At 37.4% G+C, this 144,179-nt stretch overlaps 1 protein-coding gene and 2 long non-coding RNA genes across 3 annotated transcripts; 2 read left to right on the forward strand and 1 right to left on the reverse strand.

Moving 5' to 3' along the window:
* Nucleotides 1-12,784: 12,784 nt before the first annotated feature.
* Nucleotides 12,785-80,976, reverse strand: FAM241A (family with sequence similarity 241 member A). Its single transcript, XM_004480859.5, has 2 exons — nt 80,673-80,976; nt 12,785-17,858 (listed from the first exon to the last, which is right to left on the reverse strand). The coding sequence occupies exons 1-2, from the start codon at nt 80,826-80,828 to the stop codon at nt 17,613-17,615; spliced, it is 402 nt and encodes a 133-aa protein (XP_004480916.1). The 5' UTR covers nt 80,829-80,976; the 3' UTR covers nt 12,785-17,612.
* LOC131277991 (uncharacterized) lies at nt 63,864-70,343 on the forward strand. The gene is made up of 3 exons (XR_011648782.1): nt 63,864-63,940; nt 67,053-67,176; nt 69,980-70,343. It is a non-coding gene; the product is annotated as an uncharacterized lncRNA (long non-coding RNA).
* Nucleotides 80,977-121,080: 40,104 nt separating the features above from the next.
* Nucleotides 121,081-121,906, forward strand: LOC139439634 (uncharacterized). Its single transcript, XR_011649575.1, has 3 exons — nt 121,081-121,155; nt 121,491-121,617; nt 121,740-121,906. It is a non-coding gene; the product is annotated as an uncharacterized lncRNA (long non-coding RNA).
* Nucleotides 121,907-144,179: the final 22,273 nt, after the last annotated feature.

Here is a 144,179-nt window from a genome sequence, read left to right on the forward strand (position 1 = left end):
TGTATTCTCCACTGATCTGTGGCAGTTTTCTCAGACCTTCCTTGTTTTTGATGGTCTTGGCATTTTTGGGCAGTACTGGCCAGGCATTTTGCAGGATGTCCTTCAATTGGGATTTGTCTAATATTTTTTTCGTGGTTGGACTGGGGTTATGGGTTCTTGAGAGGAAGACCTCAGAGGTAAAGTGCCATTCCCATCACATCATAGCAAGGGTATATGCTATTAGCATGACTTATCACTGGGGATGTTAAGCTTGATTATCTGACTGAGGTAGTGTTTGTCAAGCTCCACCCTTTTGCCCTTTCCATGCTGTGCTCTTTGGAAGGAAGTTACTATGCACAGTCCACATGAAGGGGTGAGGAGTTACATATCACTTTCTTTAGGGGATGATATCTACATACATTTTTTGGAATTCTTCTGTATGTGAGACTTGCCTATTCTACCCAATTTATTTAATTTTTTGTATCAATATGGACTCATGAAAACTTATGGTATAGTTTGTATTACATTCGGTATGACTGTTTTTTTGCTCAAATTGTTCCATCTTTGGTCATTGGGATGTCTTTCATTTGGATCCTGTTCCCCATCTTTTATGTTTTAGTATTTTACTTTTTGCACTTCAAAATGTTCCAGCTCATCTTGTATATCCCCTCCCCGCAGCTGTAAGATCAGCCATTTTCTCCAAGGAGCCTTGGTTCCTTTTATTGGAGAATGATATTAGTAACAAAAGTCTGGGTGCTGGCATGCTGTTTGACAGTGGGGTGTCATTGCTTCTAGGCTTTCTCAGTGGACAGCACTTGGAAATATATGTTTATACTACCCCATGTATACACATATATGTAGAATTATTTCTATACATCCATCTATGTATATTAAGCTAAATGAGCATATGGTGATGTCATTTGCTATAAATTTACTTAAAAAGTTGGCAACAGGTGGCATCTCATGAAGTGGTTCACTTCAGTTTTGCTTGATTTTATGCATCGAATTTACTTAAGAAATCATTGCCTAAAGTCCATTCTCTAGGATTCTCCTGAAGATTAAATTGCATTAAAAACACAGTTCTACTAGGAACAAAGCCCAGCATACAAGCAGAAGAGCAGTAAATATCAGGAAAAAATAGAGGAATCAGGTAGGTGGTGCAATAATCTTGCTCTTTGACTAGGTTCTAATTGTAGATATAAAATTTAAAGTTTGAATATAATTTATTTGAAACTCAGTTACCATTTCCTCTGATATGATAACTTCTGTTTGTCATTGATGAAGAGAGATAACTCATCTGGTAAAGAGAGTAGTTCAGTAGCAGTTTGTCTTAATTGGGACTAAATGAAGCAGCCCACTTAATAAGAATGAACAGTGTCAGTAAAGTGCCTGTAATTTCAAACAAGTAGTAAACTCCAGGTCTTTTTGTTCCTAAATCTTTCTTTCATTGCAAAAATAGTGTCTTCTTTGTTAGCCTAAGGCTTTTGTAAGCCAGGTTAGTGGAAAAAGGTCTGTATCATCTACTTGGGTGTCAGTGATATGGTCAGGGAAGGAAAAGTGCAGTATATTTCCATTACCGAATGAGGTAATTGTGCAGATCAGGTAGCCAGGCATGGAGCTCTGAAGAAATGTTTCTTTCAACTTGAAAAGGGGAGAAGTGCCTGGGGGAAATTGTATTTGGCCAACATTAGCTTTATCTGAGCATCTTATAAAAATATCTGAAAACAAACTGACAGTTAAGGAAAATGTGGGAGAACCAGTTTTGAAATGCACTAAGAGATGGTACTGAAGATATGACATGGCATATAAAACAATCACATCTTTAAACATTTGATTTGAGAAACTTCCATTTTTCAGGTAGGGAGAATTATATGAAAGAAAAGGAAACTGAAAGAGAAGCCCAGAATGGAAGAGTGTGATTGAGGACTTGCTAAAATAAAGAAGACCAATTAAGGTTATAATATGCTTTTTAGCATGTTTTTACAGATTAAAAAGATAAGACTTTATGAACATAATAAATTATTTTAAACATTCCATATTAGTCAGTACTGCTGGCTTAAACCATTTGCCTGTATACAGAATGTATCCATGTTTGCATGCATTGGATTTATGTGCAGGTACTGGTATAAGCAATATATTTTGAGTAGGGGTTATACTGGGTACAATTATAAACATGTATTATCTTGGTCAAACATTTAAAATGTATATTGATAACGTAAATAGACCAAAAGATTAGGTTAAATTTCACTTTGAAATTAAAGCAAGATACCTTTAAATACAAAACTCTTGATCTAACCAATGGAGTAAAACTTTGAAAATTATTTTCAGAATTGATTTTATTTTGTTAACTGTTCAAATTCATAGCAGAATTGTGTGTGAATTGCTGAATGTGATTCCGCACCTAAATTTACTAAGGCAAAGGAGTAACAGAAAATGCATAGTATTGTGGTAAGAGGATGTTTAAGGAAAACAAACATCTCATTAAAGAAGCTGTGGTTGTGCAAAGTGCATTTCATTTCTGTTTGTCAGTCCTTGAGTTCTTCATTCCTTATTTTTATGATCATTTTAATTTATGAAGCTGAAATTAGGACAAAGATTTCAATTATGAAGTACTGGGAACTGAACATTATAATAGAATCCCATGGTGTTTATCTATCTTTTGACAACAAATAACCAGACTTTTTATAGCTCCCTATATATGAGTTTCCCATTGCAATGGTTATTGTGTCCACTCGGTCGGGTAATTGTGTCCGTTTGGTCAAGCAAGCACTGAGCTAACTGTAATACAAGGGCATTTATGGACTTTACTCACCATTGACTTTACTGCAGTGGTAAATCATAGATAGCTGATTACCATTACATCAGTCAGGGAGATTGCCATCAGCAATGAGTGATGCTTAACCTGTTGTGGAAGCAGAGAGATTCAATGATGGAAGGCCAGGACTCAGGAATAAGTTTGGGAAGGAAAATTTATTAATGACTGGCCAGGTTCAGGAACTTTCTTGTTCAAAAACCCAAACCCCAAATAGGATTTTTGGGTTTGTTTTATACAGAGGATGTAGGAGTGGGGAGTCAAATGGTGCTTATATGCAAAAGAACTTTTTGTTAGTTTCTTAGAGTTTCAAGTGTTTTGTCTGAGTATCAGATAGGTCTTCAATTAACAATACTCTCTAGGTAAGTACCAGATAGGCTTGAATTAACATATACTCTCTAGGTAAGTCTGAATTAACACATACTCCCCTAACATATTTTCCACATTCCAGGTAAGCGTGAATTAACATATTATTTATTATTTATGGTTATTTATGAAGAAACATACAGCCCCCCACCCCGCACCCCAGCCCATATCAAACTCAATCAGCTGAATACCTTAAAAGGGGAAGTGATTCCAGCATTTAAGAGAATTTCCCAGCTCGTCTTCGGACAGCCAACATCAACCAGAACAGGTCAAGAACTTTCATTAGACTTTCATTGCAGTCCCTGATTGCAGCCTGCCTGTGGAACCTGGACTTGTGCATCCCCACAGCTGCGTGAGAGACTCTTATAAAATCGCATACTATTGACAGATATCTCTTGTTGATTCTGTTTCCCTAGAGAACCCTGACTAAACAGTTTTGTACCAGGAGTGGTTCTTGAGGAACAGTCTTAAACATGGGGTGTCTGAGGTGGTTCTGGGAGTTTTAAAATTGGCTGTCTAATTGGACTCAAGGGTACTCCCTTTCCAATAAAGAAGAGGCTTCTAACAATCCATGGCATGAGTTGGCAATCAAGATACACAAAATATCATTACTGGATTCCCCTCCTTCCATGCTTATAAGAAGCACCGATCTGGGTGAGAGTGTTTTCAACACCTTAATAGAATTTTGTGGAGTCAAACAGTATGATGATGTTGGCTGGCTCCTCCTAGATACTCTGGATACTGTTACAAAAGAAAGATAAGTTAAAGGCTTCAAATTTGAAACTTAAACACCGCATGAATGATGTAAAAGTTTCTATGTGTGCTCTGAAAGAAAATCTTTTCTCCTGTAGCCACAGGCTCAACATATCTGAGAACCAAACTCAGACTCTCATTGTACAAGTAGCGGAGTTAAAAAGGAAAGTAAAATCTCAACCCTGCAGGGTTTCTGCAGTTAAAGTGAAGGCATTGATTGGAAAAGAGTGGAATCCAGAGAATTGGGGTGGAGACATATGGGATATTGGTAATATTGATGGAGACATTGGAACTCTGAATTCTGCTAAGACTTTACTAGGTAAGCCTGCTATGACCTGCCCTATGGAGACCACACCTTGTCAATGTTGTATCATCCAGCCTCCAACCTCTAGTCTGCCCCAGGGAGTCTGAAACAACTTCCAGCCCTAAGGTGGGTACCAGCCAAACTGAAGCCTGCCCTGCCCAGCCTCTGGCCTGCCCCAGGGAGTCTGGACTTCCATGTGAATGCTTACCAGAGGGTGACTTCAGCAGAGGAAGATTTTAATAATCAAGTAGATAAGATGACCCACTCTGTGGCTAATGCTCAGCCTCTTTCCCCAGCCACTACTTGCTCAATGGGCTCATGAACAAAGTGACCATGGAGGTAGAGATGGAGGTTATGCATGGGCTCAGCAACATGGACTTCCCTTTACCAAGGCTGACTTGGCTCCAGCCACTGTAGAGTGCCCAATCTGCCAGCAGCAGAGACCCACACTCAGCTCCCGATATGGCACCATTCCTCGAGGTGACCAGCCTGCTACCTGGTGACTGGTTGACTACACTGAACCACGTCCACCATGGAAGGGGCAGCAATTTGTTTTTCCTGGAATAGACACATACTCTGGATATGGGTTTGCATTCCCTGCATGCAATGCTTCTTCCAAAACTACCATCCATGGACTTACCGAATGTCTTATCTACTGCCATGGCATTCCACACAGCATTGCTTCTGATCAAGGAACCCATTTCACAGCAAATGATGTGCAGGAATGGGCACATGCCCATGGAATTCACTGGCCTTACCATGTTCTCCATCACCCTGAAGCGGCTGGATTGATAGAATGGTGGAATGGCCTTTTGAAGACTCAATTACAGTGCCAAAGAGGTGGCAATACCTTGCAGGGCTGGGGTAGTGTTCTCCAGGAGGCTGTGTATGCTCTAAATCACTGTCCACTCTATGGTGCTGTTTTCCCCATAACCAGAATCCATGGGTTCAAGAATCAAGGGATGGAAATGGGAGTGGCACCACTCACTATTACCCGTAGTGACCCACTAGGAAAATTTTTGCTTCCTGTCCCTGCAACCTCAAACTCTGCTGGTCTACAGGTTTTAGTCCCAAAAGGTGGAGTGCTGTCACCAGGGAACACAATGATTCCATTGAACTGGAAGTTAAAACTGCCACCTGGCCACTTTGGGCTCTTCTTACCTCTGAATCAACAGTCAAAGAAGGTACTGGCTGGGGTGTACTGGCTGTACTGTACTGGCTGGGGTGATTGATCCTGACTATCAGGGGAAAATAGGACTGCATCTACATAATGGGGGTAAAGAAGAGTTTGCCTGGAATACAGGCGATCCTCTAGGGCATTTCATAGTACTGCCATGTCCTATGATTAAAGTCAATGGAAAATTGCAACTACCCAATCCAAATGGGACTAGCAATGGCTCAGAATCTTCAGGAATGAAAGTTTGGGTCACCCCACCAGGCAAAGAACCACAGCCAGCTGAAGTGCTTGCTGAGGGTAATGGAAACATGGAACGGGTAGTGGAAGAAGGTAGTGATAAATGTGAACTTCAACCACATCACCAGTTCTAGAAATGAGGGCTATAATGGTCTGGTCATGAATCTTGCTTCCTTGTTTCATGATGATGATTGTATATGTACAACAGAACAAATTTGTCTTCTTACCCAAATGTTTCCCTTATCATATAACAAGTTGTATCAGTTTCATGTCATATTTGAAGATGTCAACTTTAAGAGTGAATATTACCCAAGACCTTGCACCCTACCATGTATGAAATTAATGTGTTTCTGGTTGTACACAGGAGAGTTGAACACTGTTAGGCAGAAATATATTTTTGCCTGTCTATTATTGCTTTTACTTAGAGACTAAGTATGGTTTAAGGTAATGTGTATGGTTGCTGAGTTGACAAGGGGAAGACTGTGATAGACTTTTGTGTCAACTCGGTCCGGTAATTGCGCCCAGTTGTTTGGTCAAGCAAGCACTGGGCTAACTGTAATACAAGGGCATTTATGGACTTTACTCACCATTGACTTTACTGCAGTGGTAAATCATAGATAGCTGATTACAATTACATCAATCAGGGAGATTGCCATTAGCAATGAGTGATGTTTAACCCAATCAGTTGAATGCCTTAGAAGAAGTGATTCCAGCATCGAGAGAATTTCCTAGCTCATCTTCAGACAGTCAACATCTCCCAGAACAGGTCAAGAACTTTTGTTAGACTTTCATTGGAGCCCCTGGTTGCAGCCTGCCTGTGGAACCTGGACTTGTGCATCCCCACGGCTGTGTGAGAGACTCTTATAAAATCGCATACTATTGACAGATAGCTCTTGTTGATTCTGTTTCCTAGAGAACCCTGACTAATACACTCATGGACAGTAAAGTGTGTCTTTACCCTTCTTATATGAGTTAATGTGTTCAATAATAATAGCTGGTATTTATTGAAAGCTTGCTACATAGGTAGGATCAATACTTTATTGTCATAACAATTACTCATTTCACAGAAAAGGGAATTGAAGTTTAAAGAGATGTAGGTATGACTTGTAAAAAATTGTATGTTAATGGCAGAACCAAGACTTAAATTCAAGTCCTACATGAAGAGATCTTTTTATTTGGAAATTTGCTTTGTCATTGTTCTAATATTTTCCTTTAACCAAATGGGGAAATCATGTCTAAACACTGCTGGTAGTTATAGAACATAACTGGCTTGGGACCATTTGACTTGCTGGATTTTTCCCACTCCTAAGATTCCAGAGATAAAAATAACAGCTAAAATTACTTTTCAGAGCCCCAGAAATATTCTGGGCCAAGAATAGAGAAAGCTCTTTCCAAGTGCCCACTGAATTACCAAATCTGGTTGCTGAGACCCTTTGTGCTAAAAAATAGAAGAGTCATGATAGGGGCCAAATCTCCAAGTCATAAATCAGTTGCAATGTTGTGTTGGTGAGGGTGGGGGTGGGGAGACACAATTTTTTTCATAAGCAAGTTATGTTCTGCTATTGAAAATCTTATTTCAAACATGCTACAACAAGTTCTGGTGAGATTTACCTACATCTAGGTTTAAACTAACCCAAGACATGGTCTGATGACAGTTTGTCCTGATGTCTGGTGAGACTTCATCTGAGGGATTTATTAGTTTAAATGTTAGTCTAAGCATCTTATATGTCCAAAATCTCATGGATTTCTTACTCCTAGATTTAAGTAACAGCCTTCTGTGTCAATCATTTGTTGATCTGTCCCTAATATTTTTAAGCATTTTTTGGACCCTCGGCGTACTGCTTAGTCATAACTGAAGACTTGAACCTCAAAACAAAAGGTGGCAACATAGCAGACTAAATGCTGTCACCCCCAATTTTCATCCATTTTGACGTGTCTAAGCCATTTTCATGCAATAAAGAGTGGGATTTTTGGAAGTGACTCAGGGACTATGGAGGGTGAGATAAGTACAGAATGGAGTCTATAGTAAATAATGTGTTGTGTTGCCCAGATCCTCCATTTAGGACTAAAGGATTTATACTGATAGCTGCTGGGAGTATTGCTGGATTATACCCCCAGGTATCAGCCCTCTGGAAATTGCTCTTAGTTGAAGAGCTGTCTTATCCCAACATGGGACAATGCTGAAGGGCATTCCAACTCAGTGCACTACATAGGGTCAGCAGAGGTCTTGTTGTGACTGTATGGCTTAACCCACTCTGCCCATTTCTAGTGCTTCATGTCCCACACAGGTGCTGATCCCAGAACACTCCCTAATAAACTTCTTGAATGCTAATTTCTTCTGGGTCCCAGGGAACTTGCCCTGCAACAAATCATGTTCTTGGAAACTACAGAACATGCCATAGAGGCTGGTGATCATCCTACTCTGGTGGTGCAAGCCACCTCAGGAGTTACCCTGTGATTGGAGTTGGAAGCTCCATTTTCTAAAAATAGGGGAGGAAGAGACAGTTGGCCACCAACTGCAGCTAATGATTAGTAAATTCAGCTGGCTAAAGTATAACCCCAAGATCAGCTAAAGTATAAACCTGTCCAAGTAAGAAAGAGGCCTGGAGCCACCATTTTGACTTGGCCCCTGGAATGAGGGCAAGTGGGGCTGACTGAAAGTCACAGTAATGGTAGGGACTGGTTTCTTTCCACCCAGATTGCACTGCAGCCCTAGCCTAGGCTTTAGCCCCACCTCTGGCAGGGAGAAAGCTAGCAGTATCTGCACCAGCCTTTCTGGGTAACTGCAGATACATTCGGCTGACAGACTGAATAATCAGAAGTCTTCTGGGGAAATTAGCATAATTTTGTACCTGCATGGCATAGATTGCTGCCCACACCTGCAACTCCATCCCTGCCACCCAGGAGAAAAGGTGTCCTTCATCAGTCTCTCCAAACAATTACACTTGAGGCCTGCACAACTTGGATTATTACACATGGCTGAGGCTCCGTCCCTACCCCTGGCAAAAGAGGAAGGTGGGAGAATCTTCACTAGTGCCTGGGGCAATGTGAGCAGCTTGAACCTCTACAGCTTATAGCACCAACTACACCCGTGGTTCCTACTACACAACCAGCAAGGGAGAAAGGGCAAGAAAGCCCTAAACTAAAGAGAGAAACTGCACCCACAATACATACATCTAGTAAGCCAGATGCCAAGATACCAACACAAAACTATAATCCATTCCAAGAAACAGGAAGATATAGCCCAGTTAAAGGAACAAGATAAGGCTCCAGATGTCATAAAGGAATTGAGACAACTAATCATACATGTTCAAACAAATCTCCTTAATAAATTCAAAGAGATGGCTAAATAGATTAAGGATATTAAGACATTGGATGAGCACAAAGAAGAATTTGGAAGCACACAGAAAAACAGCAGATCTTACAGGAATGAAAAGTACAATAATGAAATAAATAATACACTGGAGTCATATATCAGCCTATTTGAGTAGGCAGAAGAAAGGATCGGTGAGCTTGAAGACATGGCCTCTGAAAGCAAACATACAAAAGAACAGATGAAGGGAAGAATGGAAAAAATTGAACAAGGTCTCAGGGAACTAAAGCAGCAAGAAATGTCCAAACATACATGTCATGTGTGTCCCAGAAGGAGAAGAAAAAGGAAAAGGGGCAGAAGGAATATTTGAAGAAATAATGGGAGAAAATTTCCCAAACCTTTTGAAGGACATAGATATCCATGTCCAAGAAGGACAACATAGTCCCATCTGAAAAAATCTGAATAGACCAACTCCAAGACAAAAACTAATCAGAATGTCAAATGCCAAAGACAAAGAAAGAATTCTGAGAGAACTAGAGAAAAACAATGCATAACATAGAAGGAATAAGAAGGCAGTGGTATGATATATTTAAGATACTGCATGAAAAGACTTCCAGCCATGAATCTTATATCCAGCAAGATTGTCTTTCAAAAATGAGGGCAAGTTTAGAATATTCACAGATTAACAGAAATGGAGAGAGTTTATAACAAAGAGACTGGCCTTGCAGGAAATACTAAAGGGTGTGCTACAGACGGAAAAGAAAAGACAGGAGAGAGGCTTGGAAGACAGTCTAGAAATGAAGATTATATCAGTAAAAGTATCCGTTTCAAAAGAGTAGGGAAAATAAAATATGACAGCTAAAATCAAAGGTCAAAATGGTGAAATAAGAATGGCCTTTACAGTAATAACATTGAATATTAATGGATTAAACTCTCCAATCAAAAGACACAGACTGGCAGAATTGATAAGAAAATATGATCCATCTATGTGCTGTCTAAAGGAGACTCACCTTAGACCCAAGGATACCGCAGATTGAAAGTGAAAGGCTGGAAAAAGATATTCCATGCATGCAGTAACCAAGGGGGGGAAAAAGCCACAGTAACTATACATATATCAGATTAAATGGACTTTAAAAGACACTAGTAATGACAATCTGAGGAGGAAGTTAGGGAAAAAATTCCATTTACAATAGCAACTAAAAGAATCTAAGGAATAACCTTAACCAAGGATGTAAAGCATTTGTATTCAGAAAATTATAATGCATTCTTAAAAGAAATTTTAAAAGACCTAAATAATTGGAAAAACATTCCATGCTCAGATTGGAAAACTAAATATCATTAAGATGTCAATTCTACCCAAATTGATATACAGATTCAATGAAATCCTGATAAAAATTCTGCCAGCATTTTATATAAATGGAAAACACAATTATCAAATTTATCTGGAAGGGGGACTGAATAGCCAAAAACATCTTAAAATGGAAAAGTGAAGTTGGAGGACTATCACTTCTGGACTTTAAATCATATTACCTAGCTACAGTTTTAAAAACAGCATGGTACTGGCATAAAGTCAGACATGTAGACCAATTTGGTTAAATTGATGATTCAGAAACAGACCTTCACATCTATGGTCAAGTGATTTTTGACAAGCCTGTCAAACCCACCCAGCCTGGGCAGAACAGTCCATTCAACAAATGGTGCTGGGAAAATTGGATATCCATAGCCAATAGAAAGAGGACCCCTATCTCACACCTTATACAAAAATTAACTCAAAATGGATCAAAGATCTAAATATGAAAGTAAGAACCTTAAAGCTCCTAGAGGATAATGTAGGAAAACATTTTCAAGAACTGGAGGTACATGAGGATTCCTAAAGGAGATAAGAAGAGGGCTGAGAAGGACTACTGATGTTTAATTATCTAGAAGTTTTAATTAACTTGAATGTAAAAGTGCGGAAATGGATAGGGTTGATGGTAACGCATTATAGTAACAGCTGGTTTATAAATGGGAATGTGGCTGGAAAGGGAAGTCTAGAGATGTAAATGTGAATTGAAAGAAAGCTAGAGAATAATCTAGGGACTGGATAACAGTAAATCCAGAGGTGGATGAGAATTGTGGGTGATGGTACAGATGCAAGAGTATCTGTTGTGAGCTAGAGCAGATGTATGTCACTATTGCAGGGTGGTGGGAAAGTGGAGAAGGAAGGGAAAAATACAACTGGAGTGACTTATGGACTGTGGTTACCAGAAATAAGGTAATATCCATGCCTCTATGCCAAAGATGTACTGTGTTGATAATGGGGGAGTATGAAAAACTGTGCCAAATGTACCCTATGGACTATGGTTAGTAGTAACAATCTGATATTATCGCACAATCTGTAAAAAATGTTCCACTATGGTGTGGTGTGTTGATGGAGGGATGTTGTATGGGAATTCTGCACATAAGCATGATTGTTTTTTAAGTTTACAACTAATGAAATAAAAATATATTTAAAAAATATTAGGGTGGGTTGTGGGAAAAAAACACCAAATGTGAGATATGGACTATAGTTAAAGATTTTGATAAAATTCTTTCATAATTTATAACAAATGTCTCACAACAATGCAAGGTGTTGGTGGTGAGTTGATGTATGAGACCCCTGTATAATGTTATGCATGTTTGCTTTGTAAGTTCACAACTTTTACTATACATTTATTATGTATGTTCATGTATGAATGATATAAAAAAAATAATAGGGTGGGTTGGGGGAAAAATACTCCAAATGTAAGATACTTTGGTTAGTAGTAATATTTTGAGGATACCCTTTCGTCATTTGTTGAAAATGTCAACAATACAAGGTATTGGTGGTAGGGTGAGGTATGAGAACCCTGTATGATATCATGCGTGTTTGTTTTGTAGGTTCACAAATTCTACCATACACTTACTGTTTATTTATGTTTATGTATGTGTGATATACTTCAATATATTTTTTTAAATGAAAAAAAGAGTGGATGGAGGGGAGTGGATGTAGCTCAAGTGGTTGAGTACCTGCTTCCCATGTACGAGGTCCTGGGTTCAATTTCTGGTGCCTCCTAAATAAATAAACAAATAAATAAGTAAAAACTAAACACCTTGGAGTCACTAGAAAAAAAAACAGGAAGTTTTTACATATCCTCCTCATCCCAGAAAAATAATTCTCATTAATATTTCATATCTTAAATCAACTATCATATTGTTTCAGTCTTTGATTCTTAAAAATCTCACATTAAAAAATATAGTATTGGGGAGCAGATGTAGGTCAAGTGGTTGAGCACCTGCTTCCCATGTATGAAGTCCCAGGTTCGATCCCCAGTAGCTCTTAAAAATTTTTATATATATACACACACACACACACACACACATATATATACACCATCAACTGGCCTCTTGTAATACAAGGCACAAGCAATAACAAAAAAGGTCCATAGTCTTATAAAAGTCACTGTTAAGTTGCTGAAAAGATGACAACTCAAATTTAATAAACATATGATTGTCTACATGCTGAATCCATAAGTTCCTGCAGAGATCATCATACTTCTAACATCCACTAGAGTCAAAGTACAGGAAGAAGAAATACAGCTTGGAGGCAGAGGTTGATCTTGACCTTGGTTTTTCTACCCCTCTATTGCACATACAATAGGAAACAACATACATATCAGGCTGGGGTTCCTGCTCTAGCAATAGCAATGAGGAAAACAGACAAGCTCTATTCACTTTAAAGTGTGTTGTTGCTTTGGCAATTTCCAAACTTTGATGTGGCAGCAATTAACAGGTAAGTAGAACATGTTATAGGGAGTCAGAAGAAAGAGACTCAGAATGCAGGGCTATAAAAGAGTGTTTTTATTAGAAAGAATAACAAAATACTTTATACATGTTATTTAACATACATGATCTGGTTTACTAGACTACCTAGCAGTGAATTTATTCTGGAGCCCAAAGACCAAGCTTTGATACTTGAAATTAAAATTTGGTAGATGGAAATCTATTATGAAATACTGGAAAAATAGGAAATTTAGGAGGTATCAATGACCACATGTATTCTAAAATATCCTTTCTGGAGAAACAGTGATTTGACCAAGCACAACACTGAAAATACATTTTATCTGAAAAAATGAAAGTGTATATGTATGTAAATAACAGCAATGTTCTTCCATTAAAAGTTAGTAAACTTTCCAAATGAAAGCATATATATCAATCCACTCTCTTTAGACACAGTAAATAGATGCTGGAGTCAAAGAAATCTAAAGTACAACCTACTTTTGATCTTTGTGAATAAATGAGGTTGATATATTCATTTGACAAATATTTTAAATACATCATATGTACCAGCATTGTGTTAGGCACTGGAAATGCAATTATGAAGACATGCTTTCTGCCCTTGTCAAGCCTATTGTCTAATAGAAATGTTGACAAATATGCTATTACAATGAAGCATGAGTTCTCAGAAAGACATAATGAGATGGCTAAATTGGGTTTAAAAGTGTCAGAGAAGTTTCCTGGAGGACATGATATCCAAGTTGAAGCCTTAAGGCTGTGTAGCTGCTGGTCAGTCTGTGGGAGAGGGTTTAAAGAAGGTAAAGCATGTACAGAGGTCTGGATGTGAAAGAATGTTTCTTTCAAGGAACATTAAAAAAAAAACTCAGTACAGCTAAGTCTTGGAAAGGAAGAGTGGGAATACTGAAAAAGGAGGTATACAAGAAGAACCAGTTCATGATGAGACTTGTAAAACATATTCAGGAGTAAGGACTTACAATAATGTCAACAGAAGATTTAGGTCAAAGAGAACAACTCAATGTTTTAGAAAAATTATTCTGCTATAAAATGGAAAATGAAGACAGGGAGACCAATTAGGATTCTGAGATAGCAATCCAGGTGAGATGATGGTGATCTGGACTAATTTAGTGAAAATACGAATGTAGAGAAGTATAAGGATTAAAGAAATTTTTAGAAAGTAAAATAGACAGGACTTGGCGATTGATTATATGTGACAGTTCAGGAGACAGACGTGTGTAGGTTGTCATCTACAATTCCAGCTTGAACAGTTGTGGAGTGAATTGTGTCATTTTCTGAGATGCAAAACAGGAAGTAGAGGTTTGGGAGAAGGATGCAGAGTTCTTTTTTAAATGCTGAATTTGAGGTACTAATGGATATCTAGGTGTAAATGTTGAGCAATCAACTGAACGTATGGATCTTATATTCTGTACAAAGCTCTGAACTGGAGATGCAGTTGGCAGTTATTAGTATGCAAATAGTAATTAAAGCCACGAATGTGGTGGCATTGTGTAGAATGATAACAGGCTGTTGGACTGAACTCCAAGGAGCAACAAAAATTAAGGGTTGGCCAGAGAAAGAGGAGTTATAAATGACGTTATAAATCCTCAAGCCATAATTTATATATTAGGTTATATTCTCCTCAGCCAAGTCTTTTCCTAGTGATACTAATATATGTAAAACAGTATTATTTGAATTTTTCTCTTCTTCCTTCACCATGTAATGTCAGAAACTGGCAACAAAACCAAACCAAACCAAACAGGCAATATCAAGAAGATAGCATTTTAAATAACCTGAAATCAATGAACATTTGTAAAATAAGTTAAAAATATAATCTACAAACCAAACAGCCTTGATTCTTCAATACTTAGTTTTGACTATTTTGAGCTTTCTACATTACAACAGACTTTTACTTAGGCTGTAATTTGCCCTCTAACAGTTCTGTAACCATTTATTTTCTGATGCTCTCAATAGTCTTTAGTGGATTTGCAGCTCAGTGACAGGCCAAAAAGAATTACTCAGATCAAAACATATAAGTAAATAGAGATATGATGGTCAGAAGATAACCATGGCCCATAATGGAAGAGATCCCAGTATAGTTTTGGATAGGTAGAATGGGATTTACCTTGTGTGCTTCCCTTTATTTCACAAAATATGTTCTTTTCACTTGGTAAGAGTAGAAATGGCAATGTAGCCTATAGGGTGGTTAAGCAGTGATATAGCTGGTAAATGTTTTAACAACTAGTTCTCCAGAGGAAAAAAGCTGATTTGTGGTGTTTGCCAATTACTGTGGTATAAATATACCACTACAGCCAATTTCAAGCTACCCACTTAATGCCACTAAAGGAAAAATGCTCATAATTGGCCCCCTAAAGCCAGTGCAAGCTGGCTCCAGCACACTCCTGACCAAGAATGATCTGACTGGTGGCCAGGAATGGGAAAATACCCTGTATATATTGTAACTTAAGATAGGATATGAGAGGATAGAATTCTTTAATACAGAACTTTTGCTTTAAGAAAAATAGACTTATTTATCTATAGTCAGTTTGTAGATCTTAATATTTTTCCTCTATATTGAGGGCTGGAAGTATAGTATCATTAATATCTTGGCAGCGTAACTTCTATATATTTATTCATAAGCAATCACAATTTCTAAAATTGGCTTGTATCTTAAATTGAAATGACTGAGAATTGTTTTCAGCATAATGTTCAAAATGCCATGAACCTGAGCTTGTCTTTTTTTTTCATTTCAAGATATTAATATAGCCTGCATTGTAATAGATTTCATAAAAGAAAATATTTTATCTCCATCAAATAAACAAAGTTTGTTTTCTCCTAGAAAATAAAAAGATTTGATGATAAATAGTACTACCTAGGAAGATATATAGAAATAGCAGCAAAATATCTCCTTTTTTCTGTATATAATTTAATACATACCCTATTAACAGGAGTGTGCAAGATGTATAGTATTGACAGTTTATGAAATAACTATTATTAAAACTTACTTTAATAATATTTTCAAAATTAGGCACTGGTGGAACCAGAGCTATAATTTACACTATATCTTTTTGCATTCCAAAGGAAAATTTAAAAACCCCAATAGAATTAGAAAAGAATGTACTTACTAATCTTTTATGCAGATACACAAATTCTCATGGACTTTTCCATTAAAACCTCACAACTCTACTGTGCACAAATGAAAACACCTTTTCAAACAATTCACTTATGCTTAGTACATCAAGGTTACTATAAAAATACTGTATATGGTACAAAGTCTTTTTTTTTTAAGTCAAAATTTAAAAGGCCCATATTTATATAAATGCACAATATTTTTTAGTGCCCTCTGATTGGTGTTTTTGTTTCACGTTATTTGACTGCATCTGCCTACATTTAACATTTCTTAAATTAATTTTCTGCTTCCAAAAAGGAAGACCATGAGAACCCAGAGAATAATTTTTTCAAAACAGGATTGGGTAGAAACTTTACAAAGAAGATTAGAAAATGCTCTGGGTTCTTTATTTATTGAAATATCAAAGATAAAAATGTCTAATTGTCCCATTTTCCTTGTATTTAATTTGAATTCCCAGATAATTATCTTAATTACCATCTGTCTATATAGATAGTCTTTGTAGAAGAAAATGTAGACTCAGGTTCTCTGACAAATCCAAAACATGACCACAAGCCATTTTCAAGGTATATTTCAAGAAAATGCTTATTTCAATGTAAAACCCCAAAGTGCTGAATTAAGATACATTATACAATAATAGCCAATTCCTCACTTGGCTTTAGTCTAAGAGAAATATTATTACAACTGGCTATTAAGTTCCAAATTTAAGCATTTGTATTTATATTGTATGTAATACTATATTTTCCAACACAGATACTAAAGAAAAATGGGCTGATTTTTTTTTCTTAAAATGGTAAAATATTTCAACACTAATAAAAATCAATTTTTGGGAAAAAAAATCCATGCTACGATAGGAAATACATCGTTTTAAAGAGTGAAATAATTATTACAAAAGAACTATAAAATTGTAAATTTCTGAAAGAATACACTGAAAATGTCTCTCTAGGAAAAAAAATATGCATCTCCTTACATACAAGAAAATATAGCATTACCATAGAGTGCAGCCAACTATGGACCTAGCTTGTAAGACATAAAAAAGTTCACAAAAAGTAATTAGCACCAAAATTGTGTAAAACCTTAAATGATATACTGAAGTGTGATTCTAGGCCAAGTGTTACATTATTATAAATTACATTTTAATTTGCAAAGTTTCCCCAGCAATAATATATATTTTTTCAATCTTTAGAAAATGTGCTAGCTTTACTGATTTTCATCACAATATTAAGGGAGTATATGGTAATTATCATTGGTTTGGCTGAGCAGGGACCAAAAACATCTAAATATTTCCCAAATAATATGGGATTATTTAGTGGGAATGGGAGTGGTTGGGGAGGTGTTTTCTAATTAAAACTTATTTTCATATCCTTTGTTCATCCTTTTTCTTCTAAAATATTTTATTGGAGCTCTTTATAAGAACTATATTACCTAATTTGAATTCCATATCCTGTTATTTTCCCTGCTCACATTTGATGGTGTCATTTAAAATTTGGGTGGAATAAGGATGTCTAAAGTAGGCACGGACCACAGCAGTGAAACAAGTTTTGAGTAAGGTACAAATTATATATTCAACCCTGTTATAATCAAGAGTTGAGTTTAATTTTAGACAATATCCACTTATAAATTTAATTACAAAACAACCAATAGACAATCTGAAACAAGGAAAAGCTTTTTTGACTTTCATTAGTGAAATGTATAAATTCATCAAATACATAATATGGCTACCCAATGTCAAACCACAGCTCCTTTGGCCATGTTTTACTGTTGCACATAAATAATGACAAGGCAAAGAACAGCAACTAGTCCAAGTGCTTGAAGGCCAAGGAACCACAGCATAACCCAAAAGAAAATGACTATTACTGGTTCCACAATTCGTTCTCCAAAATACATCCTTGTGAAGCCCATGTTGATAAGGCTTTTGTTCAGTTCACCAAAAAGTGTTCCCATCTTTTTGTAGTCATCTCCAACAGGCTCTCCACTAAGGATTTGTGATTCTTGAATATCCTTTGAAAAGAAAACAAGGCAGAACAAAACATAAACATAAAATGGTAAACATGTAAAGGTCTTTCAGAAAAATGACTATCTCCTCATAGTTCTTTACCTTACAAAGCACTGAGCATAATTCTGATAATCATTCAATAAATACTTATTAACTTAATACAATGGGAATGTTCCTTTATTGACATGTAGAGCAACCATGTCCATGTCTACCTTTTAAGAACATAGAAAAAACTAACTTCCTGATTTTTGTGGAATCATTAATTACTGGAACCTCATTTACCAGAACTCTGATTTACAAGAAGGGGAGCTGACTCATTTCCATTCACTTTCTGGTTTCCTGAAATTACACAAAGATGTTTGCTTAAATGAAGAATTATGATAATGTTTCTCTTATCGGTGACCATGATTTCAGAACAACCTCTTCTTTTATGCGGTAGGCCCCAATTGCTCTGTCCTGGTAAGTCAGCTCTCCTTTTAGTCTTTTGAAAATGTATGGAACCTAAGTCTTTCTGCCATTAAGTAATCCTCAGCCTTTACTGCTGTGATCTTTCAGCCTTAGCCCTAGCCCATTTTCTTACTGATTCAACAAACATTTACTGAATTCCTACCTTGTCTCAGAGACAGCCTTTTAATTTGGTGTGACAAGTTCACTAGCAAAAATAATACTGAAGCAGGCTAGTTTAGGGAATGAGAGGACGAATCTGGGACCTGACAGAAAAGCACAGCTGTGAAACAAGTGACCATGGAATTTTACCTGGAACTCAATCCCCTCCCCCGGAACTGCCCCCACCCCCCAGGAATTGAGGGGTGGGGTAATCAATCAAAACAGCAAACAGTGGGGTCCCCTGCTCTGAACATTAGCAAGTGGGAGGAATAATTAATGGTTTAAAAGCAAGTGCAGAAGTTAAATTGGCCCTTTTCCCCTCCTCTCTCTGCCTGGACCAGCCCACGAGTATACTTGGGACCTCTAATCTGTTATTTTCTATTTCTATTCTCTTCTCTCATTTCCTTAATAAACTACAGGCCTAACTAAACTGGCATGTTCTTAAATTCTTTTATGTAACATAGCCAAGAACCTAGAGGAAATCCAGCAACAATACAACACACAAATCCTATAGTTTGTTGCTGTAGAAACTCTGAATCTCTACATGCATTGTATAATTCTGAATTCTGAATTTCTGAGACAGTCTGTAGTTATTGAAATAGTGAAGTTAGTTTAAAAGTAGACATCAGTGTAGGCACTCGCATAGTTTCCTGTCCAAATTCTACAAATGTCCTAAATGCTTACTATTATCATCAGAAGACACAAATAGTTTTCAAGTAGGGATAATTTTGTACAATAAGCCTAAAGGTCCACATAGAAGTCACTGCCCCAGAGAGTGTCCATGTGTGTCCAATTATATACACCAAAGACTATTTACTATTTCTATCTTCTCCAATGTATTAAAACTAAGGCCATCATGTAAATTATTAAGGCACTCTCTCTGAGCTTCAAACCCACCCTTTGGAACTCTCCTTGCTTTTATGTTCTGCCAGTACAGTGTAGCAGAAAGACACTGGAAGACTAGAAGAGCTCTGCGCCTCTTTGAATTTCTTGGTCCGGTCAGTCTCATCCTAGCAACAGCTCTTCACTAAGCAGTAGTGCCTTCTAGTAGCAGCAGCTGATTTCAATTTGGAAGTATTCCAACACTTGCAAAAACAATCTCATTGTGCCTTCTTGAGAGGCCAACTCCAATTCACAGATGCTCCTCAAATGTCTGGTTTCCAATTTCTGTGGGGTCCCTTCTCTGAGCTCAGACACCAGAACCAGGCAAGCAGTGCCCTGTTCTCTGGAAGCTCGAGTTTTAACTCCAACGGGCCTTTTCCTAAACTTTTCAGTTTTAGTAATCCCACCTCTTTGCTGCCCTATGCCTAGAAGTATGGCTGTTTGCCAGTTTTGCTATCTCTGTGATACTTTATTTAGTGCAATGATTTTTAAACGTTAGCACACATTAGAATTACCTGCAGGGCTTGTTAAAACACAGATTGCTAGGCCCCACCACCTGGGTTTCTGGTTTAGTAAATTTGGGGTGGGGTATGGATTCAAAATTATCAAATTCCCAGGTAATGTTAATAATGCTGGTCTGGTGACCATTCTTTGAAAATCGCTGCCTTTCTTGGTCTTCAATATCTAAGTACATTTCTTTAAATTATCTTTGTTAAAATAATTGCCATCATTTCTCTCTCTTCCCTGACTGAGACAGCCACACACACACAAAGAAACTATTCCATATATGTGACATAATTGTAATCATAATTTAATAAGTCTAATTTCTTTAGGAGTCATGATTCAAATCAATAACTATTTATTGAACCTCTACTTACTCCAGTTGGTACAAGATGGTAAATTACTTATATGTTTGAAAAAAAAAGCCTTTAGATATAGGATTTCCTATAATAAGTATTAAATACCATTAAATATGTTGTCTAGGCCAATGGAAAGTAAAGTAAATTAGTTTAACAAGGGATTATCAGAAAAATCCCTTGACAAAAAAAGTAAATGTATTTGAGGAAGTTTTAAGGCACTCTTAAAACACATAAATCAAATGTAGATTCCTTTAGTAGAAACTAAAGCTTGATCATTTCAGTGTACAAGAAACACAGAATAAAAACCAAAAAAACTAAAACCCCTTTTTCTTTAAAGAATTAGGGCTATTTTAAGCTTTATCTTCTATTCTATATATGCAGTTTGAAATAAATGTTTAAGGGAAAGAGAGGGAAAACTCTAATTTTTGTTTGAAGTAATCAAAGAAGGTGATTTTTAGTATGATTTTAAAGTGATTTTTTTCCCCCCTGTATAATGGAAATTTATGTAAAGCATAGAATGCCATAGGAGATTGATGAGGTAGAAGGAAAATGAGAATGGGGTACCATTTTTAAGCCAACATTGCATATTTAAGCCAGAATTATTTTTGAGCTATAGTCTAATTTTTAAAAATTACTTTTATATTTTCATTTCTGTCTATAAAAATAGAGTGGGAAAAACCAACAAAATACTCTAGAGATATCTTGGGGCTCAAATCCAGGTTCCAACACAACTCTAAGTGACCTTGGTCAAATTATTTCACTTGAGCTTCAAGTTTCTTAATCTATAAAATGGATTCATATGATCCCTTTTCAATACTGATCATTTTCGCTTAAACTATATTTATTTGTTAATCTTTCCCTTTTTTGATATTTGATTTCTAAATTATTTTTTCTTCACTTACATGCTATGATGGGGTCTATGTTTTTTAGCGTCCAATACATTTGTTACATAATGATATGCTACATTAAAAAAAATCTTAACTTGTTCTTGCCTGGTATTAAGTCTCTTTCTTCATAGTAGAACCTGAGGAGTTCTTGATTTAGTTTGTAATTCCTCTGGTCCCTTATCCTTTTCTACTCCCCTTGCATTTAGTATTGTTGGTATCATTTCTGGATTCTTTTTGTTCCTAAAGTTGTTTTTTTTTAATGTTCCCAATTTATTTTAATCTATGCACTCACTGTACTTTGGGGTTTTTTTGTTGTTACTGAAGAATTTTTGAGATCTTTTTTCAGTATTTTTGTGGTTTTACAACAAAGAAAGTAGAGTAAGCTGATATGGTGGTCCTCTCTGAAGACTTACTTTAAATTCTTAGTAAAATTATGTTTATTAACTCTTTTTGAGTTTTTCAGGGAAAGAAGTAGGTGTTGCAACTCTTAAACTGAAATAGAGAGTTAACTCATCAAAGCCAGATAAGGAGACAGCAATATCATCTCAGATCCTGCAGATGGCTAGTAGGGTTGAGACTGGAAGAGGAAGACCCAGTAAAGACAGGTCTGGGTAAGCAGTGTCTGTGGCAGCCTGCTTCTTCTATTTGGAAAAATTTCAAACATATACAAAATGAGAGAAGACGATACAATGAACCCCAATAGATTTATCAACCAAATTCAAGTATTATCAAAAGTAGCCACATTTACTGCAGCACTTCTTAAACTGGGCAATCTTCAAAGGAGGGGAAAAAAGTAAAATAATCACTAAAAGAATATCTAAAAGTGACATCTTCAGAAATGAAATTCTGTGGAAACACTCAAAGATATCCAGGCATAAGAACAGGACAAGGACTTCATACAATTCTTTAAAAAAAAAAGACACTTCAGACACAGAAAGGTAAATGGGCAGGAATTCTTTCATCAGTGAGATTGCAGTCAACTTGCTACAGTATTTTCAATATCCCTCTCTGCTTTTGCTTTAGTTTCTTGGCTGCTAAAACAAATACCATACAATAGGTTGCTTTAACAATAGAAGGCTAGAAGGCTTGCTTCCTCCAGGGATTGGTATCTTCTGGCTGCCCTGACACTTTTGGAGATCCTTGGCTTTTCTGTCACTTGGCAATGCACAGTTGTTGTCCTCTCCCTTCCCTTCTTGGTTCTGTTGACTTCCAGCTTCTGGCTACTCCCTGTGACTTCTTTCTGTGGCCTTCTCTCTAAGTCCTCCAGCAACAGGATGAAGACCCATCTTGATTCATTTGATCCGTACGGTAACTGAAGTTACCTCATCAAAAGGACTTATTTTCTATGGAATCATACCCACAGGAATAGATTAAGAACATGTTTTTCTGGGAACAAAACTCCAAGCCACCACACTCCCCAATACCACAACTCTAACGGGTACAAACAGTGGTATGCTGGTAAATGGTTCAAAATAGGCTTTGTTGAGGGGTGGGGAAATCCTGATTTTGCCATGCTGTTTTTTCTCCCTGTTTTTGTAGTGTAAGTACTCCCACATGGCCAATTTTAAGCGATTAACATTTAAAAATTAGCTGACAGAGTTCCTGAAAATTTAACAATTGGCTCTTGCAGTTAGTAGAGTCAGTACCAGGACACCACTGTGGGTAGAGTAGTTGAGATGAACTGAGATAAAACCCTGCATGATCATAATTGATGTGTGTATAATAAAATGCACTACCAGGTGGGGCATTTTTATGGAATTTTTTAAGTTTAGGAAATTGACAGGTTTGGATAATTATGCAGAATAACTGTAGTACAATATATTGGAATTAGGAAAGTTATATTAAGAAAGAAATATATTATGATTTGACTGGTGGATGTGGTTAGAATGAAATGTGTGTAATGCCATAAAACCACCACAAATAACAGCATTTTGCTTTCTCTAATCTGTTTCATGCGGATATCAAAAAAGTGTACAATTCAATACTGTTTAGAAATCCTTATATACAATAAAACAAACTGCCTGGATGATTTGTGAAGAAGTGTTATTTCAATGTTCCCTGGCTCAGTGAACGGTAACATCCATATACCAGATCCTAAAGCCAGAAGCGTGAGGCTTTCTTGATCTCTTCCTTCTTCTTTTCCTCCCCATATCCAACTAATAACCATATTCATATTTTACTTCCTAAATATTTCCTTAATGTATACACTTTATCCCATCTATTTTATCCTAAAACAAGGTACTATCTCTTGCCTTGACTATTTCAATAGCTTCCTAACATTGCTCTTGCATGTATTCCTTAGTTCCAATATAAACTATTTACCATGCTGCCACTGCAGCGGTCCTTTCAAACTGCACATCCAATCATGTCACTTCCACCCTGCTTTTAGGATCAAGGCGAAAACCTTTAACGTGATCTATGAGGCTCTACTTAGTTTGGCTTCTATTTGATGGATGTCTGCCTCATCAGGGAAGTAGCCCCTTTGCTCCAGCCACACAGGTCTTCTATGAGCATCTTGAATAGGCTACACTCTCTCCTATCACAGGGATTTGTATGTGCTCTTTTTTTCTGCTTAAAATACTTTTTCCTCCTAAAATACTTTTTCCTCCTTTTTTCTTAGTTAATTCCTGCTTTTCATGCACTCTCAGCTCAAGACTCAGATCAGTCTCATAGCACCATATAACACTCTTTTAATGCATTCTAATTTGTATGGGCATGTCATTATTTAATTATTCTTTCTTTTTGATTGTACTGTAGGTTCCCTGAGGGTAAGGATAGTATATATTTTTGCTGACTACTGAGATCTGATGAGCATATAGCAGGTGCTATGTCCTGAGAAGAGCAGCACATGGCAGGGAATCAATAAATATTTGAGTAAATGTAAAGAATTTATCGTGTTTTTTTGGCAAGCATTAGAGCAATATCTTGATAGATTTTCTGACCTTGCTCATTTCTTGCCAAACAAAAGATGATCTTTATTTTCTTAAGTATTATTACAGTAATCCCAAAACAATATATGGATTTTTATAGGATTAGGGATACTTCTGCTGTAGACATAGTATCCACTCCTTCTTTCCTCTCTCCCATTAGAACCTTGATCCACATTTCTCAGGTGAGGTTGATCCCACCTACAGCTCCAAGGATGACAGACTGGTTTTGGAAAAAGCATGTGATCCCCTTCAGAGCAATGACTTTTATAGGGTCTTTTTTTTTTTTTTGAAAGAGTTATTTATTTATTTAATTTCCCCCCCTCTCCTGGTTGTCTGTTCTTGGTGTCTATTTGCTGCGTCTTGTTTCGTGATCCCCTTCAGAGCAATGACTTTTATAGGGTCTTTTTTTTTTTTTGAAAGAGTTATTTATTTATTTAATTTCCCCCCCTCCCCTGGTTGTCTGTTCTTGGTGTCTATTTGCTGCATCTTGTTTCTTTGTCCGCTTCTGTTGTCGTCAGCGGCACGGGAAGTGTGGGCGGCGCCATTCCTGGGCAGGCTGCTCTTTCTTTTCACGCTGGGCGGCTTTCCTCACGGGCACACTCCTTGCGCGTGGGGCTCCCCCAAGCGGGGGACACCCTTGCGTGGCACGGCACTCCTTGCGTGCATCAGCACTGCGCATGGCCAGCTCCACACGGGTCAAGGAGGCCCGGGGTTTGAACCGCGGACCTCCCATATGGTAGACGGATGCCCTAACCACTGGGCCAAAGTCCGTTTCCCTATAGGGTCTTTTGGGAAAGTTCTTCCTAGCTCTTCTGGGAAAACTTTGGAAAGAGATGCTCATCTTCTACCATATCTCTACATATACTCCATATTAAAGAGAATTTAGTGTATTTGTATTTGTTTTCTATTGCTGCCATAAGAAATTACTACAAATTTAGTGGCTTAAAACAACACAAATTTATTATCTTACACTTCTCAAGGTTAGAAGTTGGACATGGATCTTCCTGGGCTAAAATCAAGGCATCAGCAGAGCTTCATTTCTTTCTGGAAGTTGTAGGAGAGAATCTATTTCCTTGCCTTTTCTAGCTTCTAGAGGATGTGCACACTCCTTGGCTTCTAGCTATCTTCCACCATTTCAAAGCCAGAAATGTTGCATCTCTCTCTCTGACCATTCTTCTGTAGTCATGTTTTACTCTGATCACAGCAGGGAAAGGTTCTCTCCTTATAAGGATCCATGTGAGCAGGCTGAACCTACCTGGATAATCCAGGATAATCTCCCAATCTCAAGTCACACTTTATAGTCCCTTTTGCCATGTAAAATAGCATATTCACAGTTACTGGGGATTAGGGTGTGGACATATTGGGGGGGGGGGGCATTGTTCTGCCCACTACAGTATTTTATTATAAAACTATATATCTATTTCTATTAACTTTGAACCTTTTAACATCATTAAGGGTAAGAACCATGTCCTATAGATGTTAACATCCGTACTTAATATATTACATTGTGCCTAGACCATTGTAGGTGCATAATAAATATTTGTTGAATGAATAGTAGAAATATTCTACAGTAAAAATATCAGGCAAAACAAAATAAACAGACTTAAATGTAACATTAATATTCATTTTATTCTTCCATGAGCACAACTGTGAATTTGTTCACATATTAGAAATAAACTCCAGACAATATTATAGGATATGGGAGTTGGAAGCTAAAATTTACAACTCAGGTCAATTCCTAAACAGCTGTACATTTTCAGCTATTTTTAATTTAGAGAAATTGTGGATTTACAGAAAAACCATACATAAAATACAGGGCTCGCATATAACACCCTATTATTATCACCTTGCATTGGTGTGGTACATTTGTTAAAACTGATGAAATTACATTTTTATAAGTATCTAAACCATTGTATTTTAAGAGCACAGACTTATATGGACAGATGAGTTCTTGGATCCCTGATTTCCTCTCAGATGTTTGTAATTTTCAAAGTAATAGTGGCAGTGGTTGGATTATTAAAGGTATAGTAAAAAAAAAAAAAAAGCTAAAATTGAGTGCCTTCTGTGTGCCAGGCATTGTGCCTTACATGCTGTCTTAGTTTCCTAGGCTGCTGTAACAAAGTACCACAAACTGGGTGGCATAACACAACAGAAACTTAATGTCTCAGTTCTGGAGGCTGGAAGTATGAAATCAAGGTACTGGCATGGCTGTGCTCCTTCTTTAATCTGTAGAGAAGAATCTGTTTCCTGCCTCTCTCCTGGCTTCTGGAGGTGGCCAGCAATCTTTTGTGTTTCCTGGACTGCTGCATAACTCAATCTCGGCCTCCTTTATTACATGGTTGTCTTTTATCTCTTTATCTAGCTTAAAATTTCCTCTTTTTAAAAGGACATCAGTCATATTGTATTAAGGGCCCACCTTATTCAAGTATGATCTCATTTTAATTTACCTAATTTCATCTGTAACAAACTCATTTCCAAATATGGTTACATTCTGAGGTACTGGGGGTTGGGATTTCAACGTATCACTTTGGGGGACATAATTAAACTCATAACACGTATATTATCTTGCTTCATCTTTCTTACAATCTGTGAGGGAGTCACTATTATTTCCCCCATCAATAGATAAGGAAACTAAGTTTCAGAAGAGTTAAATGACTGCCCAGTGACTTATACTTGAGTATTTGAAGGAGCTATGATATGAACCCAAATATCCTTAAAGCCCCCAACATTAGTCCCCATATTATACTGCCTCCAATTATTTTTACACTATTTATAGCTAACATGTGTCCGATATGCCTCAGTTTTCAAGAGAAAACTGAGCTCCAAGTCTGGCCAATCTGAATATTTACTTTCCTTAGGCACAAGGATTTCTATAAAAAGAAAAGCTATGCAAGCACATTTTCATTTTATAAAGAGTAAGTATATTTAACATAGCAGAATGAACAATAGTATCTTTTTTATTTTACATCTTTTCTCACAGTTTACAGAATATTTAAAAGTGAGTTATTCAAGCAGAAAAATTGCTCAAATTTTCATCTTGTATAAAATTTTAAACAAGGTAAAGCTATTTGTAGCAGTTTAGTACATTTTCATAGCCCTTTCAGTAGTGACTGGATGTAGTAAGTCAGCCAAAAAGGGGTGCTGATGCAAAGTACCAGAAATCTGTTGGCTCTTATAAAGGCTGTTTATTTGGAGGAGAAGCTTACAGTCACAAGCTCTAAAGAGTCCAACTCAAAGTACCATAAGAGGTATTTTCTCACCCAAAGTCATTTGCCATGTGTTGGAAGCAAGATGGTGGGTGATGTCTGCAAGGGTTCAGCCTTCCCTCTTCCTCTTAAGGCTCTCTGGTCCCAGCTTCTTCGATCTCAGCTGTAGTCTGGCATAAGGCTCATCTCTCAGGGCTTCTCAGCTGCTTTGTTCTCTCCAGCTGCAAACTATCTGGCTCATCTTTCTTCCCAGGGCCTCTTCGGTGTCTGGGGAGCTGTCGTTCTACCCTTGTGTTGCTCTTCTCTGTGTTCTTCTTCTCTGGGTATCTACTTCTGCGTTCTTGACTGAGTGTCCGTTTATTATACAGCCAATCAAGGGGGTGGGGACTCAACCCTGCATGTCCTAATGATAGGGCAGAATCAAAGTCCTAATCTTGATTTAATAAAGTAAATGTAAAGCCTTTGAATTTAAATCAGTCAAAGGGTTATCACACCCAGAGAAACAGGCTAGTTTACAAACGTATCAATATCTCTTTTTTTGGAATTCATAAATAATATCAAATGGTCACACTACAGTTCAGATTTAAATGTGAAGGAAAAAAAACAAAGACTCCAAGCAAGAATAAAGAGATATGTTTGGCAGAAATAGAAATGCAATAAGGCAAAAATACATAACACCTCTCACATAAAACAGAACACCAGTATAGAAATGCAGATGGCACTTTTTAACTTGTTCTAACATTAATCACTTTGTGTCTTTGCCAAATTTTATTCTATGTGAAGCTCCAATGGAAGAATGTTAATCAAATGCACATTTTCCTTCATGATTGCACAGAAATTACTGATTACAACATGTTCTCACCAAAACAGTGATATAATTTTTTTCTTGTCCATGATTTAAAATATAAATAAAAACAAAAGGGTGGTTCTAATTGGTTCAAAATCTTTCTTACAGATAACCAAAACTAATGAATGAGAAAGTAAAAGATGAACTCTTAACTAATCACAGAATTTTTAAGAGAATGATCCTTAAAGACAATTAAAGGAAGTCCTTAATTTAGAAACAAGGGATAAAGAGGTCAAGTCACATATCCTGTTAACAAAAAATGCAGGCTTTGGAAACAAATAGATTTAAATTCTGCTCTGTTACGTGGCCTATGGCAGATTACTTAACCATTGAAACTCAATTTTCCCTTCTATAAAAAGGGGCATAATAATAACTACAACTCATATAGTTGTGATAAAATGAGATAATAGATTTAAAAAGCTTTAGAACACACATACTAAGCACTCAATATATGATAGCTATTATTATTATTATTATTGGTAGAACTTATAATTTGTGATTTTTGCTTCAATTCTATTGTACCATGCTGTGTAATAATTAGTACCTTAGTGATCATCTTTCTTATGATAATTAAATTCAGTTGTATCTTTCTTCAAGTGTTGTGACAATTTAATTATATGAAAATTGAGGTGGGATGTTTTCTATGGAACACCCTTAATTATGAAATAATCTGTTTACATTAGTATAGTAGAACTCTGTTTATTCGCTTTTAGAAGAGCACAAGCTAAAGTCTATGTGGCTGAGTGAGTAACAAAGATTCATTTTCAACTGTTTTCTCTGGTGCAGTGTTATATGTTGTTCCACGTACTGTACTGGCAATCTGCTGTTTTTACCTGCCTGGTATTTATCCTACATTCTTCGGCTAGTAGCACCTTGATTTAACTTTGAGGAAACCATCCCTCACTCTTAGTCCATGTGTTTTGGGTGAAGTTGTCCTCACTCCCTAGCTCTAGGTCTGGCCAATCAAAACATTTCATTTCCTTGGATATAATTATTTAGGGAAGGAGCATGTTATTCAAGACAGTTCTATGGAAGCTCCATCTAAGACTTTGGCTATGACAACTTAAAAAGAGACTTTTTTTCCATTTGAGTCGGTTTGCTGGTTAGATGTAGGGCTTCCTATCACAATTAGGGGAAAGCTTGCCAAGAATGAAGCCAACATAAAGTAAAGCTGAAATGGAGAGATAACAGAGTGATACAGTTTGAATACTTGGATCCAGCTAGATCTCAAATACATCTACACCTGGGCTTTTTAATAACATAATCCAATAAATTCTTATTTTGCAAAATATAGAAGAGTTGAAATTTTGTCACTTGGAACCAAGAGTCCTGACTATGGATGATGATGGTGGTGAAAATGATTACGAAAATGATAACAGTTACCACAAATTGACTATTCACTATGTACTAAGCATTATGCAAAGCACTTTACATTTTCTATGCCATTTACTATTCACTTATTACAATAAGTATTGTTAATTAATTCCAAAGCCTGTGTTCTTAATTACAGTACTCAACTACTTCCTCATTTATTTGGTTTTATTGTTACTAGCAATAATTAATAGGGCAAAAGTATTAATAATATAAAAAAAAACTAATGAGAGTTATCTGAGTGGAAAATTTTAGGTATAATTTTCTAAAAGTTGTTTTTAAAAATATGTAAGAGGAGTGGGTATAGCTCAGTGGTTGTTCACCTGCTTTGCATGTTTAAGGTCCTGGGTTCAATCCCCGATATTGCCTTAAAAAAAACTACATAAGAATTCATGGATAAATGGCTATTGTAAACATTCAAGCAACATGAGAGAATACAGAATAAAAAATGAGATGATTTCTCCTTGCAATTTTTGGTTGGCCTTCCCTAGCTATCAAGCAATACCAGCCTCAAAAATGAAAGCTCATGGAAATCATAACTAGGAAGGTAAGTTTCTTACATTATAAATCTCAAGATGCATACCAAGACAAAAGGGTAATAATTTTGGATAGCACATTGTATGCAGTCCATGAATTGGTGTTTACTGAGTGAATAAATAAACAAATGGATCTTGGAGGATGACAATGGATTATCGTAAATGTAACCAGGTGGTGACTCCAACTGCAGCTGCTGTTCCAGATGTGGTACACATCCCCTGGTATCTGTTATATAGCTATTGATCTGGCAAACGTTTTGTTCTCAATTGCAGTTAGTAAAAGCCATCAGAAACAGTTTGCTTTCAGCTGGCAAGGCCAGCAATACATCTTTATTGTCCTACCTCAGGGGTATATCAATTCTCCAGCCTTACATCATAATCTAGTCTGCAGGGACCTTGATGGCATTTCCCTTCCACAAGATATCACAATGGTTCATTATGTTGATGGTATTATGTCAATGGAACTAGTGAGCAAGAAGTAGCAACTACTGTAGATGTATTGGTAAGGCATTTATGTGTCATAGGGTGGGAAGTAAATCAAAAAAATTCAGGAGACTACCACCTCAGTGAAATTTTTAGGTATCCATTGGTAAGGGGCGTGTTGAGATCTCCTTTGTAAGGTGAAGGAAAAGCTGTTGCATCTGGCCCCTCCTTCAACCAAAAATGAGGCACAAAACGTAGTTGCTCTCTTTGGATTTTGGAGGTAACATGGTCCTCATTTGGTGTGCTACTTGGGCCCATTTACCAAATGACCAAAAAAGCTGCTAGTTTTGAGTGAGTACTGGAACAAAACGAGGCTTTGCAACAGGTCCAGGCTGCCATGAAAGCGGATCTGCCACTTGGACAATATAATCTAGAAGATCTGATGTGCTGGAAGTTTTGGTGACAGAGATGCTGTTTGGAGACTTTGTCAGGCCTCAATAGGAGATAGTGCCTACCCTTAGGATTTTGGAGCAAAGCTCTGACATTTTCTGCAGAAACTACTTGCCTCTTGGAAAACAGATTTTGACATGCTGCTGTATTAGTAGAGACCAAATGCCTAACCATGGGTCATCAAGTTGCATTGAGACCTGAAATGCCCAACATGATGAACTAGGTGTTGGCTGACACACCAAGCCATAAAACAGGGAGTGCCCAGAAACATTCTATCATCAAATGAAAGTGGTATATATGAGCTCAGACTAGGCCCTGAAGGCTTAAGTAAGTTACACAAAGAAGTGGCCCAAATGGCACAGTATCTTCTCTTTCTGAGCCCATAGCTTGGGGGAGGTTCCTACCATCAGTTGATTGAGGAAGAGAATACTCAGGCCTGGTTTATAGACAGTTCTATAGGATATATATGTACCCCCCAAAAGTAGACAGCTGCAGCACTACAGCTCCTTTCTGGGACACCCTGAAGATACTGAAGGGAAATTCTTCCAGTGAGCAGAATTTTGAACAGTGTGCCTGGTTGTTCATTTTGGAGGGAGAAATGCCTGGAGGTACAATTGTATACAGCTTCACAGGCTGTGGCCAATGGTTTGGCTGGTCAGGGACCTGGACCAGAAAATTGGTGACAGAGAAGTCTGGGGGAATGGGAGAAAAATGTGGAGAAATTTGCATTCCACGTGAATGCTCACCATAAGGTGACTTCAGCAGAGGAGTTTTAATAAGCAAGTGGAAAGAAATACCCATTCTGTGGATAACAGCTGACCTCTTTCCTTAGCCACTCCTGTTACGGTTCATTGACAAAGTAACCATGGTGATAGTGCTGGACTCAACAAGCCCCATCTGGCCACTGCTGAGTGCCCAATATGCCAGCAACAGAGACCAATAATACTCAATCCCTAATATGGCACCATTCCCGGGGGTAATCAGTCTGTTACCTGGTGATAGGATGATTACATCAGACCACTTCTTCATGGGGGGGGGAGGGGGAAGGGCGGGAGGCAGTGTTTTGTTCTTCCTGGAATAGCCACATATCCCAAATACAGATTTGCTTTTCCTACACACAGTGCTTCTGTCAAAACTACCACCTAAAGGTTAGAATGCCTTATTCACCATCATGGTACACACAGCATTGCATCTAATCAAGGAACCCACTTCATAGTAAAGTAGTAAAGTACAGGAATGGGCACATGCTCATGGAATTCACTGGCCTCCTCATGTTCCCCATCATTCTGAAGCAGTTGAATGGATATGTTGGAATTGCCTTGTGAAGACTCAATTATGGCACCAACTGGATGGCAATACCTAGCAGGGTTGGGGCACCATTCTCTATGAGGCTGGATATGCTCTAAATCAGCATCCACTCCATGGTGCTGCTTCACCTATGGCCAGGATTCACAGGTTCAGAAATCAAGGGGTGAAATGGGAGTGGTGCCACTCACTATTATCCCTAATGATCCACCAGAAAAATTCTTGCTTCTTGTTCCCTCAACCTTATGCTCTGCTGGTCTACAGGTACTAGTTCCAAAAGGAAGAGTGCCTCCTCCAGGAGATGCAATGAGTGCACTGAACTGGAAGTTAAGATTGCCAGCTGGTCACTTTGGGCTCCTCATGCCTCTGTGTCAACAGGCAATAAAAGGAACTACTGTACTGGCTGGGTGATGGATCCTGATTATCAAGGGGAAATAGGACTGCTACCACACAATGGAGGTCAAGAAGAGTTTGCCTGGAATACAAATGATCCTTAAGGGGGTTTTTTAGCACTACCATACCTGTGATTAAAGTTAATGGAAAACTGCAACAGCCCAATATAGGTAGGACTACTCATGGCCAAGATCCCACAAGAATGAAGGTTTGGGTCACCCTTCTAGGCAAAGAACCATTACAAGATTAAAGGAAGTATGGAATGGATAGTGAAAGAAAGTAGTTAGAAATAGGAGTTATGATCACATGACCAGTTGTGGAAATAAGGTCTATAAGGTTTATGAACTTCTCCCTTGTTTTGTTATGTTTGTTTATATACATAATATTTTTCCCCCTATCTTATCCACTTGTTATATAATATAAATCGTTTTAACTTTATGCCACAGTGTTTAAATTACAGGATATCAAGTTTGAAAGTGAATGTTACTCAAGGATTTACGTTCTTTTCTGGGAAAGTGTTGGTACTTTTTCACTTGTACACAGGACAGTAGAATTACGGTTAGGTGAAAATATGACTATGTTATTGTCTTTATTAAGAGATTAAGTATGGTTTATGGAGATGTGCATGGGAGTCACGTGGAGAAGAGATACCTGACTGTGCTCATTAATTTCATGTGTCAACTTGGCTAGGTTATGGTGTCCAGTTGTCTGGTCAAATAATCACTGGCCTGATTGTTATTTTGAGGTTATTTGGTGGATTTAAATCATTAGTCTGTTGATTGCATTTATGGCTGATTACATAGAACATCAACAAAGAGATTGCCTTCAGCAATTAGAGAAGTTTCATCTTAAAGGGAAGAATTGATGATTTCAGCAGCCACCTTCCGTTGGGAAATTCATTATCACCTTCATCAGAGTTCCCAACTTGCAGGCTTCCCTGTTGAATTTGGACTAGCCAATCCCCATGGTCACATGAGCCAAATCTGATAACCAATCTCTTCATTAGTTTCTCAGTTCTGTTTCTCTGGAGATCCCTGACTAATGTACTGTCCATCCTTTTTCTCAGAGGGAGATACTCTCTGTCTTCCAAGGCTGATGTTGATATGGGCTATGTGGGGGGTGCTGTGTTTCTTCATAAATAACCTGGGCTGTGTGTGTAAGCTAAATGTGTTAATTCAAACTTACCTGGAATGTGGAAAATATGTGTTTATTCAAACTTACCTGGAATGTGGGGGTATGTGTTAATTCAAGCGTACCTAGAGAGTATGTGTTAATTCAAGACCTATTTGATACTCAGATAAAACACTTGAAACTCTAAGAAACTAACAAAAAGTCCTTTTGCATATAAGCACTGTTTGACTCTCCACTCCTACACCCTCTGTATGAAAGAAACCCAAAGATTCTATTCGGGGCTTGGAGTTTTGAACAGGAGTCCCAGAGCCTGGCCGGTCATTAATAAATTTTCCTTCCCAAGAATATTACTGAGTCCTGGCCTTCCAAATGCTATCATTGAATCTCCCTGCTTCCACAACATTTTCTGGGGGCTCATCCAGGATTGCAAAGGAGGCCAGAGATGGCAGCACTTTGCTGCTCCTTTCAGATATCTCCGAGGAAGCTGGGAGGGCTCAGGTGAACCCCAAATCTGGGCACCCCTGGACTTCTTTCAGTTCAGAAAAAGGATGTGGACACTGCCGGAGTCCTCCTGGGGACAATCAGATGCACCGGAAGGTCTAAAAGGAAATTCTGGGAACTAAAAAATTCCACACACCAAACAGGCAAGACCCCCCGGGAGGCATAGTGTCAGGAAAACCTAACTTTAAACGTTAGAAGGGGAGTCTGATCAGCTCACAAAAAGAAGAACCCAGTACCTCAAAAAACTCGGGGGGAAGCTGTCTTCTCCAGGTCTGAAAGGAAAGAAAAAGCCTGATATTTAAGTATAGCTAACTGTGGGTTAGCATCTGGTTCTGGTTCTGCCTTCACTAAGATAGTGAAGGTTTAATTATAGTGGAAAAGGACGTTGATGGATTTAAGTCCTAATGCCTCCTAAAAAATTGGTCTGGATTTGGAAAATCTTGGTTACAGAAAAATGGATTGGTTTTTGTAATAAAACTTGGTCTGAATATGAGTTAAACAGTGGAAAGGTTTAGCCAGAAATAAGTATTTTGGTGCTGGGTTGCAAATGAGCTTGTTTTGTAAGTGGTAAGGGTAGGCAAAAAGTACTATTAAAAGTTTGGTGTTAGAAGTTCCCTCTCCCTAAGGTTGCAATAATTAACAAACTGTAGCTCAAAAACGGCCATACTGGAGAAATGAAAATTATGAGTCAAATTGATAGGCTTTGTGTTTCTGTCTGTGTTTATTCGATGCCAGTGTATATTTTCATGCCTCCAGAGAGTAGTATTAAATTGTGTGAAATAGTGAACTTTGGTTAAGCTGCAGCCCCTCCCTTGCCATTGGCAAAGGAGTGGAATAATTAATAGTTTATAAAGCAAACTGTGAAGCCTGAACATGTGCGTCCTCTGTTCTCTTGCTCTAAACCCGTACCTTCCCTTTGTACGCCACTTTTGCCATTTGCTGGGGCTCAGGAATTCTCTGCATCTGCACTGCACGCCCAGGCTTGTGGAATCTGGCCCCAGTCAGAATGGCTGGGTGACAGAACATTGGCTTAAATCATGGACCTGCCAAGACAGAAGTCCCCCTGGGATAGCGCCAAGCCCTGCAAAGCTTCTTCAAGTCATTTTAGCAGCCATTCTTTGGGCTTGCCTGCCATTGCCCTCTCATACCCTCTCTCCTAGGGGGGGTGCATGGCAATGGTGGAGAGCCAAGGGCTTACCCCTCCCAGTGGGCCCATGCCTTTGCAAGCCGTATTCCTATCTGACCACACCCAGCTACCTGAGAAAATAGGTAGGAAGGCACTGGGAAGAGCCAAAATGAGTAGTGGAAGTTCCCTTCCCCAGGGTAGTCACAGGCCAGGATACCTTTGCATAATTTACCTTTACCCATGTTTTACCTTTCTACTTCTTACTACTAAATTTCTCTTTGCAGATTTGTGTCAAAATGCTTTAAAATGTTTTTAAACTGTGGAAATAAAATGCCTTTGCTTAAAGGAAGCTATTGCCTCAGGCCCCAAAGCCTGTTAGCTAGAACAATTAACCTCTAATCACTTAATGACCTTTTAATGGCTGGTTTCACTGAGAAACTATCAAACAATAAAATCATAAAACTAAACCTGTGAAGATGAAAAAAAACAAACAAACAGAATTCAGCTTGGCAACTTCATGTTAAAATTTAGTCAGCCTGTTTCCCAGTCTAAAACTGCCCCAGAAATGCAAAGGAATAAAATTCTTCTGTTTTAATCTGTGCTTAATTTTGTGTTCAGCTTTAAAATCTATTTAATTTTGTCAGTTTGCTTGTGCCTAGAAAATCGAATTTAGAGTTCACCTGTTACAAGTTGGATGACAGTAAAAGGTAACCTGGAAATGATCTTTGAAAGCCAGTACTATCTTGCTGGTAAATTTAATGCATAAGTCACAAGTGAAATTTATTTAATTGCTGAAAAGGGAAGAAAAACTGCACAGAATTGTTACTAATAAAATTATTTTAATTGCATAATTGGTAAAGATACTCAAATTAATTTTAAATAAAAACTTTCTAAAAATTAAGTTAAAATTATTGTATAAGTACCTTTATATATATATGCATATAACAAATTATTACAGCAGAGTAAATTGCTTAAATTTCAGCTATTGTAATAGTAATCTTAAACTAATTTACTTTTGTTTATGACTACTTCAAGTGTATTTAGTGCTTACTATAATAATAGTAATTATAACTTAAATTTATCTTTAATTATAGTTATTTTAGAACTAATTTTATCTGCCCCTAGACTTCAACTATGGTGATAATTATAAACTGAGTTTGCCTTTGCTTACAGTTACTGCAAATCTAAAAAAAAAAATTGTATCATAGCATTGGAAACATTTTGGTTATAAGTCATTAATTTAAAAAGCCACAAAGGGGGGAAACTGCAAACCCCTAGTCTAGAAAAACCAGCAAAAGAGAGCCTTCAGAAAAATCTTTCTTTGGTTTGTAAAATACCAGGTTAATAAGTTAACATTATATGTATTAAATCTTTAAAATAATAAAAAAACCTGTAAGTTCGTGTTTAATAAAATTGAGTTTAAAAAAATGTAAATCATGGGAAACGGACTTTGGCCCGGTGGTTAGGGCGTCCATCTACCATATGGGAGGTCCGTGGTTCAAACCCCCGGCCTCCTTGACCCGTGTGGAGCTGGCCATGCGCGGCGCTGATGCGCGCGGGGAGTGCCCTGCCATGCAGGGGTGTCCCCCGCGTGGGGGAGCCCCACGTGCAAGGAGTGCACCCCGTAGGGAGAGCCGCCCAGCGTGAAAGAAAGTGCAGCCTGCTCAGGAATGGCGCCGCCCACACTTGCCGTGCCGCTGACGACAACAGAAGCGGACAAAGAAACGAGGCAGCAAATAGACACCAAGAACAGACAACCAGGGGAGGGGGGGAAATTAAATAAATAAATAACTCTTTAAAAAAAAAATGTAAATCTGCCATCTCCTAAATGCATAAAGTAAAATCCATCCATTGTCAATTATAATTTAAGGTAAATTAACCAGTCTATATAATTATGTTTAAGTATCAAAAAATTTGTGAAAGCATCTTCTAAATTAAAGCATCTAAATGGCTAGTTCTAAAAAGTCATTATTAATTAAAAATCTAAACTGTTAGTAATGGAAAAAATAACTTTGTAACAATAAAACCTGTCTGAAAGTCACCTCAATGTGCATATTCAAGTGGTGACAGTAAAAAGTTATCTTGATTCCATTGGGAATCTTCAGTTTTCATCTTAAAAATAAAAACGTTATTTTCCCCTCTACTGCTAAAATAAAAAGCTAGGTACTGAAATTCATTTAATATATAGCACATTGCATTAAAAGTGTTTAAAAGATGAATAAAAATCAAGAGACAAACTTCAACATTGTCAAAATCTCTTGTTCATTCAACCAGGTGTCCAATACATACAGGGTGCTTCTCCAAGTGAGTTATTAGCTAGTTTGGCCACTGACCCCTAAAACAATAGAAGTATCTACTACATCTCTAGTTGTGCTCCTGAAGTGGATGGAAACTACTTTGCAGTTTCGAGCTCCTGCAGCAGGCAACAGTGGCTAAGTACAACCAAATATACAATAGATACTGTCTCCAAACTGGCACTGTTTCATAGTGCCAGATAGTGCTATGCCCCAGGCCAGTAAGATCTACTCCCTAGTTTCTCTCTAGGGTCAATGGTGCTGCAACTTCTGTGAAGAACATATAAAATGGAGCAATAAATACCAGAATACTGTAAGTAGAGCTTAAACACAATTGGCACTATAGCTTGCTCCCATGGAAAAATAGCCTGTATAGTACTGCAAACCTGAAGCTTAAAACTATTAATTGCAGCTCAAGAAAAACTTATACGTTAAGTAATACATTAATAAGTAGTAAGTACTGTACCTATATCCTAATTTAGATATATGTCTGATAACTATGGTAATGTTTCTAGTAAATCATATATAGAAAAACATTCAACTTGTTAAAGGTCCCAATCAACTTCATTTTCTGAATAGTTAATAAACATGTCTATAAAATAAAACAGTGGCCACCTTGCCTGAGAGCAATGGGGCCAACAACCCTTTTAATTAAAAAGCCACCAAATTAACTTACAGGCAACCTCTCACATCCTTCTCCCCACACTAAAAGGATGTGCTTGAACCAGTGGCTGACACGTAATTGGTTAATTAATACCAGGCTCAATTACTAAGAAACCCCAAGGTGCAAATAAGGGTGTATCAAACTCTTAACTCAGGTTTCCCTTCTACCCCTTATTCTAGCACCTGTACTAGTACCTAAAGTTCCATAGTGTACCCAGGGTAAACAAACCAGGGCAGCTAGCTTGAAGTTCACCCTAAAAACTGATGGGTAGCTTATTAAAAATATTCAAATCTACCTGCCAGGAACAGTGCAATAAAAAAAATCCTTCCTGAATGTCACCAAGGCACTCATTTGGGGAAAAATGCCCTAACCAGCTTAACCAAACAGATTCTGGGGAAATATTCCCTAACCAGCTTAACCAAAAGGATTCTCATAAAAACAAAGCCTGGTAAAAACAGTCAAAAAATTTATCAGGAGTTACTCAATTGAAGCTGAAATATAAAAACTTTCCTCTGTAGCGCTAATCACTCCCATAGCTATTAAAGCTAAAGAAATGTCCAGCTTCATGTACTAATCCTGAATAAAGTCAACTACCCAAGAGCACCAGTTCACCAGAAGCACCTGACAAAACACACGAGTGTCAGTCATTGAACAGCCTGGGATGCACCTTCAAAAAAACAAAGCTAAGTAATGTCTATATCAAAGTCAACTGTTTCCTTTAACTCTAGCCAAAATGCCCATTGCTAGAGAAACAAACAAACAAACAAACCAGACTTCCCTTTAAAGATCTTGCCTCTTTTGATCTCCTTTGGTTTAACTGAAAAGAGAAATACTTCTTCTCATGTCTCTCCTCTATCATAAAAACTAATATTAACAATTTATGCCTAATCCCGTTGTCTATTACAATTTTTCTCTGGCATTAACCAACAAAATAAAATACCTTAAATTATACACATACATATATATATGTATGTATGTATATATATATTGTTCCCCACCACTTTAGAAAGGTGCCGTCTTTGCAGGCACCTATCCTTTTCTACTTCTGTGATCCACTGTCCTCTTAAAAACCATGTATTCCCAAAATTCTAATTAAGTTTGTTTCTTACAGAATGGGCATCTTGTTAGCCATGTGAAAACTCCATCCAGCTTCATAACTCCAACAATAGTGATGCCAACGCTTAACAAGTTAAGCTGGCATCAAACGGGGGAATGATATGGGCTGTGTGTGTGTGTGGGGGCTGTGTGTATAAGCTAAATGTGCTAATTCAAGCTTATCTGGAATGTGGAAAACATGTGTTTATTCAAACTTACCTGGAATGTGGGGGGTATGTGTTAATTCAAGCATACCTAGAGAGTATGTGTTAATTCAAGACCTATTTGATACTCAGATAAAACACTTGAAACTCTAAGAAACTAACAAAAAGTCCTTTTGCATATAAGCTCCGTTTGACTCTCCATTCCCACATCCTCTGTATAAAAGAAACCCAAAGATCCTATTTGGGGCTTGGGTTTTTGACGTGAGTCCCTGAGCCTAGCCGGTCATTAATAGACTTTCCTACCCAAGAATATTACTGAGTCCTGGCCTTCCATACATGATCATTGAATCTCTCTGCTTCCACAACAATGTTATTTAACAAACATCTTTGAAAGAAGAGTCCTGGACAAAAGCTTCTAAGGGTATGCACAGAAATACAAGAAACCCATGGAGAACTGTTTCTCAACAATCTTCCATTCACATTTGAATTTATACTAATCTGGTTTCTATCTTCATTATGCCATCAAAACAGTTCTTGATCAGGCTACCAGTAAACCGACATATCAATAAATTAGACATTTTTTAGTCTTCACAAGCTTATTTGACCACTAAACCACATTCATTACTAATGATCACTTTTTTCCTTCTTTTAAATTTTATATCACGTTCTTTTGGTTCTATTTTCATTCCTCTGGATATACCTTATCAGTCTCTTTTGTGTGTTAATCGTCCTCAACACAGCTATAAATACTGGTCCTTAGCCTTTGATCCTAAGCCTCATCTTTTCTTCATGTATATTTTCTTCCCAAATAAGCTTATCCAAACTCTACAATTATAATTACCACCAATAAGTGAATGATTTAAATATTACTTCCAGCCCAGACTTCTCTTCTGCACTCTAGACCCATATATTCAACTGCCTTCTTAACATTTATACTTGGTTATCTCGACTCTTCCTCAATGTTGAACACACTAAAATCCAAACCTTTGATTCTCCTTCTCAAACCTGGTCTTCATTCAATGAATGGAATCTTAAGAATGAAATCTGTGCCTTTTAAAGGCAAAAGTTTGTAACCTTTTCCTCCACTAATTTCCTATATCCACTTTATCAGTGGATTCTAATGATTTTAAGCCCTAAATAGCTCAAATCTATCTGCTTCTTCCTATATTATTCTATCTACTTATTTCATTCAGCCTCAACTTACCCCTTGTTCTCTCAGTGGCTTTTTCTGGTTTAGACTTATAGTCCTAATTGTAGTCCTTTATACTCACTTGCTTTTTCCTGATCCAAAGCTTTTAATATAATACGAGATATGTTCTATTCTCTTTTCATTTGCTAACTCCTATTCATGATTCAGATTTCAAGAAAGATTGTCTTGACCTCTCTGCTAGAAAAATCTTATTAAATGGTCTTGTCACACCACAGAGCTATCCTATCACAGATGAATTTGATGTTTTTGTGTGTGTGATTATTTGATTCATGTCTATCTTCCTCACTGGTCTGTAAGTAGTAGTAAAGCAAAAATCTTGTTCCTCTTAACTGTTGTATTCTCAGTGCCTGCCATATTTTAGCACTTCCATTTACATGACAAGGCCTTACAAGGTATTTATATACAACCATCCTACTAATTCAGTCTCCTTTCTCATTATTCCCTAAAATAAGCTCTACAGGCATACCTTGTTTTATTGAACTTTGTTTTGATCCACAGATACTGCTTTTTTTTTTTTTTTTTTTTAACAAGTTGACAGTTTGTGGCAACCCTGCATCAAACAACTCCATGAGTTCCGTTTTTCTAGCAGCACATGCCGACTCCATGTCTCTATGTCACATTTTGGTAATTCTCACAGTGTTTCAAACTTTTTCATTTTTGTATCTGTTATGTAAACAGATATAACAAATCTGTAATCAGTGATCTTTCATGTTCCTACTGTAATTGGGAGTGCCACTAACCATACCTATATAAGACAGCAAACTTAATATATTTTATGTGCCTCCTTATTCATTGAGCTACAAAAATTGAAATTAGTCCAGTTGATAACCCTGCAGTGGCCTCTAAGTGCTGAAGACTCAGATGACAGCATTTTTTTTTTAGCAATAAAACACTTTTTTTTTAGACATAATGTTAAATGTTGTTGCATATATACTTAATAGAGTATAGTGTAAAGGTAATTTTATACGCACTGAGAAACCAAGAAAATTCCTGTGACTTGCTTTATTGTGATATTTGTTTTATAGTGGTGGCATGGAACTGAACCCACAATATCCCTGAGATATGCCTGCATATCAGTCAAGTCCCCCTGGTCTCATCCTCACCACTCATGTCATCATGTTTGGGGCTTAGGGTAAATAAGCATTGTACTGAACATCTACAATGTTTATTTCCTATATTACCTTTTTAAAACTCAAAACAACCCTATGAGATAGATGTATTATAAGGAGTCTGAGACTTATTATGTTACTTGCTCAAATAAAGATATATGACATAGAGCATTGAAGAGACAATTGAATCTGGGACTAACACTGCAACTATGACATTATACCAGTTAAGTAATATTATTTTAATTTTAAAATTCAGTATGTAAAGTTTCTTTATAAACTTAGTCATAAAGTATGAGATGACCGTTTATAAAGCAAAAATCTAAATATTTAGATACAATAGAAAATTTTGAAGCCAGGGCAAGGAGAGTCTTATAAGAGGAGGAGCCCTCCTCTGTTTTCAGTGCAGACTATTGGAACTAGGTAAGATGTAACTCAACAAGTAGTAGTGAAGACTCTAATTACTGTATGCCAAGGGAGCCAACATGGGAAGAAAACGGACAAAATGTGCTTTATCAATTAATCAAAATATTAAATTCCAGAATAATGTTTTCATTATTGCATCAACCATAGCACTTCTGAGAGGCTTATTTTAGCTTGTATGCCCTTTCTCCTTGCACAGCCATAGATACACACCACTTTGTCTTTTGTTCCAAATCATAACCTTTGTCCTCATAAGTGGATTTCTGTAAGCAATGAAATGGCCCTGGTTCCTAATCATAAGCAAATGTGAGGGAGTGTGTCAATAGAGGATAAAAGAATACGCATCTATTGTTCTTCTATTCCTTCTTGTACTTTGGTGGCATACGTCTCCCTAGATAGTTGAATGTTTCCAGAAAATCACTCCAACCATAACACGATGTTTCACCATTTTTTTTTGCTGCCTCAGCAGAGGCAATAGCCGTCCTAGACCTTGTCTACATCTTGACAAGCCCTACCAGTAGATGATGTCTCACATATTAGCTCTTGTGTGAGTGAGTTTCAAATGCTCAAATTAGCCAGTGATGAATGTCAGTCACCAGTTTTACAGACATGATCAGAAAGTAATTGTGAGAATTTTCTTAGAGATTTCCAAGGAGGATTGAGGCCTACATATTCCCTACTCAACAAACCTGGCTTCTGAATCTGTTATTTGGCAGGATGCAGGGGGTGGACAGGTTTGCAATCTTCAATGACCAAAGGTGTAGTAGTGGCTATGGAAATGAAATTCACAGGGAGGTCCCAAAATTAACCAGGAATATATATCAAAACTTATCAGAGTCTACCTCAGATTTATAAAAAAAAAAAATTCCAGTGATTAATAAAAACCGTACTCCTTTATAATTCCATCCCTTCCTTACTCCTTACCACCATTTTGGTCCTATTTTTTTATACAATTATGGACCCCAAAATACATTGTTATAATTGTTAATTTATGTAATCATATGTTTTTAAAAGAGGGTGAGAGAAGAATGTAGTTTGAGTATATATTTCTAGAATATTTATATTAACCTTCTTATATACCCCATCTGGTTATCTTCATTCCTTCTTATGGATTTGAGTTATCATCTGGTGTAATTTCTGTACTCCAATTTGATTCTCATTTGCCTCCTTTGTACTGATATTGTCAAATATATTACCTTTCAATATGTCAGAGGCTCAAAAATTCAATTAAATACATAACTGTCTTAGTTTGCCACAGGGATCCTGATGCAAAGTATGAGAAATTAGATAGCTTTTATAATGAGGATTTTATTTAGGGTAAAAGCTTACAGTTCTGAAGCTGTGAAATGTCCAAATTAAAGCACCATCAGAAATGCTTTCTCACCAGTCAGTTACTGGTGATCCTGGTTCCTGCCACATAGTGAAGATGGCAACCAATCTCTCCCATGGTCACTGCCTTCCCCTTCAGAATCTACGATCTCCTGACTTCAGTTGTGGGCAACCGGGCATAAGGCTCGTCTTTCTGGGTTCCTCTCTAAGTTGTGGCTGCATCACTTACTTCCCAAGTTCCCTGTGAGCTATCAGGCATATAAATCTCTTCAGCCTTGAGTTGCTGTGTGGGCGCCCAGCCTCTCAAAGGCTTCAAGATTAAGCTTTGGTTGCTAGCAATCCTTGAGTATGCTTTCACATGGCAAGGTCAAAAAAGGCCGCTTCCTTTCTCTGTGTCTCTCTTTCTGTGTCTCTGTTTTATAAGGTGAAACAAGAGGGTGGAGACTCAATCTAAGTCATGCCTCACTGACAAAGTCAACCAAAATTAAGATTAGTCTCAATCTAATCAAGTGATCTAAAGTGAATCTAATGCAATCAAAGAGTACCACACCTATAGGAAGTAATTAAAGTACATAATCTTTTGGGAGTCAAAAAAGAATGTCACTCTGTCACAATACTGTTCTATGCAATTGCTTTAAAATGAGTCAAGGTAAGATACATGCAATTATATTGTCTTTTGTAATTATTTACATAATTATCTGTACTAGTGCTCTGTTTTTTGTGTATATGGATTTGTATTACTGTCTGGGGTCACCTGCTTTCATCCTCAAGACCTTCTTTAGTAGGTCTTGTGAGACAGGTTTGCTGGAAAAGAATTCTGTTTTGCTTTGCGGGGAATGATTTCACCTTAAGTCTTGAAATATAATTTGGCTGACTTTAGAACTTTGGTTAACAAGTTTTTACTTTCATATTTGAATATACTATCCTTTTGCCACCTGGCCTCCATTGTTTCTGATGAAAAGTGAGCTGTTAATCTTATTGGGTTTCCTTGTATGCAATGGATTGTTCTCTTTGTGCTTTCAAGATTTTTCTCTTTGTCTTTCAACATTTTGAGTATAATGTTTGGGTGTGAATCTCTTTGTGCTTTTATCCTACTTGGAGTTCACAGAATTTCTTGGGTGTATAAATTTATGTTTGATCAAATTTGGAAAGTTTTCAGCCAGTGTATCTTAGAATATGTTTTCTGGTCCTTTCTCTGTTTCCTTTCTTCTGGTACTCTCATTATTTCTATGTTGGTATGATTAATCATATCCCATATTTCTTGGAAGCACAGTTCATGTTTCTTCATTCTTTTTCCTCTCTCTTCTTCAGACTGCATAATCTCTATTGATCTGCCTTCAACTGTGCTGATTCCTTTTCATCTCCCAGCTTAAATCTACTGTTGATCCCCTCTAGTGAATTTCCACTTTGGTTGTTATACATTTCAACTCCAGAATTTCCATTGTAAAAATAATGCTTTCTTTCTCTATAGATATTTTCTATATGATGAGTCACTATTATCACACCTTCCTTCCATTCTTTTTTTTTTTTTTTAAAAAAAGATCAATGTGTTGATACACATTAATAAAGCATACAATTCATCCAAAGTACACAATCAATGGTATCTGGTATAATCACATAGTTGTGCAACTATCACTTCAATCATTATTAATTTTCATTATTTCAATAATAGTAATAAAAAATAAACAAAAAATCACCTCTCAATCTCTCTATACCTCCCTTGCTGTGCATAGCTGCTAATTCTAGCTATTTTTGCACATTCATGTATTTTTAAGCAGTTTTATTGAGATATAATTCATATACCATACAATCTATCCAAAATGTTAAATCAATGGCTTTTGGTATAATCACAATGTTGTACATTCTTAACTACAGAAAATTTTAGAACAATTTCATTACTCCAAAACTCCACACCTCTTAGAATTCATCTCTCAATCCTTCTATCCATATCCTAGCCCTATATAACTACTAATCTAATTTCATCCTTATAAATTGATTTATATTTACATTTTATATAAATGGAGCCATACAATATGTAGTACATTGTGTCTGGTTTCTTTGACTTAGCATAATTTTTTTTGGTCTGTGTATTAGTCAGCCAAAGGGGTGCTGATGCAAAATACCAGAAATTGGTTGATATTATAAAGGGTATTTATTTGGGGTAGGAGCTTACAGATACCAGGCCATAAGCATAAATTACTTCCCTCACCAAAGGTGAATGGCTCTGTCTCTTTCTCTGGGGTTTCTACCATGTCCAAGGAGCTGTCTCTATTTCTCTGTGTTCTTTTCCTGGCTCAGGTCCTCTTTTCCCGGGGCTTGCCTCTCTTTCCTCTGTGTGCTTACTTCCTTGGGCTCCAGCTTAAGACTTCAATATCAAACTCCAACATCAGAAACCCCAACTCTGTCCTTTGCCATGCCTTTTATCTGTGAGTCCCCATTCACCAAAGGGTGGGGACTCAACACCCTAAAGACTTGGCCCAACAAAGCCCTAATCATAACTTAATCATGCCCAGGTACGGACCAGATTACAAACATAATCCAATTTCTATTTTTGGAATTTATAACCATATCAAATTGCTAGAGTCTGATACAGTTTGTAGTATTAATATACATTTGCTCAGTTTCAAAGAAAAAGTCTCACATATGCAATATTACACACATTGATATTTTACATGAGGTTTTACAATGCTATATAGCTTCGTATTACATTTTTTAGCTTTCCTTTTAGTAATTTACATGACCTTAGACTTTCCCTTTAAGCCACTGTCATACCCATAAAATAGTACTGCTATTTACCAACATTATGTTGTGCTTTCACCTTTTCAGTTCACTACCAAAGATTAACACATAAATTTTTTTTTTTTTTTTTACCAATTCTGCATAGGTTAACCCTCACCTTGCCATTCTCTAACCTCACTCTCTTTTCTGGTGGTCACTCTCTTTTCTGGTGGTCCATATTCAGGTTATTAACTCCATGAGATTACAAAATATATTTAGATCATAATAGTGCAATCATACATATTTGTCCTTTTGTGTCTGGTCTTCTTCACTCAACATAATGTCCCCCAGATTTATCCATGTTGTCACATGCTTTAAGACTTCATTTCTTCTTACGGCTATATAAGATTCCATCGTGTATATATGCCAGTTTGTTTATCCAGATGGACACCTGCGTTATTCCCAACTTTTGGCAATCATGAATAAAACAGCTCTGAACATCACTGTGCAGATGTCTATTACTATCACTGCTCTCAGTTCTTCTGGGTATAGACCCTGTTAGCGATATTACTGGTTCACATGGCAAGTCAATATTCAGGAAATGCCAAACAGTCCTCCACAGTGCCTGTACCATTCTACACGTCCACCAACTGTGAATAAGTGTTCCTATCTTGCCACATCCTAACCAACACTTGCAGTTCCTATCTTTTCAATAGGGGCCATTCTAATAGGTGTGGAAATGATATCTCATTGTAGCTTTGATTTGTATTTCCCTAATCGCTATAGATGTTGAATATTTTTCATGTGTTTTTTCACCATTTGTATTTCTGTGTTGGACAAATGTTTATTCAAGTCTTTTGCCCATTTTTTAATCCAGTCATTTGTCTTTTTATTGTTGAGTTGTACTATTTCTTTATCTATATGGATATTAATCCCATACTGAATATATGATTTTCAAATAATTTCTCCCATTGAGTTGGTTGCCTTTTCACCCTTTTGACAAAGTCCTTTGAGATGCAAAAGTGTTTTAATTTTGAGGAGGTCCCATTTATCTATGTTTTCTATTGTAGCTCATGCTTTGGGAGTAAGGTCAAAGAAACCACCACCTACCACAATCTCTTTTAGGATGTTTCCCTACATTTTCTCCTAGTAGTTTTATGGTCCTGGTTTTTATACTTAGGCTTTGATCCATTTTTAGTTAGTTCTTGCATAGGGAGTGAGATAGGGATCCTCTTACATTCTTTTGGTTATGGATATCCAGTTCTCACAGCATCATCTGTTAAAGAGACCGTTTTGTCCCTTTAACATGGATTCAGTAAGTTTGCAGAAAACCAGTTGGCCATAGAGGTGAAGGTTTATTTCTGGACTCTCAATTCTATTCCACTGATCAATGTGTCTATCTTTATGCCAGTACCATGCTGTCTTGACCACTGTAGTTTTGTAATATGGATCAAGGCCAGGCAGTGAAATTTCTCCCACATCATTCTTTTTTAGAATGCTTTTGGCTATTCAGGTGTACTTTCCCTTTCAAATCAATTTGGTAATTGCCTTTTCTGTTGCTATAAAGTAGGCTGTTGAGATTTTGATTGGTATTACATTGAATCTATAAATCATTTTGAGTAGGACTGACATCTTCATGATGTTTGGTCTTCCAATCTATGAACACGGAATGTCTTTCCACATGTTTAAGTTTTCATTGATTTCTTTTAGCATTATTCTGTAGTTTTCTGAATATAGATCCTGTACTTCTTTGGCTAAATTGATTCCTAGATATTTGAGTCTTTTTGTTGTTATTGTTCCCCTGATTTCCTTCTCAGACAGTTCAATACTAGTGTACATAAACATCATTGAATTTTGCATGTTAATCTTGTATTCTGTACTTTGCTGAACTTGTTTATTAGCTCAAGTAGCTTTTTCTTAGACATTTCAGAATTCTGTAAATATAGGGATTATGTCATTCACAATTAGAGAGATGAGATATTTACTTCCTCTTTTCCTATTGGATGCCTTTTTTTTTCTTCTCTAATTGCTCTAGCTAGAACTAACAGACAATATTGAAGAACAATGGGTATCCTTAAAGGGAAAGCTTTCAACATTTCTCAATTGAGTATGATGTTTTTCATATATGTCCTTTATCACACTGAGGAATTTTCCTTCTATTTCCTATCTTTCAAAGTGTTTTTATCTAGAGGATCATTGGTGCAGGGTGTCATAGATGGGGGATGTATGGGAGGAGGTTCACCTGAGGCATACCTATAAGGTATATGAATGTGTTCAAGTATTCATGGGGCATTGTCACAGTGGGTGGATATTCACACAATAACCAACGGAATATCAAATTCCCATTCTGGGGAGTTCTGCACATTCTCTAATGTGACAATAAGAATCCCTTGAGTACAGGGAATTCTACTGGACAGTGACTAGTGAAGGAGGATGGACCACTGACGGGCCCTTTATAGTGATGACTGTACTTATGAATGTTTACTTTTGAAATTGAAACTTAGCTTAGTATTTTAGGGTGCCTTACCTCCTGAGAACCTCTTTGTTGCTCAAATGTGGCCTCTCTCTAAGCCAAACTCAGCATATAAATGCATTACCTTCCTCCCAGCATGGGACATGACTCCTGGGGATAAGCCTCCCTGGCACTGAGGGATTACTACCAAGCAACAAGTGCAACTAGAAAAAGACCTTGACCAAAAGGGGGAAAGGGTAAAGACAAATAAGCTTATACAGCTAATAGACTTTAAAGTGAGTAAGGAGGTCATTCCACAGGTTACACTTATGCACATCTCAGCAGGAACTCCTTGACTGTTGTATCAGTCAGTCAAAGGGTGCTGACGCAAAATACCAGAAATTGGTTGGTTTTATAAAGGGTGTTTATTTGGAGGTAGGCGCTTACAGATACAAGGCCACAAAGCATAAGTTACTTTTCTCACCAAAGTCTATCTGGAGCAAGATGGCTGCTGACGTCTGTGAGGATTCAGGCATCCTGGATTTCTATATTCCTGGGGCTTGCTTTTCTCTGGGTTCAAGGTTCCTTTCTTCCTGGGGCTTGCTTCTCCTTCCTCTGCGGGCTGACTTCCTGGAGCTCCAGCTTAAGACTTCAGCAGCAAACTCCAACATCAAAACTCCAAAACTTTTATCATAATTCAATCATGCCCAGGTACAGATCAGACTACAAGAATAATCCAATATCTATTTTTGGAATTCATAACCATATCAAACTGTTACAACTGCCAAAATAAATATTCCCTCAAATAGTGGGGTCCCTGAGGACTCTGAAGATAACCAGACAAGACAGCTCAGGAGTTTGGCGCCCTGCCAGTGGGTCCTACTTTGGAATTTATGCTCCCCAGTGTGACGGTTGGACTCCCCAGTTGGACTCAGTGGTGGTTACATACAGATGGCTTTTCTGCCTTTCTGTTTGAATGTACAGATAGTACTCAAGTGACAGGTGTATGTCCAAGAGACTTAAAATTTTGGGCTGTCCATGTACCAGTTGGGACCTGAATCAGATCTCAACAGATTTGCAACACTCAGTTCATTGGACTCACTCAGGATAACTAACAAGGAGATGATGGTTGCTAAGGACCATTTCAACGAACAGAGAGTCTGCAACTGCAGTCAAGATAGTCCTATCCATCTACCCCATGGGATCTATGCCCCCTCTAAATAGAGGGAGAGTGGGCATCAACATCACAGAAGCCTCAGGATTGGGAAATGGATGATGGACTAGAATAGACTTACAGTTGTTCTACTACAGACTTGTGATTCTAGCAATGGAAGAACTTTTATCACGGATGTAGAGGCAGTGGCCACTGGAGGTTCTGAGGGGAGGGTGAGGGAAAAATAGGTATAATTTGGGGGCATTTTCAGGACTTGGGAATTATCCTGAATGACCATGAAATAACATATACAGGCCATTGTATATCTTGTAATAACTTGCAAAAATGTGCAGGAGAGTGTGTAAACTATAATCATCACTTAGTGGCAATGTTCGAAGATGTGTTCATCAATTTTGGCATATGTACCACACTAATGAAGGATTTTGTTCATGTGGGAAAATGGAGGAGAGCTAGAGAGTGGGGCATATGGGAAATCCCTACATTTTTCATGTAACATTTATGTAATCTAAGTTTCTTTAAAATTTTTTAAAAAGTATATTATAAAAACAGAAAGAATGCTGGATTTTGTCAAATGCCTTTTCTGCATCAACTGAGATGATCATGTAGTTTTTCCCTTCAATTTGTTAACGTGGTATAATACAATAATTGTTTTCCTTATGTTGAACCACCCTTGCATACCAGGAGTAAAACCCACTTGGTCATAGTGTATAAGTCTTTTGATATGCTGTTGGATTTGATTTGCAAGGATTTTGTTGAGAATCTTTGCATCTATGTTCATTAGACTGGTCTGTAATTTTCTTTTTTGGTAGTATCTTTATCTGTCTTTGGTATTAGTGTGATGTTGGCTTCATAGAATGTGTTGAGTAATTTTTCCTCCTCTTCAATTTTTTGAAGAGTTTAAACTGTATTGATGTTAATTCTTCTTAAAATGCTTGGTAGAATTAACCTATGGAGCCATTTGGTCCTGGAGTTTTCTTTAATGGGAGAGTTTTGATGACTGATTCAATCTCTTTAAAGTGATTGGTTTGTTAACTTCTTGTACTTCTCATAGCATCAGTGTAACTTGTTTGTAAATTTCTAGGAATTTGTCTATTTCATCTTGGTTGTCTAGTTTGTTGGTATACAGTTTCTCACAATATCCTCTTATATTTTTTATTTTTGTGATGTCAGTCTTAACGTCCCCTCTTTCATTTCTGATTGTATTTATTTGCATCTTCTCCGTTTTTTTCTTTGTTAGTCTTGCTAAGAGTTTGTCAATTTTATTGATCTTCTCAAAGAACCAGATTTTGGTTTTGTTGATTTTTTTCTATCACTGCTTGTTGTGATTGTTCTTAATTCCATTTATTTCTGCTCTAATCTTTGTTACTTGTTTCTACTTGCTTTGGCATTTGTTTGCTGTTCTTTCTCTAGTTTCTCCAGTTGTTCAATTAAATCTTTGATTTTAGCTCTTTCTTCTTTTTTTTTTTTTTTTTCTGTGTCTTTTTGCTGCGTCTTGTTTCTTTGTCCGCTTCTGTTGTCGTCAGTGGCACGGGAAGTGTGGGTGGCGCCATTCCTCGGCAGGCTGCTCCCTCCTTCACGCTGGGCGGCTCTCCTTATGGGAGCACTCCTTGTGCATGGGGCTTCCCTACGCGGGGGACACCCCTGTGTAGCACGGCACTCCTTGCGCGCATCAGCACTGTGCATGGGCCAGCTCCACACGGGTCAAGGAGGCCCGGGGCTTGAACCGCAGATCTCCCATGTGGTAGATGGACGCCCTAACCACTGGGCCAAAGTCCCTTTCCTCTTTCTTCTTTTTTAACATAAGCATTCAGGGCTATAAATTTCCCTCTCAGCACTGCCTTCGCCTGACTCCAAAAGTTCTGATAAGCTGTGTTCTCATTTTCATTCATCTCAATATATTTACTAGTATCACTTAAAATTTCTTCTTTGACACATGGTTTAGGAGTATACTGTATAGCCTCCACACATTTGTGAATTTTCCTCTTTCCCATCTATTATTGATTTCCAGTTTCATTCTATTATCTGAGAAGATGCTTTGTATAATTTTAATCTTATACTATTTATTGAGCCTTGTCTTGTGACATAACATGTGATCTATCCTGGAGAAAGATTCGTGAGCACTTGAGAAGAATGTATAACCAGCTGAGTTTGGGTGCAAAATTCTGTACATGTCTGTTAGGTCTAGCTCATTTATCATATTCAAGTTCTCTGTTTCCTTTTGATCTTCTGTCTAGTTGTTCTATCTAATGATGTGGATGGTGTGTTGAAATCTCCAACACATTGTAGAGATCTTTATTTCTCCCTTCAGTTTTGCCGGAATGTGTTTCATGTATTTTGGGGCACCCTGGTTAGATGCACAGATATTTATGACTGTTATTTCTTCCTGGAAGATTTTCCTTTTAATTAATATATAATGGTCTTCTCTAACTCTTATAACTTTTTGCATTTAAAGTCTTTTTTTGCCCAATATTAGTATGGCTCCCCCTGCTCTTTTTTGGTTACTGTTTACATGAGTATCTTTTCCAAACTTTTCACTTTTAGCCAATTTGCATCCCTGGGCCTAAGGCAGGGATTCTTAACCTTTTTTGTTCCATGGACCCCTTTGCCAGTCATGTGAAAACTATGGACGCCTTACAAAGTCTACACTATACTGTGTATTATTTAATAAATATATCACACCCACACCAACATGTCCCCACAAGAATAATGTTTTTTTGAATTTCAATTAAAGCTCACAGACCCTTGGTTAAGAACCTCTGATCTAAGGTGAGTCTCTTGGAGGCAGCACAGGGATGGCTCCTGGTTTTTTATTCCCTTTGTTAGCCTGTATCTTTTGATTGGGGAGTTTAATCCATTCACATTCAATGATATTACTGTAGATGCTTTACTTACTTCCACCACTTTATTCTTTGGTTATCATATGTCACATCATATTTTCATCTAACTTTTTACTTTTGATTATCCTTTCTGCTCTCTTATCTTCTACACTCTTCTCCAGGCCTCTCTCTCCTATCTTTTTCTTTCAGGCTATAAGACTCCCATTAATATTTCCTGCAAAGGTGAATTCTTTTTTATGAACTCACTTGTGTTTGTTTGTGAACATTTAAACTCACTTTCATATTTGAAGGGCAATTTTGCTGGATAAAGAATTCTCAGCTGGCAGTGTTTCTCTTTCAGCATCTTAGTTTTATTATATCACTGTCTTTTCGACTTCATGGTTTCTGATGAGAAATCTGCACTAAGTCTTACTAGGCATCCTTTGTATGTGATGGCTTGCTTCTCCCTTGCTGCTCTCAGAATTTTCTCTTTATCTTTGACATTTGACATTCTGAGTAGTATGTGTCTTGGAGTAGGTCTATGTGGATTTATTCTGATTGGGTACTCTGCACTTCTTGGACATGTAAGTTCATTTCTTACATGAGAGTTGGGAAATTTTCAGCCATTATTTCATCAAATGCCCTTTCTGCCTGTTTCCCTTCTCCTCTCCTTCTGGAACTCCTATGACACATATGTTGTTTCTTTTCATGTTATCATATAACTCCCTGAGCCCTTGCTCATTTTTTTCCCCATTGTTTTCCCTCTCTTCAATCTCAGCTATTATGTCTTTGGTATTACTTATTTGTTCTTCTATCATTTCAAGTTTGCTGTTGTATGCCTCTAATGTGTTTTTTATCTCACCTTTCATGTCTTTCATTCCCATGAGCTCTGTTACTTTTGTTTTCAGGTTTTCAAATTCTTCTTTGTGCTTTCTCAGTGTCTTCTTAATGTCCTTTATCTCTTAACCATATTGTCTTTCAACTCATTAATTTGATTTTGGAAATTTTTATGAATCTCATTGATTAGTTGTTTCAAATCCTGTGTCTCATCTGAGGCTATGATAGAGTCCTTTGTGTAGGCCATTTCTTCCATTTTTAAAAAATTATGGCTTGCAATTTTATGTTTATGCTCTGATTATGATGCTCATTTCTCTCTCGTAGGGATTTAGTGGCAGGAGGCTGTGTGTTCTTTGATTCTTGGTTCAACCTGTTCTGGGTCTTTAGGATTGTCCCTGTTGGATGCTCAAATCTGGTTCCTGGACGCAACAATGGGTTGCATACCCCCTTCAAAGAGCCTCAGGCAGCGAGGCTATAAGGCACCTGGTAAAAGCCTCTCTTACTTATTGACTTTTAATTTCCTCACATGCACTTCCTTGGTCTGCCAGCAGATGATGCTCTTTGGTGGCCTTCTCAGTTTAAAGCCTGGTTGGAGTATGTTCACTGCAACACAGACCAGATCAATGTGTTGGAGGATCCTTCCTGAAGGGTAAGGGCCTTGTAATTCAAACTTTCTTAGAGGCTGTTCTCCAACTTTTGTTGGCAACTCCTTCCTTTTTCCCAGGTAGGAAGTATTTCCACTCCCCTCTGTGTCCTCAACAACTCCACCCAGCCTGAAAGGCTCATGGGACATAGCAGACAAATTTTTTCATTAAAAAACTTAGTGTGTTTATTTTGTAAGCTCACAATCTTTACTATACACCTATTGTTTATGCATGTTCATGTATGAATGATATACTTCAATAAAAAGTAAAATAAAATAAAAAAACATAAAAAGAACTGAGTCACCCTTAGGCTGCATCCCTCTCTCTCCCATTTCCTGGGGAGGTGGTACCCTGAAGTCCCCACTGTCTGTAGCCACTGGCCCCAAAGCCTGAGAATTCAAAAGTGTCTGGGGGTGGGGGGGATACAGCTGCAGATTTTAATGCATGGTTTCACCAACACAATTCTTTACCTTTGTCTCTTCTAGGCAGTGTCCAGCCTTCCCCTGGTTCCTAAACCCTAGAACATTTTCTCCAAGTCATTTCTACCTGTCCTGTATTTTTCTCAGAGGGAAGAGAGTCCCATGTCTTTCTAGCCCACTATCTTCCCAGAAGTCCTTCCTGTCATTCTTTAAGCATGGTTTCCTTTAGTTCTTTGAATATATTTGTAATAAGCTATTTTGAAATCTTTGTCTGCTATGTCTATATTGATAGCACTGTTCAGGCATGCCTGTTTTTCCCTGTGCATGGGTCATATGCTCCTGTTTCTTTGCATGTCATACAATTGTTTGGACATTTTTGATAACATTTTATAACAGTACTATATACTGATCACACCATCTCTCCCAACTCCCTTCAGTAGTGGTTCTTTTTGCTAAAGTGTTTATTTCTTTAGTGACTTGGCTGAAATAATTTTTTGACAAAGTACATTTCCCCTGTAGTATGCAGCCTGTGATGGTCTTGCTCACAATCCCCCCCCCGCCCACCCGTTTTCATCTTTTAGCATGATTACCTACGGGTTGTCCCTGGGTTAGAATAAACCACTTTGTGGTAGAAGGTTGTGCTTAAGTCCCACTAGCCAGTTAGAGTTTTACTCTTTATCACTGAATACATCCGTAGCTTGAAGACTACTTTCTCAGTTCAGGGAATTTACCTCTTTGCCCCATATTTAGCTAGGGACTAGCATCTTGGAGGTTTCCAATTTGATTGCTCCTGAGATGTCACTGCCTTCAGCCTATACATAGTATATAGTTTTCCAGATTGCCAGAGCTGTGATATTATCCTAAAACCTAGCTTCCTACAGTCAACCCTGAGTAGAAGCTTATTGTTCAATCAGTGTTTGATAAGAGGTTATATTTAAGTTCCTTGTGCCAGTGAAGTTTTTCCCTTTGTTGCTGGGTCTGTGTGCAGCTTAGGGGATACTTTCAAGTCTCCCCCCTTGTCCTGCTATATTTTTGGCTTTTTTTGAGGTACTAGGAAGAGGTTCTGAACCCGGGACTTCATATGTGGGAAGCCAGCACTCAACCACTGAGCCACACTGGCTCCCCTGGATTGCTTTTTCATGTTTGCTTGCTGTTTTTTGTTTTTAGGAGGGACTGGGGACCAAACCTGGGACCTCCCATGTGGGAAGCAGGCACTCAACCACTTGAGCCACATCTGCTCCCATCACTTTTTTTTTTTTTAATTTTTAAAAGTTTATCACCCCCTTTGTGGCTTGCTTGCTGTCTGCTGTGTCCATTTGCTGTGTGTTCTTCTGGGTCTGCTTGACAGCTTTTGTTGTGTCATCCTGCTGTGCCAGCTCTTCGTGTGTGTGGGCTGTCAGCTTTCCATGGGCACAGGGAGTCAGCTCTCTGTGGGCATGGGCCGTCAGTTCTCTGCAGGCGTGGGCCAGCTTACCTTCACAAGGAGGCCCTGGGATGTGAACCCAGGGCCTCCCATATGGTAGATGGGAGCCCAATTGATTGAGCCACAGCCACTTCCCACTCCCATCACTTTTTTTATTTAATACTGAACTACCAGCATTTTCTTAATTATTCCCCACTATGATCTGTAGTGCTTTAGATAGTACCATTAGGGATGTTGTTCTCTATTTTCTTTTCCAATTAAAGTTAGTTTTCTCAAGCAAATCTGTGGAGCCCTTCACCCTGGACAGAGAACACCTGCTGTTCTTTCCTAGGCAGAACTTCTGCACCACTGCACTATAGTTCAGTGCAGAGACCCAAATGGGATTTCCCAGATTGACAACCCCATTCCACAGTGGGCACTAAGTGGGTGGGTGGGGGGTGCCTTGTCATTTTGGTTTGCCTTTCCTGTTGTGGAACTTCTACTCTACACATGAATTGGGGTGGGGGTGATTGGGCTCTAGTATTTTAAGCTTGCCGTGCCTTCTGAGTGGGTTTTGGTTGGGAAAGAAATATCTGGTTCTCTTGGGTGTGTTTATCTGTAATACAGCTTCTTCACCATTGGGCTGGGGTAGGGACAGGCTGAGAATCACCAATGGTCTGTCCTTCCAGGGTGAAACTGTAATTCCACACTGGGAGTTGAGGGAAAAGGGAATCCACATCATCTTGGCTGCACATGCTGGAATGGAGCTTCCATAACCCAGAGCTGAGAGGGGGAAATGATGGAATGGGAAGTTATCTCAAATGCTACCAATACTCACTGTTATGAGATTTAGCAGATTTTCTTAAAAGAATGTCTCTCCATTTGTCGTAGGCTCCTAGGAAAATTCCCAGATATATTAAATTATTGTTTTTTAAAAATTTTCACCAGTTAAATTGTTCTTTTGATGGGGAGAGGATCACCTGATTACTTATTCCACTGTTCTGAAAGTCCTATCTCAGTTGTTTCAAGAAAGTGCTTTTTTTCCTATTCTTTTGATTTTTTTTTAGTGATTGTTGAGATCTTCTGTCTTCTTTTCTTAAAAAAAGTTTTCGAAAAATTGTAGGTTTATAGAAAAACCATGTAAAAATATAGCATTCCCATATGTCCTCCTTCCCCCTATTATTAACATTTGCAGCATTACTGTGGTGCCTTTGTTACAACTAATGAAAGAATATTATAACTGTAGTATTAACTATAGTCTACAGTTCACATTAGGATGTATTTCTTTTTCCAATATAGCATCCTATTATCAACATGATGCATTAGTGTGATACATTTGCTGTAATTCATGACAATATTTTTATAATTGTACTATTAACTATATTCTATCATTCACAGTAGGGTTCACTGTGCAGTTCAGTCCTATGTTTATCCTTTAATTTCTATTCTAGTAACATATATACACAACCTAAAATTTCCCCTTTTAGTCATATTTACATATATAATTCAGGGTATTAGTTACACTCACAATGTTGTGCTACCATTACCACCATTCATTTCCAAAACTTTACAATCAACCCAAATAGAAGTTCTTTACAAATAAAGCATTGATTCCCCATTCCTTACTGCCAACCTTGTCCCTGATAACCTAAATTCTAGATTCTCATACAATATTTGTCCTTTTGTGTCTGGCTCATTTCATTTAACATGATGTCTTCAATATTCATCCATGTTGTTGCATGACTAAGAAATTCATTCCTTTTTAATGCTGAATAATATTCCACTGTATGTATATATACCACATTTTGTTTATACATTGATCGGTTGGTAGATACCAGTTGCTTCCATCTTTTGGCAACTGTGAATAATGCTGCTATGAACACTGGTATGCAAGTATCTGTTCAAGACCCTGCTTTCAATTCGTTTGGGTATATAACTAGCAGAGGGATTGCTAGGTCATATGTTAATTCTATATTTAGCTTTATAAGGAACTGCCAAACTGTCTTTCACAGCAGCAGCAGCATTTTATGTCCCCACGAGCAATGAATAAGTGTTCTTATTTTTCCACATCCACTCCAACACGTATAATTTTCCTTTTTTTAAAAATAGTAGCCATTCTAGTGACTATGAACTGGTATTTCATTGTGGTTTTGATTTGCATTTCCCTGAGGTCTAATGATGTTGAGCATCTTTTGATTCACTTTTTAGCCATTTGTATATGCCCTTTGGAGAAACGTCTGTTCAATTCTTTTGTATTTTTAATCTCTACTTTTGTGCTTTTCATCCCCATAATTTATGTTTCATTTTATACTTTCAAATTCTTCTTTATGCTTACCCTTTGTCTTCTTTTTCTAAAACAAATCAATTTTAGTGATACATATTAATAAAGCATACAATTGATCCAAAGTGTACAATCAATGCACCTGGTACAATCACATAGCTATGCATTTATCACTTCAATCATTATTAAAGCATTTTCACTATTTCAATAATAACAATAATAAACAAAAAACAGACAAACAAACAAACAAGAAAATTCCTCATCTCTCAATCCCTCTGTTTCCCCTGATGTAAATAGCTGCTATTTCTGGCTATTCTTGTACATTTATTTATTTGTTTATTAAGCAGTTTTACTGAGATGTATTCACATACCATATGATCTATCCAAAGAGTATATCAGTGGCTTATTTTTTAGCTGTTAAAAATTCCTTTCTTGTAAAATTGTAAAATAAATAAAAAATAGATGGAAAGAAATTACAAATTTTAAATGCGAGTGCAAGGCTAAGGTTAGATTTAATATAATCAATTATAAAAAATAGCATAGCAACAAACATTTAAAAATGTAAATAATTCAAATATAATAGAAATTGTAACTTAATTCTAATTTTTATATTACAGCTCTAACATTGGACATAATAATCTCTAAGAATGAAATAAATTATTGGCTTAGTTATTTAATTTTCATAATTCTTTCTAGATAATCAAGTTCTTATTTGGGAATTCTTCACATCTTACTAGAATGAAGTTCAGCAGATAATTTGCCAATTCATAATTTTAAGAGGCAGAAAAACTCAAAAATTTGTTCAATAGTAGTCATGCTAAATCATTATTGATCCAGATAGATACTTTAATCAAAAAGTATGAATAAGGAAAGGTTAAAGAAGAATGAAGGATCCAGAAATATACCTCTTCTCCAGCACACCTCAATTAAAAGCAAGTGTTTATTTTGAATGAAACAAATTACAGAATACTAATCACAGGAACAATTTGCCAGTTGTACTAAGAAATTATTGTTCAAATACTATAATGTTCTTATGTTATCAATACATTTGTCTGGTCTATTCCAGTTCTTTTTTGGTTACTATATGCATGGAATACCTTTTTCCAACCTTTCACTTATAACCTGGCTGTGTCCATATATCTGAGGTGGGTCTCTTACAGACAATGTATAGATGGCTCATATTTCTTTATTGATTCTATCAGTCTATATCTTTTGATTGGGGAGTTCAATCCATTACTCAGTGTTATTACTGTAATGTCATTACTTATTTCAACCATTTTGTTCTTCAGCTCTCTGTTGTCATATCGTTTTATTGTCTATCTTCTTATACTTTAGTTTACCCTTCCTAATAATCTTCATTTCTACACTCTTCTCCAAGTCACTCACCCACTTTTTTTTTTTTTTCCTTTCAGGCTACAGCACCCCCTGTGGTATCTTTTGCAAATCTGGTCTTTTGGTAATATATTCTATGAATTTCTGTTTGTCTGTGAAAACTTTGAACTCACCCCCATTTTTGAAGGAGAGCTTTGCTGGATACAGAATTCTTGGCAGGCAGTTTTTCTCTTTCAGTACTGTAAATACATCATACCACTTTCTTCTCTTCTCCATGTTTTTTTATGAGATCAGTACTTAATCTTATTGTGTTTCCCTTGTATTATATGCGATGCTCTGCTTTTCTCTTACTGCTTTCAGAATCCTCTCTTTATCTCTGATATTTGCCATTCTCAACAGTAGGTGTCTTGGGGTAGGTATATTTGGATTTTTTCTGTTTGGGATGCACTGTCCTTCCTGGATATTGATATTTATGTCCTTCATAAGGGTTGAGAAGTTTACATTCAATATTTCCTCAAATATTCTCTTTTCCATTCTCTTCTACTTCTGGGACACCAATAATGCAAATGTTTTTGTATTTCATATTATCATTCAATTACCTGATACTCTCTTCCATTTTTTCCATTCTCTTCTCCTGTCTTTTCCAGTTCAGCAGTTCTATCTTCAAAATCACTAATTCTGTCTTCAAGCAATCAAATCTGCTCTTATGTGCCTCTAATGTATTTTTAATTTCATCCATTGTGTCTCTCATTCCCATAAGATGTTACTTTTCTTTGCAGGCTTTCAAATTCCTCTTTATGCTTTCCCAGTGTCTTCTTTTTTTTTTTTTTTTTAATATTTATTTATTTAATCACCCTCCCCCCCCCCCCCGCCCCCAATGTTTTTGCTGCCTGTATCTATTCACTGTGTGATCTTTTGTATCTGTTTCTCTTTTCGGTCTCCTCTTCTCATGTTTTCTCCTCTAGGATTCACTGGGATTCAATCCTAAGAACCTCTGATGTGCAGAGAGGTTCTCTGTTAGCTGTGCCACCTTAGTTCCTGGTTTTTGCTGTGCTTCACCTTGACTTTCCCCTTTGTCTCTCTTTTGTTGTGTCATCATTTTGCTGTGTGATTCACGTGCATGGGCACTGGCTCACCATGTGGGCACTGGCTTGCTGCAGAGGCATGCTTTCTCTTTTTCTTTTTTACCAGGAGGCCCCAGGGATCGAACCTGGGTTCTCCCATATGGTAGGTGGAAGCCCTATCACTTGAGCCACCTCTGCTTCCCCCAGTGTCTTCTTAATATCCTTTATTTCTTTAATCATATTTTCTTTAAATTCTTTGAAATGATTTGTGAGAGTTGTGTGATTATCACTGATTAACTGTATTAAATCCTGTATCTCTTCAGGATATTTGTGTTCTTTTGGCTGGGGCATCTCTTCCTGTTTCCTAGTATGGCTTGTAATTTTTTGCTGATGTCTAGGCATCTGAATATGTTGGCAAATTTACTCTGATGGCTTCTTTTTTTCTCTTGCCTATTTTTTTTTCACAGCTCTTTTTTGATATTTGGTTCAACTTATTCTCAGTCTTTAAAATTGCCCAGCTTAAGTTTTCAATATCAGGCTAGGGATTCACTAGTGGGGAGCAGATTTTTCCCAAGGGGTAGGCTAGAGAGCACAAATGTTTTTTGTCTGTGCAACTTCCAGGCCAGCCAGTAGATGGCGCTAGTCAGTGCACATTTCCACAAAGGTATCTTAGTCTCAGTTTTCCTGAGTTCTTTTGTGAATCTCCAGAGCAGAGATTCAAAACAGGATCCGCTGGCTGAATTCACTGAAAAGCACCCCAACCTCCCCTTCCCTCCCCTTCACTATTCCCTTGAAACAGCTGACAGGGAGGAAGGTGTCTACTCCCCTCTCAGTCAGTTGCAGAGAGCCAGGTGTTTTACCCCAGTTTAATATATTGGCGGTGGGCGGGTGGGGGAGGGGGGAAGACCATCCTGGCCACCACTAGGGTTTGGTAACTCACGTTTGTTGTTTTGGCTTCTTTGTCTCTGTCTCTCGCCTTCCTGGGAGTTGTGTAGCACTGTCCTGGTCTGCTGACCCCTAAAGCAGGTCCTGCAGGTAGCTGTTGGCTTTTTCCATTGTTTTTGTGAAAGCTTTAAGCTCTGCCTGTTAGTCTGTCACGATCTTCCCACAATCCTCCACTCTTAATATTTTAGCTCTACATCTATATTTTCCTTTATCTTCTTGAATTGATTAAGGAGATTTCTTTGAATTTGATTGATTAGTTTTTCTAAATACTGTGTATTAGCCATAGGAGTGCTGATGCAAAGTACTAGAAATCTGTTGGCTTTTATAAAGGATATTTATTTGGGGTAAAAGCTTACAGTCACAATTGGACTAAAGAGTCCAATTCAAGGTACTATAAGAGGTACTTCCTCACCCAAATTCTATTGCCACGTGTTGAAGCAAGATGGCGGGTGATTCTGTGAGTGTTCAGCCTTCCTCTTTCCTCTTAAGGCTCCATGTGTCTACCTTCTTCTGATCTCAGCTCTAGGATGGTATAGGCTTGTCTCTCTTCCTGGGGCTCATTTCTTTCTAGGCTCAGATGCTCTGTTCTCTTCACAAGGTCAGCTGTAAACTATCAGGCTCATCTCCTTTCCCAGGGCTGCAGGATCCTCTGAGTATCTACTTCTGTGTGAGAGTCTGTTTTATCAGCCCACAAAGGGGGCAGGGATTCAATGCTGAGTTGTACTCTAATGATGTGGTTGAATCACAGCCCTAACCTTAACATATTAATCAGACATCTCAGCCTTAATCTAATACAATCAAAGGGTTGTTATACCCAGAGGAACAGACAGTTTACATACATAATCTGTATCTCCTTCTAGAATTCATAAATAACATCAAACTGCCACATACCGTTTCTCCCCTGAAGTTTTAATTTGTTCCCCTGACTGAGCCATATCTCCCCCTTTCTTAGTATGGCTTGTAGTTTTTTCATTGATGACTGGACTTTTGATTATTTTGATGTGTTAACTCTGATGGTCAGTTTCTCTCTCTAGTCTAGGGTTTTATTGTTGATGGGCTTTATGTTATAGCTCTTTGATGCTTGGTCCAACCTATTCTGGACCTTTAGAGTAGCCTGTGTTTGGCATTTCAGATTTTCTCAGCTGCTCTTTACCTGTTTCTTACCCTGAATATGGAGTACAATTATTAAGATTGCACTTTTGTGCAACTGTTTCTCCTCCAGCAGAAAGCTTTCTTTCCTCTGTTCCTTCTCTGAGAACCTCAATCTGTTCTGTTTTTTTTTGTGCAGAATTTTCTCCCCAGAAAATCCTATGATTTGTTTAAATTCTCTCCCTCATTCTGTGCCGCCTTTTCCTTACACTTTTCAGTTCTGGGACCTGTCCTGTTTTAGAGGAGCTCAATTCTCCCCACCCCTACCTTCCAACACCCTTTTTTCCTGTAAGGCTTTTCAGCCTCTGGTTTTTTCCCTATTATGGTATCTTCCCTGAGAACCCAGAAAGGTCTGTTTTACTTTTAGATGGTCTAGTGAACAGAGATTGGATTGAGGGAGCATACCTCTTGCCAAGAGTTCTGCTATGGTCTCTATTTTTCTTTTTTTACCCCTGGGGGTAAAAAATCCCCCTTGGATTTCTGTGGACTTGTGTCCCTGTGCCTGGATATGAAAGGGGTTTTAACCTGCTGTTGTGAATGGCTCTACAGTCTGCATCCCAGCAGGAGGAACCCAGGTCATGTTCCCTCTGTGCAACACACAAGCTACATGGGACCAAGTGAATAGGAGGAGTCTGGACTGACAGCTCCAGGGAGGAGGAGGGAGGATAAGATTATTCCTCCTTTTCTCTGACTCAGCAATTGTGGAGTCCTTCCTGTCTCTATCATCCTCCATTGTTCCAAGCAATTGAAAATTTATCCTTTTTTAAAAGTGTATTTTGAAGAAAGACTTTCCAGGGAATGTCTTATGTTGTTTGCTATATTGATGTCGTCAATTTTTATGGTGAATTGAAGGACAATTCCTACAAGGCTCAACCTGAGAATTCTGGATGGTTGACAGCCACTTTTCTGAAATCAGGAAAAAACTCATAATATTGAGGATCTATTTAATCAGACGGTTCTTCTACTAACATTTTAAGCAAACAAAAAAAATTTAAATATTTACTTAGAGTTTAAATGAATAAAAAATAACAGCTTTTTCTCCTTTCTTGTTATGCTCATTTAAATAGGTAATTTTTTCTTCTTTGCTCAAGAAAGTCTATCAAGTACTTTAGCTGGTAAGTAACTCATATTTTTTCATTAAGTCTAAGGCAGGTAACTGGAAACTCAAATTTCAGAATAGTCCTCTTTTTCTCTTAGTTCCTTTCAATACATCAAAGGTGACTCCCAAAAATATTCAAATAACTTTTAGCATAATTACAATACTTTCTATTTTTATAATCCTCTACAAAAGTTTTTAAAAGATGCAGAAATGTCAGACTAAATCAAGAATACTCTGTGAGCATTAAAGTCTTCTCCTTTCTACTCCCCACATTAAATTACTAGCAGTCCAGAAGGAAAACAAACAAACAAAAAAACTCCAAACATGCTAACACATATTAGGACAAATAAAACTACCTTATCATTAATATTCACCAGACATTTATAATATTTTATTGCAGAAACATATTCACTTTATAGAACTAATTCAATTCAACAGAAGTTTTCCTGGTACCTACAATGTATTAGACAAAGAAGGCCACGTCCTTAAGTGCAAGATGCTAACAATCTAGTATGAAGGTTAAAACAACTTATATACGAATAAGTAACTTTAAGGCAGAATGTGTTAAATGTGTAAGAATTGCAAAATGCCCGGCAATTAGTTCAAGAAAAGAAACTGATTTGGTAAAAAAATTAAATGAGAGTTGGCAAAATCATACCAGAATAAAACCCTTAAAGGCAATGCTTTAAAATATTTACTAGTTAGAGGCTGTTCTACAAAAAAAAAAAGAGAAAAAAAAGAAAAAGATGATACAGTATGTTTGCTTTCATCTTGTTATATATAAAGGATAGGTGTTTAGAGCACTGATATACTACAAAGTGATTCTGTAACTATCAAAAATATTTTTACTTCAGCATTTAGTCTCCTGCAAAGATTCATTTCTTAATTTTCATTCCTCTGTCCCAAAGCTTGGCCTTAAATAACAATGATCTAAACAACAAATTGGAAACAACAACTAAATACAGTTTTGATGAAGGCTTTAACACATTTATTTTAAAAAAATATCTAGCAATTATTGAATATTAAGTGGTCAGGCATTTTTAAAAGTACTTTAATCTTAAAAATAACTTGATGAGCCAAGAATCATTATTAACCCCAGATAAGGAAACTGCAGAAGAGGGATTATGTAATCTAGTCTAGATTACAGTCATTGATAGAATGAAGACACATATTCAGACAATCTAGCACTAAAATCCATGTTCTAAAGCCCTATACTATATGCTTTCTTATAAAAATAAAACCATTCTGTGATCATTCACATTTTATTTGCTTTACTGTAGCAGTTTTTAATAGCTGTTCAAATTGTTACTCTGTCCTTGTTTCATTTTATTGTTATATAACAAATCATTTAAAAATGGTTTTGTGGTATTTACATTTGGCTTACTGTACTATATATAGCACCTGATCTCAACTGGTATACTTTCTATTTGATCAAGATTAAAATTTTTATTATTTTAGTAAAAATGAAAACTAAAACCAACCTCTAACCCTTAATCCTACCACCGTCCTCCAGAAAAAAAGAAAAGCAACAGAAATTGGCATAAAATCTAAGTACAAAGAATACTACAGGGGCAGACTGTGTTTTTTGTATGTTTGTTTTTTCCTAACCATATTTACTTAAGAGAGAAAATGTACCTTATTTGGCCAGACAATAGCTACTTTTTTACCCTGAAATTGTCTAGCCTCAGTAATATTTAATAATGATTACAACAAAGAACAATGAACTTCTAACATGAACAGAATGTGCTCTAACCATCATGGATAGGTCTTTACAGATAACAATTTTTTATTGAATATAATCATAGACGTAAAGGAGGAAGAAAAATGGTAGAAAAAAGCAAGTTAGGAGGCAGTTTGGGACTGAAAAGTATTCTCCCCAAAAATAAGTGGAATTTTGTTCTATTTCCTCCATTCAATATTCCATTCAATCTCCCAAAAGGAAGTCTTTTTTGAAAAAGACTTTGTAACCTTCTTATGAAAGAGCAGGAGTCTTGCATTTAGAAAACACCAGTAAAATATAGTATTACACAGAAAGGAAAGGAAAACAAATACATCAAAATATATAACTAAGGAAGAAGCAGTTGCAAGTTTTTATAAACATCTGGATTAGTTTTCTATATAGCTCATTTTGGCTTTTATTTTCTTCTTGCAGTTTAGAATCCACAGGTCTACCATTTCAACTATGAATTCATGTTCTCCTTTACCTGCTGACTTTTAGCAGCCCCTAATTTCCCTGCATTTTGTTCTTCAAGGCTATTCAGGATTGTTGGTGAAAACAATCTAAATGTGCTGATGCTTCGTTTATAAAGTCACGTCTCAGTTTACTCGGTACTCCAATACTTTCAAATCCTTGCACTCACCTCTCCATCACTGCTCATCCAATTCCTCATGTGTATTGTTCCAATTTTTTCCCAATTTTCTATCTTCTCTTTCCTAGAGGTATAGCTATTTCTTTTTAAGGTTAAGCTATGTTCATAATCCCAAATACTCCCATCCATTCACCTAAATACCAAAATGGATTTTATACTGTAACATACACCTTTTCGTTCCTAAGGCAAAAGAAGCAAACAAGTTCTGCCTGGAACTTGTATCAGGCAAGTCACTCTTTCTTAGGACAAAACCAAGAAATATTGCAAAATCAGACGTACCAACCAGAATCTGAAGACACTAATGAGATGAAGACTAGTTCTTAAAGCATGGAAGTATGTTGATTTTGCAGTTCTGGTTGCTTGACCATAAGATACTGAAAGAATCATCATCATTTATGACTTTGTGAATACTGTTTTAAGTTAAATTTTAGGACAGGAGTTTTAAGTTTGTACCTAGACCAAGGAGCTTTATGAAACTCTGAAAAAAACTTTGTTTATGCTATTATTTTATTATTAGCTTTTTATTATTTATGGCACTAAATAATCTGTAGGAAACTAGTCTTGTAGACAAAGAAGGTGCATGAGTTTATATTTTTTATGGAAGAAATTCTTTGAAAAACAATATCTCTATAAAAAGCAAACTTATCTTATAATTAGCTTAGTTGTTTTAATTTTAGGTGAATGGTAAGTGTTGAATTATTTTTCTTACTGTGATAAAGTCTGCAGTTGTGTTTCAAAACTATGATCCTTTTCTCTTAGCAAGTTTTGCACCTGCATTTCATGAAAGATGTATTGTGCCCTACTTGTGGCAAGCCTGAAGAGACCTTACTGATTTGCCAGACTGTCAACTGCTTACTTTCAGGAAACCACACTCTGGTTCTTGGTATGTGTCACGTCCTCCCTGAGTAGAATTAATCTTTGATTACTGAACTCCAGCTCCAATAATTCACAATACTTGACTCACAGAACATGGAGGCCTGAAAAAAGTCCCTTCAATTAATTTTGTTCAATCCAACAAATAGTAATTGAATGTCTACCATGAGTAGGGTAAGTGCTATGGGGTACACAAAACAACCCACATTCCCTGCCCATTATACTGCTTATTACATAAGGAACGATATGTACCCAAATCACCATATTAAAACACTGTTGCACTATCCCTACTAATTAAAATGACCTTTTTAGTAAGTTCTGGGAATTAAACCCAAGATCTTGTACATGAGAAGGAGACACTCTACTGAGCTATATCTGCTCCCCAATGAGAGTTGTTTTTTTCCCATTTGTTTGTTTTTGTTTTTAGGAGGTACCAGGGATCAAACCCAGGACCTCATACATGGGAAGCAGGTGCTTAACCACTTGAGCTAAATCTGCTCCCCAAGTATTACTTCTTAACTGAGACATGTCCAGACTCATATGCTCAATTGTATATTCAACATTCCAGAGTAGATGTCTAGTAGGAACCTCAAATTCAACAGACCAGTACCAAACTCATTATAATCTGTCCTAAAATCCTCGAGTCCTGTACCTCAGTGATTGCGACAACCCAGCAGTACAAGCCAGAAGTCTGCTAGTTATTCTAGATGTCTTCACCATCTTCATCCTCTTTGGTCTACTCTGGCTGCCTTATTTCCTTTGTATTATACAAATCTTCATGGGCTTATTTGTAGGCTATCTTCTCTTCTTACTTTGTACACTTTTCTGATGAGTATTTCATCTATTCTAATGATTTAATTAATGATTATACAGTTTATGCCCTGAAGACTCTCAATTTTTTAATCATATCCTGGCCAAGAGATAATATTAGTGAAATATTTTTAATCTCTTCAGGGAAAAAAAATCCCTGTAGTTTTTACTTTTTCTTCTGTTTTTAAAGAGACATTTCCCCCCATTTTCATTTACTTATTAGCAATTTCTTCAGCATATTTATTAAACACATATATTCCAAGCATTTGTTCCCACAGAAATACCTTAAGTTGGATATTGTTAGACCACAGGTGAAGTGACTTCCCAGAATCAGACAATCAGCCAAGATTTGAACCCAGGAATCTTTTGATTACAAATTCTTAGCTCTTTCCAATAAACTGTACAAAAGTTTATTGAGAAATGTATTTTTTTAAAAAGTGCTTTGCTCTAAATAACTTACATCCTCATTCTCATTCTCACCCCTTTGCATAAAGTAATCAAACCTCTAAGTCCCTTATACAAAAGAACTAAACCAGGTATTAAAAAGAAATCAAAATATTCAAACAAATTCATTATCAGTGTGTCATATAATCCTCTTTAAGAAAATATTTTTCAGGGAAGCAGACTTGGCCCAGTGGATAGGGCATCCGCCTACCACATGGGAGTTCTGCGGTTCAAACCCTGGGCCTCCCTGACCCGTGTGGAGCTGGCCCATGAGCAGTGCTGATGCACGCAAGGAGTGCTGTGCCATGCAGGGGTGTCCCCTGCATAGGGGAGCCCCACGTGCAAGTAGTGTGCCCCATAAGGAGAGCCACCCAGTGCAAAAGAAAGCACAGGCTGCCCAGGAATGGAGCTGCACACACGGAGAACTGACACAGCAAGATGACACAACAAAAAAGAGAAACAGATTCCCATGCCGCTGACAACAAAAGAAGTGGACAAAAGAACACGCAGCAAATAGACACAGAGAACAGATAACCAGGGTGGGGGAGAAGGGGAGAGAAATAATAAAATAAAAATAAATCTTTAAAAAAAATATTTTTCAAAAGCAGAATTTACTAACTGAAGTAAGTTCATAATTAATTTACTTTTTCCTCTCCCACAATTACGAAGTCTGAGCCTCAAATTTGACTATGCCCTCCTAGGGAGTCAAAGTGAAAGGACATGCACAGGCAAATAAGTAATTCTTACTTCCTTTAAGTCCCTGCTTACGTATCACCTCAGTGAGCCCTTCCAAGACCAACTTATTTAATATAGCAATCCCATCTCACATCCACACTTCTGAACCTCCTTCCCTGGTTTTATTTTTATAGCACTTACAACTCACTGATGTGCTTGTTCATTTACTCATTGTCTCTCTTCATTACTACATTGTAAGATTCATGAGGGGAGGAATTTGGACCTGTTTTTGTGTGTTTCTTTGTTTGTATCTCCAGTACCTAGAATGATGCCTGAAAAATAGTAGAAGCGCAATGCATTTTTAAAATAAATGGCTGGAAAAGCTATCAAGAAAGTTTATGTTAGCCAGAAAGGTAAGTTAAAAAATAATAATACAGGAAATTGTCTATAATACAATGACTACAATCAGTTGTTAAAGTAATTGGTGTTCAATATGATATAAATGGAGAAAGAAAATACATTCCATATATGGCTATGTTGTTAGAACAACTAAAGTCTTAAAATAGTAGTCAAATTTAGACTACCCAGAGAATTTGATTCCCAAATAGCTAATCATTTAAACTCCAAAGAGAAAATATTATCATCTTGTTTTAATTTCCTTGGCTGCTAAAGCAAGTATCATGAAATGCATTTGATTAAACAATGGGAATTTATTAACTTTTTGTTTTGAGGCTAAGAGAAAGTTCAAATCAAGGCATTATCAAGACAATGCTTTCTTCCCAATCACTGTGGTGTTCTGGGCTAGCTGCTGGTTATCCGTGGTCTTAACGTGTCACATGGCAAGGCACACGGTGGCATCTCCTGCTCTTTTCTTTCTCTTCCAGATTCCACTGATGTGAACACTGATGTGAACAGATTCCACTGACTGCTCCCTCTGAGGCTTTCTCTCTGCTTCTTGCTTCCTGTTGCTTTTTCTTTGTCTGAATTTCATTCCACTTATAAAGGACTCCATTAATAAGATTAAGACCCACGTTGAGGTGGGCCATGACTTAACAAGTAACCGCATCAAAAGCTCCTATTATAATGGGTTCAACATCCACAGGAACGGATTACATTTAGTAACATGTGTTTCTGGGGCATGCATCTCTAAACCGCCATACATCTAGAAACAGCAAAATCACTACGACCTTTTCATTATGTTATTATTAAATAAACGATTCATACTAAAGAAGTCTGGCATTTTCTTTAATATTCTCCATATATTTATTCTTGAATGTTTTACACTGGATATTGTTATTGCTACCAATGATGATCAAGCTAAATCATTAATTATTTCTGAAGAAATCACCTCATCTTGTCCTTCTTTAAATTTCAAACTTAAACTACATATGCTTTTCCACTCCTGTGAAGTGCTTCAGTAGACAAAATTTTCTTTTAAGCCAATGACCACTTAATGTATGGAGAATATATTCTTGGATAACATGAACAAGCAATCAGTATTTGTGTGCTAAATAATAAACAGAAACAGATACGGAATCTTTGTAGCAGCAATCTTATCATCAAAATTTGTTTTTGAGAAGTGATCTTAGTAACAGGTTAATTTTAGTTACATAACAACAGAAAGAATGAAGAAATCAATCCAATGTTTCCCACGTGTATATATAAAAACCATGCATCATAAAAAATTAATGTATGCATTTAATATCATGGGAGAATATTAGAATATAATTAATATGTTCTAATAGCACAAAAAACTGTAAAGGAAGAAATCAAGTCCCTTCACTATCCACAAATTAGTCTACTGTAATACATACAGCAAATTTTAGAATGCTCTTTTTTTTATTACTGTTAGGAAATTCAGAAAAAGCGAAAAAGATTACTGAGTGTCTCCAGTGGAAAACTATGCATTGTTGAGCTTTCTTGGCCTTTGAGCTATTTTACAAGTCTATTTTTAAAATTATGGATAACTTCTAGCAAATGCAAAACGATTCTTATCTATAGACAAGCAAACAAATTGTTCCAGGACAGGTTCAGTTGATTTCTCTCCCTCTGCCTGCTGAAAAAGCCAGTTTCTTGCCCATTTGTAAGTTAATTTCAACATTTCTCTACTCCAACTATATTTTTGGTTCTTTGATTTCTCCTTTGGACTTGCTGTAACCTTTGCTTGGTCCTCTCATTAATAATCAGTTAAATAAAATAATAATGTTTATTTATTTTATATTTAATGAGTCATGATTTCACCTTTCTTTGAAATTTATGCTTTAACATTATCATTATTGAAATGGCTGATCTGAATTTTAACTTAAATTAGCTCTGGGCTTCATTTATTATCTTTCCAAGGGGGAAAAAAAACCCTGGAAATTGGGCCAATCACATAAATTGATACCATTTAATATACCAAGTTCTTATGTTTGTGAGCCTTTCTTATAATGTAGTGATTTTAAAATACAGCACATTAAGTAATACAATCCTTGCTTAAATTCTTACAAATGTCTCACAGTAGTCATTACCTCAAAGCACAACACTAGTTTCTTTTCTGTTGATTTTGACAAGAGAATATATTCCTATTGTACACAGAGACCATGTTTCTTTTTCAATACTAATTTCTGTCATGGTAAATTTCCCTGGGAAGCCACACGGCTTCAGCAAAGACAACAAATGAGTTTTTACCAGCAGTGTCTTTTTGAATAGAAGTTTTGACAGACTCTAACCTAGCTCAGAGATGCCAAAATAATTTTCTGAAGCATTCGCCATACAATGTGGTCTCTGCCCTCATGGGGTTCATCTTTTAGCATGTGTGTGGAGAGGGTTTCGCTGAGGATGGAGAACAGAGAATATACATGTAAAAAGGAAATAAATGAGGTCATTTCAAATGATAAAAAGAGCTTTGGTGAAAATAAAACAGTGTAATGCAATAGAGAATGATGGGGTAGGGATTTCTTTTTATAGATTAGTCAGAACTAGGATCTCTGTGGAAGTAACAGTTATGATGATAATATGAAGATCTGCCAAGAGGAGTTGCAGGGATTGGGGGAAAAGAGAATTCCAGTCAGAGGCCTTGAATAGAAACGAGCTGGCTGTGCCAGTGCAGTGATTTTGACTGTGATCTACAATAAGAAATAGATTTTATATCTTGACCCAGTATATACAAACTATAGTTTCAACAAATGACACTCGTACTATGTATGATGCACTCTAGCAATTTCTATTCTATTCTAACCACCATCCACTAAATTGATTTCATGACCCAACACTGGCTTGCTAGTTAAGAGCTTGGGCATTTAGCATAGGTTAGAAGCTCCATTCTGAAAGTTTCTAGCTGTGAAACTTTCAGTATATTACTTAATCTCCCTGTGCTGCAGTTTTTTCATCCTTAAAGTGGGGTAATAATAATATTTACTTCATGGGGTTTGATACCAGATGGCCCTTCAAAAAGACAGAATCAATTTGTAACTCTAACTTTAGTGAATTATTTCATATACTGCTTCTCTAAACCCAAACCATTAATCCTTTTAATCTTTGTCAACTGACAAGTGAACAATTATTCCTACTTGTTTTTATTTGCATTTCTCTTATTTCTAGTGAAGCTTTCTAGTGTCCTTCTTTTGGACACTATACTTTAGTTGCAGTTTTCATTTTCTACAAAATGTCCAAAAATGATGTAAATTATATAAAATTTCACCTAACCTTACTATATAAATTATATAATTCATAACTTATCACTATATTTATAACTTTACCATTTATAATTAAGTACAAGGGTATAGCATTCATTTACACTTACCTCTCACCAAACTACATAAAACCAATAAAGGGAAAAATATTTTTTGAGGGAATGATAAAATCAATGAGAATATCACCTAGTTCTTGAATTAATCTTAGAAATAACTGTAAATATTAGTACTTTCCTATACTAAAATCTGCATTCATTTTTCATTTTCATCAATAGGATTCAATATTTTTAAAATAAAAAAGTATATTTGCAAACATACATTAAAAAACAAGTATTCAAAAAGATACATAATTTCAGGTATCTCTCTCAAACACATTCAAACAGTTGCCTGTTGTAGAGGAAGGGAATGGGTATACAATGAAAAAATAAATTAATAAAATATGAGGTTTTTGCATAAATAGGTAATAGTAGACCACAAAGTAAAGAATATGATTAATTCAAGCTGCTTTATTCAAACTGCAGATTTTTTAAAATTCTACTTTTTGTACTTTTCCTAAAATCAACTTTTTAAAAATAAAACATTAAGTCTCTGGGGACATTATTCAGTGCCTTCTATGTGCAGGACAGTATGCTAGATGCTACTACCATAAGACAGAACAGCTTGTCTACTGAAAGATGCCCAAGTCAAACATATTTCCCTCAAAAATGACTTTCCCACTCAATTCTCAATTTGTGCCAGTGACAAATGTCTTCTGCTATATGTTATTACCTGTGAAAACCATGGAACAAGGAATCCTGAATTCAGTTAGACTGATGGAATTTGCAATTCAGGAGACATCAAACCTAAATTTCTTGCCTTTGTAGTTATCTGCTTACATTCAAATAAAATTTTGATCAAGAGGATAAAAAGCAAAAGGCGATTTTTGGGGGATTAATTGAATGAAAGAATGAAAAAAAACCCCTCAAACACAGATGTTAAGAATTTTATCAAAGGAAGAACAGTTAAACCACAAATGAAAATTGATTTAATTTTCTTAATATTGTGTTTAGATATAAAGTTTTAATAATAATTTACACTATTCTTTCTCTTTGATCGTAACTCTGATAAACTGCAATTGTTGCCATAAGAAAAGAGAAACAACAACATGCAAAGCCAACCATTTCCGCTTCCCATGCCAAGATAAGGCACAGCTGTCAATGAGGTTACATGGAAAACAAACACTGGAAATGGGGAAAAATTAGACTGTAAGATAGAAAGTATCTTCTGCATCAAGTTATTTGGAAATTCAGTTCTCTGCTCAAATGAAACTATGCTTTGAATATCTTATCAATTCCTTTAAGTGCATGTGGGCGCACACATACACACACATTTAAAGAAACAAAACATGACTCCTAGGAACTTTCCAGGAAGATATGTAGCTGTACTCTAAGATAAGATCGTTAACTCCATAGAAGACAGAAATGGAAGATAGTGCGGCAAAGAATTTAAAAAGGTGAAGATAAATACATAGTTACTTTTTATACCTCTCAGGTCAAGGCTGATGTCAGGGTATTTTAGTTGTTTCCTTTAGCCCTACTGTACCACTTCTCTTGAATAGGAAATTAAGATAACTTATATGCAAGGAACGTGGACACTCTTCTTCTATTACGGTTCAGTGACTTACAGGAGGACAGAAAAATCAACCAAAGATCTACTGAAAAAATCAGCTTAATTTAGGCTGGCAGGTTTATTTTTTCTTAGAGAAATATGAAACATTTAATTTACCTGATTTTTAGATTAGATAATTTTAACATTTTATCCAATAAATAAATAATATACATTCAATAAGTCTGAAAATGACATGAACTAAAAATAAAAATCCAGTATTTTTTATAACTATGACATGGTTAGTTGAGGGGAATAATTTTAAAAAGTGAGAGAATGTGAGGGAGCTAATAGTTATTGTGGGCTTACTATCTGCTAGGCATTCTGTATATAAAATCCCACTGAATCCACTTTAGAACTCTAAGAGGTGGAGAGCATTATACTCACTACAATGAGGAAATGGAGTCTCTGAGTGATTAGGTAATTAGGATTAAAGGGCTAATAAAGTAGTAAAGCTAGGATTCAGATTTAGACCTGCCAGACTCCAAAACCTCTTTCATTGTTCCATAATGCTCAGCTTCTATGAAGGTGAGAAAAGGCATGGGGGTGAGGGGAAGTCTGGGAAGTGAAGATGATGGATGGAGAAAAAGAGAAATTGGCTGAGACAGATGGGGAAGAATCAAAGGCAGCAAGGGAGTGAGGGACAGAAAGGAGATAAGTTGTAAAGATGAGTAGAAAAGTAGTAAAGATTAGTAGAAAAGAATTGTAATAAAGTCATAGAAGGTGCTGCAGAAGAAGAGAAACAGAGAAAGGGTCAGTTGGGAGATTACCTGTTTGGAAATCAAGAAAATAAACAACTTTTACCTAGCCACTAGGTATCTATTAGAAGAGTAATTATTGTTGACAACTCAAACCCCTGCAACTCTTTAAATTTGGAGCAGTTTCTCAACCTCGGCACTACTGGCATTTTGAGCCAGATAATTCTTTCTTGTGGGAGACAGTTCTTTGCTTATGGGATGTTTAGGAACATCCCTGGCCTGTACCCATTAGATGCAGCAGCACCTCCACCTCACATACCACTCGCAATAGTCAAATATGTCTCCAAAAGCTTCTGAATGTCCCCTGGGGGCCGAAACACCCCGTTGAGAACCACTGATTCAGAGGTTCAACTCTGTACAGTGATAAAAAAGAAAATGACCAAAAGATGCCTGCCATGGACAAAATTATTGCCTGAGTTACTCTAGTGACTGGAGTGCCCTTAGGAAAAGATGAAAAATTATTTACAATGTGAAATAAGGGGTTAATATTCTTATAATTTAAAACTCTTTTGAATTATTAAGAAAACTACTAATATGCAAAAAGGAAAACAAATGGTCAAAGAACATGATTAAAAAGAAATACAGGGAAACAGATGTGGCTCAAGTGATTGAGCTCCTGCCTATCATATGTGAAGTCCCAGGTTCGCTTACCAGTGCCTCCTGGAGAAGACGAGTAAGATAGCAAGCTGGTGTGATGGGCAGGCATGGTGAGTTGATACAACAAGAAGATGCAACAAGGAGCACAGAGGAAAGACAATGAGAGACACAACAAAGCAGGGAGCTGAGGTGGCTGAAGCAATTGAGCGCCTCTCTCACACAGGAGGTACCAGATTTGGTTCCCAGTGCCTCCTAAAGAGAGGACAGGCAGATGCAGAGAGCGCACAGCAAGTGGACATGGAGAACAGACAACAAGCACAAACAACGAAGGGGGGTGGAATAAATAAAATAAATCTTGGAAAAAAAAATACAAGGGAGTGAACGTGGCTCAAGGCAGTTGAGCACCTGCTTCCCACATGGCAGGTCCCGGCTTCTATTCCAGGTGCCTCCTAAAAACCAAAAAACAACAAGCAAACCAACTCAGGGTTGCTGACATGGCTCAGTGGTTGAGCACCAGCTTCACACATACGAGGTCTCAATGCCCGGCCCCGGTACCTCAAAAAAAAAAAGAAATACAAATGGCCAGTAAATATAAATGGTTTAATAAACTTCTCTAGCAATATCTTACAACAATAAGATGTTGTAAGATGTTGCCTGATAAACTGGCAAAGATTAATCTATATATTATACTGTTTGATGCTGGTGTGGGTGGTTTCCAATTAGCATTCTTATATAATGATGCTGGAAGTAAACACTGATATGCAATTCTTTAGGATATTTCAAGAGGTTTCAAAGAGTTTGACTCATAGACTTAGTTCTTCCATTTTGAGGAATCTATTCCAAGGTAGAACTGTAAACAAAGATTTACAAGTAAAGATTTTCTTTACAGCCTTATATAAAAGAAATTTTGAAGCAACTTAAATGTAGAGTGTTAGGGAAATGGACTGTTAGGCAGCCCTATAGATAGTTTTTAATAAAGAATTTTCAATAGCTAGGGAAAATGACACAACACATGAAGTAGATAAAAGATACTGCATTCTATTTACTTCAAAACATGTTAATGTGTGTATACACATAGCTATATGAGTAAATAACATCAAATATTTGATATAAAAATATTACAAGGAGTAGGATTTTAAATGTTTTTGTTTTCTTTTTGAGAACTTTTTATATTTCTTTATTTTTCAAAGTATATATTACTTTTATAATCATAAAGAAACATAACTTTAAGGTCTATATAACTTAAAGTTATAGTTAATGATCCTAACATCAACCAAAGGGTCACAGGACCCTCCTTATACTAAGTAGCACCACCTAAGGTTACTTGGGTTGTGAACTGCACATTGTGCCACATCTAAGCAGATACTATTCACATTACTGACATACACTAACAGGATTGGAGATGTTTAGCTTCCCAGCTATGCAGCAGGGCCGGGACTCTCTTTCATAAAGCAACCCTGATATTCATAGTCATGAACATATACTTGGATCACTGCTCATGCACAATTACCAATACACATGTGGGACAGCTATGCCCTATCCCTTCAGTCCTTGGGCATCCCTTGAGGTTGCTTCTCTCCTTTGCTCATCTCTCTTACAGGCCCAGTTCCTACTCCAAACCTGACAGGTTCCTTCATCTAGGGGTCTTGATCCATTCTCTCAAGGCTTGCCTCTTCCCTTCCTAGGATACTTGATTTTAACCAAATCTTTTTTCGCCTACCATGCTACTCAGACCAGAAGGTCAAAGGAACCTCAGTTTTCTCTCAGGTGGAGTAGCATCTAAGGACAAATTGTAAAATTGATGCTGGCAATATCTAAGTTATTAATAAAATACCTATATTAATATCAGTATTTCAGTATTACACAATATAAACACCAAAATACAGATATACTTTGACCTGGTAATTCAATTATAAGAACAGGTTTTGAATGGTCAAAGTTGATGCAAGAGCCTTCTAGGCTGGGGCAAAGGCATGAATCATTTGACCAGTGGAACAGCCCATGGAAGAAACCTTATTATCAGGTAAGGACACAACTCTCTGTAAAGGAAACAGAATTAGAAAGGGAATTAACATAGAAAATTAAGTGTTCAGAAAATCATTGAAAGAGCCAGAGGAGCAAAAGTTACGTGCCCCATGGAGTTAATGAGTTCAAGAGCATACCACCAGGGCCCCGATCCAGATATAAAGGAGCTTCTGCTGCTGCCACAACTCTTTCCCAACATCCATGAGGCTACTAAGACTCTGGAATATCAAATAAGAATGCTAAGCAGAAAGAATAGCAGGAAGGTGGCCTCTGCCTCAATTCCGGCTAATTAGCTTTGGTTCTGTTTCTGTTTCTATCATTGTCTCTAAGGAAAAGTTCAGTTTAGGTTCTAAATAACCAGCTTATGATCCAATTTAAAAAAAAAATCTATTTGTAATTTGAAATCCATGTGTCCCTGACACAACCAAGAAAACAAATAAACAAATGAACTACAACAAAAATCCCCCTTAAGAAAAAAACTAAGCAAAATGACTCTTTGGGATATATTCATAGTTAATTTCATTAACCTCTCCCACAAATACCTTTATAACTGTAAAGTTAATTTCTACCATCATTGCAAGGAAGTGCATAAAAACTTTAAATTTCATTTGCAAGACCTGAAAAAGCTAGAAAACAAGCTTTTTTGTGATAATTTTACTTAGAACTAATTTATCACAAAAATTTGTTGGGTTGGACTATTTTTTTGCTTATTTTTGGTTTCCTGATATGTTCTATGTAGGAAGAAAAGCATCTTACTTCAGACATGGTTTTCAGTTATTGTGGATGTAGGCTTAGATTACATAAATAATCATGAAAATAGAAAATGATAAAATAACATTTTCAAAGAAGTACAGGAAAATAACTTTTCATGATATGCAAGGTGATATCTGTTTTCTAGCATATATGTTTCATTCTTTTTCTTTGTACCATAAACAATATGGTAAGAGCAGGACTTTTGATGATGCAAAATCCACAGAAGCTTAATGCAAGTACTTTACATGCTCCCTTAGAACCATGTGAAAATTTACTTTAGAAATCTTGGCTCAAATGCACCCCTTCCTCCTCCAGTGAGTTTCTGTTGATGTTCTCTTCACTTTTCCAGTTGGGCAACTACAGTAAAAGGAAACCAAGCCCTCTATCTACTGAGTCATAGTACAGTTAGTTAACTCAGGAAAACCACCAGGAAGGGAATCAGAAAGATCTTCCAGCTACCAATCAGGTGCTTCAGTTACCATCTCTTAAATCATCACAAGGATGAACAATTACAAAAACACATATGATCAAACCTAATCCTAAAGCATATTTTGTGTGTGTCACCGTTATTGCTGTGTTCTAAGTGACAATGACATACAGACTATGCTTTATCAATAAATTTAGTGATGAAGCTATAGCTTATGAAATGTGATAAGAAGAGCTTGAGGGGAGTCAAGTATGAATTGATCATCCCAACAATATATGCCTCAGTAAACACAAATAATCATTTGAATTCCTGTCCCTTAATGTGATTATGAAGTTTCTTAATCAAAGAATGACATATCTGATGCATTTTTGAAGGTATTATTACTGTATTTGCTGGTGAAAATTCATTTCACGTGTAATTCAATTTGTTCTGCCCCCACACATATTTCATTTTCTTCTTTTAAACTTCTTGCCTGATTCTGAAAATATTTGATGTGTTATAATGCCCATTACCACACTTCAGTAACATTAAATACAGAATGTTTCAAAAATTACTCAACTTCTCTTTTCCCTTATCATGGTTGAACTCTTATACCCCTTATCATGGTTGAACTCTTACACTTCTTTCCCTTTAGTACCAAACGAAAGCAGTTTCTTGCTTTTTCATCTTTTTTTTTTAACTTTTTTAGAGAAGTTGTGGGTTTACAAAACAGTCATGCACAAGATTCCCATATATCACCCTATTATTAACACCTTGCATTTGTTACAATTGATGAAAGCATATTTTTATCATTGTACTATTAACTACAATTACCATGGTTTAATTTAGGGTTTACTGTGCTGTGCAGTTCCACGGATTTTTTTTTATTCTAGTAACATACACACACGCAACCTAAAAATTTCTCCTTTAACCACATAGAAATACATCGTTCACTGCTGTTATGTTCACCATGTAGTGCTACCCTTACCACTGTCCATTAACCCAAACTTTTTCACCTTCCCAGATAAAAACTCTACATTTTAAGACTTAACTCCCTTTTCCCTCCTACTTCCAAGTCCCTTGGTAAACTTTATTCTAGATTCTGACCCTATTAACTTGGAGTTTAGATCTCATCTTTTTCCATTATGTGGAGAACTTGCTTGGAGAGTCCCTGTCAAGACAGCTATTGTAATGCTCGCACCTACACAAGCTTTCAGACACTGCCTATCTATAGACTCACACCCACACCTACAGACACGCCACCGACTCCTCCAGGTCTGGGTGTGCGCTCAGAAATGCAAAATGGAGGCGGAGGGGAGTAGCATGGACCCTAAAACACAGTACAGGGATACGGACTTGAAGTTGAAAAAGAAGTGTTTACATGGATGGCTTTTAAGTAGGTGACCCTTAGGGAGGGCATTTCCACAGATCCTTTAGCGCCGGCAAGAGAACCTTCTGCACGACGGCGACAGACGCAAAGAGCCACCGGACCCCGGCCCGCAGTTCCTGCCGCACACGCGCCACCTCGCGGCCCCGCCCGGTCCCGGGCGCGCCGTCTAACCGCCCCTGGCGGCGGCTTCCCCGAAAGCCCCGGCGACAAGCGCCCCACGCGGGGCAAAGCCGGGGCGCGGCCCGCCCGCCCGGTCATTCCCCGTCGCCTCGGGGTCGGGCTCCGAGCCCGGCCGCGCCTGCCGCTCCCGCCGCCCCTCCCCGCGCTCACCTGCTCGCTCTCCTCCAACGACCGCCGCCCCCGCCGCCGCGGGCTCTCCCCCGGCTCCCGCTCGGCCCCAGCAGCCACCCGCTCCGCCGGCGCGTCTCCGTCCTCGTCGCGCTCCCCGCCGCCGCCGCTCCGCAGCAGCTCTCCCGCCGAGCACATCCTGCCGCCAACTCCCGCAGCCCTGGACGGCAGCAGGAGGGCCAAGCCGCGACGCGCGAGACAGCGCTGCCGCCCGAGGGCTGCGCTGGGATCGGCCGCGCCCGCCGCTGACAGGAGCCGCGGGAGCCCGCTCCACCCGCCCGGACGCCCGAAGCGCCAGCCCCGCCAGCTCCGCCCCGCCCCTTCAGTCACCGGCTCGCCCCGCCCCCGGCCGCCGGGGCGGAGCTCACGCGAGGGCGGGGCCAGAGCGGGGGCGGAGCCAACATGAGGACGGCTGGGACACGTGTGTGAGAGACTAAGGGAGAAATTGTGTGCGAGTGTGAGGGACTGCGAGAGAGAGGTAGTGTGTGAGAGGGACTATATGAGAGAATGTGAGTGTGTGTATGAGTGTGTGCACATAACATTTTGTTTGAGAGAGACTGAAAGAGGGTGGTTGTGAGAAATTGTACATAACGGAGGCTGCAAGAGATTGTGTGTGTGAAAAAGGACAGAGAGGATGTGTGAGAGAGACTGTATGTATGAGGTACCGTGTGTGCATATGAGGGAACATGTGAGAGAGACTGAGTGTGTGGAAGAGAGTGTTCGAGAGAGACTGTGTAAGAAACTACGTGTAAGAAAGTCTACGCATGTGTATGTAAGAGAAAGTGTGCATTTGTGAGCGAGAGAGGAGAGAATGTGTCTGAGAGAGAAAGAAACACATATACAGTCACGTACTCTAGCAGGTTCCCTCTCTTCTTTCTTGGAACTGAGAGTGTGCCTGAATGTGCTTCTAGCTGCCTGTGCTTCTGGGTAGCTGGCGTGCTTTACAAGGGATATAGGTCTCTGTCTCTTTTGCTGTTTTGGGCTCTTATCTGGTATCTATTGAGTGCTTCCCTGCCAGGAGTTGGTCTCTCTGGAACCTTGGGCACATTTCATGGTGTAAATGCCTTTGCCTGTATTTCTATAAATGGGTAAGAATATGTCTTCTTCAGTGGGATGAAGGGGACACACCCAAGTTATAATTCTTTTTTTTCCCTACCCCCACCCATTTTGTTAAAGGGAAATTGAAGGGCTTTTAGACAAAATATCAAAAAAATTTTGTTTATCTCTTCTATGCACATTGAGAAAATGATGGGTTATTGTACAGATAAAATATCAGGCTGTCAATGGAAAGTATGTATGCTTGAGTATGGAGAACAGTAAATTGTTTGAGATCTTATATTAAAATTTCTTCAGGCCCAGAGAAGGAATTAAAGTAGGAATTAAAGACCTGTTTCCTGTTTTTTGTAGTGAGGGCTTAGAGGGACTAAAAAATATGACTTTGAATATCACAAATAGAAAGAAAATGACTCTGGTTCATTTCTTAAAAGTCTTTCAAATCCCAAAGGAAAGTATTGAATATTAAATATGTAATCAGAAACAAATGGCACCATGGGAACCCAGAAATATTCCCTGATGAGTCTCGTTAGTTTCTTCTAATGACACTTTTCATTTGTGAAATACTATTTGGTTATACATAGTATTTCTTATAAAAAGTGACCTTACATTTATTTAAAGTTTTAAGTAAAACTTTGGGATTATATACAGCAACACAGAGAGCTTCAGGCCTTTACTGCCAACCCTGTGGAGATGAAGGCGCCTTTTGGAAGTTCTCTTTTTCTGCTGTCTCTGCTGACTTGTTAAGTCAAGCAGCTATGCACTCTCCTGTCAGGCTAAAAAGTAAACAGAAAATCCTTATATCTGAAGACTCAGTAGGCATAGAATATATATATAGCTGGGCACATAAAAGAGTAATACAGAGTTTAGTTTAGGAGATAATTGTTACAGGAGTCCTTTGGTCTAGACTCTATTGTCTGGCTCATTAACGCAGCTTCAAGCCTCTTCTTGATTCTTTGAGAAGTGTATTCAGTCAGTAGTTTAACTGGTGTTTATTGAACACCCCTAGATGTCAGGCCCAGTTCGAGGTCCCTACTCTTAGGACACTTCCATTTTAATCTCTTCCTAATTCTAGTCAGCAAAGGCCAAGAACTTTCATGAACTCATGGCCAGAATCCTCTCGTCCCTCACCTAGGATTGAAGTCAAACCTTTTATTTTTCTTCATATTGTCTGCCTTTCGTTTAGTGGGTGAATTTCTCTTTGACTTTTGTTCATAGAGGCGCTGGTCTTTCCTGAAGATCTAGAGAACCATCTTTTAAAAATTATCTGCTAATCACGTTTTACACAAAAGACATTATTTAGATTATATCACAGATATCACAATTTCAAGCACATCTTGGAGGGGGAGCTGTTTTCATGTTGATGTACAGTATGAATAATATAAAGATATTACTGCCAATTTCCCATGGGAAATAACAGGTTGTTATTACCTGGACAACTATAACATGTATGTAATTGTTGTGATTATATTAATATATTTATCTTGTGTCTCTTCAAGAATTAAAAAGTGACAAGAGACGGATGCATGTGTAAGGGATGGTCTGTGTAGTACAAACATGTCTAGTCTAGTTGCTGTGGAAACAAGGGCTTTTAATCCCTCACTTTCATGCCTTTAATATCTTATTTTATATGTGCCCCATTCTTATTACATTAGCACATTTCTCCAGAGGGGAAAAAATGAACAAATCAGAGTGATCATACTTATTTAGTAATATAATATTAGAAAAGCAAATGCAGTTAGCTGTGGACACTATCCCAAACTTCATTTTTCACTTTGATTTTCCACATACTATGTGTATGTTGAAGCATACTATATATGCTTCCTATGGATTTGCCTCATATTTTTTCATTTGCTTCCTTTCTGCTTAGCAGAGCCTTTGGTATTGCGAATAGTTTTTGAAATGTTTGCAATTTTAACCAAACTTCTAGGAAGCCCTATGGTTTCTGGACCATGTGTGAATTTCTAGACAACATATGTGAGTTTAAAGGAAAAGGAACTTAATGGAAAGCTTCCAATTCTTTCAGAGTTCCTGAGATTTGAGGAAGCTTTATCAGCATGATTATGTCAATGCTCATTCAATGTTCTCTATCCTTCCCAAATGGGAATAGAGATTGAGAGAAGGAGAAATTTGTTCTTCCTCTTGGAATTAATCTGTTTTTGTCGTTTTTTCTGGTGTGACTTCTTTGCATCCAAGTGCACTGAGGAGTTCTTTCCCTACAGTAGGAATGTGGATTAAAAGTTGTTATTGTTTAAAAGAGAAAAAACAAACAAAACTCTGAGAAAAGTATTCAAACTCAATAGTACAGGAAAAAAATGGAAATGTAAACAATTATAAAGTACCACATAGTGCCTGTTAGCTATCTTTCAAATGTTAAATAAACCCTAATGCAAACAATGCTTTTGGGAAATGATTAAACTCAGTCTTGCTAGTAGTTTTGCAAACAGATAACAGCCTTTTGGCAGAGCTATAAAAATATTCATATCCTTTGGTCCACTAACTTCAGTCCTAGGAAATAATTCAAAACAGGGAAAAAGGTATTTGTATAAAGATGTTCAAGGCAGTGTTATAGTGAAATTGAAATTAGCTTAAAGTCCTCCAGTAGGTAAATGAGTGCCGAGTAAATTGTGGTTTGCCAGCAATAAAATGTATACAGGCCTTAAACTCTTATCAATGAGATAAACATTTCTGAACAATGGTGAGTGAAAAAGTACAACCTACAGTACCCACTCACTTAGTTCTCCTGTATCCTAGGATCTAAGCAAGTAAAAAGAATGATAGAGGGCTTAGCTTACTTCAGTTTTGGGGACAATTATTAAAGAAGTGAAATTATGTGAACATATGGATCAAATTTAGAAGATAATTTAAAAAAATAGTTTGCTGGATGGTGGGGTATAGGTGACATGTTTCCTTGTAAATTAATTTTGATATTATATTTTTAAAAAATTAATCATTTTTAGAGCTCTGTATCTGTTTTACTTTTAAGACAGAATTGCTAGCAGCCATAGTCTAGTTGGGTCAACATTATAGCTGAAAGTTCTGTTACCTTTTGTTGAATAATTTAGTTTTTGAATGAGTTTGGATCATTTATTCATGCTATTCTCAATAATTTAGAATCTTAGAGTTGGAAGGGATCTAAGAGGCAGTTTAGAGCAACCTCCCACCCAGTGAAGGGATCCCTCTATAACATTCCTGACAGATGGTCACCCTCTTTCTGCTTGAAAGCTTCCAACTATGGGAAACCCATTACTTCGTGATGTCACCTGTTCAATTACTGGATATTCCTAATTGTTAGAAAGTGCTTTCTTCTACTGAATTGAAACCCGTCTCCTTATCTCTTATACCTATTCATGCTATTTCTTTCCTGCAGGACAAGAGAATAAATTCATCTTTTTTTTCCTCCAGGCAGTAAATTGGTTAGTTTTTTTTTTTCCCTTTATTTTTAAAGAAGTTTTAGATAACATAAAAGTTACATTAAAAATATAGCGGATTCCCATATACCCCAACCTCTCTCTGCTCACATTTCCCCCTATTAATAACATCTTTTATTAGTGTGGTACATTTGGTACAATTGGTGAGCACATATTGAATCACTGCTCCTAAGCATAGTCTATAGTTTACATTATGGTTTATACTTTGCACAGCACAATTTTATAGGTGTTGACAAAATGTATAATGGCCTGTATCTGTCATTGCAATGTCATGCAGGACAATTCCAATGTCCCAAAAATACTCCCAGGTTACACCTATTCTTCCTCTCTCTCCCCTCAGAACCTCTGGGGACCACTGTTCTCATATCAGTTACAAGTTCTTCCATTACTTGCATAATAAGTCTGTAGTTGCGTTTCCCCCCTTAGGTTTGTTCATTCCTCAGTCTTGAGGATTTGATGATGGTGATGCCCATTCTGCTTCCTGCTAAGAGGGGACTTAGATACCATGGAGCAGATGGATGGAATCGTCTTGCTTGCAGTTGTAGGTACTCTCTGTTTTTTTGGCATAGCGTTGTCCATCATCATGATTTTGTTAGTTGTCCTGGATGAGTTCAGTGGACTGGAGAGTAGTTGTTGGCTGCAACTCTGTTGAGATTCATGGCTCAATTGGCATATGAACAGACTGAAGATTTAAGTCTCCAGGATATATATTTAATAGTTATAATGCTAATTATAGGTTCAGATAAAAGGGGCAGAAGAATCATGTGTGGGAAAATTATATGTGAGTCTAACTCTGACACATTGGGGAAACAGGTTAACATATATTCCAAGGTAAGGCCCACTGATGGGATGCTGATTTTCTGGAGTTGTCTGCCTTGCTATAGTATCCACATGTCTCTAGCACCCTCAGGGGCACCCCTACTTGAGGCATTGTTCACTGTGGCAGTCAGTGAGATCCTCCTGAGAGGTGCAAAAACGTAGTCTCTGGAATGACCTTCCAACTCACCTTGAAATCTCTTAGCCATAAAAGCTCATTTGTAGTTAATATTTCCCCCTTTTGGTCAAGGTTGTTTTTCTAAATGCATCACTAGTTGGAGCTACCCCTCAGTGCAAGAGAGGCTCTTGAACAGTTTTATAAAAGGTGAATGTGTCTTCTTTTTAGCCTTTCTATATAAAATAAACAGCATTATTTTTCAAGTGTTTTTTTTTTTACAAGAAGTAATTTTATTCAAGGAAAATCTTTGTTCAATGGTTAATTTCTGCTTATGTATTTAAATATCCCCATTTTTGAAAAAAGTCACATAGTTATTTTATCTAAATTTTAATATATATACATTTTTAAAATTTGTGTATTATTAAAACATAATTTCCCATTTAAAAAAATCAACTCCTTCAGGGAACCAGAAAGATCAAGTAAACATTCTGCCCAGAGTGCTTTAAATTTTTTTTCTTTATTTTTAAGGAAGTTTTCTTTTCTTTTTATTTTTTTAAAGGTTGACTTATTTATTTATTTCTCTCCCCTTCCCTCCTCCTGCCCCAGTTGTCTGTTCTCTGTGTGCATTTTGCTGTGTGTTCTTCTTTGTCTGCTTCTGTTGTCAGCGACACAGGAATCTGTGTTTCTTTTTGTTGTGTCATCTTGTTGTGTCAGCTCTCCGTATGTGCAGTGCCATTCCTGGGCAGGCTGAACTTTCTTTTGCACTGGGTGGCTCTCCTTATGAGGCACACTCCTTGCGTGTGGGGCTCCCCTATGTGGGGACTCCCCTGTGGGGCGGGGCACTCCTTGCACTCATCAGCACTGCCCGTGAGCCAACTGCACACGGGTCAAGGAGGCCCGGGGTTTGAACTGCAGACCTCCCAGGTGGTAGGCGGACGCCCTATCCATTGGGCCAAATTCACTTCCCATTAAGGAAGTTTTATTTATTTTTAAAGATTATTTATTTATTTCTCTCCCCTCACCCCCCCCAACCCCGGTTGCCTGTTCTCTGTGTCTTTTTGCTGCATCTTCTTTGTCCGGTTCTGTTGTTGTCAGCGGCACGGGAATCTGTGTTTCTTTTTGTTGCATGATCTTGTGTCAACTCTCTGTGTGTGCAGTGCCATTCCTGGGCAGGCTGCACTTTCTTTCACACTGGGCGGCTCTTCTTACAGGAAGCACTCCTTGCATGTGGGGCTCCCCTATGCAGGGGACACCCCTGTGTGTCAGGACACTCCTTGCATGCATCAGCACTGCGCATGGGCCAGCTGCACACGGGTCAAGGAGGCCCGGGGTTTGAACTGCAGACCTCCCATGTGGTAGAGGGACGCCCTAACCACTGGGCCAAGTCCGCAGCCCAAGGGAGTTTTAGATTACATAAATGTTACATTGAAACTATAGGGGATACCCATATAACCCACCCCTCCCCCACTTTTCCCATTAACATCCTTCATTCATTAGTGTGGTATATTTGTTACAATTGATAAACACATATTGAAGCATTGCTACTAAGCATGGTCTGTAGTTTACATTATGGTTCACACTTTGAACTGCACAATTTTACAGGTTATGACAAAATGTATAATGGCTTGTATCCATCATTGCAATATCATGAACAACAATTCCAATGTCCCCAAAATGCCCCCATGTTCCACCTATTGTTCCCTCTCCCTCCCCTCAGAACCTCTGATGACTACTGTCTTTATATCAGTGTTTCAATTGTTCTTCATGTTGAAAGTTGGTTGATTTTGTCATTTGTTATCTGTTCCTACTTCTTGTGATAAAAATATCCCCTTATTTTTTTAGCAATCCATCTCTCTCCCACTCTCAGTCTGTGATTACAGTGAAGATGACAATGACTGACTCATTTGTGGGTCCGGGAGTGGAGCATATAACCTTTGTTAAATAAATCACAATGCATTTTACTCTCCCCTGGCTTCAGTGATTGGTTCAAGAATGGGCATAGGACCATTCTTCAAGGTCAATCAGGACCGATGACTCAATTCTGGGACTTTTGTTTATATTAAAAGAGAAGCATAGTATCATTTACAGAATTAATGTGTGATGATATGAACTTGGAACTGCAGGATGAGCACCTGTTAGTGCCTAAAAATGAAGTTGACACAGCAGAATGACTGAGAGATGGACTCTGTTTAGCCAGTTTCTCCCAAAGTTAGAGCTACCCTTGGATTTTTTCAGTGATGTTAGCTTATCTATCACTGCCAAGCCCCTCTCTTCCCATTCTTTTCCCCATGGCCACCTTGGGTTGGCTTTTCATCACTTTCTAAAGGATCCAGAATGATACAAACTCTAAATTGGGAAACAGAATAGAATAGCTCTGCTACGATCAAGCTACAGAAACTTGCGTAGTTCATTGGAAATCTCTGGTACTGAATTTCCTCATCAGTGAAATGAGCAGGTTGATGTAGATGATCTGAAAAACTTCTTTCCCCTTTAAAATTCTTTCACTTCTGTATGGCTTTGCTTCCAGATCCAATCTGAGTGTTTTCACTGCTGTCCTTTGAATTTATTCCTGTTGGTCAATTGGCTTTTATTGAGAGGTTAATTTTCAAAGGCAAAAGGATGGAAACAGTTTTTCCTTACTGTGTCTTCCTTTACCACTCAGTTAAATTACTTAAAGCTTTATTTCCCATCTCTCCTAAAAAAAGATCTTTAAAAATATTTGGATGCACATATAAATTGCTCTGTTATAATTTTAAGATATCTTTATTTTAAGGCTCTGCAGTGAAATAATCCCCTCTTACTCAGTGAAAATTAGATCTATTACTCTGTGCCCCAACTCTTTACTTTGAAGTCTTTGAAACCCTCAGAAAATTTGAAAGAACAGTGCAATGAAGGCCCATTTGGCTTTCATCTAGATGGCCCAATTGTTAACATTTTGCTATATTTGCTTTACTATGTTTGTTTTCCTAAATAAGTCTATCACCTCAATGTGTGTTTAAAATAGTATATATTAAGAAAATTAAGGACCTTGGAGAAGAGTGCTACCCTTTCCTAGAAACATTTAGAAAAATCTGAGGAAACGGAGGTGGTACAGTGCAGGGATTAACAATTCAGTGTCGTTACTGCCTGAATTCTAATCCTGACACTATCATTTAACAGCTCTCTCCAATCCTGTTTTCTTGTTTCTAAAAAATAGGTATTAAGGACACCTAAGTCCATAGTAAAAATTGTTAATTAGTATTAGTAATATGTGAATGGAGTTGATAAGCATAAGTTGTGCTTGATTTTTCACTGCATATGAGAAAACTTAGTTATCTCTGTTCTGCGAATGGACTGGGAGTTTCATCATGTAGGATATAGTGATTGGCCTAAAAGGTAATGCATAATGCTATAATAGATATCAAGGAATATATGTTTCTGACTGGGCAGGAAATCAGACTCCATGTGAGAGTCTCAAATAACATCTGTTAATATGGCACTAGTAGAAACAAACCTGGATTCAGGGAGGCATACTGTGCACAAAAGATTTCTGAGAATTTCTTAGGAAAGAATGCCTGCCGCAGTATAGGGGAAATGAATGATGGCAAAAAGTGTTATGTATTTGCCAAGTTGGGTCTGGATGTGAAAGATAAAGAAGACAAGTTTCAAGAATGGGGAACGAGTTGACAACTGTCTAGCAAGTACTGTTAAGATGAAGAGGGGAGGGACAAATTAGTTGAAATGAAATATTCCATTAAAACTCTTAGTAAACCAGCAATATGTGTACATATCTATTCTAGTTTTTACTATACTATAGAAACTCCCTTTTTTGATGTTCATCTGTCCAATTAGAGTATAAGCTTCCAGCTTAAAGATCCATTATTATCCTTTGTGCTTTGCATAGTGCCAGTTATTGCAGTCACATAATAAATGTTTGAACTGATGCATCTCTAAATTCTCATTGGGTTTGGACTGAAAGTCCTTACTCCGTAAAACTTACTCTATCTCTATGTTTATTTTGAGGCTTCCTCCTCTGCTTATTTTCTTACTAAATATATCTTTGGAAAATTCCAATCTTGTCTCGAGTAAACAAAGAGCAAAATGATGTTTGTCAAACATTAATCAATATAGAGGAGCAGTATCCTCCTGACTGCTAAACACTTGTTCAGAACTCTTTTTTTTTTTTTTTTTTTTCCAAATAATGTACATTTTCCAATTTTTTATTGAACACCTGACATTAACACCTAACATGAGGTATTACATTTTTTTTTTAAATTTTTTTTTTTATTGACTTTGTAATAATATTACATTAAAAATATATATGTGAGGTCCCATTCAACCCCACCCCCCCACCCCCCCTCTCCCCCCCCCCAACAACACTCGTTCCCATCATCATGACACATCCATTGGATTTGGTAAGTACATCTTTGGGCACCTCTGCACCTCATATACATTGGTTCACATCATGTCCCATACTCTCCTCTATTCCATCATGTAGGCCCTGTGAGGATTTACAATGTCCGGTGATTACCTCTGAAGCACCATCCAGGGCAGCTCCATGTCCCGAAGATGCCTCCACCTCTCATCTCTTCCTGCCTTTCCCCATACCCTTTGTCCATTATGTCCACTTTTCCCAATCCAATGCCACCTCTTCTATGTGGACACTGGATTGGTTGTGTCCATTGCACCTTTATGTCAAGAGGAGGCTCAGATTCCACCTGGATGCTGGATGCAATCCTCCCATTTTCAGTTGTAATCACTCTAGGCTCCATGGTGTGGTGGTTGTCCTTCTTCACCTCCATCTTAGCTGAGTGTGGTAAGTCCAATAAATCAGATTGTAGGTGCTGGAGTCTGTTGAGGCTCAGGATCTGGCTATCACATTGTCAGTCCAGAGATTCAAATCCCCTAAATATATCTTAAACCCCAACATTAACTGCACCTCCAGCACATTAGCATGAAAGTCTTATGAAGGGAGATCCCATCTGAGTCCAGATTCATCACACATAAACACCATTTCCAAAGAGGGGCCATCTGCCCTGGTAGTTAACCCCATCAGCCATGACCATAACTCCCATGGGTCTCTTTAGCCCTCAAAGGAACCAATATCTGGGGGTTGTATCTTTATCTGTCTCTCTGACTCTGCTCAGTTGTGCATGAGGGCAAACCTTCTGCCAGCCTCCAGACTCTTTTTTAGAAACTCGTAGCCATATAAACTCATTTCTCCTTTCCATTTCCCCCTTACTTTAGGTCAAACAGCATTTTAAAGTCATGGTATTTTATGTAGACATGGATATTCTGCTGATCCGCATTGAACCTTCCGTATAAGGTCATTTTCCAGTTGCATCATCAGTTGGTAGTTGATAGTGGTCCCTCGTTGCCAGGGAGGCTCATCCCCGGGTGTCATGTCCCACGCTGGGGGGAAGGCATTGCATTTACATGCTGAGTTTGGCTTCGAGACTGGCCACATTTGAGTAACATGAAGGCTGACAGAAGGAAATTCCCAGGCACAAAGTTGCTCTAGGCCTTGTTATTATTTTGGGTTTATCAGCTCACAAGCATAGTCATTAGTATCAGGGGCTCACTGTTGAACCCTCACTCCCTCCCGGTCCCCACCACTGTACCTGGGAGACTGTCGCTGCTCCCCTAGGGACCACGACAGAGCACCACTGGCCGGGAACCCAGTACCCCCCCTACTGTGGTTTTTAATTGTTGCCACTATGAGTATATCCAAACATTACCATGCACCCTGGACATATGTTCTGTACAGCTCCCTGTCAGTCATATATCATCTGTCATTGGTATCCCATACCAGTATCCCTCCATTGCCATTGTTGAAACACTCTGTGATCCAGAACTCCCCGAAATTTGAAGCCCAATATAATGTCATGGTCCCTTACTAGGGAATGGCATATAGCGATGAGTTTAAAGGATAGATAAAGAACTTGGATAAAGTTAGATAAAGAACTTAGATAAAGAATGTTGACTTGAAAAAATTCCACATCCTATTTTTTTCTTTTCCCCCCCCCCCCCCCCTAATTATTCAGCTTTTCTTCACAGGAGTGCTAGACCACAGCAATGTATATATATAATATACAGCACTCCCACATATCCACCAGAAAACCTTTTCCCTTCCACAGTGATACTCTTACGCCCTATTCATATCATATTTACTTAAAGTGATGTACAGAGTCTGAGACATTAGCTTTCTAACAAGGTGACATCTGTATTTACATTATGGTGCATACTTTAGGATACACAGTTCTTTACATTTTTAGTTATCCTATGTTTTACGTTATGGTTTACATTATCAGTCCGTCATCTCCTATATGTTATGGTGTAATATTACATGTTTTATATCCATCCTTGTGTACTCTCAAGAAACTCCTCTCTTACCCCCCATTTACTTTGGTTGTTCAGAACTCTTAAGACAGAATTCAGATATGGAAGACTGCAGAGATCCAAATTTTGGCCATCCATGATACTAACCAGCCCCTTTCTGCTTCAGCCATCCATTAGACTATTATCTCTTAAATAACTAAAACACAAAATCAAAATTTTATTATTCCTTGTCTTTTTAAATATTCAAATTGAAGGCAGTCCATAACTCGATTTTGGAAATTTTGTCCAGCTTGCACTTTCCACATCATACATTGACAATCCTAAATAAAATGTGTGCTATTGTATTCATCAGCTGGAGAATGATTATTCTAAGCATTCAGGAAAGGAGACTTCTTTTTCTGAACAGAAGCAAAAATTTGACTGTTTAATTGAAGTTCACCATAAAATTTTTGTGGAAATGTGTAAGAGGAATAGGCCTCATAAATTTAATCACAGTCGAGCAAAGACCAACATCATTAAGGTTGAAATCCCAAATGGCAAAATTTAGCATCAGGAATATACTATTTTTTATATTTAACTTGGTCATCTGTGTGGTTCAATTGTCAGGGAAAGTAATAAAATTAATAATTGCTAGACATGAATCTTCAAATTGTACCTGTAAGATGTATCTATAGTTTTTAGCCTTCTTTAAACATACACATTTGACTCTTAGAGAGGTTTTCAGAAGTCTATTATATGCAAAAGTATGACAGCTTATATTTCTTTTTTTCTTTGATAGTTGCCACTTTTCTCAAATCTTATTTAAATTTTTTCAGTTTTTCCTGCTTTCATAATGGTTTTCTATTCTCTAGCTATGCCTCTTAATAACTTTATAGCACAGTTAAGAACAGTAAACAAAGCAAAAGCCTTCAGAACCTCCTGAGCATTATAGTTCATCTACTCAAAAAAGAGCAGATTTGGCTCTCACAGTCTGTTTATTCATTAACTACTCACAATTCTAACATTCTTGGTGCAAAAACACCGATGTATTTTTTAAGCTTTCTGTGTAAGACATTGTATGAGGTGATTAGTGTGAAGAGACACAAAGAATTTTGAAAGTCTTCTTGTTCTCAGGTGCTTAAAATCAGAGAATAGAAAGCATTTGTGCAACTAAGAATAATGCAGTGTAGAATGAGGAAAGTGTCACAGGGAGTTACAGAGGAAATGCTATGTAGTTCAGAGGAGAGGGAGATTACTTAGTTACCAACTTCTACACCTATACATTTAAAATAGCAAATTTAAAACAGGGGAGGACTGACAGGCATGTTTTCAGCAGCTACTATTACACCTGAGAAGTTAGCATCAAGAGAGGATTTACCAATTCTCTTGAAAGTGTGTGCTTGAATTTAAAATATCCAAAAGTCTGAAGTCACTAGGTGTAACAGCAAACCTTAAGAGACTTTGAGAAGATCATTGAATATGCAATAACCAATTCACAAACTTTTGGAATTAGAAGTTTTCCTAGAGGCCAGCTAGCGTCCACATTTTACTGATGATATTTAAAAAGGTAAGTGACTTGCCTGCAATGGTCTGGGGGTTCATCCTTGACTCCGTTTTTCTCTTCTCCTCTTCTTTTCCACCTTTCCCACTTCCCATTCCATCATATCAATCATCTTGTCTTTCTGCCTCCGTATTTCTCAAATCTATCTTTTCCTTTCCATCTCAGTTTTCGCTGCCTTCTATCAGACCTTCAATCTCTTGCCTAGAATTCTTCCATGATTTCCTAAGTCATCTTTCTCTTATTTTTAAAAAGTTTTTTGTATCTATATTACACTTATCCAGCCAGACTCATTGGAACTGAAATGCAAATTTGATGGTGACACTCACTGGCTAGAACAGCTTTCCACTGCCTGCAAGATAAACTTCAAACTCCTTATCATCCCTTCCCTGCTTTCTGCCATCAAGTCTTGATACTATAATTTGGGAAGACTTGGAACATTGCCCCCTTCTTCTTCCATACTTGCTTCTCTAAATTCATTTGGCTAATCTCTCAACCCAGATGCCATCTCCTCCAGGTAGCCCAGGCTAAGTTAGGAGTGCATTCATTGTTCAATGATAGATTTTCATTGCATCCTATTATTGGATTGCCCTTATTGTACTATATATTATATAATACTTATATATTTGTATATTTGGTTCATTCTTAGCTTGCCAGGGCTGGTATACAAAAGTACCAGACTTGCTTGCTTTAAACATCAGAAATATATATTTTCACAGTTCTGGAGGCTAGAAGTCCAAAACCAAGGTATTGGCAGGAACCTTGCTTCCTCTGAAGTCTGTGGGAGTCTAGTGGTAGCTTAGTTGGCAACCCATGATGCTCCTTGGTTTGTAACATAACTCAGTCTCTGCCTTCTTCCCATGGTAGTCTCTTTCTCTGTGTCTGTCTTTTACTTCCTGTGTTCATATGTAATTGGCACACAAGGACACCAGTCATACTGGATTAGATTTACCCTAATCCAGTTTGGCCTCATCTTAACTAGTAACATAGTCAAAGATTCGATTTGCAGATAAGTTCACATTTATAGGACTGGGGGTTAGGACTTGAACAGGACTTTTGGGGGATACTATTTAATTCATAATAACAACCCATCCTGAAATGTGAACCTTTTGAGGATACAGACCATGCTTTATTCTTCTTTGTATAGCAAAGTCCAGCACTATAACCAATATATATTAGATGCTCAATAAATGTATGTTGGGGAAGCGGATGTGGCTCAATTGATAGAGCATCCGCCCACCACATGGGAGGTCCAACGTTCAAACCCAGGGCCTTCTGACCCATGTGGTGAGCTGGCCCATGCGCAGTGCTAATGCGCACAAGAAGTGCCATGCCACGAAGGGATGTCCCACGCTTAGGGGAGTCCCACACGCACAGAGTGCACCCCATAAGGAGAGCTGCCCCATGCGGAAAAAGTGCAGCCTGCCCAGGAGTGGCGCTACTTACATGGAGAGCTGATGCAGCAAGATGATGTAACAAAAAGAGACACAGGGAAGCAGACTTGGCCCAGTGGTTAGGGCATCCCTCTACTACATGGGAGGTCCGCGGTTCAAACCCCGGGCCTCCTTGACCCGTGTGGAGCTGGCCCACGCACAGTGCTGATGCACGCAAGGAGTGCCGTGCCACACAGGGGTGCCCCCGCGTGGGGAGCCCCACGCGCAAGGAGTGTGTCCCGTAAGGAGAGCCACCCAGCGTGAAAGAAAGTGCAGCCTGCCCAGGAATGGCGCCGCACACACAGAGAGCTGACACAACAAGATGACGCAACAAAAAAAAGAAACACATTCCTGTGCCGCTGACAACAACAGAAGCGGACAAAGAACACGCAGCAACGGACACAGAGAACAGACAACTGGGGTAGGGAGGTGGGGAAGGGGAGAGAAATAAATAAATAAATCTTTAAAAAAAAATAGAGAGACACAGATTCCCAGTGCTGCTGACAAGAATATAAGCGGACACAGAAGAACACACAGTGAATGGACAGAGAGAGCAGACAACAGGGGAGGGAGGGAAGAAGAGAAATAAATAAAAATAAAAAATCTTAAAAAAAAATAAATAAATGTATGTTGAATGCACGTCCAGCTTTTAGAAACAACACAACCCAAATACTGATGATCACACAAGTGTTCTTTCTCTTACACTCTTGGTTCCTGAAACTATTAATCAGAATCACCTGGGAAGATTTTAATATTTCTGGGCTTTATTTCTGCCCTAGTAAATCAGATACTGTTCATTATATTTTTAAGAAGTTTCCCAGAAGGTTCTTACCAATCAAATTAGCACCTGTTCTCAGTCTGAAATTTGCAAAGCATTTTACAATGTTACCTATCATTTTAAGAGAAATCATGCTATACCTTGTTTAAGAAGTCAGTACTGCGTGTAATAGATTTTAGAAAGATTTGCATTCAAGATGTTTAAGTTTTTTAAAAATGTGTTTTGATTAAAACTAACTCCCATTTCTCCAGAAAAGTCTGTGCACCCAAGTAATGCATTCAATTATGATCCTGAATAGATGGGGTTTTAATTTTTGTTTACATCAATTATTTATTTTCCTTTCTTTCCTAACTGCTCTGAAATGTGTTTCATTTCCCATATCGGTTTTCTCCTTGTGACTACTCTTACTATATTTTGCTCCTTTCTCCATTTATAATTAGAAAAACTCTAATCCATCATGCCTTGAATTTTCTTTCCTGATGAATGAAAATTTTCTGCTTTTGCTTTTTAAAACTTTGATACTTCCATTCAACTGCTCTACAGGCTAGCTGAGTCTCTGAAATGTGCCTAAAGATTTCCATTTACAAGAGAAGCAGGTCCTACTATCACATTGAGCTGATTGGTTTTTGTGGGTTGTCAGGACACAGCTGAGGAAAGAAGCTGGTATGGGGGAGAAATTGGCTGACTCCTCAGTTTTCCATATGCACTGTGTGCTCCCATACTTGGGCAGGAAGCTGGACTCCACAAGCAGGCCTGGGAACAGGAAGACAGCCACCATGTGGGCGGTTTTGAAAAAACCTTCTTCTGTTTTTCCTGTACCCAGCTGGTTTTAAGTTTCTGGGTGGTAATGCTAAAGCAACCCTCACGTTTTTACCTTTGATTTAATAGAATTTGGTGCCTGTGCTAAAGTTGGCTCTTGGTTTTGGACTGATGTTTTGATATTTTACAGAATAATTTATCCCCAGTTTTGGTTTTCCATTAGTGACATTTTGTACAAATGTTTAATTTTAATTTTGATTATGCAGTGTGGTACAAATTGAATGACCTATCAATGGAAATATATACTACTCCCACCTTGACTAATTTTTTGGAGGAAATGAACGGGTAATAACTTTCAGTTAGTATTGTGATTTATATGAACTTAAGTTACAGTCTAGATGGAAAGCACACCTAAGTTTTTCCTAAAGTATTTTCTAAAGTTTATCATTTCAGGTCACCAAGAATGGAGTTCAGATGAACATATATCTCGTTCTGATATTTATTATTTATTTGTTTATGCTAGCTGCCAATGCCTATTCTTGGTGTTATAAATGTTTTCAAGTCGAAAAGCTATCAAAATTAGTGAGGGAACATCTCTAGGGCCTACAGAGATTTCTATTCTTTCAGAATGGAGCTAAATTGACGGATGCATGTGAGAACAAGAGGGCAATTTTAGGCAGATTGCCTATGGTTGTTTATGTTTGTTAACTGGTTACAATATAGTCCTGAGTATATAAAATGATGTAGTCGTCAGCAATTTTTATTTGTATGTTGATGAATTAGTTCTCTTTGCTTATTTAATGAAATACCCTTTACCAAATTTTCCTTCATTTTTCTATGTATCTACAGGAAAAGCTGCAGTATAATCTGACATGCTAATATAAAGCATTAGGTTTTAAGGTTAAAATATTCAAACCTATTATTAGTTAGGTTTAAAATTCCAAAAAGGCCTGTAACTTTTTCCAAGGTAGTGTTCAGGTAATATAAGGTAGTGTCCTTTAAATAGTAGTAGCCATAGGTTTTGCTAATATATATTCTCATTGCTGAGAACAATTGACCATTTTACACACACATATATATGTATAATGCATATAGTTAAAAAATATATGTCCTGAAATATTTTTGAAAAACCTTGATAGCAGGTGATTTTATATATAGTTTAAAAACAGATTGTAGTTTTTAGATTGTGGCTTTAAAAATTCTTCAGGTAGATTCATAGCTCTTACATTGTGGCTATTTCATATTTAAGGACATATTCCATTATGAACTATTCTTATTTAACTTATTTCATCAGAGTTGGTATTTTAATATGTGCTAGCAAATTTTGGATATACTTTCTTCCCTCCTCTAAACCAAGAGAATGACATTACTTATTGTGAGAATAAGCAATTAAGTGATTGTGCAAGAGAACCCTGTTATGAAGTCTAGGAAATATGATATTTTTGTATTTGTCAGGGTTACAAGTAGAATGACAGCTAAATTCAAAGCAGGGACATTACTTGACAAATTCATTACCCTTAGTTCAGTGGGAAAGGGACCCAGGCTCCGGAGTCAGACTGGGTTTGAACCTTGATTCTGTTGCCTGCCAGCAGTATAATCTTAGTCAAATGTCTATGCTCTCTTTGTATGCTCTGTAGAATGGGACTAAGGTACTTACCTCACTAATAATTACTTGAGAAAATACATGCTATGCTAAGGTAGCATAGTGGTTGACACAAAGTAAATAATAAATGTTAGTTATAGTGTTATCAGTAATAATACATTACAAATGAACACCTCAAAATTACAAGACTAGTTACTTATGTGGTAGATTAAATCCTTGAATGTAAGTTATTAGGGAATTTTAATCAAGTTTGTTTGCCTTTTAGAAATACATTGTGGGAAACGGACTTTGGCCCAGTGGTTAGGGCGTCTGTCTACCACATGGGAGGTCCGCGGTTCAAGCCCCGGGCCTCCTTGACCCGTGTGGAGCTGGCCCATGCGCAGTGCTGATGCGCGCAAGGAGTGCCGTGCCACACAGGGGTGTCCCCCGTGTAGGGGAGCACCACGCGCAAGGAGTGCGCCCATAAGGAGAGCTGCCCAGCCCGAAGGAGGGAGCAGCCTGCCGAGGAATGGCGACGCCCACACTTCCCGTGCCGCTGACAACAGAAACGGACAAAAGAAAAACAAGACGCAGCAAAAAGACACAGAAAACAGACAACCAGGGGAGGGGAGGGGAATTAAATAAATTTAAAAAAAATAAATCTTTAAAAAAAAAAAAAAAAAAAAAAAAGAAATACATTGTGATTTTAAAAGCCTTTTTCTATACAGGAAGTTACTTTTAGTCAACCTTTTTTTTTTTAAAGATGTATTTATTTATTTATTTATCTCTCCTTCCCCCCCACCCCAGTTGTCTGTTCTCTGTGTCTATTTGCTGTGTCTTCTTCTTTGTCCGCTTCTGTTGTTGTCAGCGCATGGGAATCTGTTTCTTTTTGTTGTGTCATCTTGTTGTGTCAGCTCTCCGTGTGTGCGGCACCATTCCTGGGCAGGCTGCACTTTTCTTTCGCGCTGGGCAGCTCTCCTAACGGGGCGCACTCCTTGTGCTTGGGGCTTCTGGATTAAGAGCAGTCCTGATTTAGTTACGTGACACAACTGAAGTAACCTAAACAACAGGTCCTACTTACAATGAGTTCATACCCACAGGAATAGATTAGGTTTAAGAACATATTTTTCTGGCGTACAGATTCAAATCACCACGTAGGTCCTTATGGAAAGTGGAGAAATGGGCAGTCATCTGGAACTTGGAGAACTACACTTTTAAGTAAAGTCTCAAAATATTTAATGATGATGTTTTCTATACATCATGATCATGATCATCTGTGGTTCACATTTTAGTGGGATGTGTCATCATTTTTAAATGGTGTTGACATATATATATATATGAATTATCATTCATCTAATTATAAGGCCAACTAACATTTATTGACAACTGTTTTGTCCTCTGCTCTGCGCTAAGCAATTTCCATTCCATGTACTATCTCCTGAAATCTTTACATCAGCTGTCCTCTCTGTTCATCTGCTTTATACAAGTAGATGAGAAATCAAAGTGGAATATAATGATCATGAAGGACATTTGTATTTTTTAGCACATTAATGCTTTGACCAGATGGACTTTAAGTCAAAGGACCAGGAAAAGCATTTTAATAAATATGTAACAGTCACTTCTTACACTAATCTTGCCTTTAACTTTATGATATGAGAAACTGAGAACATTTATTTTCTTCATTAAATGAAATCCTGTTAGGGTGAACCCAACAGAATGAGGCCAAGGATTTGACTAGTTAGATACTCGCCATGCACTGGTGGCATTATTATCCTAAATATCTGAAGCAAGGTGTAGGGGTTAGAAAATCTTTGAAAAGATTTATATTAACAAGGAAGAACAAAAAGCAGGGGGAAAAGAGATTAACAAATGTGATGACTATCTTTTACTACTAAGGGGAAGTCTTATAGAGTAGCATTACTTTTCTATGAATATTCATAGCAGATTTATTCATAATATCCCTAAACTGGGAATAACTCAAATACCCATCAAATGGTGAATGGAAAAATAAACTGTAGTATACCCATACAACAGAATATACTATTCAGAAATAAAAAGGCACAAACTATTACTGTATACAACAATATGGATTGATCTGTAAGTACAGTTTTTTTTCTCTTCTCCTCCCCCTCCCCTGCTGTGCTGTTTTTGCTGTCCGTGTCCATTTGCTGTGTGATCTTCTGTATCTATTTCTCTTTTTGTCTTCTCTTCTTGTCTTTCTCCTCCAGGATTCACTGGAATTCCATCCTGGGGACCTCTGATGTGGATAGAGGTTCCCTGTCAATTTCACCACCTCAGTTCCTGGTCTCTGCTTCACCTTGACTCTCCCCTTCATCACTCTTGTTGTGTCATCATCTTACTGCGTGGCTCACTTGTGCAGGCACTGGCTTACCACACAGGTACTCGCACAGGCACTTGGTTTGCCACATGGGCATTCACCTCACTGTGCAGGCACTCATGCGAGCACTCAGCTCACTGTGTGGGCACTCGGCTCACTGCACAGGCATTGGCTAGCTGCACAGGCATGCTTTCTCTGCTTTTTCACCAGGGGGCCCCAGGGATGGAACCTGGGTCCTTCCATATGGTAGGCAGAGGCCCTATTACTTGAGCCACATCCTGTAAGTATTGTTAAATGAAAACAAGTTAGAACAAAAGATAAAATCCTGTATGGTTCCAATGAAATGAAATTTTAGAAAAGGCTAAACTACCGTGGGAGAAAGCAGATTAGTCGTTTCCAAAGCAAGCGGACTGACTACAAAGCAGCACAATGACTTTTTGGGGTGATAGGAATGTAATGCTGGGTACATAACTGTACACATTTTTTAAAATCATAGAGCTATATCCTTAAAATTGGTGTTTTATTGTATTTAAATTATTCTGTAACAATGTTCATTAGAATACGTAAGGTACATTAAGAGTCTTACAAATAGATGCCATCATTATAAAATTAATGGTGGTATTATTAATAAGGAACTTGGGATAGCATGTTACTATGGGATTTCTTTATTTGCTATTGCAAAATAATTTAGGGACCACATAGTGATTTATTTTAAATTAAAATTAAATCAAACACATAAATAAAATATTGACTTTCCATCATATATGAAAATGTTTCTAAGAATAAATTTTATGCTTTTAAAATTTTCTTAGTGGAATTTTTGTTCTTTTCCACAAGACCAGTATTTGTGAGTAGAAGGAGAAACATTTGAAGGGAGTGTGGGGCTGTAAACTGGCCTTTTCTAAAGCTAAATAGCTAACTAGTCTATGCGCATGTATACTCTCTAAATTTGACCTTTTTATTGGTAAAATGGTCAAAGTAAAATTCAATAAATTATTTTTTATTACTTTATTTTCAGGATTTGAAACTATAAAAAATGGCATTTGTTTTATTAACATCTAAATAAAATAATGATATAACTGCCCTTATTTTCCTCTATGGGGTTATAATGACAAATTCTAACAAAAAAACTATGAACTAGGATTCTTATTACTGAAACAGAGACTGAACTATGCTATTAAATGTATATAACTCATCTTTATATAGTCATTATTTCATATTCTAAAAATATATTAACAGTACAAAAATGCCTTGAGAGCAAGCAGTCTGAAAAAGTACATGCCATTTTAGATCATGAAAAACATTTAATAAATGATTTCAAGATTTTCATGGCCTCAATGTTTAAAAAATTGAAAAACATTAATTACAAAGCTATACAATAGAAACTATTAGAAAATAATAACAAATAATGAACTTTTTATAAGAAAAGCATCTGGAAGTGGAATAATTAATGGCACTCTGTCACAATTTTGCATTGAGCAACTAGTCCCAACTGGTCCTTTTTCCTATTCTTAATTTTACACATTTACTTTAAATAGCATTTTAAAAATTTATTTATTTATTTATTTTTAAGGCCAGTAAAAAGAGTTTACTGAGAGAAAGGAGAGAAAAGTACAAACCCACTCGTGGATGCAGGCTACCTCCAGGCAAAGAGGACCGGCTCAAGTGGGCTGCCTTTATTAAAACAGGTCTTCACTCCTCCCCTTTCCTAATCTTAGGGGAGGAGCCTCAGCTGTTTGCTCACTCCTCCCCTTTCCTAATGATAGGGGAGGAGCCTCAGCTGTTTGCTGATCTGATTGGTTGCCCCACCTGTTAGCTCTCGGGGGATCAATGATGAAAACTTCTGTTGGAAGTTATCTGGGACCACTGGGGAGGCCTGCTGGCTTTGCTTAGACCCCGGGGGAGTTCCAAATGTGTCCTTGTGGCCAGGGTCTCGCTAGGTCTTTCGCTTTTGTACTTGGTAAGTAGCAGCCTTCCCTCATGATGTTTCTGGGTTGGGACTCTCAGCCATGAGTAGCTACTTTTATTCATGCCATGACTTTCTTTCTTTTGGGGTTTGAGATATAAACTGCATACTAATTGAATGCTTTTTGGAGGATTCAGACTTTTTGGGTAATACGTATATGTATAATAAAGCAACTATTTACCTGGTATTTCAAATAAACCTGAAGAGTGTCCACGGGTTTTTTGTGTGTGTATTGATTGACTTTTTTATATTTTGCTGAAAATTTTCACTCCCCTTCTTGTTTTTCCCTGCTCCACCTAATTTATCTAGATTGTCAGACTTGTCTGAGGTTAAAAACTAACAGACGGCAATCTATTATCTTTGCCCAAAAGAATTTCAGAAACCCAATGTTCTGTGTTTCTTCAGTGTAAACTGGCTCTCCTATCAGGGACCTCAACTTAAAGTGATTTTTGTCAACATTTTCTCTCACCCCATTTTAAGTTTTAAAGGTTGTTTGCCCTGTTAATGGCAGTTCATATAGGAAAAAAAAAATAAGGGAAGAACTCTACATTTTGGGTAAAGGTGTGGGAGTTGGAGCCACAAAACACTTTCCTAGCCACTGAAATTCCAACATCGAAATGTCTAAATTTTCCACTGGGTAGGGGAAGTAGATTGCTTTCCTGGCTGACCTCTCCACTTTGCATAACTTGTATCATTTTGGGTTGGTGCAAATTATTTCTGAGGGTCACTGCATTATATTGCAGAACTCTGTGGCCTTAAGGTTTGAATAAAAGTGGCTGAATTGCTAAGTGGGTCCTTATTAACAACAAGTAGTGAATTGGCCTACCTTGTAATTTTTAACCTAGTTTAATTGTAGGGGTGATCATATGTCTGCCCTGTACAGTCCTGCTTTACACCTAGTACCGTGGTGCAATTAGCATTAATGCCTCTTTTCACCCTCAAAAATGTCTCAGTTTGGACAATATATTATATGCTCTTCCTGGTTAGTTATGTTTTCCTGCAAAGAGCAGCAACTACTAAATCTGGAAAGCTGTGGATTGAGAAGATTCTAAAACAGACTCCTTTTTTTTCTTTTCGTGAAATTGAGGGACGGCTGGAATTACTGGACAATTATTTGGCATTTCATTCACCTTCTGAGTGACGGCTTTGGTGGAGGGGAGACGATTCATTAACCTGCTAGAATTATATGCAAAATATTGCATGTATGTGTGTGTGTTTCTGGGAAGTGTATTCAAATTTTCTCTCAGAGTCCCAAAGGTTCGGTGACACCTCAAAAGACTTACAACCATTGTTCCACCTTCTGGTCCATTCACAAATTTTTGATCCCTATTGCTCTGTTATGCTGTTTTTAAAATTTTTAACTCTGTTAGAGGCAGGAGGAAGTTGATTTCAAGCAATGCTTTTATAATTAATATACTTCCATAATTTCAAAGATCTATAATGAAAATAATTAGTTGGAACCATGGGAAATGTTGACAAAATTACTTCGAGGTAAAGTGTCTGGTAGGAAAGTCAGTTTACAAGGAGGAAAGAAGATAGCATTTAATAGTGGGTTTCTGAAATTGCTTGAGGCAATGGTAACAGAATTCTTGCCAATTTTTGACCTGAGGAAATAGCCATTTCACAAGGGTCAACTGAATGATCTCACAAGTGAATTCAATTCAGCGAATTGTATTGAGAATCCATTTTATGTAATTGATAGTACAAAGGTCTCTTCAAGGAATATAGGTATCTTTCCCCACAATTCTAGTGGGAGAGACAGATATTTAACTAATAAAATGCATGGTAGAATAAAATAAATGTTAAAGAGAGTCTTATGTAACATGCTGTGGGTAAACAGAAGAAATGTGTGGTTAAATGCAGTGTAACTGATCAAGGCAAGCTTCATGAACAATGTGGATCTCTTCTTGTGGAAAGCAAATGGATGGATGTAACAAATTCCAGGAATTTGATTTGCCTTGATTTTTCTTCCTGATCCTCCACCCCCACCGCAATCCACATACCCAATTTCTGGTCCCAATTAAATTCTTTTTTCTTAGCCTCAAACTTCTTTTTTGAAGTGGAGAAGGAGGGTCAAACACTTCCTAGAATGACTAACAGAAAAGTACATATGATGTGGGCTATGGGTGGGAGGCTCTTTGTCTCTTCGAAGATAACCTTAATCTAAGCTGTCTCTCCTGACTTGTGGGTGTGGGATGGTGAGACCTGCCCTTGGTGACCATGGCAACAACTCCAGTCCCAGGAAACAGTTTATCAATGCAAACTCTATAAACTTTAAATATTCAGGGAAAATGCAAACCAAATGTGCTAAAAGCTTATCTAGAATGTATGAAGTCCCTGCTAAAAGCTTACCTAGGATGTGGAAGATATATGCTAATTCAAGCCTATTGAGAACTGAAACAAAAGGACCATTTGGCCTTTCCTCTCTGTATAAAAGGAACTCAAAAAATCTTGTTCTGGGCTCAGGTTTGAAACAGAAAGCTCTTGAGTCCGCCGGCCGGCCGTCAATAAATCCTTTTTCCTTCTCAAAATCATTCCTGAGTCCTGGCCTTTCTATATGCAAATAATTAAACTCTCAAATTCTACAACACATATTTTTAGAGTGTACCCAGCGCCCTTGGATAAAGTGGCTAAAAATATACTTAAGCCCAAATATAGATAGGTAGTAAAGTATCTGCTGTGTTTCAAGAGAGCACACTGACCAGTAGAAGGAGGTTAGCTTTATTCTCTGTTGTTAAAAATGGAAGTGTCAAGAGTTTTTAAAATAACTATTAGAAAGAAAACAGTACTATTTTGTTCAAGTTTAAATAAATGCATAACTATGGAACAAAACCCCAGGAGAGGGCTAACAGATACAGTGTATGCTTCTTTCAGCTGCCTGTATTTTAACTTTTAATAGAGAAAAATGAGATCTATTTAATCCAAGTATGTACAAGTATATATAGAATTAGAAGGCCAAAGTTGTTAAAGAGGTATAGAATTCCTAAAACTGTATATGAAAATTCAAATATATTAGTAGTTTATACACACAGACCCACACACACATAGGGTTCAGAACTGTACATTTTAACCTAGAGATTAAGAGACATAGCCTATATCAGGAGGGGAAAAAAAGAGCATAATATAAAGTTCTACCTACATTGAATATGATGCATTTTTTGTTGGAAAATAATCCTAATTACTATTTATTTAACTCATAAACACGAACAGTCTTGGAATATTTGATCCTAAAGCTAATATTAAAGGGTGAATGAGAGTAACACGCACATGCTGGAGGCCATCTACTCCAACTTTCTGATTTCACAATTGAGGAAATAGAAGCCAGGAAATGATAAGGTGACTTGTTCAAGTCATCTATGCTATTGGTTATTTAGCCCTACAGCCTCTTCACTATTTCACATGTTCCTAATGGGTTTTTGAAATTCATGGTGACAAATAAGTGTACTTAGACATTTATAAGAACGTATGAAACTTGAGGCCACTGATTATTACATTCCAATTTTCTCTATGTCCTAATGTTTCCAAGAGAAAAAGAGAAGTTTATTTTTTCAGTACAGGTTCCCCAGATTTTTAAAATAACAGTTTCATTATGACATAATTCACATGCCATAAAATTTATACTTTTAAAGTGTACAATTCAATAATTTTTAGAATATTCACAGAGTTGTGCATCCATCACCACTATCAAATTTATCATACATCCCCTCTCAAAAAAAAACCCCATATCCATTAATTGTCATTATGCATTTCCCTCTCCCCCTAGTCTCTGGCAACCACTAATCTACTTTCTGTACCTATGGATTTGTCTATTCTGGACATTTCACGTAAGAGGAATGATACAATATATAGTCTTTTGTGTCTAACTTCTTTCACTTAGCATATTGTTTCCAAGGTTTATCCATTTGTAGCATGTTTCAGTACTTCATTTCTTCTTTTGGACCAATAGATAGAGAAAAGGCAACCTACAAAATGGGAGAAAATATTTGCAAATCATATATCTGATAAGGGTCCAGTATCCAGAATACTAAAATAGCTCTTACAACAGAGCTATTTATTTTGGGTGGATTTATGCTTTATTAATATGTATCAATAAAATTGATTTGTTAAAAAAAACTTTGGTGCGTTAAAGGACATCAAGTATATTTACATAGTTCTGCTTCATCACTTCATTTTTAGAGCATTTTCATTGTCCAGTAATAATAACAATAATAAAAACCAGCCAAACAACAAACAACAAAACTCACCACGGCTCAATCTCCCTATGCTTCCCCTGCCATACATAGCTGCTATTGTTTCCTTCTCTTTAGTTTATTTGTATTTATATTTTGTTAAAAAAGGTCTTATGTGTGTATTATCACTCATATTGTATTTTATATTAGGTTTCAGTATGTTATACAGTCCCATGTTACATTTTTTAACTTTCCTTCTAGTAATATACATGTCCTTAGACTTTCCCTTTCAACTACTGTCATACCCACATAATAGCTCTGCTAGTCACAAATACCATGACGTGCTTTCACCATTTCCATTCATTTCCTTAGATTTATAAACATCCTTTTAACCAATTCTGCACAGAATAATCCTCAGCTTTCCATTCTCTGCTCTCGTTCTATTTTCTGGTGACCTATATTCTAATTATTAATTCCTTGAGTTTACACAATATATTTAGTTCATAATAATACAAACATACAGTATTTGTCATTTTGTGTCTGGCTTGCTTCATTCAACATGATATCCTTCAGGTTCATCCATGTTGTCATATGCTTCATTTCTATTGTCATATTCCATTTCTATGGAATATTCTATTGTGTGTATAACCACAATTTGTTTATCCATTTTCAACTGTTGGACACCTGAGTTGTTTCCAACTTTGGAAGTCATAAATAATGCACTATGAACATGGGTGTGCAGATGTTTATTCGTGTCACTGCTCTCAGTTCTTCTGGGTATATACCAAGTAATGGCATTGCAGGGTCACATGGTAAATCTATATCCAGCTTCTTTAGGAACTGCCAAACTGTCCTCCACAGTGACTGTACCATTCTACATTCCCACCAGCAGTGAATAAGCATTCCTATCTCTCTACATCCTCTCCAACATTTACAGTTTTCTGACTTTTTAATATTGGTTAAATAGGTGAGAAATGGCATCTCATTGTAGTTTTGATATGCATTTTTCTAATTGCTAGTGAAGTAGAACATTTTTCATGCGTTTTTTCATCATTTGTATTTCTTCTTTGGACAACTGTCTTTTCAAGACTTTTGCCCATTTTTTAAAAAATTAGGTAGTTTGTCTTTTTGTTGTCAAGTTATATGATCTCTTTATATAGCATGGATATTAAACCCTTATTTGATGAGCGATTGCCAAATATTTTCTCCCAATGAGTTGGTTGACTTTTCACCCTTTTTACAAAGTCCTCTGAGGTGCAAAAGTGTTGAATTTTGAGAAAGTACCATCTATCTATTTTTCCTTTTGTTGCTTGTGCTTTGGCTGTAAAGTTTAAGAAACTACTGCCTACCACAAGATCTTGAAAATGTTTTTCTACATTTTCTGCTTGTTTTATGATTGTTGCTTTTATATTTAGGTCCCTGATTCATTTGTGTTAATTTTTATATAAGGTGTGAGATATAGGTCCTCTTTCTTTCTTTTGGATATGGCTATCCAGTTCTCCCAGCACCATTTGTTCCACTGTTCTGATCCAGCTGGCTGGGCTTAACAGCCTTATCAAAAATCACTTGACTACAGATGGGCCATTTTTGAGTTCTCAATTTGGTTTCATTGTTAAATTTGTCTGTCCTTATGCCAGTACCATGCTGGTTTTTGTGTTTTTTTTTTTTTACCACTGTAACCAAGTAATATGCTTTAAAGTCAGGAAATGAGAGTCCTTCAACTTTGTTCTTTTTTTTTTAAGACATTTTTGGCTGTTTGGGACCCTTACCATTCCAAATAAATTTGATTATTGGCCTTTCCATTTCTGTGAAAAAGGCTGTTGATATTTTTATAGTGATTGTATTGAATCTTTAAATCAGTTTGGGTAGAATTGACATCTTAATGATATTTAGTCTTCCAATCCATGAGTATGGAATGTCCTTCCATTTATTTAAGTCTTCTTTGGTTTCTTTTAGCAATGTTTTGCAGTTTTCTGAGTAGAGGTCCTTTAAGTCCTTGATTAAGTTTATTCCCAAATATTTGATTTTTTTAGTCACTATTATAAATGGACTTTTTTCTCTGATTTTCTTCTCAGATTGCACATTGGTAGTGTAATCTTGTATCCCACCACTTTACTGAATTCATCTACTAATTCTAGTAGTTTTGTTGTGAATTTTTCAGGATTTTCTAAATATAGCATGTTTTACTTCTTCCTTTTCTATTTGGGTGCTTTTTATTTCTTTATCTAGCCTAATTGTTCCAGCTAGAACTCTCAGCACAATATTGAAAAACAGCGTGATAGTGGGCATCTTGTATTGTTACTGATCTCAGCAGGAAAGCTTTCAGTCTTTCATGGTTGATTACAATGCTAACTGTAGGCTTTTCACATTTGCACTTCACCATATCGAGAAAGCTTTTCTCTATTCTTTTCATATTGTTTTTTATCATGAAAGGGTACTGTATTTTGTCAAATACCTTTTCTGCATCAATTGAGAGGATCAAGTGATTTTTCTTCTTCAGTTTATCACTGTAGTTTATTACACACTGGTTTTCTTGTGTTGAGCCACCCTTGCATACTTTTGAGATAAAAACCCACTTGACAGGGGTGTGTAATTCTTTTAATATGCTTTTGGATTCAGTTTGCAAGTATTTGTTGAGGATTTTTGCATCTATATTCATTAGAGATATTGGTCTGTAATGTTCTTTTTTAATAGTATCTTTATCTGGTTTTGATATTAGGGTGATGTGGGCTTCATAGGATGAGTTTGGTAGCATTCTTTTCTGCTCAAGTTTCTGAAAGCACTTGGGCAAGATTGGTATTAGATCGTCTTTGACTGATGGGTAGAATTCACCTGTGAAGCCATCTGGTCCTGGGCTTTTAATCTTTCAGAGGTTTTTGATGACTGTTTCAGTCTCTTCACTTGTGATTTGTTTGTTGAGGTCTTCTATTTCTTCTAGGGTCAGTGTAAGTGGTTCATGTGTTTACAGGAATTTGTCCATCCTGTCTACATGGTCTTGTTTTTTGGTATACAGTTGTTCATAGTATCCTCTTATGATCATTCTTATTTCTTCAGGATCAAAGGTAATGTTCCCCCTCTCATTTCTGATTTTATTTTTTTGTGTCTTCTTTCTTTTTTTCTTTGTTGGCCTAAGAGTTTGTCAATTTTGTTGATCTTCTCAGAGAACCAACTTTTGGTTTTGTTAATTCTCTCTATTGTTATTTTTTGTTCTTGATTTCATTTATTTTAGCTCTGATTTTTACTATTTCTTTCCTATGGCTTTGTTTAGAATTAGTTTACAGTTTTTTTTTCTTTTTAGTTCCTCCAGGTACACAGATAGATCTTCAATTATAGCTCTGTTCTTTTTAATGTGAAATTGAGGGCTATAAATTTCCCTTTCAGCACAGCCTTTGCTGTGTCCCACAGAGCTGTTTTGATATGATGTGTTCTCATTTTCATTCATCTCAAGATATTTGCTGGATTCTTTTGTAATTTCTTCTTTGATCCACTGATTTTTTAAGAGTGTGTTCTTTAATCTCCATATGTTTATGATTTTTCCCTTTTTTTGTCCATTATTGATTTCCAGCTTTATTCTGTTATGACCAGAGAAGGTGTTTTGTATACTTTCAATCTTTTAAAATTTATTGATACTTGTCTGGCGACCCAACATATGGGCTATCTTTAAGAAGGATCCATGAGCACTTGAAAAGAATGTTTTGGGGTGCAATGCTCTATAGATGTCTATTAGGTCTAGTTTATTTAGCATATTATTCAAACTCTCTGTTTATTTAACCTCTGTCCAGATGCTCTATCCCATACTGAGAGTGGTGTATTGAAGTCTCCAACTATTATTGTTGACACATCTATTTCTCCTTTCAGCTTTGCTTGTGTATGCCTCATATATCTTGGGGCACTTAGGTTAGTTGCATAAATATTTATTATAGTTATTTCTTCTTGATGAATTTCCCCTTTTATTAATATATAATGACCTTTTTTATCCCTTATAACAGTTTTGCGTTACTTTTGTCTGATATTAGCATTGCTGTTCCAGCTCTTTTTTGGTTACTATTTTCATGGTATATCATTTTCCAGCTCTTCACTTTTAACCTGGTTGTGTCCTTATAGCTGAGGTGGGTCTCTTGTAGACAATATATAAATGGGTTGTATTTTTTATCCATTCTGTTAGTCTATGTCTTTTGATTGGGGAATTCAAGCTATTAACATTCAATGTTATTACTGTAAAGGCAATACTTACTTGATCCATTTTTGCCTTTGGTTTTCTGTTGTCATATTATATTATTGTCTGTCTTTTTTACCCTATAATTTACCCTTCCTAATAATCTTCATTTTTAGGTTCTTCTCCAAGTCTCTTGCCCTTGTTTTTCCTTTTAGACTGCTGTACTCCCTCTAGTATCTCTCGTAATTCTGGTCTTTTGGTAACATATTCTACCAGTTTTTGTTTGTTTGTGAAGACTTTGAACTCACCCTCATTTTTGAAGGACAGTTTTGCTGGATACAGAATTCATAGCTGGAAATTTTTCTCTTTCAGTATCTTAAATATATCTTATAACTTTCTTCTCTCCTCTGTGGTTTCTGATGAGAGGTATTAGATTTATCAAGTTTCTCTTGTATGTGATGTTTTTCTCTTCTTTTGCTGCTTTCAAAATCCTCTCCTTATCTCTGATATTTGTCATTTGAATAGCATGTGACTTCAGGTAAGTCTATTTAGATTTATTCTGTTTGGTGTGCACTGATCTTTTTGGATATTGATATTTAGATCTTTTATAAGGGTTGGGAAGTTTTAAGTCATTATTTTAACAAATGTTCTTTTGGCCTCTTTTTCATTCGTTTCTCCTGGGACATCAATAATGTGTATGTTTTTGCATTTCACATTTTCGTTCTATTCCCTGAGACCCTGCTCCATTTTTTCCATTCTCTTCTCTTTCTGTTATCCTATCTTTTCCAGTTCAGATGTTCTGTCTTCAAAATTACTAATTCTGTCTTTGAGCAATTCAAATCTGCTCTTATGTGCCTCTAAAGTATTTTTTATCTCATCCATCATGACTTTCATTCCCATAAGATTTGTTACTTTTCTTTGCAGGCTTTAAAATTATTCTTTTTGTTCCCCCAGTATCTTCTTAATATACTTTATTTCATTGGTCATATTTTCCTTCACTTCTTTGAATTGATTTAGGGGAGTTGTGTGATTATCGTTGATTGTCTTAACTCCTGTATTTCTTCAGGATTTTTGGTTTATTCCATGGCTGGGCGATCTGTTCCTGTCCTAGTATGGCTTGTAATTTTCTGCTAATATCTAGGCATCTGAATATGTTGGTAAATTTACTCTGATGGTCAATCTCTCTCTTGCCAGTTGGCTCACTGCAGCTCTTCTTTGATATTTTGCTCATCTTATTCTAAGTCTTTAAAATTGCCCAACTTAAGTTATAAAAATTGGGGGGACTCACTAATGGAGTGCAGATTTTCTCCTAGGAGTTAGGGTACAAAGAGAACCAAAAGCAGTTTTGTCTATGCAATTTGAAGACCAACCAGCAGATGGGTCTCATCAGCACATTTTTCCACAAAGGTGTTTCAATCTCGGTTTTCATTTGTTTTGGTCTGGCAGAGTTGAAATTGAAAGCAAGCTCTGATGACTGAATTCACTGAAGAAGAGCCCCCCAATTCTCCCTCATTTTTCCCTTGTAACAGCTAACAGGGAGGAATGTGTCCATTCCTCTTTCAGTGAGCTGCAGTGAGCCAGTAGTTTTATTCCAGCTTAATATCTTGGGGAGCTCTTCCTGGCCACTGCAAGGGTTTGGTAACTCACCTTTTGGGTTCTTTGTCTCTCTGTCCCTTACCCTCCTGGGAGTTGTGTAGCACTGTACTAGTCTCCTGACCCCCAAAGCAGGTCCTTCAGACAGCTTTTGCCTCTTTCCCATTGTTTTTGTGAAAGAGTTGAGCTTTGCCTGCCTAATCCAATATCATCTTCCCACAATTCCCCACCAAAGATTTTTTAAAATTTTAATGAAGCCTGATTATTTTTTTCTTTTTGTTGCTTAGGCTTTTGGTGTTATATCTAAGAAGCCATTGCCTAATGCAAGGTCTCAAATATTTATTACTGTTTTTCTTCTAAGAGTTTTATAATTTTTGTTCTTACATTTAGTCTGTGATCCATTTGAAGTTAATTTTTATATACGGTATGAGGTAGGGGTCCAACTTCACTCTTTCATATGCACCTTTCCGATTAGCCCAGCACCATTTATTGAAAGACTATTCTTTTTCCATTGAGTGGTCTTGTCATCTTTGTAAAAAGCCAATTGACCATAGATTTATTTATTTTTTCTCAACTCTGAATTCTATTCCTATGGTCTATATGTCTATCCTTATGCAATAGAGTACTATTGTGATCACTGTAGCTTTGTAGTAAGTTTTGAAATCAGGAGGTATGAGTCTTCCAACTTTGCTCTTCTTTTTCAAGATGATTTTGGCTATGCCCCTTGCGATTCCATATTTATTCTTGGATCTACTTAGTCAACTTATGCAAAAAGGACAGTTGGAAGTTCTCAATATTTACCAAGAAATAATTCATTATAAAAGCGAAGCACCAGAAAGACTATAAAGACAAAATCCAGTCTTTAACCTTAAAGGAACCAAAAATCTAGGAGTTGCACAAATATGGCAATTATCAATTAATTGCCTCAACTCCAAATTCACCCTTCAATATGTGCTCTTTGATAATGGATAGAATTCTTTTAATCATCACACCTTTACAGCAGGAGCTATGTGAAGCTTTCACAGTAAGAGAGTGTGAGAAGGGTGTTGACAGCTGTTTCTGACTTTTGCAGGGTGAATCAGCTGTGTGGGTGGGACATCTGGCCGAGAAGCTCTGTTTCAGCCATGTGACCAGAATGCATGGTCACTAGGTGACCTTGCAGACTCAGTCCAGCCTGGCAATAACCTTTTCGTGGCTCTCTTAACATAGACGTCTTCCTGTTCACATCAGTGCCCTAATTCCCTATGCAGGCCTGCATGTGGCTTGTTGGCTGCCTGAGCCCCCATGCCCTCTGCACACCCACACTGACCAGGTTGCTGATCACTTATTTTCTGCTGGCATTCCAGAGGGTTGCTTCTGGATTTCCCAGTGACCCCAGACCAGTTCCTGCCTTGGCAAACCAGTGAACTTCTCTGCTATTCAGTGGGCTAAACTACACCTTCTCCGATGAAGTCCGAATGCCAACTATGGGGAGGAGACCCCCTCTCAACTTTGTCCTTTCTTGGGTACTTTCCCTCAGTCCTTGGGTATCACATAGTTTCTTTATACTTGTTCCTCTTTACTCATTTATTTGAGTTTAATAATTCTTTGTATTATATTAATACTCCCTCTATTTAACCCCTGTGTGACTGGACCCACACTAATAAGAGAAATAACATTTACTTACAAGTCAGACTATAATAAGTAATGTCTTAAGAGAGCTGAAAGTGAGATAAGGATTTAGAGCACATTCTGATGAGTGCAATTTGAGATGAAGCTTGAGGGATGGAAACTTGTCACTGGGTAGCATATATTTTTAAGATGATTGCATCAGATGTCTTCTTCAAAGGTAAAGACGTTTACAAGCTAAATTGTATTTGTCCCCAACAGCTGTCTTTTATTCCTAATCCAGAAGCCCTACCCTAGGTTTTGTTGCTGGTCTGGTGAAGTTGCTAAAGAAAGTGTTATAAATTAAGTAGAAGAAATACCTGAACCCAAGTCCCACCCTGGTTTTTGAATGGCACCATTTCCTCAGAATTGCTTAACCAAATGTTTAAAAGAAAGTCTTTGATGGCATGTTTAATATTGTTAGAAACTAACACCCACAGCCATTTGCACCAATTAATTTCCTTTCTAAGCATTTTTATACTGTTGGGTAGATGTGGCCTGTGTTTTGGAAGGATTCTTTTCCTTTGAAGTAGTCATTACACTGTTTTATTTCCTATATGCATGCCAAGTACACATTACTTTTCATTTCCCTTTTTTACTTGCCAAAACCTTTGAATTCTCTTTCAGTCTTCACAAATATCCAAGAAATAATTATGATTTGCAGGACTATTCAAAGCTTTATCCCTGGACCAGCAGAATCAGCATCATTTAGGAGGTTGTTAGAGAAGTAAAATCTTAGACACCACCTCAGATTTACTGATTCAGAATTTCTGGGGGTGGGGCTCTGTAATGTATTTTTTAACAAGCTCTCCAGGTGATTCTTATGCACACCAAAGCTTGAGAAGCACTAATCAATAGTTTTATTGTTAGCAATGGACTTCAGACACATTCTAGAATTAAAAAGGATCTGGTATCTTAAAAGCCATCTAATATGGCACATGTGTCTCTAACAGTCCAATAGACAGGCATCTAACTTCTGCTTGAAAAGTTTAGCTGAATGGGAGCGCATCAATTCACAAGGCAACCTGTTACGTTCTGAACAATTCTAATTCTTAAAAATTTCTTTTATTATGCATTTAACTCAGATTGATTTAAAAACAACTTTTACTCATTGTCCTAATTTCCTTTATATAGTGCAGGTGTTTAGATATTTGACAAAGCTGCCTGCTTCCTTGTAAGAATTTCCTTCTTAACAGAGAACATTCTTAGTCCCTATATATTTCCACACCTGTTACTTTTCTTTGTGGGTTTTCAAATTGTTCTTTATGCTCACCCAGGGTCTTCTTAATATCCTTTATCTCTATAGTCATATTTTCTTTCAATTCTTTAAAATGATTTAGGAGCATTGTTGCTTATCATTGAATAATTGTCTTAAATCCTGAAATTCTTCAGGATGTTTGGTTTGTTCCTTTGGTGGTACCAACTCTTCCTCTTTCCTAGTATGTAATTTTTTGCTGATGTCTAGGCATCCGAATATGTTGGTGAATTTACTCTGATGGCCAATTTCTCTCTCTTGCCTATTGTTGCTATTTTTTCACAGCTCTTCTTTGATATTTGGCTCAACTCATCCTAAGTCTTTAAAATTGCACAGCTTAAGTTATCAAAGTCATGCCAGGCACTCACTTATAGAGTGCAGACTTTCCCCCAGGGGTGGGATAAAGAGAGCTCTAAAAGCAATGTGCAGATGGTGCACACTGGCATACCTTTCCATGGAGGTGTATCTCTCGTTTTTCCTTTGTTTCCATCTGGTCAAAGCTGAGATTCAAAGTGGGCTCTGCTTGCCAAATTCGCTGAAGAAAAGCCTCCTGACTCCCCCTCACTTTTCCCTTGTAACAGCTGACAAAGAGGAAGATGTTTGTTCCTTTTTCATTAAGCTGAAATGAGCCAGGGGTTCTACAACACCTCCTGCTTCCGAATATCTTGGGGTGGGGGAGGGGAGCCCTTCCTGACTGTGGGGAGGTTTAGTAACTCACAGTTTGTTGTTTTGGCTTCTTCATACTTTGTGCCTCACTCTCCTGGGAGTTGTGAAGCACTGTCCTGGTCTGCTGACTCCAAAAGCATGTCCCACAGGCAGCTTTTGGCTCTTTCTTTGTTGTTTTTCTTAGAGATCTGAACTTTGGCTGCCTAATCTGATGCCATCTTCCCACAATCTTCCCTTTCCACATCTGATAATGCCTTTTGGATCCTTTTCTCTTAGAATGTATTTATATATCAATATTCTGTTTAAAATGTTGCCTCCAGTATAAAGTAAAAATAAAGTTGAACATGATATTTGACCAATGGTGTCTCTTATGGGAATGTTCCATCTGCTTTAGGAAGCAGATCAAACCCTCTCTTGGGCATTAGAAAATTGAATTCTTAGCTGATTTTGCCTCTGTAGATTTGGACATGTCACTCAATTTCTATGGATTTAATTTTATTTAATTATAAAAATTGGGTATTACTAGGTGGAGTTTAAATCTGGGGAAATACCAATGAATTCAGAAGACACTGGATTCCTCTAGGTTCTAGCCTATGTCACATAAAATAATTTAAGAACATGCCAGTTTAATGAGACCAGTAAAAAGAGTTTATTGAGAAATGAAAGAAAAAAGAAGCACATACCTCAGACATGACTGTGGGCTACCTCCAGGCGAAGAGAAGTCCTGTGGGATCAGCTTGGACAAGTCATAAGAATTCTAGCTAAGATAGGCTGTTCTTACCATAGGTACCTGTATGGTTGAATCGTGTCCTCCCAAAATGATATGTTGAAATCTTATTACCCAGTACCTCAGAATGTGACCCTATTTGGTAAAGAGATCATCATAGATACAAGTAGGCTAGTTAAAATGAAGTCATACTGATGTAAGGGTGGCCCTTAATACCATGTGATGGATTCCCTTATAAGAAGAAGGGAGGGGACACAGACAGAACATCATGTGGTGACTGAGGCAGAGAACACCGTGGATTGCCAGCAAGCCACTGTTAGAAGTCAGGAGAGAGGCACCGAAAGGATTTTCCAGGTAGACATCAAAGGAAGCACAGCACAATCAATACCTTGATTTCAGAATTCTAGTCTCTAGAACCATGAGACAATAAATTTCTGTTTCATTAAGCCATGCCCAGTCTGTGATATTTTGTTATGGCAGCCCTGGTAAACTAAGGTAATTCCAGAGTTCTCCACAGGGAGTTGGAATGTAATTAGCAGACTCAGTAATCTGATGATGTGTAGGGTTACAGCAAAGATAAACAGTTCCAAACTGTGTCACATAGTCCCACATAAAGGAGGGAACTGATGAAAAAGGAAAGATGACCCCTACCCTGCATCAGCAGCAAAGTGCTGTGCTGCTCTTGGTCTTACAGACATGCTGGATGCCTTTAAAGGGCAGAAGGAAAGTGGGTGGTAGAATCCCAGGAGGACAGTCTTTCAAGCAGCCATTGGATGTGCCAAATATCATGGGAAAATGTTTTTAAGAAGCCAGGGAAGAAAGATGTTGAACAAGATAGAATGATTTGACTACATGTAATAGAAAACTGAACTCAAACTGGCTAAAGAAAAGGGATTTATTTGGTCACACAATTAAAAAATGAGATAGGACAGTCTTCACTAGTAGTTTCATCAAAACTCTTTCTTTCTCTGGGGTTCTCTAGCTTTGTCATTCTCCTGTGTTAGGTTTATCCTGAAGCTTGCTTTTTTCATGGCTACTAGTGGCCCCTGGGTCACTTTCATGGGAAGGGAATTTATAGCTTTCCTAACCACTGAGTGAAAGTCCTGAGCTTTGCTTTGGTTGGATCACATATGGTGAAATCACTGTAGTTAGGGGACTGCCTTGCCTTGTGGAAAGGGAGATAGCATAATTGATTTTTTATCCTTACCAAAGCCCATGGCTGCTAAATAATGGGAGAAGAGTAGTTCACCAAATGGGAAGTACCAAATTCTGTACTTGAAAGATCTATAAGTCCAGAGTTACATTTTCCACAAGCCTAGTGAACTCAGCAAAAGGAATTTGCCTCTTTCTTGCTCCTTCCAGCAAATGTTCAAGAGAAGGCTCTGTGTTGGTTCATCTGCTCTTTCCTGAACCACTCTCAGGGCCTAGGGGCACTTGGATTGGACAGGCCAGTGTTGTGGATTTGCTGCCATAAGAAGATGGGAAGGGTCAGCTCCATCTAAACCACATGGAATGGATTCCCCATGGCTACTGCAGTTCACTTCAGTTTGCCTGATTATGCTACTGAAACCTCTGTTATATTCTCCATTTTCTGATCCATAGAATAATTCTAGATTAATTTTCATTCTTTTCAAAATTTATTCACAAATATTTATAATCCATGGACTTGGATTTTTAAAAATTAATCTTGCTTTCATTATTATGTGAAGAATCAGTGGCTTCTTGGTGGTTGCCAAATTTGTCCCAAAGCAGTTAGATACATACACATACACATGCACACACGTAATTAGGAACTTCTCTTCAACACTTAGTTGTTATTACCAATTCATTCATGGATTTTCAGTAAAATATTCAGAAATTCTGAAAGTTGGTTGTTAAACCATTAATACCTTAATGATGGGAGGATTTATACCATGGAAATCAGAATTGCTGCAAATCAGGACTCCTCCCTATCTTCACTCCCAGCTGGTCTTACATCAAAATATATTATTAGGAAAGGTTTCTGTTGTGTTATAGTTCATCGCTAGGGAATAAATTTTAATTCCAGATTTCAAATTCTGTCTGAATTGTTATACAGAAGCTCTATAGTTTGAGAATTTAAAATAATAAAATTCTAAGGAGGTCAAGTAACTTTCTCACATAATCTGAGTCCATTAAATTTTTTTTTCCATAGCAAAACCTGAAAGTCTTCAGAAAATAAAAGACAAGCCACAGACTGGGAGAACATATTTGCAAATAATCTATAATAAAATATTTGTATCCAGACTGTACAAAGAACTCATATAACTCAAATCAGGAAGACAAATGATCCATTTTAAAAATGAGCAATCCGTATGAATAGACATTTCACAAAGGCGATAATATAAATGTCTAATAACTTCATGAAAAGGTACTAGTCATTAGGGAAATGCAAATTAAAAACACAATAACATATTATTATATGCCCACTAAAATGTTATTAAAAAATTAACAATACTAAATTTTAGCAAGGGTGTGAAGAAATTGGAACTCTCATACATTGTTGGTGGGAATGCAAAAATGGCACAGCCACTTTGGAAAACAGTTTGGTAGTTCCTCTAAAAACTAAAGATATGATTACCCTATGACCCACCAATTCTATTTTTATTATATATCCAAGAGAATTGACAACATATGTTTATGCAAAAATCTGCACATGAATGTACATAGCAGCATTATTTATTATAACCAAAACATGGAAACAACCCAGATGTCCATTAGTTGATGAATGGATAAAGAAAATGTGGTATATCTATCTATAAAATGGAATACCATTAACAATAAAAAAGAATGAACTATTGATATGTACTACAACAGGATAAACATTGAAAAAATTTTGTTAAGAAGCCAGACAAAAAAGACTACAAATAAGAAATTTTAAGTAAAGGCAAATCTACAGTGACAGAAAGCAGATCATTTGTTGCCTGTGACTGGGGGCTGGAATGGGGAATGACTGCAAATAACACCAGGGAGATTTCTGGGGTGATAGAAGTGCTTGAATAGTAGATTGGGGTGGTGGTTGCTCAATTCTATAGGTTTATTAAAATCATGGAACACTTACAATGAGTGAATTTTATATGTAAGTTATACCTCAATAAAGCTGTTTGAAAAATACTGGAAATCACAAACTTTTATATTTCTCATTAATAAGCAAAAGTATTAAACAGGTATTCAAAGGATATAACCTTTCAGTTTTCATCTTCCTTCATCTGATGGTTTTAATCTTCAGAAAGGAAAGTACATTCAGAAACATTGAATGAACATACATGTCTAAAGAAAAAGATACCTGATATCTACTTTTCTCTTTAGTTTCATAATTCAGCTTACTGAATGAAAATTTTTTAGTTATGTTATTATCCAGTGACTGCTTATGTGGAAATCAAAACGTTGTAGAGGAAATTGAGAGTCATTGATGAAGACATGTTTGACAAAGCAGAAAACTCTTCAATGATATAAAGGCATGATTAAATAAAAAAACATGGAAGCACACACACACAGAAGGAAGGACTTTATTTTGAAAGATAACTTTGAGTTTCTTTACCTAATCTTGCCTAATCTTATTCTGTGTACTCCTGAGGAAGGCAATGAATGAAGATTTGCCACACACTAGCAAAAAGATAATGAAACCTAGTATATATCATCCAGGAGAGATTGTTATTTATCTTTTCAAAATATTTTTCAAATATGACATATTATAACTTCTTCTTGGCATTCTGTTATGGTTAAGCTTATGTTTCAACTTGGCCAAGTTGAAACATAAGCTTGACCAAACAACTCGGCCAGGTAATGGAGCCTAGTTGTTTGGTCCAGCAAGCACTGGGCTAACTAATACAAGGACATTTCATGGGCTTTAATCATCAGTGAGTTGATTGCTTATATGGCTGGTTATATCTATAATCAACTAAAGAGATAGCCATCAGCAATGAGTGATGTACCATACAATCAGTTGACTGCCTTAAAAGAAGTGATTTCAGCATTCGGAGAGAGAACCCCATCTCTGTTTCAGACAGACAGCATCTCTTGGGAAACTCTAGGACTTTCATCAGAGGATCACTGGTTTGCAACTTGCTCTACGGAATTTGGACTTATGCATCTCCATGGTTATGTAAGACAATTTTGTAAAATCTCATACTGTTTACAAATATCTTCTGTTGTTTCTGTTTCCCTAGAGAACCCTGATTAGTAGACATTCCTTTCATTATTTTATTGCTCTGATGATTAGAAAATCATTCTTCATGCAATTTGAGCTAGAACCTTGCTTCCCCTAACTTATCCTGACCAAAAATGGGGAAAGTATGCTTTGGCTGAACTGACAAATTATAATACAAAGTTTCTACCGACTCCTCAGATAAGTAATGGGAGGCCTTGAGATAAGTTTGAAAAGTTGGAGAGACTTGAATTTTTCTGTATAAGAAGGTAAAACATTTTTTTTTTCCTAAGAGAAATGGAACCCAGAAGAAAGGAGAAGAGCTCGAGGCCTGGGCAGCATGGAAGGAAGTTGTAGGCCAAGTTACAGGAATGATCGTGGGGCTTTTTAGAAACAGGAATTTAAGACATTGCTTTTCAGGTATTTGTATTTCTCTGAAGTATATTTCCTTGATCTTCCAAAAACTTTGATGAAGTAACTTACTCTCAAAACTTGGGTGAAAGTATGTGCATAAGTGGTTTTTTCATTTTGTTTTGTTTTAGGAGGAGTACAAGGGGTATGATGGCGAAAAGCAAGAAAAGTTGCTGAGCTGCTTGTCTGAATCCATTTGGCCTCACAGTAGTTAGCAAATACAAAATGCTAGTTTAGTAGAAGCTCAGAACCAAAAGTGGTCCTGGAAATACAAGCTTCCTGAAAATTCTTAGAAATTTGGAGGAGAATAAGACTTTATGTATTTAGGTTAAAAATAAAACATCCAAACATTCTGTTTGTAGTGACACATAATGATTATTTATTTTGTTTTCAGAGGTCAATGAAAGAATGTATGTTGGGGCATATATTGTGAAATTCTTGAGTATATTTCTTCCTTTGGCTGTACTAATGTTATAAACCTGACAAGAGAAAAACTTTTAGAGAAGAGAGTTGAATGCTTAAAACTGGTGTAAAGTAATGTTCTCTTGAAACTTATAACACCAATATTAGATGAATGATGTTATACTTACTTTTAGAATACCTGGAGTATAATTTATTAATTTTATTTACTTCTATCCCTAGGTCTGCTCTCCAGGCTAATCACCCCCACTCTGCTAGTTGATTCCTTGGTAAATAATTCTAGATTTCTAAATAATGGGCTCATATTGCTATTTCTCAGTGTTCACTTAGAACTTAGTTTTCTCCCTGTATTAGTCAGGGTTCAGTTCTAGTCAGTAAATTGAAACCATTCTAGGGATTCGTGCAGGGAACTAGGTGATTACCATATTCTTGGGGCTGGGTGAGTGAGAGACAAAGGTATAATTGGTTCAATGGCACACCATGTAGAATTGACACAAGGGTCAAGAAGGTACTGCTGCCATCACCACTGCTAATCCCCACACCCAAGAAATCCTGAGTAAACATTGGAATGTGAGGTCTGTCCACTGCAAACAAGCTTATCTCTCCAACCTTGTTTACCAGCAGCCGCAGCCACAAGGAAATGGCTTTTGCTCACTTCTGCCTTCTAAATCTCAAGCGAGTGCATCTTAATGACAGATCTTAATTGCATTAAGAACTGTAGTTTTTGGGCAGCGGACTTGGCCCAGTGGTTAGGGCGTCCGTCTACCACGTGGGAGGTCCACGGTTCAAACTCCGGGCCTCCTTGACCCGGGGGAGCTGGCCCATGCGCAGTGCTGATGCGCGCAACGAGTGCCGTGCCACGCAGGGGTGTCCCCCACGTAGGGGAGCCCCACGCACAAGGAGTGCACCCCATAAGGAGAGCTGCCCAGCATGAAAGAAAGTGCAGCCTACCCAGGAATGGTGCTGCACACACGGAGAACTGACACAACAAGATGACGCAATGAAAAGAAACACAGATTCCTGTGCCGCTGACAACAGAAACGGACAAAGAAGACGCAGCAAATAGACACAGAGAACAGACAACCAGGTTGGGGGGGATGGGGAGAGAAATAAATACATAAATCTTTAAAAAAAAAAAGTGTAGTTTTCAATCCATTTGGGAAATGTGGTTGTTTTTTAGCTCCTCAGCCTCTAATAAGTAAGGGGTTACATAGAAAGTATGAGAATATATGTTGATGGCCAGCAGGTCATACCTAGCTTACTGCCCCACTTCTTTTCCTTCTTTCCCCAATGTAGATACACGATAATTTTTTCAGTAAATCAATATTTATTGTTTACTTTGTGCACTATTAATCTGTGTGGTATACTACAGCATGCCTATTTCTCATATATTATCTTTTCCTGCAGTTAACAATTCTTTCAGCTTTCTATTTGCCGGGTTTTCTAAAGACAAATTGCTAATTTTTCCCAGTGCTACACATCTCTGTCACACACCTTTCTACCCGTCGAATATATTTAAATATAACATGAATCAGAGATTGAAAGGCAAACATCAGAGAGCAGGTGTGTAAGTCTGGCTGCTGTGGTTCTGAAATCGTTTAGGAGAAAACATTGGAAAGTCCCAGCTCTCAGTATTCAGATTTTCACCTGATTCCTTCCCCTATTTTTAGCCTTCCACCTTCCTCGCTGGGCTTTGAAGTTTCTGAATTCAGTGCCTTCTGAGTCAATTTCTCCAGGGAATCAACCACTGATTCTCAATGTGTGAGGTGGAAAGGAACCTAGACTTCCAACTACTTCATAAACAAACATACACTTTCAACTAGGCCTGACTTCAGCTGGAAACTTGCCCCCACACAGCATGGGTACTGTAGATCCTAGCCCCCAGTCACTCAGGCACAAATCGGCTAGCTTTTAATGGTATCTCTCACTGTGGGCACTTAAATTACACTGCCATTTGGTTATCTCTGCTCCATCTTCTTTCCTACTTCAAAAAATTTGTTGAACTGTTTCTCATCTGCTGTTGTCCACTCTTCTTTTTTATTATTATACTTTATCACCTTTTAATTCTCCTCTTTTAGGGTCATTTTTGTGGGATTTATGAAAAGAGAAGAAATAGATATATGTTCAATTCACTGTGCTTAATTGGAAATCTAGCCTTTCCCCCTTCAATCCATATTTTCTCAATAAGGTTTATTCAGTTTTCCTTAGATAATCATGAGCACTTAGAAATATTTTAATACACTTTAACATATAAGAAAATTTGAGTTCAGAAAGAATAAATAATGTGTTAAAGTATCCAATTGCTACAAAATAGCAAAGCCAGGACTATAAATTTGGTCTCATGAATCTCCAGTGTAGTACTAGTGCCTGGAAAAGTGATTGGCACTTGGTATATGTAATGTAAATATTGATTGAATGAAAGAATAAATTTTACAGATTTTTTTTTTAAAGATTCATTTTTTATTTATTTCTCTCCCCTCCCCCCCCCCAGTTGTCTGCTCTCTGTGTCTGTTCACTGTGTGTTCTTCTGTGACTGCTTCTATCCTTATCAGTGACACTGAGAATCTGTTTCTTTTTGTTGCGTCATCTTGTTGTGTCAGCTCTTCATGTGTGTGGAGCCATCTCTGGGCAGGCTGCACTTTCTTTTGCGCTGAGTGGCTCTCCTTACGGGGCGCACTCCTTGTGCATGGGGCTCCCCTACCTGGGGTCACCCCTGCGTGGCAGGGCACTCCTTGCACACATCAGCATTGTGCATGGGCCAGCTCCACATGGGTCAAGGAGGCCAGGGGTTTGAACCGTGGACCTCCCATGTTCAGATGCCCTATCCATTGGGCCAAGTCCACTTCCTGAGATTCTTATGCAAACTTTGAGTGAATTATCTCATGAGGTGTGCTTGAAATATTCTGTATTTTAATTCAGGCTCTAATTTTGTAGATGTGTTTAGTTTATGAAAATTCCATTTTTGGATGTTTCTTATGACAGAGCAGAGCCCAGTAGACAGGGAAAAGCCATGACTTGGAAAGGGGGTTAGAGCTGATATTCACTGAAGAGCCTGCTGTGAAAAAGTCTGTCTTGCACTCAAATCATGATATCCAGCAGGCATTGCCACAGAAACAAACAGTCCAGCCCAGTAGAGTGAATTGCAACAGTGAGACTGAAGATGAAACAAGTGCTGCCAAGCAGGTGGAGTGTGGGAAAGGAACATAAAATACAGAACCAAAGCAGATAAAAAGTATACTGCAGATTATTAGCAGCTATTAGGACCCACCCCCTAAAAAGTTGGCAGGTTTTCAAAAGTATATTTATGACTCATTTCTTAAATAATCTCTAGTTTTCTCATGTCCTTATAAAATTGTGGTGATAAAACCAGCTCTAGCACTTTTAAGGTATGACTAATGTTTTATTCAGTACACTACAGCTTATACAAGAAAGGAGACAACAGAACATAAAAAATCTGATGCTATAAGTAAAGATCATTAAGAAAACGTATTATGCTTATTTTTATAATATTTAAATTTTAAACCATTTTAATTTTTAAAATTGTAAATGAGCCATAAACAAAGAATGTTACTGACAACATCCAATTGAACTGCAAACATTAGCTTACAATTGATAGTCACATTATTGTTTAAATCTTTTATCGAAGTATGATAAACATACAGAAAAATGAACATATTATAATTGTGTAGTGCAATGAATTTTTACAAACTGAACACGGTTGTGTCATGAAACCCGCTCAAGATACAGAAGATTACCAACATTGTAGAAGCTCCAAAGTCACTAACCAAAGCTCCTTGCCCGACTCCGGATCCCCAACCCCCACCAAAGATAGTCACTATCCTGACTTCTAAATATCATTAGTTTTACCTGTTCTTGTATTTTGCAGTAGTGGAATCATACAATGCACATTGTTTTGTGCTTCACTTCTTTTAGTCAACATTGTTTACGAGATTCACCCATATCATTGTAAGTAAATCATTCATTATCATTTATTTCTAATATTCCACATCAAAAGTATATTACACTTTATATATTCGTTCTACTGTTGATGAGTTATAAACATACCAGTTATTTTAAAAGACAGAACTTAATATAAGGAATCAGGTGGGTAGGTGTTGGGAGACTAGGAAGGGAAAAGGGGAACATTAAGGTAATGCAAAGATAAACAACTGCAGGGAGCACCTGTAAGGCTGCGGGTCAAAAGAAAGAGGTTGGGGTTATTAGAACCTGAAGTTTGGAGGAGTAACCCTGCACAGAGCTGGGATCAAGACCTCTGAGGAGGGGGTGCTGCTCAGCTGGTGTTGGTGCCTCAGGACCTTGGAGGAGGGGCCTCTGAGGGACCTGGGTGTGGCTGATGTCACTAAGGTTCTGGGAGAGTGGAAAAACTGGAAACCACAATTGATTGCCAATGCCAAGGTAAAGAACAATAGTTGGGGTAATGCTGACAGAAACAGGGAGGAAATCAGGAAGGAATCAAGTCCCTTCTCCCTGTTCCAATCCTCTAGCCTCCCTTTAGTGACCCCATTAGTAGAACCTAACATAGCTGCATCGGGCAAAGTCATTTGCAGAATTCCAGCCTAAGCATTACAGATCAGAGGATTGGTGGTTTCAGAGTTGAAACACAACAGTTTAAAAACCAGCTGTTACCAGGTTTTAGGTATTACTAATAGTGCTGCTGTGAACATTCTAGAATGTCTTTTGGTAAACATATGTTTACATTTCTATTGGTTTTAAAACTAGGAGTGGAACTGCCAGGCCATGGACTACACATTTGTTCACTTTTAGTAGATACTGTTAAACTGTTTCCAAAGTTATATTAATTTATCCTCCCACTAGCAGTGTGTGAAAGTTCCAAATGCTTTACATCCTTGCTGTCATTTTAGCCATGCTGGTGAGTGTATAGTGACATATCATTGTGATTTTATTTGCATTTCCCTGACAACTAATCAAGCTGAGCACATTTTTATGAATTTATTGGCCATTTTAATATCTTCTTTTTAAAAATGCCTATTTAGGTCTTGTAGTGGTTTGATATGGTTATGAATTCCAAAAATAGATATTGGGTTATGTTTGTAATCTGGTCTATTACTGGGTGTGATTGAGTTATGATTAGGGCTTTGATTGGGCCACGCCATTAGGGCATCAAGTCCCCACTCCTTGGTGGGTGGGGACTCACAGATAGAAGGCATGGCAAAGGACAGAGTTGGAGCTTTTGATGCAAGGGTTTTTGATGTTGGAATTTTGATGTTGGTGTTTGATGCTGAAGCTGGAGCCCTGGGAAGTGAGGAACCCTGAACCCAGAGAGAAGCAAGACTCTGGAAGGGAAGAACCCAGGAAACCTGAACCCTCACAGACTTTGGCAGCCATCTTGCTCCAACACGTGAAAATAGACTTTGGTGAGAGAAATAACTTTATGCTTTATGGCCTGGTATCTGTAAGCTCCTACCCCAAATAAATACCCTTTATAAAAACCAACCAATTTCTGGTATTTTGCATCAGCACCCCGTTGGCTGTCTAGTACAGGTCTTTTGTTCATTTTTCTGTTGGGTTGTCTGACTTTTTCAAACTGACTTGCAGGAGTTCTTTATATATTATGGATACTAGTCTTTTGTCAGATATATGCATTCCACCTCTTTTCTCCCACTCCATGAATTGTCTTCATTCTCTTACAAAAGTTCTTAATTTTAGACAGTCATTCAAAAATTTCTTTTATACCACTTTCCAAGTCCTGTTTGAGAGGAATCTCTGGCTACTTCAATATTGCAAAGATGTTCTCCTATGTTTTCTTCTAAAAAATTTCTCCCCGCCCTCTCCCCACCCCTTTCATATTCAGATCAGTAATCCATCTGGATTGGTTTTGTGTGTGATATGAACAGAGTTCTAGACACATTAAAAAAAAAAAGAAATAAATTGACCCAACACAATTTGCTGAAAGGACCATCCTCTTCCCAGGTAGACTCCTGAGTTACTTTTACTATTGTGTGGAGGTCTGTTTATGCCCTCTCTATCATTGACCAGTGTATTACTTATCTATTGCTGCCACTACAAATTACCACAATTTAGTGACTTAAAACAGCATCCTTTTCTTTTTTTAAAATCTTACAATTCTGTAAATTAGTCTGGGTACAATATGATTCAGCTGGCTTTTCAGCTGAGTCAAATAAGGCCAAAATCAAGGTGTTTGCAGGACTGGGCTCTTATCTGGAGGCTATGGGAATTAATCTTCCAAGCTTACTCATGTTGTTGACTGAATTTAGTTCCTTGTAGTTGGGGGTACTGAGGTCTCCATTTCCTTGCTGACTGCCAACTGGGGGCTGATCTTTGCTCCTAAAGGCTGCCCCATTTCTTCCCATCCTTTTCTTGAAGCCCTCCTCCAACAACAGTGGGTAGTGTTCCTTTCATGCTCTGAATATCTCTGGCTTGCGCTTCTGCTTTCCTCTTTTGCTTTTAAGGGCTATTGAGATTACAGTGACCCTACCTGAATAACACAGGTTAAGCTCCTTGTCTAATGACCCGCTGATTAGTGACTGTAATTACATCTGAAAGGCCCTTTACAACAGTACCTAGATTAGTTTTGACTGACTAACCAGGCATGGAAAACTTGGAGGAGACATCTTAGAATTCTGTCTACCACAGTCAGTTTGTCTATGCTTGCCAAACTTAATTACTGTAGTTTTTTTTTTTCTACTTTTTTCCTCCCTCTTCCTCCCCACACTGCTGTCCTGTGTCCATGTCCATTTGCTGTGTGATCCTCTGTGTCTGTTTCTTTTCATCTTCTCTTCTTGTTTTCTCCTCTAGGCTTCACCAGGATTTTATCCCGGGGACCTCTGATGTGGGTGAGAGGCTCCCTGTGACTTGTACCACCTCAGTTCCTAGTTTCTGTGCACCTCGCCTTGACTCTCCCCTGTATCTCTCTTTTGTTGCATCATCATTGTGCTGCATCTCTTGCCACAAGGGCCTGGCTCACCGTGTGGGCACACCTTTACCAGGAGGCCCTGGGGATTGAACCCAGGTCCTTCTATAGGTAGATGGAAACCCAATCACTTGAGCCACACCTGCCTCCCTACTGTAGTTTTATAATAGCTTTTGATATTGGCAGTATAAGTTGTTCAGCTCTGTTCTTCGAGATTATCTCAGCTAACATACATAGAATTGGAGTACTGGAAAAAAGAGAGAAAATGGGAAAGAAATAATAGTCAAATAGATAGATATAGATATTTAATAATTTCCCCAAACTGATGAAAAGCATTGAAATTATATATTAACGAATTACTATGCAAAAATTTTGCACTAATTTATTGTTTCATTAACAGTGTAAGAAAGATCTATTTCCGTCCTTTCCTGACAAGCCAGGGTTTTATCAAATTAGAAAAAACAGTGCGAATCTGACAAGTATATAATTTCATTACTTTGATTTCCATTTTTTAAAATTATAAATTAAATTTAGCATTTTTTCATATGTACTTGTCATTTATATGTGTTTCTGTGAGTGGCCTGCTCATAACCTATTGCCAGTGGTTTTATTTAGTTTCAGTTTTTTGCCATGCAGGAGGTTTAAAATTTTACAAAGTTAAATTTATCAGTTTTGTTTTATGACTTCTGTATTTTGGTCATGTTAGAAAGGACTTTCTACTTTCAAGATTAAAAAACAATGCAAATAATACCTCTTTTTAAATTAAATAATGCAAATAATACTTCTTTTTATTATTTAAATCTTTTATGTTTTTTTATGAAATGTCTTCTATCTTAAATCAAAATTTATTTTGGGATAAGAAGTGACAATTCACTTTTTTAGGGAATTGTATAAAGATGCAAAAGGCCCCTTCTCTGCCTTCAGTCAACTCATTTCTCTGCTCCTACTCCTGCTCTCCTTCGGAGTATTTTTGAAGAGTAAAGAGTAGGTAAACCACACTCCAGAGTAAAGCTAGAACTGTGGCTGATAGGTTGATTACCTGAGAGTTGGATATTTTGTATTTGCTGTTATGATAGCAAGTGTCATAGCTGAAGTTTATTTATGAACTCTATGAGTAGAATAAGGGTTTGAAGACAGACACATAGAATCTTAGACATTCTCAGTCTATAGACAAGTTTTCTTGCTCAGCAGCATTGTTTGAGGAAACTAGCAGGAAACTGCTAAACTAGCTTAGAAATAGTCACAGCTGAGTCCGGAACAGACTTTCCTGTTGAACTTTTCATTATTTGCTAAAAGGTAAAAGCTTTGTTCAAATAAGTATTACTAAAAGGAACCACAGTATTTCAGAGATTGACCTGTAGAAAGGTTTGTGTGAAAAAGTAATGGGTCTAAACCATCTTCCTCTGAACTTTCTTATTTCAATACTTATATGAAGAGTCAAGCAATAAGATCTAATTCCACAACACCTGCTTTTGTTAAAATGCTCTTATGATCATCTTTGTTAGAAGGATTAAGTAATGACTTAGCTCATCCAAAGGTATGAGACGCTGTGATAAATGATTTGCTTGTTGTTTATTGTTCAGAATGCTGTTTTCTTTCCTTTTCCTACTCTTCCCTGCCCTTCCCTTCCCTCCCCTCCCCTTCCCATCTCTCTCTCGCTCTCCCCTCCCCCTCCATTTTTTTGCAGTTTTCCTCTTCTGTGAAGCCTTAATAAACATAATATAACCAATTTTTATTTTGTGGCCTTTCTGTACTTTTTTATTGCTCAGTTCATGAGAGAATATAAACAGAGTCTCAGGTGTCTAAAATGTTATAAAACCTTAAAATCAAAAGGTGTCCTTGAGGATAAACAGTCTAATGTCCTCTTTGATTTAATATTCTCTACATCTCTGAGTGAATCTTCTAACCTCTTCTTTCAGACAGAAAAACCACTGCCTTTATGGTAGTCTGTGGTATTGCAGGATGGTTGTTATTACAGGAAATTTCTTCTTATTTTGGCACACATGGGCTCAAATTTAGAGGAGAATAATCATGGTTGTGAAGGACTTGAAATCATATCATATAAGGAATGGCTGCAAAAGCCTGGGGCCATTTCTTTTGTTGAAGAATTCATTAAGGGAAAACAGTAGAGCTATCTGATAATATGTGAAGGACAATCGTGTGTAAGGTAGATTAAACGCTGTATGATTTCAAAGAAAGTAAATAGGTAGAGTTATGGAGAGACAGATTTGGCTTACTAAAAGAGTTGTTAGAGCTAGTTAAAGATTTAATGGGCTACAGGGATAAATAGTTTTGCAGACTATGTGGTGGGATTCCTGTAGATGATATTCATAAAACATTGGTCCAGTTCCAACAATAAATCTACCTCTCTCTAACTTCTGTCTCTGTCCCCTGAGAATCCTCCTTAGCTTGGACACATAAGGGAAAATTAGACCTTTAGGATAAAGAGATGGGTAGAGTTTGTGAATTGTGTAATCAGCCATGCCAGTCAATATTCTGCAACATTTCTATTGTTGTATATATTGCTGCTGTGTAAAAAACTGCTCCCAAATTAGTGATTTAAAATAAATATTTTATGTTCATAAATATTTTTGATTCTGTAGATTAGTAATTTGGACGAAAAAAGCATTCTTGTCTCCATTCATAATGTCTGGGGCTTCAGCTGGGAGCACTCAATGGTTGTGAGTTACTTGAAGGCTATTGTATTAGTCAGTGAAAGGACTGCTGATGTAAAATACCTGAAATATGTTGGCTTTAAAAAGGGTATTTATCTGGGGTAAGTTTACAGTTACAGGGCCATGAAAAGTCCAACTCAAGGTTGCTTTCTTACCAAACTTAGTTGCCACGTGTTGAAGCAAGATGGTCACCAATCCCTGACTGGTCTCTGCCTTCCGCTCTGGGTTTCCTCTTCTTCTTGAGACTCCACTACTCTGCTTCTTCCTGATTTCAGCTGCAGGCGGGCATAGGACTTCCTTTATTAGTCTTGGCTGTTGGTCCCAATCCCAGTTGTAAGCTGTCTGCAAAATGACTCATTCCTCTCCCGGGCCTCAGCTGTTTGAACCTTCTTTCCTCACATGGCCACATCAAAAATGACAGAGCTCTCTCTTCCAGTGTGTCTGTGTGAATGTCCATTTATAGGAGACTCAGCAAGGGAGTGGAGACTCAGCAAGGGAGTGGAGACTCAATTCAAAAGCCCTAATCTTAACGGGTAATCTAATCAAAGACACCTCAGTTGAATTTAATGCAATCAAAAGGAATAGATTAGTTTAAACATAATCTTTCCCCTTTTGAGATTCATAAAATAATCTCAAACTGTCACAATTGTGGTCTGGAATCATCTGGAAGCATCTTCATTTACATGTCTGATAGTTGAGGCTATCTTTCAGCTGGGACATCTGCAGGGGCTTTTAACTGAAACACTGCCAAATAAATTCATCTTTAAAAATTTCCAAATTGTAGAAGTTGTAGGTTTACACAAAAATCATGTAGAAAATACAGCATTCACATATTCCCCTCCCATTATTAACACTTTGCATTGGTGTACTACATTTGTTACAACTGATGAAAGAATATTATAAATGTAATATTAACTATAGTCCATAGTATACATTAGGATTTATTTTCTCCCATATACCACCTTATTATTACCACCTTGCATTAGTGCGATATATTTGTTATCATACATGAAAGAAAATTTTTATAATTTTATTATTAATGACACAACTTTTGATTTAGTTAATGTTTTCTATTTTTTTCTGTTTCATTTATTTCTGCTCTAATCTTTCTGCTTGCTTTGGGTTTAGTTTGCTGTTTTTCTCATTCCTCAAGGTGTGCAGTTAGATCTGTGATTTTAGCTTTCTTCTTTTTTAATTTAAGCGTTTATACCTATAAATTCCCTCTCAGCACTGTCTTTGTTGCATCCCATAAGTTTTTATAGGTTGTGTTCATGTTGTCATTTGTCTCAAGGTATTTACAGATGTCCTTGTAATTTCTTCTTTTACCCACTGATTATTTAAGAATGTGTTATTTAACTTCCATGTATTTGTGTATTTACCAGTGCTCTACCTGTAGTTGATTTCCAGCTTCCTTCCATTATGATCGGAGAAGATGTTTTGTATAATTTCATTCTTTTTAAATTTATTGAGACTTGCTTTGTACAACGTGATCTATCCTGGAGAATGATCTTTTGTGCCCTTGAGAAGGTATTTCCTGCTGTTTTGGGATGCAGTGTTCTGTATATATCTGTTATGTCTAGTTCATTTACCATATTACTCAAGTTCTCTGTTTCCTTATTGATCTTCTCTCTAGATGTTCTATCTATTGACCAAAGCGGTATATTGAAGTCTCCAGCCATTACTGTAGAGGTGTAAATTTCTCCCTTTGGTTTTGCCAGTGTTTACCTCATGTTCTTTGGGGCAAAATGTTTAGGTGCATAGATATTTATGATTGTTATTTCTTCTTGGGCAATGTACCCTTTTATTAATATATAGTACCCTACTTTGTTTCTATTAACAGTTTTTGACTTAAAGTCTATTTTTTTCTGATATTAATATAACTACCTCAGGTCTTTTTTGGTTACTATTTGCTTGGATTATTTTTACATCCTTTTACTTTCAACCTATTTGTGTCTTGATCTATGTTGAGTCTCTTGTAAACAACACGTAGTTGGATCATGCTTTTTTATTCTTCCAATCTGTATCTTTCGAATGGGGAATTTAACCGATTAATATTCTGTGTTAGGCCATCATATATTTTGTCATAACCTACAAAATTGTGTGGGACAGAGTGTAAACTATAGTCCACGGTTAGTAGCAATGCTTCAATAAATGTTCATCAATTTTAAGAAATGTACCACACTAATGAAGGATGTTGTTAATGTGGAAAAGTGTGGGAAGGGGAGGGAGTGGGACATTTGGGACTCCCCTATATATTTTTAATGTAACATTTATGTAATCTAAAGCTTGTTTAAAATTTAAAAAATTTTAAAAAAGAAAAAAGTTCTGTATTATTATTATAAGGATGGTACTTACTTCAGCCTTTGTGTCCTTTAGTTTTTATGGCTTTTTTTTTTTTTTTGATCTCTCTTTTCCTTAATTGCAGCCTCCTTTTCTGTATAGTTGATCTTTTCTGATATATTTGACTGATCCTTTTCTCATTTCTGTTTCTGTATATTTTAAAAATATGTTCTTTGTTGTTACCCTGGGTTTTATATTATACAACCTACATCTATAACCTACTAATTTGAAAAGGTATGAATTTAGATTCAATAGTACACACATTCTCTGCTACCATATCCCTCTGTCTCCCCTCTTTATGTTGTTTTGCCCCACATTACCTCTTTATATTTTGCATATCCGTTATATATTCCTTTTTCTTGTTTAATTGTATGCTGACTCTTTTTTGAGGATACAGTGCTATTGGGTTTTACTTTTACAGTGTTAGTTACCTTTATGGAAGATCTTCATTTCTTCACATTACTCCAAGCTACTCTGTTTTGTGTTTTCCTTTCAATCTGCAGAATTCTCTTTAGTGTAGAGCTGGTTGTTTGTTGATGAACTGTCTTGGTTTCTTGTGTCAGCTCACTGTGCTGGCCCATCACGCCAGCTTGCCTTCTCCAGAAGGCCCTAGGAATCAAACCCAGGACCTCCTCTGTGGTAGGCTGGAGCTCAATTGCTTGAGTCATATCTGCTTTCCTTTATGTTTATTTTAAATGTTCAAATTCTACTTTATGTTCACACACACACTTCTTACTATCCTTTAGCTTATATCCATATTTCCTTTCATCTCCTTGAATAGATTTAGGGGATTTGCTTGAATTTGTTTGATTAGTTTTTTCAAATTCTGTGTCTTCTCTGAAGGTTTATTTTTCTCACTTGACGGAGTGCTATTTTCCTGTTTCTTAGTATAGTTTGTAATTTTTTTGTTGATGTCTGGACATTTGATTTTCTTTTTTTTTTAAGATTTATTTATTTCTCTCCCCTTCCCTGCCCTCCCCTGCCCTTCCCCATCCCCTGTTGTCTGCTCTCTGTGTCCATTCTCTGTGTGTTCTTTGTCCACTTATATTCTTGTCAGCAGCACTGGGAATCTGTGTCTCTTTCTGTTGTGTCATCTTGCTGCATCAGCTGTCCATGTGTGCGGCGCTGCTTCTGGGCAAGCTATGCTTTTTTTGCCCTGGACGTCTCTCCTTATGGGGTGCATTCCTTGTACGTGGGGTTCCCCTATGTGGGGGACACCTCCATGTGGCAGGGCACTCCTTGTGCACATCAGCACTGTGCATGGGCCAGCTCATCACATGGGTCAGGAGGCCCTGGGTTTGAACCCTGGACCTCATGTGGTAGGCGGATGCTCTATCTGTTGAGCCAAATCTGCTTCCCATTGATTATTTTTTGTATTAACTCTGATGGTCAGTTTCTTCCTCTTGTCTAAGGCTTTATTGTTGATTAGCTTTCTGTTATGGCTTTTCTCTGACAGTTGTCCTAACTTATTCTGGACCTTTGTAATATTTCACATTATCTCAGCTCTTCTTCATCTTTTTTTTTTTTTTTTTGCCCTGGATATGCAGAACCATTTTTAAGAACGCACTTTTGTGCAATGGGACACCTCTAGGAATAAAACTTCCTTTCCTCTATTCCTTCTGTGTGAATCTTGATCTCTTCTGTTTGTTTTGTGGAGAATTTTTTCCCTAGCTTCTATGATTTGCTTAAATTCTCTTCCTCACTCCCTTTCCTTACACTTTTCAATTCTGGGACCCGTCCTGTCATATAGCAGTTCATTCTACGCATTTTAAATTTTCTTGAAATTTTTCTGCATGTGATTTCTTTCCCATTAGGATATCCCACTCCAGAGATTCAGATAAGGTCAATCAAAAAGAGGTGGGCCAATCAAAAAAAGTCTATTTTGCATTTAAGTGGTCCAGTGAACAGAGACTAGATGGAATGTGCACATCTCTTGCCAGCAGTCTTGCTGTGGTCTCTGTTACACTCGTTTTTCCCTGCTTGTGGCCCTTTTTATATGGCATTTCTCTGCCACTTGTGTTGCAGCCTAGGTCTCTGCAGATTTGGGTCACCATGCATTGGGTTCTAACTTACTTTGTGAGTGGCTCAATAGTCTGCATCTGTTGTGGGAGGGACCCAGACCATGCTCTCTCTATGTGACTCTTAAGTTGTATGGGATGGAATTAGGGGGCATGATCTGCACTGGTCTGTCCGGGTAGAAAATCTTCTACCTGATTGTGGTGATTATTTTTCTTTTCCTTCAACTGAGCATTTGTAGAGTCTTCTCCAGTCTCTTTCATCCTCTAGAGTTCCAAGCAAGTAAGATTCATCCTTTTATTAGTTAATTCTGAGGGAAGAATTTTCCAGGGGACATCTTAGGTTGCCGTGTTGATGATGTCACTCCTCCACATGGCATCGTCTTATGACCTTGGCTTCCTCAAAGTATGGTGACCTTAGGGTAATCCCCTTTGTGTGGCAGTCAAGACTCCCAAAGTGAGTATCTCAGTCAACAAAATGGAAGCTGTATCACCTTTTCTGACTTAACCATGGAAGTCAAGCATGTTATTTCTGCTACATTCTAGTGTTAAAAGTGAGTTACATACTGTATGTTTGCGTTACTATTAAACAAATATATGTGTAACATATTGTATGACAAAAAATATATATATACAGCACATGTAATTGAGAAATATATGCTTTTGTTCAACTTTTTTAAATTTCTTAATTATTGTTTATATTTTCAATTATTAAATGTTCAAAGTAAGTTAAAAAATACAAAAAAGAACAAAAAAAGTGAGTAACATACCTACTCATACTCCCAATATCTCTCTTGATGGGATGTCAAAAAATTTGTGATTAATTAATTAATTAGATAAATGAACACATATCTTTTTTCCTGTGCATATCAATTTTAAAAGAATTTAAACTAAATGACATATTATAAAAGGCTCTCTAAGAGAAAAACATACTTCTGTTTGTTCAGTTTTTAGGAAGAAATGGAAAACACACTGCCTGCAGAAAAGAGAGGCCCAGTAGGGGTTTACTCTGGCTTACTAATGCCACTTCATCTACTTGTCATGTGTATCGTCCCACACATAGAATCATTTTTTATTTTTAAACTAATCCCATGCTGCTCAGCCTGGGCTTCCTGGAATTAAAAAAAATCTGAAAAATGATTAATAGAAAATTATAAAATAAAAAGGAGCAAGTATAACCTAGTTTTTGTTTCTCATGACTATTTTAAAAACCTGCACTAGCTAATTTGTTTATTTCACATAATGTACTAACCCTAACCAGCTAGGGACTTTGGCCTTGATTAGTCCCCAGATGGTCCTCCCTTTTTTTTGTAATTCCAGCTCTCTGTTGACTCCATATCTCTTGTTTTATATCTCCTTAAAAACACATTATAACTTGTGTAATCATTTTATCAAACAAGCTGGGCTTTGTTGTATGCAAACTACTTATTCTTTCCTTTTAAGCCTGTTCTTGAACTTATTCTTTCCTACCCTTGGATGAAATATTTGGCAGGTCTAATTGCTTTCTGTTTATTTCAATCACAATGAAATCTCATTTCAGCAAATAAAAATTCCTATCAAGTAAAATATCAGAACCCAGGAATCTGATCTAATTTAGGTTCTCCTGTCCCCCAGCTTAGGTCTGACCAGGAATGGAGGAAGAGAGTATGTTATACTTTTTCATGGTTTTCTAATTCTACCTCCTTTTCCACTTCTAGGTATGATTACCTGCCTCTACAGAGAAGAAAGCTAACAGGTAAGGAAGTATTTGACTGGCATGGTTATATTTGGCAATAAAATCTAATCATTGCCTTTTCTGACTTAGCTTTGGAAGCCACACAATGTTACTTCTGCCACATTCTATGTACACTAAGATTCAAGGGGAGGAGGCATAGATCCTATACCTATCTCGATGTGAGGTGTATCGAAAATGACAGATATTCACTTGCTGGCCCTTTTCCTCTTGGGGGAGGGGCTGTTCCTGGGAGATTCTCCTGCTAAAGGACCTATGACTATAGTTCCCTTTAAACAAGTAATGTCACCATATATGACTGCTCTTGAATCCTGCTTCAGCTCCAAGTCTTCTGGCAGTCTACTGCTCCAGCGTGCACCTTTGGCTTCTCCAGGTTGATTTCTCAGATCCTAGGCTGCTGCTCTGCCCAAGATCTACATCTTGGTCTTAAGAAAAACACCATTTTGTTCACTGTCCTTGGAAGCATAGATTTTGTCCAAACACGGCCCTCTTTTTTTGCTGTCCATAACTGGGCCAATCTAGTCACAACCTTATGTCTTTAGACTTCTTGCGGCAGAAGCAGAACCTGTTCTCTGACTCTCCCAATCCTCAGGGGTTGTGGGCCAAGTTCTCTGAGAGGTTCTGCGATGCTCCTCTCACTTGGATAAAGGTGTGGGAAAGCATATTCTTCATCCCGCCTCTATTTTTCCTATACCTCCCAAGACTCTTTTCAAAGAAATTCTCTCCATAGGCTTCTTCAATCTCACTTTTACCTAGATGGAGGTGGAAGTTTAAGTGATGTCAGTAGAATCAGTTTCACAGACCTACTACTTTGGTGAATGTAGTAACACCTCAATTTAGATGTTGTTCTTAGACTTTGTACCCTCAGGTGGAAAATCCAATATGCAAGGGTCCTATTTTAATATCTTGCTACCTTTAAACCAAGATTAGTTAAGCAAAAATGCCACTTTCACCATAAAGGAATAAATCTGGAAAATGACCAATCAGGTGTGCCTAAGTTTAGAGGAAAAATTTTTCAGGGGGTATTATTGAAAAAACCAATGAAGTTACATGGCCTTTTGAAGAGAAGTTTATGAGAAGAACTTTGTGAGGGGAGGAGGTCATTGAGATTTCAGGACTCCGGTCTTCTCTTTGTAATCCAAATCCTTGCTTTCTACCTCTCTAATTAACAGTCCACAGTATGGCCAAGAGATCATTTTGAAATAAAAACCTCTTTGTGTAACTACCTTTTAATGTTTTCTGTTATCTCCTTTGCAAGGTAAAACCCAAATCCTTTTGTTGGGAGAGAACACCCTTTAGAATCTAGCCCTTGCAAACTTCTTAGGTCCTCTCTGTTAACAAGACACTGGAGGAAAAAGGAACTCAGGTAAATGAGCAGAATTTGCACTTCTCCTTCCCAGATTACTCAGGTCAAATTTGGCTGGTTGCTAGAAGGGAAAGGAATCAGCACAGAAGTGAATTGAGATTGAAATGTCTAAAGTTGGATTAAACTAGGCTAGACATTAATAAATGGAAGTGGCCACCAACCTATGTAATCTGATCAAATGTTAAAATATAGGAATGGTAGATTTTATAGAGCATAGTTAAAAGGAAAAAGTCAAAAACTGTTTCATGTTTTATTGTACCATCTAATCAATTGTTTAAAAGTTGTAGCCACCATTCATCAAGGGACACGGCTTGGAAATATAGTGTATAGGAGAGTGTTGTTGAAGATGAAAGATTGGAGTACAAGTTTATTTGTAAAAGTTTTTTTTAAATTGAATTCAGAGAAGTTATATGATGTCAAGTCCATCACATATAATTCTCCACATTGTTCACTAAGGTCCAGCATATTGGACTTTTCTCAGTTTCTTATTATGGCAAGCTCTTTGTTGTCCTCCAGACTTTGCATGCATTCTACTTAGAATAATTTCCCCTCAGATCCTCACTTAGGAATCCCTTCAGTCTAAAATTACATACTACATCTTAGAGAGGTCTTCTTTGCTCCCTATGCATAAATTGGATAGACTCTTGGTATAACCTATAATATATATAAAAATATATATATATATGTAATATATTTCTATTTTCCTTTTCTTCCACTCACTATAATTTGTAATTATATATCCATTTTTGTGTTTTTTTATCACATGTCTGACCTCCCCACCGCTAAATGGCAAACTTCATGAGGGTAAGAGTACATTGGTTTTATTCATTCTATATAGGGAACACCTAGCACAATGTCTGAAGCATAGAAGTTATTCAATGAATATTTTAAAATCAGTGAATAAATCAGGCTTTCCTTGATTATGCTAATACTTTCACATTATTTCCAAAAGGCTTATTTTGACAGAAATAGCCAAGCTACTAGTTATTAATAATTTAGAGAATGGATATCTAGGCAATTTCAGTTTAGATGGTATGCTGCATAAATTAAGGGATGGAAGCATAGGCTTGAGGCAAATGATTTTTTTTTAAAAGTCTGCAAGTAACCCAGTGAATATGGGTGGATACTAATTGTGGCACAGACTGCATTTCTTGTGCTTCTTGATTCTCCATCACTGAACTGCCTTAAAGGGCAAACATGAAATGACCCACTCACACTCTAAAAGAAAGAACAATATGATTGTCTATATGGGGATTTTCCATTTTGTTTGAAACAAATTATTTACAGTGGAATACATCTAGAGCTGAAATAATGGGAGCTTTTGATTCACAATGATTTTGAGTCAAATGAATATTGATGAAGAGGGCTTTGTAAATAGTAGTACAATAATTGATAATGCACTGTGGAATTAGAAGTAGTCTGTGAAAGAGAAAAGGCCACATTTTAAAATCAAGAGGTTACTTATTATCCCAACACATGGCATGTTGTTATCATCACCCCCTTTGTTAAATCCTACAATGGGACTAGAAATGTTCAGTATTCACAGAATAATATTTATCCCTGCTATTGATGATCACACCTTTTGAAAAATGCCACATGGACTTGCATGAGGCAATTACGTATACATTTTTAGGAATTGGGGGTTAGATAGAAAGGAGATTTAGAATAAAAGTAGGTGTGCAAGATTGAAGTGGAGGATTTCTTTATTTTCACCCACAAGTTGAGACAGTTCCCTGAGGTCACATCACAAGCCACATTCTAGAGAAAACAGCTACTGACCTTCATTTCTTGTTCATTGACATTGAAACTCTAATAACCTCTCCAATTAAAAAAGAAAAAGTTGAACTTTAAAGTTTGGCAGAGGCATTGGGAGAAGCTAGCTCTTTCTACGGAATATGTAAGACTTTGGTGGTTTGGAGTTGTGTACCCCAGAAAAACATGTTATTAATCTTAATCCTTTCCTGTGGGTATGAACCCATTGTAAATAGGAACTTTGGAGGAGTTTACTTCACTTTAGATGTGGCCCAACTGAATCAGGGTCTTTATCCTATCACTGGAGTCCTGATGGAGAAGACCACAAAGAGAGAAGCTACTGGGAGCAGCCAGAAGCTAGATGTCAATGGAATATGGAAAAGGAAGGGGAGAATGCTGCCATGGACACTGCCATGTGGCAGAACAGCTGAGGACCAAGGAACTCTGGCAGCCAGCCCCAGAATGCCACCGTCTTCTGGGAAAAAGCATCACCTAACAAACATTGATTTTGAACTTTTAGCCTCAAAACTGTAAGCCAATAAATTTCCATCGTTTAAGCCAACCCACTGTATGGTATTTGTTTTAGCAGCTGAAACATCCTGAAGTACCATTTCCTGGAATAGCAAATAATATAACTAATACCTAAATTTGAGCTCTTATTCTGTGCCAGGTATTATGCACCGAGAGCATTTGTATGGATTATCTCATTTAATCCTCATGAGAGATCAGTGATATATGTACTCTTTTCATTGTCTGCATTTTATGGATAATAAAACTGAGGCTTAGAGGCGCTAAGTCACTTGCCTAAGGTTATACAACTAATAAGTAGTAGAGTTCAGATTTGAACCCAGGCAATGTACTGGTACTGCATCTCATAATGGCCTTGCCATCAGGGAATTTATTCTCCATGATGGATCTAGTGCAAGTTTAATGGATAGAATGGAAGACAAATATTAATTGCTGTATGACCCACGTTAGACTTAATGCAAGTGAGAGTGTTGCAGCAAAAGGTCAGGTTTGTTTGGAGGTACAAAAACAATCTCCATGTGGAAAGTATTCATTGAGAATCCTGCCTTTTACCCCACTCCCCAAAACTAATAATCTGACTTGTGAAATGGGGCTGGAGGATCAGCGCTAAATAATTTTGTGCTTTTGTTTCTCAGGTGGCTGAAAGTACAAGAGGTGGCAGGTAGCTTGTTATTTTGCTTCCCCACTTCTCAGGGAGTAAAGAGGATGTTCAGCTCTTCGTGAAAAAGAGCTAATCTTTTCATCACTGTCTCTCTTGGACTTTGCATTGGACTCAAATATCCTGAGGATTGCTTCAAGATTTTTTTCCTAAGAATCAGGGGTCAATGGAATAGGCTCTGGGAAGCCTCTGCCTACGCTAGGTACGTCTGCACCCAAAACTGTTTGAGAATAAAAAAACATTTGTTTGGAACTTGAATAATTTCCAGTTTTTACCGTAACTTATTATTACAGCAAGAAATACAGAAATCCATGATTTCCACTGTAAAGAATTTTTTTTTTGGTAGCTCTACATATGTGAAAAATGTTCTGGAAAGAATCAGCTATATAAATGAGCATTTTCCTTCACACGGTTTATGAAGTGAGAAGACTAAAAGAATATTAAAGTTAAAAAAGTAAAATCACATTGTTCCAATTTGAATGAAGGACATTTTAGTTTGATAACATAGAAAGTTTTTGATGAATTGTTATTTTGATATATAAAATATTAATATTAAGAAGGGGACTAATTAAAAACTAAAACATTATCAAATACATGTATCTGCAGTCTGGCAAAAATCTGTAGGGGATAGGCTTAATTAAAGCAATTTCCACAGCAAGTGTGGTGTTCAAAGATATTACTTCCACTAGATCTTCTGATTTCTGACCTGGTTCCTTGGCTCCCAGATGCCCCAAAGCTGCTTCACTTTTGTTTTATTGTCCCTGAGCATGCCCTAGAATGTCTCTGTTTCTCCACAAATTCTTGTTATCAGCCCCTCCTACTCTCCAGTGCTCTGTCTATTGAATTTTGGATTATGTTTAAATTTGCTATATCTGTATTGTGTGATCCCTTACTTAAAAGTTTAGGCTCTCAAATATCATGATCACATACTTCCTTTATCAGAATTAGAGCCTGAGAAAAATAATGGCCATTCTCTTCTGCTTCTACCCTTCCCCTGTTGACAAAAATAGAAACCTACAACTCTCAAAATGAAACTATTCTTTCCCATAAATTACTTCTACTTTCTGTTGCCATTGCACTTAATCAGTGTTTTAGTATAAGCATGCGTAGTTCTACTTCTCAGCACTGAGTTCCTGAGTAACAATTTTCAGAGGCAATTGCCTTACTGCCGTTAGAAATTTTTTTCTCTGTTTTTCCTCTGAAGGGAGGTATTTAAGATATTTTTGTTGCAATATTTCAATATAATTTGATAAATATGAAGCCTCAAAGTGATTTCACTTTTGGTGTGAACATCATGGGCTATATTCTCCCTTATAGTTATGTTGTGGAATTTAAGAGAAGTTCAATTATTCGAGTATAGAGAGGCCAGGACTCAGGAATGATTTTGAGAAGGAAAAATTGGTTTATTGACGGCCGGCCGGACTCGGGAGCTTTCTGTTTGAATCCCCAGCCCGGAACAAGATTTTCAAACGTCTTTTATACAGAGAGGAAAGGCCAAATGGTCCCTTTGTTTCAGTTCTCAATAGGCTTCAATTAGCATATATCTCTTTCACATCTTAGGTAAGCTTTTAGCAAGGACTCCAGACATTTTAGATAAGCCTTGGTTTTTGCATTTCCCCTAAATACTTAAAGTTTATAGCCCTTGCTTTGTTAAACATTTCCTGGGACTGGAGCCTGCTGTCACCGTCCCTAAGGGCAGGACTGCAGCCTCTTACCGTTCCACACCCACAAGTCAAATAACTTAGTTATCTCTGAAGAGACAAAGAGCCTTCCACCCATAGCCCACATCATTCCCCCCCTTTGTCAAAGTTTACTTGCTAAGCTTGGCATAATTATTGTTGTAGCTATGAGGTGGATGACTGTTTGTTGTCTTGACTGATTATTTATCAGTCTTTAGTACAGCATCAAGGACCGTTTTTAGAAGTTTAGAACTTTTCATTCTGGACAGCAGAATCTTGGGCAGGGGCCTCCCGCAGTTATTCTGCTGCCACTGGCACTCACGTGGATTTCCAGTCAGGTTCCAGATCCATCTATTACTTTTATTTTACTCTTAAAGAGTTTACACCCTTAATTTAAAAGGGATGCTGAAGGGAGACGATCTCTTTTCTGTAACTGCTTCCTGCTGGCCATGGGCTGTAGTCATTGCCTAATAAGGTGTAAAACTCTTTAATT

The sequence above is a fragment of the Dasypus novemcinctus genome, chromosome 1 (genome assembly GCF_030445035.2).
Source record: "Dasypus novemcinctus isolate mDasNov1 chromosome 1, mDasNov1.1.hap2, whole genome shotgun sequence".
NCBI lineage: Eukaryota > Metazoa > Chordata > Mammalia > Cingulata > Dasypodidae > Dasypus > Dasypus novemcinctus.

Coding starts and splice junctions, on each gene's coding strand:
- FAM241A (XM_004480859.5), bottom strand. CDS start 80,828: ATGTGCTCGGCGGGAGAGCTGCTGCGGAGCGGCGGCGGCGGGGAGCGC. Junction 17,859..80,672: donor CGTTGGAGGAGAGCGAGCAG/GTGAGCGCGGGG, acceptor TTCTTTTCAAAG/GATATTCAAGAATCACAAAT.